The sequence below is a fragment of the Macaca thibetana genome, chromosome X, assembly GCF_024542745.1.
Source record: "Macaca thibetana thibetana isolate TM-01 chromosome X, ASM2454274v1, whole genome shotgun sequence".
Lineage (NCBI taxonomy): Eukaryota > Metazoa > Chordata > Mammalia > Primates > Cercopithecidae > Macaca > Macaca thibetana.
The window spans coordinates 79,360,859-79,505,037 of record NC_065598.1 but is presented as its reverse complement, the minus strand read 5'-3'; positions in this window follow the sequence as shown (position 1 = coordinate 79,505,037).

Here is a 144,179-nt window from a genome sequence, read left to right as displayed (position 1 = left end):
TTGCTAAGAATGATGGTTTCCAGCTGCATCCATGTCCCTACAAAGGACACAAACTCATCCTTTTTTATGGCTGCATAGTATTCCATGGTGTATATGTGCCACATTTTCTTAATCCAATCTGTCACTGATGGACATTTGGGTTGATTCCAAGTCTTTGCTATTGTGAATAGTGTTGCAATAAACATACATGTGCATGTGTCTTTATAGCAGCATAATTTATAATCCTTTGGGTATATCCCCAGTAATGGGATGGCTGGGTCATATGGTACTTCTAGTTCTAGATCCTTGAGGAATCGCCATACTGTTTTCCATAATGGTTGAACTAGTTTACAATCCCACCAACAGTGTAAAAGTGTTCCTATTTCTCCACATCCTCTCCAGCACCTGTTGTTTCCTGACTTTTTAATGATCGCCATTCTAACTGGTGTGAGATGGTATCTCATTGTGGTTTTGATTTGCATTTCTCTGATGGCCAGTGATGATGAGCATTTTTTCATGTGTCTGTTGGCTGTATGAATGTCTTCTTTTGAGAAATGTCTGTTCATATCCTTTGCCCACTTTTTGATGGGGATGTTTGTTTTTTTCTTGTAAATTTGTTTGAGTTCTTTGTAGGTTCTGGATATTAGCCCTTTGTCAGATGAGTAGATTGCAAAAATTTTCTCCCATTCTGTAGGTTGCCTGTTCACTCTAATGGTAGTTTCTTTTGCTGTGCAGAAGCTCTTTAGTTTAATGAGATCCCATTTGTCAATTTTGGCTTTTGCTGCCGTTGCTTTTGGTGTTTTAGACATGAAGTCTTTGCCCATGCCTATGTCCTGAATGGTACTACCTAGGTTTTCCTCCAGGGTTTTTTATGGTATTAGGTCTAACATTTAAGTCTCTAATCCATCTTGAATTAATTTTCGTATAAGGAGTAAGGAAAGGATCCAGTTTCAGCTTTCTACTTATGGCTAGCCAATTTTCCCAGCACCATCTATTAAATAGGGAATCTTTCCCCATTTCTTGTTTCTCTCAGGTTTGTGAAAGATCAGATGGCTGTAGATGTGTGGTATTATTTCTGAGGACTCTGTTCTGTTCCATTGGTCTATATCTCTGTTTTGGTACCAGTACCATGCTGTTTTGGTTACTGTAGCCTTGTAGTATAGTTTGAAGTCAGGTAGCGTGATGTCTCCAGCTTTGTTCTTTTGACTTAGGATTGTTTTGGAGATGCGGGCTCTTTTTTGGTTCCATATGAACTTTAAAGCAGTTTTTTCCAATTCTGTGAAGAAACTCATTGGTAGCTTGATGGGGATGGCATTGAATCTATAAATAACCTTGGGCAGTATGGCCATTTTCACGATATTGATTCTTCCTATCCATGAGCATGGTATGTTCTTCCATTTGTTTGTGTCCTCTTTTATTTCACTGAGCAGTGGTTTGTAGTTTTCCTTGAAGAGGTCCTTTACATCCCTTGTAAGTTGGATTCCTAGGTATTTTATTCTCTTTGAAGCAATTGTGAATGGAAGTTCATTCCTGATTTGGCTCTGTGTTTGTCTGTTACTGGTGTATAAGAATGCTTGTGATTTTTGCACATTAATTTTGTATCCTGAGACTTTGCTGAAGTTGCTTATCAGCTTAAGGAGATTTTGGGCTGAGATAATGGGGTTTTCTAAATATACAATCATGTCATCTGCAAACAGGGACAATTTGACTTCTTCTTTTCCTAACTGAATACCCTTGATTTCTTTCTCTTGCCTGATTGCCCTAGCCAGAACTTCCAACACTATGTTGAATAGGAGTGGTGAGAGAGGGCATCCCTGTCTTTTGCCAGTTTTCAAAGGGAATTTTTCCAGTTTTTGCCCATTCAGTATGATATTGGCTGTGGGTTTGTCATAAATAGCTCTTATTATTTTGAGGTACGTTCCATCAATACCGAATTTATTGAGTGTTTTTTGCATGAAGGGCTGTTGAATTTTGTCAAAAGCCTTTTCTGCATCTATTGAGATAATCATGTGGTTCTTGTCTTTGGTTCTGTTTATATGCTGGATTATGTTTATTGATTTGCGAATGTTGAACCAGCCTTGCATCCCAGGGATGAAGCCCACTTGATCATGGTGGATAAGCTTTTTGATGTGTTGCTGAATCCGGTTTGCCAGTATTTTATTGAGGATTTTTGCATCGATGTTCATCAGGGATATTGGTCTAAAATTCTCTTTTTTTTTTGTTGTGTCTCTGCCAGGCTTTGGTATCAGGATGATGTTGGCCTCATAAAATGAGTTAGGGAGGTTTCCCTCTTTTTCTATTGATTGGAATAGTTTCAGAAGGAATGGTACCAACTCCTCCTTGTACCTCTGGTAGAATTCAGCTGTGAATCCATCTGGTCCTGGACTTTTTTTGGTTGGTAGGCTGTTAATTATTGCCTCAATTTCAGAGCCTACTATTGGTCTATTCGGGGATTCAACTTCTTCCTGGTTTAGTCTTGGAAGAGTGTAAGTGTCCAGGAAATTATCCATTTCTTCTAGATTTTCCAGTTGATTTGCATAGAGGTGTTTATAGTATTCTCTGATGGTAGTTTGTATTTCTGTGGGGTCGGTGGTGATATCCCCTTTATCATTTTTTATTGCGTCTATTTGATTCTTCTCTCTTTCCTTCTTTATTAGTCTTGCTAGTGGTCTGTCAATTTTGTTGACCTTTTCAAAAAACCAACTCCTGGATTCATTGATTTTTTGTAGAGTTTTTTGTGTCTCTATCTCCTTCAGTTCTGCTCTGATCTTAGTTATTTCTTGCCTTCTGCTAGCTTTCGAAACTGTTTGCTCTTGCTTCTCTAGTTCTTTTAATTGCGATGTTAGAGTGTCAATTTTAGATCTTTCCTGCTTTCTCTTGTGGGCATTTAGTGCTATAAATTTCCCTCTACACACTGCTTTTAATGTGTCCCAGAGATTCTGGTATGTTGTATCTTTGTTCTCATTGGTTTCAAAGAACATCTTTATTTTTGCCTTCATTTCGTTATGTACCCAGTAGTCATTCAGGAGCAGGTTGTTCAGTTTCCATGTAGTTGAGCGGTTTTGATTGAGTTTCTTACTCCTGAGTTCTAGTTTGATTGCACTGTGGTCTGAGAGACAGTTTGTTATAATTTCTGTTCTTGTACATTTGCTGAGGAGTGCTTTACTTCCAATTACGTGGTCGATTTTGGAGTAAGTACGATGTGGTGCTGAGAAGAATGTATATTCTGTTGATTTGGGGTGGAGAGTTCTATAGATGTCTCTTAGGTCTGCTTGCTGCAGAGATGAGTTCAATTCCTGGATATCCTTGTTAACTTTCTGTCTCGTTGATCTGTCTAATGTTGACAGTGGAGTGTTGAAGTCTCCCATTATTATTGTATGGGAGTCTAAGTCTCTTTGTAAGTCTCTAAGGACTTGCTTTATGAATCTGGGTGCTCCTGTATTGGGTGCATATATATTTAGGATACTTAGCTCTTCCTGTTGAATTGATCCCTTTACCATTATGTAATGGCCTTCTTTGTCTCTTTTGATCTTTGATGGTTTAAAGTCTGTTTTATCAGAGACTAGTATTGCAACCCCCGCTTTTTTTTTGTTCTCCATTTGCTTGGTAAATCTTCCTCCATCCCTTTATTTTGAGCCTATGTATGTCTCTGCGTGTGAGATGGGTCTCCTGAATACAGCAGACTGATGGGTCTTGACTCTTTATCCAGTTTGCCAGTTTGTGTCTTTTAATTGGAGCATTTAGTCCATTTACATTTAAGGTTAATATTGTTATGTGTGAACTTGATCCTGCCATTATGATATTAACTGGTTATTTTGCTCGTTAGTTGATGCAGTTTCTTCCTAGCCTTGATGGTCTTTACATTTTGGCATGTTTTTGCAATGGCTGGTACCGGTTGTTCCTTTCCATGTTTAGTGCTTCCTTCAGGGTCTCTTGTAAGGCAGGCCTAGTGGTGACAAAATCTCTAAGCATTTGCTTATCTGTAAAGGATTTTATTTCTCCTTCACTTATGAAACTTACTTTGGCTGGATATTAAATTCTGGGTTTAAAATTCTTTTCTTTAAGAATGTTGAATATTGGCCTCCACTCTCTTCTGGCTTGGAGAGTTTCTGCCGAGAGATCTGCTGTTAGTCTGATGGGCTTCCCTTTGTGGGTAACCCGACCTTTCTCTCTGGCTGCCCTTAAGATTTTTTCCTTCATTTCAACTTTGGTGAATCTGGCAATTATGTGTCTTGATGTTGCTCTTCTCGAGGAGTATCTTTGTGGCGTTCTCTGTATTTCCTGGATTTGAATGTTGGCCTGCCCTACTAGGTTGGGGAAATTCTCCTGGATGATATCCTTAGGAGTGTTTTCCAACTTGGTTCCATTTTCCCCCTCACTTTCAGGCACCCCAATCAGATGTAGATTTGGTCTTTTTACATAATCCCATACTTCTTGCAGGCTTTGTTCATTTCTTTTTCTTCTTTTTTCTTTTGGTTTCTCTTCTCGCTTCATTTCATTCATTTGATCCTCAATCGCTGATACTCTTTCTTCCAGTTGATCGAGTCGGTTACTGAAGCTTGTGCATTTGTCACGTATTTCTCGTGTCATGGTTTTCATCTCTTTCATTTCGTTTATGACCTTCTCTGCATTAATTACTCTAGCCATCAATTCTTTCACTTTTTTTTCAAGATTTTTAGTTTCTTTGCGCTGGGTACTTAATTCCTCCTTTAGCTCTGAGAAATTTGATGGACTGAAGCCTTCTTCTCTCATCTCGTCAAAGTCATTCTCCGTCCAGCTTTGATCCGTTGCTGGCGATGAGCTGCGTTCCTTTGCCGGGGGAGATGCGCTCTTATTTTTTGAATTTCCAGCTTTTCTGCCCTGCTTTTTCCCCATCTTTGTGGTTTTATCTGCCTCTGGTCTTTGATTATGGTGATGTACTGATGGGGTTTTGGTTTAGGTGTCCTTCCTGTTTGATAGTTTTCCTTCTAACAGTCAGGACCCTCAGCTGTAGGTCTGTTGGAGATTGCTTGAGGTCCACTGCAGACCCTGTTTGCCTGGGTATCAGCAGCAGAGGCTGCAGAAGATAGAATATTGCTGAACAGCGAGTGTACCTGTCTGATTCTTGCTTTGGAAGCTTCCTCTCAGGGGTGTACTCCACCCTGTGAGGTGTGGGGTGTCAGACTGCCCCTAGTGGGGTATGTCTCCCAGTTAGGCTACTCAGGGGTCAGGGACCCACTTGAGCAGGGAGTCTGTCCCTTCTCAGATCTCAATCTCCGTGTTGGGAGATCCACTGCTCTCTTCAAAGCTGTCAGACAGAGTCATTTGCGTCTGCAGAGGTTTCTGCTGCGATTGTTATTGCCCTGTCTCCAGAAGTGGAGTCTACAGAGACAGGCAGGTTTCCTTGAGCTGCTGTGAGCTCCACCCAGTTCGAGCTTCCCAGCAGCTTTGTTTACCTACTTAAGCCTCAGCAATGGCGGGCGCCCCTCCCCCAGCCTCGCTGCTGCCTTGCCGGTAGATCACAGACTGCTGTGCTAGCAATGAGGGAGGCTCCGTGGGTGTGGGACCCTCCCTGCCAGGTGTGGGATATGATCTCCTGGTGTGTCTGTTGGCTTAAAGCACAGTATTGGGGTGGGAGTTACCCGATTTTCCAGGTGTTGTGTGTCTCAGTTCCCCTGGCTAGGAAAAGGGATTCCCTTCCCCCTTGCGCTTCCCAGGTGAGGCAATGCCTCACCCTGCTTCAGCTCTCGCTGGTCGGGCTGCAGCAGCTGACCAGCACTGATTGTCCGGCACTCCCCAGTGAGATGAACCAGTACCTCAGTTGAAAATGCAGAAATCACCGGTCTTCTGTGTCGCTCGCGCTGGGAGTTGGAGACTGGAGCTGTTCCTATTCGGCCATCTTGCCCCCAAGAAACTTTTAAGGACATAGGGCAGAAGTTGTTAGCTCAATTGGACCAATTAGAAAACTGAGACCCATGATGGTTAAATATGCATGCGTGTGTGTGTGTGTGTGTGTGTGTAGTTACATATATATGTTTAGTTGACCTTTGAACAGCACATGTTTGAACTGCTCATGCCCACTTACACATGGTGCAACTTCTATGTGGACTTTTTTCAACCAAGCAGGTATCAACAGTTACAGAATTATGCGTGAGGCATAACTGCTATATAGAGAAGGGCCACCTTACAGGTCCAACTGCAGTACTTGAGTATGCATGGATTTGGGTACACACAGGGTTCCTGGAACCAATCCTTGCCTATACCAAGGGATGAGTATATATGTCCTTGCTCTTTGAAGTGTGTTTCTTGGATGAGAAGTCATCCATCACTTGTTATAAATGCAGTATTCCAAGTGCATCAAAGGCCGACTGCTCAGAAACTTAATATTAACAAATTTTCCCCAGTGGTTCCTATGCATGTAAATCTAGTCCAAGAACTTCTGGGAAGAGTGTTGTTGCATATTGCCTCTGAATATACTATGCTTTTATAGTTCAAAATATGAGAAACTAAGAAAATATTGCAGTTTCCTGGATCCAAGAAATAAGATAAAAATGACCTTTATTTACTCCAACGCTTTTTTTCCCCTTTTAGCTATGTTACTTGATTTGATTCTCTCGAATTTTTTTCTGAGGCAGAAAGGGTGAGCATTGGCACGCCTTTATTAACGGTGAGTTAATAAAGGTACAAATAACTGATTACTGATTTAATCAAGCTTAAACAGTGTGTTTATGACAGACTGATCAGGTGAGCCTTCTATATCAATTTGCTTTTCTATCAAAGTCAGTGAACGGAGATGGGAATTCATAAATTCACTTCAGATAAATCTGATAAATTCAATTTGCTCATAACATCCATCTGGGTATTTCAGGATCCCAAACAACCTACCAGCCCTGATTCCACAAATTTATGAAAACATTAAAAAAATTTAAGGATTAACCTAGAAGTGTTCAGGTAATTTTGCATAAGTCTAGCCTCTACTTATTTAAGTATATCTGTAGGAGGGATTTTAATGCCTAAAATTTCTAATTGTAAACAATGCCCAATTGCCCACAATAAATAACTAAAATAAGGGCAGATGTTGTCTTAATTTGACTTAAAAATGAATTAATTAAATGAATTTTTCATGGCAAAGTAAAAAATCCAATTCTTTTAAAAATAACATACGTTTTAGTCCACTGAAGAAATGGCATCAGCGGATAATTAAACAAGTGTCTTATATTCATGTTCAGAGCAATGTAACTAAGTAGATAGAAGTATTTCCATCTATTGCTCCATACTAATTTACTGTATATAATATTTTATTAATTTGAATGTAATGTATGAAATCTAAAACATATTGGCTTTCTTATATGGTAATTTTTCTACTTCTTCCAGGTATCCCTTCCTGTTCCTCCAACCCCAAGAAGCTAAACAGAGATATTTGTATACACACTCCATTAATCCTGCATTTCCTAGATAGTATCTGAGCCATAGTGGGTTTCCACAGAAATTAATTTGTCTTGACAATAGGGCTAAAGATTGGAGTCCAGGGATCACTTGGTAAATTTCCTTTAAACCAAGCACAATAATAAACAGAAAACTGATAATGACATTTCTAAAAGACCATACAGGAAGAACCAAGAATAGATCTTCTGTCTGTGTATCTGTGAATACTTTTGTTAAACTAGCTTTCAGAAGCTTCATGCTTACTAGGATTCTTACATAATGATTTATAAATGTTTTCATATTACATAATTTAGCAGATACCACAAATTCACATTTTAAACCAATTATTTAAGTATAAATAATAAACTTCATCAATAATGAGAACCCATTATCACTATTGAAAAGAGTTATTAATTTATTTTTAATATTTGAACATTCAAGAACAATTTTTACTAATCTATTGATTTACAATTCATCACAATCTGTTTATTCTTATCAGAAAGTTGTAAGGTAAAATTTAATGTATGCAAATAATGGTTCACAAATCTTTTAGTTGTAGTTTAGTATTATGGTAGTATCAGTAATGTTTTACATGTTTATTACACAGTTTTCATTCAAATTTAAATTTTCTTTGAATAATTTTTAAATAACAATTTATTTAATACTGGCTAAGAATAGAGGGCTTAAGTGGTAGTAATATTATAGTTTTATTCTTACACTGCTTGTCTCATGCTAAGCTATTAAATGAGTGTTGTTTATTTTAAGATTCGTGTTGTGCTGTATTTATACTACATGTATTGTATGGCACTTGCATTAATTCCCGTTTCTATTCTTTTAATGGCTAACCCTCCCTGTTAAGGAAATGAAAAGAACATAGTCAAATTGGTAACTGAAAATGTTGGAAATGTGTAACTTGCCAATACATGTATAAAAACACCATTCTTTTCTTTTATTGGTGACTTCTATGGTCTTTTTTAGTCACATGACTCTCTTTATATGTATGATAAAATCTACCAAGAAATTTCTGCTTCTTTGCCCTGAAGACATATGTTAGAGTATGTAATGAAATGTGAGAAATATGGATGGTATTGTTTAAAACACAAGAAGATGATTTGAAAGTAAAGTCTAGTTTTTATTTCAATGACCAGGGATGTGTTCTGAATGAGCCTTTCAATGTACAGAAAGGGATATGTGAATGTATTATTAGAAGCAAAATAGAGTGTTTGACAAGCATAACAACGTACCTAATTGCTCAAATCATATATTATTATCTCTACAAATCTCAGGGGTTTTTTTAGACGAATTTTGGCTCTGTTCTTTAATATAATCGTTTTAACCCCCTCAAAAATGCATTATCTTTCCTCACACAAATTTTTCAGGTAAAACATGTATGTGCTTGCAACAAATGGAAATATTAAAGTTGTAAATCTGCAAACCCTAGGGAAAAGAGAGACTAAATTAACATACTCAATGTTCCAATGCACAGCAACAACTCAAGGGGAAGAGTCATGTTGTGGGAGTTGTTATATTATTATGCAGGGGTGGGTGGCAGTTTGTCAGCATCTCCCTAGTTAAAGACTTGGAAAGGCTGTCTCTGGCATTTGAGAAGAATATGCATGTTTAAATAAAAATTTCTGTCTACACATTTCCAGCATAAACATTTTTTATGTAGTGGGAAATAATCAGTTATCTACCAAATTTTCAATTTCAGCCTGATGTATCTTCTTGTAGAAAAACAATACTATATAATAATGTCCATTGATAAAGTATATGGAAAAATTAATATATCTCAACTGATTTACCTTCAGCAAACCTTTGAACTAGTGCCATTCATATTCATGATGTGATATTTCTTTTGTATAGGGAAAAATTCATACTAGTTTCTGTGCTATTTTTTCTATCTTTTTATACCAAATCAAATTGGACTGCCATTTCTTTTAATACACAGTTTTGTAACATAACAAGACCACATAACATAAATTTTGTTATATATAATCAACTTGTGCCTTTAACTACACAGTATATTAGCTGATGGTCTTACGAGAGCAATAATAAATTTTTGAATATATATATATATATATATATAATTTGAATAAAAGCCCATGTAGTTCTAACCTTGTGTCCTAAAGGCTGATTTCCCTGAAGAGTCATTATCATGCTGCTCACATTGTCATTCACCTACATTGTTGAACTTGCTATCAAATAATCTGAAAAAAAGTACAAGTTATTATATGTCATAAGGCAGATCTACGATAAACTAAGTTTGAAACAAAATAATGAATTCTGTACATTTATCTTGTCTTTAATAACATGGCTACTAATTTCATCAGATTTAATATTAAGTCAGGAAGTTACATTTCCTCTTTTTATATCATAGAGGAATTCCTCACACATTTCCTAGTTGAATATGGCTTATGACTATATGTATTTCCAGGTCAAAAGTAACAATTAAAAAACATTTTTAAGCAGCTAAACTGGTTACGAGAGATTATTGTGACTTTCTATGCAGATTAAACTACAGGAGACCTTTCCGTCTATACTAATTAAAATAACTAATGATCTTCTAACAGCTTCCAGAGACAGTAAATCTCTGAAAAAGGTGAGAGATATTTTACATTATTGCACGAAGTTAATGGTGCACATTATGCAAACATACACTACAATAATATAATACTCAACAAATCACTAGGTAAACAGAGACAGTGATTTTGTAACATTTTTGGTGGTTGAGATCCTTCTGGCCGGTATGGGAGTAGGGTGCAAAAATCAGGTGGGCCCTCATAGTACCTGATTTTAATCACATATCGCTGAAAGAGGCACAGAAGAGATATAATAATCAGTCTTGAATTGCTGGTGCCACCCCTCCCCCATCCCCTGGCAGTGGCTGCATGATGCCAAGAGCATCTCTGGGCACTGGGAGAGGGAGAGCATAGCAATCGTGAGGCAGCAAATTCAGTACTGTCCTGTTAGAGCAGAAAAGAAAATCCGACAAAACTCAATTGACACCTGTCCTCAGAGGGAGCATTTAAACCAACCCTAGCCATAAGGAAATTACTGTTCCTGGTGTTCTAAACTTGAGTTCCTGCAAACCTTGTCACTGAGGTATAAACTGCTCTGAATCTCTAAGTGAACTTGAAAGGCAGTCTGGGCTATAAGGACTTAAACTATTAGATGAGTCTTAGGACTGAACTGGGCCCAGAGACAGTGGATGGGGGGCAGCATCCTACCTACTAAGACACCAGCTGGGGCAGATAAGGGAGTGTTGGCATTACTCTTCCTCTAACCCTAGGTTGCACAGCTTGCACCTCCAAAAGAGACTCCTTCCTTCCACTTGAGGAGAGAAGAGGAAAGAATTGAGAGTACTTTGTCTTGAATCTTGGATACCACCTCACTCACAGCAGGATAGGGCACTGGTCAGAGTCATGAGGCCCTCATTCCAGGTCCTAGCTCCTGGATGACATTTCTAGACACACCCTTGGACAGAAGGAAACCTGCTGCCTTGAAGGGAAGGACCCAGTCCTGGAAGAATTTGTCGCCTGCTAAGTGAAGAGCCCTTGGGCCCTGAATAACCAGCAAGAATACCCAGGTACTATGTCAAGGGCTTTGAGTGAGTTTCTGAGACTTGCTGGCTTCAGGTACCAGCATGGATACAGGGAGATAGAGCACCAAGTGGGCTCTTGGGGTCCCTGACTCTAAGACTTGACTCTTGGATGGCATTTTGAGACCTGCTCTGGGCCAAAATGGAGCCCACTGCCCTGAAGCATGAATCCCAGGTGAGGTAACACTCACCACAAGGTGGCTTAAGAGCCCTTGGGCCTTAAGGAAACAATGATGATAGTCCGGTAGTACCCTGTGGCCTGTGGTGGCAGTGACTATGTGGTAAAGTACTTTTGGAGAGGGGAGGGGAGAGTGGGAAGGTCTGTATCTTGTCCCTTGAGTGCCAACTCAGCTGCAGTACAATAAAACACAAGGTAGAATTTTAAGGTTGTTGATTCTAGTGCCTGACCTCCGTATGGTAACTCTGGACACACCTGGGGCCTGAGAGAACTCATCGACCTGAAGGGAAGGACACAAGCCTGGTTGGATTTGCTACCTGCTGATTGTAGGGCCCTAGAACCTTAACAAAAAAGGCAGTAGACAGGGAGTGTTTACAGCAGGCCTTGAGTGAGACCCACAGTTGTGCTAGCTTCAGGTCTGACCCAGTGCAGTCGGTGTTGGTGGCCCCAGGGGTGCTTGTGTCACTTGACCTTCAAGTTGAGGTGGCTCAGAATAGAGAGAGCAAGACTTCCTTTGTGTGGAAGAAAGTAAAGGAAGAGAAAAAGAATCTCAGACTGGTAATGCAGAGAATTCTCCATGATCATGTCCATGACCATAAAGGCAGTGCCTCTACATGTCTAAAATAACTACAATGATACTGGGCTTTGGCTGCCCTCAAAGCTGATGCAGCTTAAATTATAACACCCATGTCCTTTTAAATGTCTGGAGAGCCTTTCCAAGAAGGACAGGTACAGATAAGCCCAGAGAGTGAAGATTACAATAAATACCTACCTCTTCAATGACCAGGCACTGAAAGACATTCACTAACATCAACACCATCCAGGAAAACATGACCTTACCAAATGAATTAAGTAAAGCAGCAGGGATCAATCCTGGAGATAAAGAGTTATATGACCTTTCAGAGGGAGAATTCAAAATAGTTGTGTTGAAGAAACTCGAAGAAATTCAAAATAATGCAGAAAAGACACATTCAGAATTCTATCAGGTAAGTTTAACAAAGAGATTTAAAAAGAATCAAGAAAAAATTCTGGAGCTGACAGATGCAATTGGCATACTAAAGAATGCATCATAGCCTTTCAATAGCAGAATTGATCAAGCAGAAAAAAAAATCAGCTTGAAGAGAAACTATTTGAAAATACACAGTCAGAGGAGACAAAAGTAAAAGAAATAAAAAACAATGAAACATTCCTACTGGAACTAGCAAATTGCCTCAAAAGGACAATTCTAATGGTTATTGGACTTAATGAGGAGGTAGAGAGAGAGATGGGGGTAGAAAGTGTATTCAATAAGATAACAACAGAGAACTTCCCAAACCTAAGAAATGATATCAATTTTAAAGTACAAGAAGGTTCCAGAATACCAAGCAGATTCAACCCAAAGAAGACTACCTCAAGGTATTCAATAATCGAACTCTCAAAAATTAAGAATAAAGAAAGGATCCTGAAAGCAGCAAAAGTAAAGAAACAAGTACCATACAATGGAACTCCAATGCATCTGGCAATAGATTTTTCAGTGGAAACCTTACAGACCAGGAGAAAGTGGCATGACATGTTTATATTGTTGGAAAAAAAATTATCCTTGAATGATGTATGTGGTGAAAATATCCTTCAAACATGAAGGATAAATAAAGACTTTCCAAGACAAACAAAAGCTGAGGGATTTCATCAACACAAGCCTTTTCCTGCAATAAATGCTAAAGGGAGTTCCTCTGTCAGAAAGAAAATGATGTTAATAAGAAATAAGTAATCACCTGAACATACAAAGCTCATTAGTAATAGTAAGAACACAAAAACAGATTACTGTAACACTATGACTGTGCTGTGTAAGCTACTCTTATCCTAAGTAGAAAGACTAAACAATTAGCAAATCAAAAATAATAACCACAAACAACTTTGCAAGATGTAGGCCATACCATAAGATATAAATAGGAACAACAAAATGTTAATAAGTAGGGGGATGCAGTTAAGGCTTAGAGTTTTTATTAGTTTTTTTTTTCTTTTTTTTTTTTTTTTGCTTGATGGTGGTTTGTTTATAAAAACAGTGTTAATTTGTTATCGGGATAAAATAATGGGTTATGAAATAGTATTTGAAAGCCTAACGGTGACCTCAAAGCAGAAAACATATAATGGATACACATAAAACAAAAAGCAAGAAACTAAATCATATCAACAGAGAAAATCACTATCACTAAATGAACACAGGAAGGAAAGAAAGAGGGAAGAGAAGACCACAAAACAACCAGAAAACAAATAACAAAATGGCAACAGTAATTCTTTACTTATCAATAATAACATTGGAAGTAAATGGACCAAACTCTCCAAACAAAACTCACACAATGGTTGAATGGATGAAAAACCAGGACCCATTTATCTGTTCTTTACAAGAAATACACTTTGGCTATAAAGACACACATAGACTAAAAATACAGGGGTATAAAAATATGTTCCATCTGAATAGAAACCAAAAAAGAGCAGGAATCACTATACTTATATCAGAAAAAATAGATTTCAAGATGAAAGCTATAAGAAGAGACTAAAAGGTCACTATATGAGATAAAGTGGTCAATTCAGCAAGAGGATATGACAATTAAAAATATTAATATATATGCACCCAACACTGGAGCACCCAGATATATAAAGCAAATATTACTAAAGCTAAAGAGAGAGAGGCCCCAAAACAATAATAGCTGAAGAATTCAACACCCCCCTTTTGACATTTGACATATATTCCAGAAAAGAAATAAAAATATCAGACTTAATCTGCACTGCAGACAAAATAGATCTAATAAATATTTACATAACATTTTATCCAATGGCTGTAGAATACACACGATTGACCACAGCACATAAATGATTCTCAAGGATATGCCGTATGTTAGGTTAGAAAAGAAGTCTTAAAACATTAAAAAAAAAAAAAACTTGAAAAAAAATCAGATTTCTTTCCTGACCACAATGAAATAAAACTAGAAATTAATAACAAGAGAATTTTGGAAACTATGCAAATACATAGAAATTAAACAGTATGCTCCTGAATGACAAGTAGATCATGAGAAAGAAATTGATTTTTTAAAACAAATGATAATGGAAACACAACATACTAAAACCTATGGGGTATATAAAAAGCAGTACTAACACGGAAGTTTATAGCTATAAGTGCCTATATCAAAAATAGAAAAAAAAAAAAAAACTTCAGTGCATCTTAAAGAACTAGAAAACCAAGAGCAAACCAAACTCAAAATTAGTAGAAGAAAAGAAATAAAGATCAAAGCAGAAGTAAATAAAATTAAAATGAAAAAAACAATACATAAGATCAAAGAAACAAAAAGTTGGATGTTTGAAAAGTTAAACAAAACCGACAAACCTCTAGCCTGACTAAAAAAATAAAAAAAAAAAGAGAGAAAATACAAATAAATAAAATGAGAAATGAAAAAGAAGACCTTACAACTGATACTGCAGAAATTCAAGGATCATTACTGGCTACTGTCAGCAGCTCTATGCCAATAAATTCACAAATCTAGAAGAAATTGAGAAATGCCTAGACACATAACAACATACCAAGACTGAACAAAGAAGAAATCCAAAACCTAAACAAATCAATAACAAGTAAAGAGATCAAAGTCCTAATAAAAAGTTTCTCAGTAAAATAAAAATCCCAAGACCCAATAACTTCACTGCTGAATTCAACCAAACACTTAAAAAATAACTAACACCAACCCTATTCTAACTATTCTAAAAAATAGAGGAGGAGAAAATACTTCCAAACTCATTCTATGAGACCTATATTGCCTTGAAACCAAAGCCACCCAAAGATACATCAGAAAAAGAAAAATACAGGCCAACAGTGTTGATGAATATAGATAAAAAGTTCTCAGAAAATACTGACAAAAGGAATCCAACAATAAAAATTAGAAAGATCATTCATCATTACCAAGAAGAATTTATTCCAGGTATGCAAGGATGGTTCATCATACACCAATCCATCCATGTGATAAACCGTATCAACAGAATGAATGATAAAAACCATATGATCATGTCAATTAATGCTGAAAAAGCAGTTGATAATATTCAGCATCCCTTCATTTGAAAATTTTTATAGCATTTGCATAAATATAGTAAAACTTTTTCTTCCTGTTTTTTTGCTTTTCTTTAAGTGTAATATGTACTCTCCAAACATAACTTTCTTAAAAGTAGTATGTGCAAAAAATCCCCAAAACAAAAAAGCACGTCTTTTGTGTCATTTCAAAAAGATAAAGAAATAGAAAACAAAACAAACAGAAAAAGAAACAAACAAACTCAAAGGTATAGGGTACTTTGTCTAAGAGTTTAAAGTTGTAGAAGACAGAAGATGACATAAGCAAAAGTGAAAAGACTCTTTTCTATTTCTTATTCACTGAAACATTTGTTGAAAAGTTAAAAAAAAAAAAAAAAACAGGAAAACCTAGGCAATGTAACAATAGTTTTTCCCACAGCAATGGGTTTATAGCGATTAAAAAAATCAGCAGCAAGCCCAGAGGTAAGTTAAACAAATACTATGTTGAATAAAAATTAAAGTCATGGAAACCTGTTTTGTCTTATTACCTGAGTTACTTTTTATGGTTCCTTCTCATTTGGTTAGACTATTTCTTTAAATTTTTCTCGAATTTATTTTTAATTGGACTGTGTTTTTAAAGTTTTTTTGTTCTCTCTAAAGAGTTGACTTAATATTTATTTGAGCCTAATTTGATTCCTGGTGCCTTTAGGGGTTAAAACTTTGTATGAATTCTTTAGTTATAGAGAGTCTGTGCACTGGCTTTCCCAGATGCTGGTTGTAGTAGTTACGTTCTTGGTGTGGGGTGAGTTCACTGTTTCTTATGGGGTTGAAATGACACGGTCTTCTTGAAGTGTACCTTGTTCTCTAGTGGTGTACACTTTATTTATTTAACCTTTACCTACCCAGTACTTTATTTACTGAGTTGACAATTCAGGCTTCAGACCAATAGCGGGGATATTCTTGGGTAGACATCAGTTGTAGCTAAGGCAGGTTGGTAGATGTAATACCCAATGGTGTGCTGAGGTCTTGGCCTTAATGAGGTTGGTTGGGGTGAGGTCTTTATTACATGCACTGAGGTTTAATCAGGGTAAAGAGTGAAAGGTACCTCAGCTTCCCTGTCAGGCCAGAAAGGAAAGTTATTCACCTTACAGCCTTGCTCCTGACCCAGCATTTCAGCTATTTAAATCTGACAGGCATCTTTTATTCATAATTTAAAAATAAAAAAAAAATAGATGTGGGTGTGGATGTGGTGAAAAGGGAACACTTTTACAATGCTGGTGGGAATGTAAACTAGTTCAACCACTATGGAAAACAGTATGGCTATTCCTTGAAGGACTAAAAATAGAACTACCATTTGATCCAGCAATCCTACTACTGGGCATCTACCCAAAGAAAAATGTTATATGATAAAGACACATGCACACACACGTTTATAGCAGCACAACCACAATTGCAAAAGTATGGAACCAAACTAAACGCACACCAACCAACAAGCAGATTAAGAATATGTGATACACACACACACACACACACACACACACACACACACACCCCAAGGAATACTACTCAGCCATAAAAAAGGAACAAAATAATGGCATTTGCAACAACATGGATGGAGCTGGAGCCCATAAATCTAAGAAAAGTAGCTCAGGAGTGGAAAACCAAATATCGTATGTTCTCACTTGTAACTGAGAGCTAAGCTTGGAGGATGTAAAGGCATAGGAATTATATAATGGACTTTGGAGACTTGGGGCAAAGGTTGAGAGGGGGGTGAGGGATAAAAAACTGCATACTGGGTACAGCATACACTTCTCAGATAACGAGCGCACCAAATATCTGAAATCACCATGAACACACTTGCCCATGTAACCAAAAACCACCTGTACCCCCAAAACTATTAAAATGAAAAAGTTAAAATCAAAAAGAATATGTTACTTTTTTATTGCTAACTTTATGAAGTGATTGAAGATGCGTTATTCTGCATGTTCAAAAAATAAAATCTTGGAGAATAATCCTATTGAGTCTTCATATGTTACAACTGGCAGAGTCTACTGATTCAAACAACTCTTTTAGTCAGTAAAAATTTACTCAATTATTTGGCAGAGTTGACTACTCTGTTGATATACTGGTTAAGGCAACACGTTTTAGCTGTTTCTTGTAGTCAAAGCATTGTTTGTAATGGAGATAATGAGAGCTTTATTTTGCTCCATGTACATCAATGTACATCTCGAGTTCTGTTCTTAAAATTAGTTGCCTCCATTATCAGCAATCCTGTAATATTGTATCATTCAGAAAAAGTAATATATTTAATCTGGTCTTCACATGGAGGTGCAAAGGAAAGGCATTATAATCTTTTTGATATGTAAGACCTCTAAAAGTCTTAATCCAGATATTAGTGCCACATTTGAAAAGAATTATTGAAAAACTGAAGTCTATTCAGGGGGGCATAATTGTATTCATTCAATAAGTCAAGTCAGCCATTATAAAAAATACTTGAAATAGTAGGAGAGTGACTAAGATGATAAAAATGAAGAAATCCCACATCACATGAGAAATAATTGGAGGATATTTAGTTTTAGAAAAGACAATTCTGTTTGTTTAATGCAGGCTGGGGGTTGGGAGATTAAAGCAGAATAGAGGTCTTCAAACATTCAAAGAACTATTATATAGAAGAAGGACTCATGTTGATTTTTATGACTCTGACAGGCAGAGTTACATCAATAAATGGAAGTTAAAGGGAGGCAAATGTTGTCTAATTTAAACCAGGAAATTTCTAACAGCAACTGCTGATCCTAAATTAAATGGCCTATGTCTCTTGCGATGTTCAAACATCTCAAGATAACTGTAGGTAGGGATGTTGGAGGGAAAAATCAGATATTGGCATAATTAGAAAAACAAGTAAAATGTATAAAATTTAATGGAGATAAATGTATTTACTTTTTTGATTATGTAATGTCTTAAAAATGGTGTTAGATGAAAAACTTTAAAAATGTTTTTATTTAGCTAAAAATATGGCAACTTAATGTTAGTCTTCTTATAAACATTTGAAGACTAAAGTATAAATTGCTGGTCAGTGGAATCAAAGTTTTTTGAAACACTGAATAAAATGATTCTCAAGATTCTTTTCCATGTTGTGTATCTAATTGAGATACTGGGGATGGTAAATGGTAAAGTGTTGAAGTCTCCTTGCAGTTATTAATTATTTGCTGTGAATGGCTTCATCAGATTGCCTTTCCCCTTAAAGGTAGGCCTGGTCATTATTCACAATAACAAAGACTTGGAACCAACGCAAATGTCCATCAATGATAGACTGGATTAAGAAATGTGGCACATATACAGCATGGAATACTATGCATCTATAAAAAGGATGAGTTCATGTCCTTTGTAGGGACCTGGATGAAGCTGGAAACTATCACTCTGAGCAAACTATTGCAAGGACAGAAAACCAAACACCGCATGTTCTCACTCATAGGTGGGAATTGAACAATGAGAACACTTGGACACAGGGTGAGGAACATCACACACTGGGGCCTGTCGTGGGATGGGGGGAGTGGGGAGGGATAGCATTAGGAGATATACCTAATGTAATGTAAATGTTAACGGGTGCAGCACACCAACATGGCACATGTATACATAAGTAACAAACCTGCACGTTGTGCACATGTACCTTAGAACTTAAAGTATAATAATAATTTTTTTAAAAAAGGTAGGCCTGGCCAACGTAAGAGCTCTATAACTCTGGCATGGAAAGAAGGTACTGGAAAGAAAGGCAAAAGATGCAGAGGATGTCTAATCCAAACACAAACTGCTTTAACATTTTGCTCTTGGTAACTTTATTTTGCGTTCTTCTCTATTGTCTTGTTATTTCCCTTTGAACTTCTCTGTAGAGCTCTGCCTTAAAATCTCTATTGATTTAAATAATTATTCAATTAGAATATATCATTAAAAAATAGGTCAATATTGCTGCTAAGTAAAATATTCCATGCACTTAAAGGAGTCATTTTGGAAAGTGTCATTTCCAATATTAGAGTCTCAGAGGTGTTGTTTTATTCACTTCTTAAAATCTTATGTTCTTGTTTGACAGTGCACTGTACTGAACATATTTCAGTACTGATCATTTAATAGGAATTTCTCAGATTAGCACCTTCCTGCATTTGTCTGCATGTAAAAGGGTTGAAAACTTCACAACTGGAAATATACTTTCATTAAATGGTTAGTTTTTTATATAGAACAGATTGAGGTTTTAAAAATCTCATAAATGTATGTACTCCTTATGTGCAAACATTTGATTAAAGATATGAAGACATTACAAGTTTTTACTGCCTGTGGTGCTTAAATTTTAAGTAAATACTACTTCTTAGCCAAACTTCTTAATCATAATGTGTACAATTTTGAATCTAATATTATATATTTATGATAGAAAAATCTATTTATAAGTTCAGTTCATTTTTCCTCACTAATAGATGAAGCAAAATTGCTTGACATTTATGTGTATTAAAATATTATTCTAAAGACAATTTATAAGGAATAATTATGTAATATATCTCAAGTGCTTCAAGTATGAAAATTCTCTTCACTCACAGTAAAACTGGGTTTCATGGCTACCTTTAGAAAATATTGTTTTGTTTTTCATATTTATTTTTATGTATTTTTAATTGCCAATAATTGTGTATATTTATGGAGTACAATGTGATGTTTTGATCTACACATACATTACAGAAAGATTCATTCAAACTAATTAAGATGCACATCATCTCACCATACTTATCATTGTTTTAAATAGTAGACATAAAGCAACTTCTGTTTAATGTAATACAATTTATTTAATGCCATTATTTTTACAGATATAAATGTGACCACATCACTAAAAGTCTTATGTGTTGAGCTTCCCAGAAATAAAAGAGAAGAAACTTGGTACGCAAAGCTGGAGAGTCTAGATATGTAAAAATTTCAGAATTAAAACTCTCTCTTTGTATGTTTTTCGAAAACAATACCATTCCAAATACTTCAAAGCTGCTCATTTCCTTTCTCTTTGCAAAAAGGCTAATGAATGTGTTTAAAAGTTAATGCAGAGTATTTGTTTCACTTACTAAAATACCCCAATTATCCTATGTGTCAAAATCTGATCCATTCAAGGTTTTTAATTGAAATGATGTTCCAGCGGCTGATGTTATTACAAAGTAGTAGAAAAGCTGAGCAACGTGGGATAACTGGCTAGTCATATGCAAAAGACTAAAACTAGACCCCTTCCTTACACCATACACAAAGATGAATTAAAAACTTAAATGTACAACTTAAACCTATAAAAATCCTGAAAGATAACCTAGGAAATACCATTCTCATCATAGGCCATGGCAAATATTTTATAGAGAAGAGGCCAAAAGCAAATTGCAGCATCTCTCTCTCTCTCTCTCTTTCTCCATATATATATATATATGTTCTCTCTCTCTCTCTCCATATATATATATGCTCTCTCTCTTTTTCTCCATATATATATATATGTTCTTTCTCTCTCTCTCCCCCTCTCTCTCTCTATATATATATATGCGCGCGCACACACACACACACACACACATATATATATATATATATACACACACACACACACACACACACACACACACATACACACACACATATCGCCAGACTGTGGCAGTGGCACCATCTTGGCTCACTGCAACCTCTGCTGCCCAGGTTCAAGCGATTCCCCTGGCTCAGCCTCCCGAGTAAGTAGCTGGGACTACAGGTGCACACCACCATGCCTGGCTAATTTTTTGTATTTTAGTACAGATGGGGTTTTACCGTGTTTGCCAAATGGTCTTGATCTCCTGGCCTTGTGATCTGCCCACCTCAACCTCCCAAAGTGCTGGGATTATAGGCATAAGGCACCACACCCGGCCAAAAATAAATATTGACAAATGGGATGTAATTAAACTGAAGAGCTTCTGTACAACAAAATAAACTATCATCAGAGTAAACAGACAACATAGAAAATGGGAGAATCCATTTGCAAACTATGCATCCAACAAATATCTAATATCCAGAATCTGCAAGGAATGCAAACAACTAACAAGCAAGAAACAAACAACTCCATTAAAAAGTGTGCAAACAACATGAACAGACACTTTCCCAAATAAGACATGCATGCTGCCAACAAGCATATAAAAAGCTGCTCAATTGCTCAATATCAGTAATCATTAGAGAAATACAAATCAAAATCAGAAGGAGATATCATCTCACACCAGTCACAGTGACTATTACTAGAAAGTTAGATATTCTGGCCAAGGTGGTTGACTAGAAACAGCTGTGGTCAGAGGCTCCCATCAAAAAAGGATTATAAATCATGCTGCTATAAAGACACATGCACACGTATGTTTATTGAAGCACTATTCACAATAGCAAAGACTTGGAATCAACCCAAATGTCCATCAGTGACAGACTGGATTAAGAAAATGTGGCACATATACACCATGGAATACTATGCAGCCATAAAAAAGGATGAGTTTGTGTCCTTTGTAGGGACATGGATGCAGCTGGAAACCATCATTCTCAGCAAACTATCGCAAGAACAGAAAACCAAACACCTCATGTTCTCACTCATAGGTGGGAATTGAACAATGAGATCACTTGGACTCGGGAAGGGGAACATCACACACCAGGGCCTATTATGGGGAGGGGGGAGAGGGGAGGGATGGCACCGGGAGTTATACCTGAAGTAAATGACGAGTTGATGGGTGCTGACGAGTTGATGGGTGCAGCACACCAACATGGCACAAGTATACATATGTAACAAACCTGCACATTGTGCACATGTACCCTTGAACTTAAAGTATTTAAAACAAACAAACAAACAAACAAACTTAGTTTACAAAAAAAAAAAAAAAAGCAAAACCAAAAGGGCGAATGAATCCTGCACTAGCAACTAAGGTATCCAGCATCTCTCACTGGAACTAACTAGGTAGTTGGTGTGACCCACAGAGAGCTAGGGAAAGCAGGGTAGTGTGACAGCCCACCTGAGAGCTACATGGGGCAAGGGAAGCTCCCACCTCCAGCCAAGGGAAGCAGTGAGTGATTGTGCTACCTTGCATGGGAAATGGTGCTTTTTTCATAGATCTGTGCAACCCACAGATAAGGAGATTCCACTCGTGGGCCCATGTCAACAGGGCCTTGGGTCTCAAGTACAGAGCTGGGCAGATTCTCTGTGGCCATTTGGCTGGAGACTGCCTAAGATTACCATGTTCCCAAGGGGAGGGACAGCCATTATCACTGTGTCTGCTTGCTGCCTAAGACAACTGAGCTCCCTGGAGAAGGGGCAGCAGCCATCACTGAAGCTCTAGTCTGCAATTTTTCCCCTGCTGGTGGTAGGGAGACAGGATGGTTTGAATCCAGCAGGAATTCCCCAGAGCTGCAGCACACCAGCAGTGGCAGATCATGTCCAGACTGCCTCTTTACACTGGGCCTTGACGAATTCTTTCTCACCGGGTGGGGCCTCCCTGCAGGAATTTCAGCAACCCCAGCCATGGGGTATAGGAATTCTGATCCCCCTGGACCTGAGCCCCCGTGTAGCTATGGTCTCTGTGTATCAGCAGATTTAGTCTTTCCCCCTGCTGGCTCTACAAAATCTGGACAGCCCAGATGAGTGGGACTCCCCAGAGTGTGGCATACCCTCTCCCCCAAGGGGCAACCAGAGTGCTAGTTAACTGGGTCGCAGATCCTGTGCCCCTTGACTAGGTGAGACTCCCCCAACAGAGTTTGCCAGACACCTTATACAGGAACATTCCTGCTGGCAACAGGTCCGTGTCCCTCAGGGACAGAGATCCCAGAGGAAGGAGAAGGCAGCCATCTTTGCTGTTCACAGCCTCCTCAGGTGACATGTCTAGGTGCAGGAGGGACCCAGGTGAATATTGTCTGAAGTGGACCCCCAGAAAACTGCAACAGCCTTACAGAAGAGGAAGTTGGTTGTTAAAAGAAAAACAAACAGAAAGCAACAACAACATTCACCAAAAGTCCCCACAAAAAAACACATCCAAAGTTAACAGCCTCAAAGATCAAAATTAGACAAACTCATGAAGATGAAAAAGAGTAAAAGTAAAATCACTGAAAATTCCAAAAGTCCAAGTGTCTCTTCTCCTCCAAATGATAGCAACACCTCTCCAACAAAGGCACAGAACTGGGCAGAAGGTGAAATGGATGAATTGACAGAAGTAAGCCTCAAAAGGTAGGTAATAATGAAATTAACTGAGCTAAAGGAGAATGTTTTTACCCAATGCAAAGAAGCTAAGAACCATGATAAAACATTACAGGAGCTGTTAACCAGAATTACAGGAGCTGTTAACCAGAATACCCAGTGTAGAGAAGAACATAAATGACTTGATGGAGCTGCAAAACACAACATGAGAACTTCACAATAAAACCACAAGTATCAATAGGAGAATAGACCAAGCAGAGAAAATAATTTCAGAGCTTGGAGACTATCTTGCTTAAATAAGACAGGCAGGCAAGATTGGAGGAAAAAAAGAAAGAAAAAAGAAAAGGAACGAACAAAACCTTCAAGAACTATGGGATTATGTAAAAAAACTGAACCTGTGACAGATTGGGGTACCTGAAAGAGATGGGGAGAATGGAACCAAGTTGGAAAATATACTTCAGGATATCATCCAAAAGAACCTCCTCAACCTAACAAGATAGGCCAACATTCACATTCAGAAAATCTGGAGAACCCAAGTAAGAAACTCTATGAGAAGATCGACCCCAAGACACAATCATTAGATTATCCAAGGTCGAAATGAAGGAAATAATATTAGGGGCAGCCAGAAAGAAAGACTACGTTACTCACAGAGAAAAGCCCTTTAGACTAACAGCAGACCTCTTAGCAGAAACCCTACAAGCCAGAAGAGATTGAAGTCCAATATTCAAAATTCTTAAAGAGAATAATTTACAACCTATAATTTCATACCCAGCCTTATTAAGCTTTATAACCAAAGTGGAGATAAAATATTTTTCAGACAAGCAAATGCTGGGGGAATTCATCACCACCAGGCCTGCCTTACAAAGAGTTCCTGAAAGAAGCACTAAATCTAGAAAGGAAACACCATTACCAGCCACTGCAAAAACACACTGAAATATGAGGACAAATGACACTATGAAGCAACTGCATCAACAAGTCTACAAAATAACCAGCTAGCATCATGATGACAGGACCAAATTCACACATAGCAATATTAAACTTGAATGTAAATGCGCAAAATGCCCCAATTAAAAGACACGGAATGGCAAGCTGGATAAAGAGTCAAGACCCATTGTTGTGCCATGTTCAAGAGACCCATCTCATATGCAAAGGCACACATAGGCTAAAAATAAAGGGAAGGAGGAAAATTTACCAAATAATTAGAAAGCAGAAAAAAAGCAGTGGTTGCAATCCTAGTTTATGACAAAACAGATTTTAAACCAAAAGAGATAAGAAAAAGCACAAAGAAGGGTATGACATAATGGTAAAGGTATCAATTCAACAAGAAGAGCTAACTATCCCAAATATATATGCAACCAATACAGGAGCATCCAAATTCACAAAACAAGTGCTCAGAGATCTCCAAAGAGACTTAGACTTTCACACAATTATAGTGGGAGACTGTAACACCTCACTGTCAATATGAGACATATCATTGAGACAGAAAGTAACAAAGATATTCAGGACTTGATCTCAGCTCTGGATCAAGTAGACCTGGTAAACATCTATAGAACTCTCCACCCAAAACCAATAGAACATACATTTTTCTTAGCACCATATGGCACTTACTTTAAAATCTATCACAGAATTGGAAGTAAAACACTCTTCAGCAAATGCAAAAGAACTGAAATAATAACAAACAGTCTCTCAGACCACAGTGCAATCAAATTAGTACTAAAGATTAAAAAAACTCACACAAAGCCACACAAATACCTGGAAATTGAACAACCTGCTCCTGAATGACTCCAGGGGTAAATAATAAAATTAAGTCAGAAATGAAGAAGTTATTTGAAATCAATGAGATCAAAGAGGCAATGTACCAGAATCTCTGAGACACAGCTAAAGTAGTGTTAAGAGGTAAATTTATAGGATTAATACCCACATTGAAAAGCCAAAAAGATATCAAATCAACACCCTAACATCACAAAAAAAGAACTAGAGGACCAATAGCAAAGAAATCCAAAAGCTAGCAGAAGACAAGAAATTATTAAGATCAGGGAAGAACTGAAGGAGATAGAGACACAAAAAAACTTTCAAAAAACCAATAAATCCAGGAGCTGGTTATTTTTTAAAAAATTGATAAAATAGACCACTGGATAGACTAATAAAAAAGAAAAAATATAATAATCAAACTGACACAGTAAAAAAAGATAAAAAGGATATCACCACTGATCCCACAAAAATACAAACAACCATCAGCAAATACTATAAAACCCCCTATGCAAATAAACTAGAAAATACAGAAGAAATGAATAAATTTCTGGACACATACACTCTCCCAAGACTCATCCAGGAAGAAATTGAATCCCTAAAGACACCAACAAAAAGTTTTGAAATTGAGAAAGTAATAAATAGTCTACCAACCAAAAAAAGCCCAGAACCAGATGGATTTGCAGCTAAATTCTACCACAGGTACAAAGAAGAGCTGGCACTATTTCTTCAGAAACTATTCCAAACAATTGAAAAAGAGGAACTCCTCCCTAACTCTTTCTATGAGGCCAACTTCATCCTGATAGCAAAACCTGGCAGAGATACAACACAAAAAGAAAACTTCAGGCCAATATCTTTGATGAACATCGATGCAAAAATTCTCAAAAAAATACTGGCAAATGGAATTCAGCAGTACCTCAAAAAGCTTTTCCACCATGATAAATTTGGCTTTAGTCCTGGCATGTAAACCTGATTCAACATACACAAATCAATAAACATAATTCATTACATAAATAGAACTAAAGGCACAAACTACATGATTATCTCAATAGAGGCAGAAAAGGTCTTCAATAAAATTCAACATATCTTCATGTTAAAAATTCTCGTCTGTAGCCAGACTGCCTCTCTAGATTCCTCCTCTCTGGGAAGGGCATCCTTGGAAAAAAGCCCCAGTCAGGGGCTTATAGATAAAACCCCCATCTCCCTGGGACAGAGCACGTGGGGGAAAGAGCGGCTGTGGGCACAGCTGCAGCAGATTTAAATGTACCTGCCTGATGGCTTTGAAGAGAGCAGTGGATCACCCAGCACAGCATTCAAGCTCTGCTAATGGTCAGACTGCCTCCTCAAGCAGGTCCCTGACCTCCGTGTCTCCTGACTGGGAGACCCTTCCTTTAGCAGGGGCCACAGGAGATCTCTGGCTGGCATCTGGCAGGTCCCCTTATGGGACAAAGCTTCCAGAGGAAGGAACAGGCAGCAATCTTTGCTGTTCTGCAGCCTCCACTGGTGATACCCAGGCAAACAGGGTCTGGAGTGGAACTCCAGCAAACTCCAGCAGACCTGCAGCAGAAGGGCCTGACTGTTAGAAAAACAACTAAAAACAGAAAAGAATGGCATCAACATCAACATCAACAAAAAAGACGTCCACTCAGAAACCCTATCTGAAGGCCACCAACATCAAAGACCAAAGGCAGATAAATCCACAAAGATGGGGAGAAACCAGCACAAAAAGGTTGAACATTCCAAAAAACAGAACACCTCTTCTCCTCCAAGGGATCGCAACTCCTCGCCACCAAGGAAACAAAACTGGACGGAGAATGAGTATGACAAATTGACTGAAGTAGGCTTCAGAAGGTGGGTAATAACAAACTCCTCTGAGCTAAAGGAGCATGTTCTAACCCAATGCAAAGAAGCTAAGAACTTTGAAAAAAGGTTAGAAGAATTGCTAACTAGAATAACCACTTTAGAGAAGAACATAAATGGCCTGATGGAGCCAAAAAACACAGCACAAGAACTTCGTGAAGCATGCACGAGTATCAATAGCCAAATCGATAAAGCAGAAGAAAGGATATCAGATATTGAAGATCAACTTAGTGAAATAAAGTTCAAAGATAAAATTACAGGAAAAAGAATGAAAAGAAATGAACAAACCTCCAAGAAATATGGGACTATGTGAAAAGGCCAAACCTAAGTTCGATTGGTGTACCTGAAAGTTACAGGGAGAACAGAACCAAGTTGGAAAACACTCTTCAGGATATTATTCAGGAGAACGTCCCCAACATAGCAAGGCAGGCCAATATTCAAATTCAGCAAATACAGAGAACACCACGAAGATACTCCTTGAAAAGAGCAATTCCCAAGACATGTAATCATCAGATTCACCAAGGTTGAAATGAAGGAAAAAATGTTAAGGGCAGCCAGACAGAAAGGTTGGGTTATCCACAAAGGAAAGCCCATCAGACTAACAGTGGATCTCTCTGCAGAAACCGTACAAGCCAGAAGAGAGTGGGGGCCAAAATTCAACATTCTTAAAGAAAAGAATTTTCAATCCAGAATTTAATATCCAGTCTAAGCTTCATAAGCGAAGGAGAAATAAAATCCTTTACAGACAGCCCCTGAAGGAAGAATTAAATATAGAAAGGAACAACTGGTACTAGCCAAGAAGTACAAATTGTAAAGACCATCGACACTATGAAGAAACCACGTCAACTAATGGGCAAAATGACCAGCCAGCATCATAATGACAAGATCAAATTCACACATAACAATATTAACCTTAAATGTAAATGGACTAAATGCCCCAATTAAAAGACACAGACTGGCAAATTGGATAGAGTCAAGACCCGTCGGTGTGCTATATTCAGGAGACCTATCTCACATGCAAAGGCACACATGGGCTCAAAATAAACTGATTGAGGAATATTTATATTTACTAAGCAAATGGAAACAAACAAACAAACAAAAAACGGAGTTGCAATCCTAGTCTCTGATAAAACAGGCTTTAAACCAACAAAAACCAAAGGAGTCCAAGAAGGACATTACATAATGTTAAAGGGATCAATGCAACAAGAAGAGGTAACTATCCTAAATATATATGCACCCAATATAGGAGCACCCAGATTCATAAAGCAAGTTCTTAGAGACCTACAAATAGACTTAGACTCCCACACAATAACAGTGGGGGACTTTAACACCTCACTGTCAATATTAGACATATCAATGAGACAGACAATTAACAAGGATATTCAGGACTTAAATTCAACTCTGGACCAAGTAGACCTAATAGACATCTACAGAACTCTCCACCCCAAATCAACAAAATATACATGCTTCTCAGCACCATATTGCACTTATTCTAAATGTGAACACATAATTGGAATTAAAATACTCCTCAGCAAATGCAAAAGAATGGAAATCATAACAAACCATCTCTCAGACCACAATGCAATGAAATTAGAACTGAGGATTAAGAAACTCACTCAAAACCGCACAACTACATGGAAACTAATCAACCTACCCCCGAATGACTACTGGGTAAATAATGAAATCAAGGCAGAAATAAATAAGTTATTTCAAACCAATAAGAACAAAGACACAATGTACCAGAGTCTTTGGGACACAGCTAAAGCAACGTTTATAGGGAAATTTACAGCACTAAATGCCCACAAGAGAAAGCAGGAAAGATCTAAAATTGACACCCTAACATCACAATTAAAAGCAAGAGCAAACAAATTCAAAATCACAAATTAAAAGCAAGAGCAAACAAATTCAAAATCACAAATTAAAAGCAAGAGCAAACAAATTCAAAACCTAGCAGAAGACAAGAAATAACTAAGATCGGAGCAGAACTGAAGGAGATAGAAACACGAAAAACCCTGAAAAAATCAATGAATCCAGTAGCTGGTTTTTTGAAAAGATCAACAAAATAGCTAGACCGCTAGTCAGACTAATAAAGAAGAAAAGAGAGAAGAATCAGACACTATAAAAAATGATAAAGGGGATATCACCACCAATCCCACAGAAATACAACCTACCGTCAGAGAACATTGTAAACAACTCTACACAAAGAAATTAGAAAATCTAGAAGGAATGGATAAATTCCTGGATACACACACCCTCCAAAGTCAAAACCAGGAAGTCGAATCCCCGAATAGACAACTAACAAGTTCTGAAATTAGGGCAGTAATTAATAGCCTATGAACAACAACAACAACAAATTGCCAGGACCAGACGGATTCACAGCCGAATTATACCTGAGTTACAAGGAAGAGCTGGTACCTTTCTTCTGAAACTATTTCAAACAACAGAAAAAGAAGGAATCTTCCCTAACTCATTTTATGAGGTCAGCATCATCCTGATACCAATATCTGACAGAGACACAACAAAAAAAGAAAATTTCAGGCCAATATCCCTGATGAACATAGATATTATTGTCAAAAAGCTTATCCTCCACGATCAAGTCAGCTTCATCCCTGGGATGCAAGACTGGTTCAACGTACACAAATCAACAAATGAAATGCATCACATAAACAGAACCAATGACAAAAACCACAAGATTATCTCAATAGATGCAGAAAAGGCCTTTGACAAAATTCAACAGTCTTTCATGCTAAAAACTCTCAATAAACTAGGCATTGGTGGAACATGTCTCAAAATAATAAGAGCTGTTTATGACAAACCCACAGCCAATATCATACTGAACGGGCAAAAACTGGAAGCATCCCCTTTGAAAACTGGCACAAGACAAGGATGCCCTCTCTCACCACTCCTATTCAACATAGTATTTGAAGTTCTGGGCAGAGCAATCAGGCGAGAGAAAGAAATAAAGGGTATTCAAATAGGAAGAGAAGAAGTCAAATTGTCTCTGAAGATGACATGATTGTATATTTAGAAAACCCTATCATCTCAGCCCAAAATCTCCTTAAGCTGATATGCACCTTCTGCAGTCTCAGGATACAAAATCAATGTGCAAAAATCACAATCATTCCTATACAACAATAATAGAAAACAGAGAGCCAAATCATGAGTGAACTCCCATTCACAATTACTACAAAGAGAGTAAAATACCCAGGAATCCAACTTACAAGGGATGTGAAGGACCTTTTCAAGGAGAACTACGAACCACTGCTCAAGGAAATAAGAGAGGACACAAACAAATGGAAAAACATTCCATGCTCATGGATAGGAAGAATGAATATCATGAAAATGGCCATATTGTCCAAAGTAATTTATAGATTCAATGTTATCCCCATCAAGCTACCATTGACTTCCTTCACTGAATTAGAAAAAACTACTTTAAATTTCATAAGGAACCAAAATGAGCCCTCATTGCCAAGACAATCCTAAGCAAAAAGAAAAAGCTGGAGGCATCACGCTACCCAACTTCAAACTATACTACAAGTCTACAGTAACAAAATCAGAATGGTACTGTTACCAAAACAGACATATAGACCAATTGAACTGAGTAGAGATCTCAGAAATAAGATCACACATCTACAACCATCTGATCTTTGACAAACCTGACCAAAACAAACAATAGGAAAAGAATTCCCTATTTAATAAAAGGTGCTGAGAAAACTGGCTAACCATATGCAGAAAATTGAAACTGGACTCCTTCATTACACCTTATACAATCATTAACTCAAGATGAATTAAAGATGTAAATGTAAACCCCAAAACTATAAAAACCATAGAAGAAAATCTAGGCAATACCATTCAGGACATAGGCAAGGGCAAAGATTTCATGACAAAAACATCAAAAACAATTGTAACAAAAGAAAAAATTGACATATATCATCTAATTAAACTAAAGAGCTTCTGCATAGCAAAAGAAACTATCATCAGAGTGAACTGACAACCTACAGAATGAGAGAAAATTTTTACAATCCATCCACCGGACAAAAGTCTAATAACCAGAATTTACAAGGAACTTAAACAAATTTATAAGAAAAGATAAACCTCATTAAAATGTGAGTGAAGGACATGAAGAGACATTTCTCAAAAGAAGACATTTATGTGGTCAACAAATACAAGAGAAAACACTCAACATCACTGATCGTTACAGAAATGCAAATAAAAACCACAATGAAGTATCTCATGCCTGTCACAATGGCGATTATTAAAATGTCAAGAAACGACAGATGCTGGCAAGGCCATGAAGAAATTGGAATGATTTTACACTGTTGGTGGGAAGGTGAATTAGTTCAACCATTGTGGAAGACAGTGTGGTGGTTGCTCAGACCTGGAACCAGAAATATTTTACCCAGTAGTCCCAATACAATCCCATTATACCCAAAGGAATATAAATTTTTCTATCATAAAGATACATGCATGTGTATGTTCTCTGTAGCATTATTCACAATAGAAAAGGCATGGAATCAACAGAAATGCACATCATTGACAAACTGGATAAAAAAAATGTGGTACATATACACCATGGATTACTATGCAGCCATAAAAAGGAAGGAGATCATGTCCTTTGCAGAGACATGGATGGAGTTAGAAGCCATTATCCTCAGCAAACTAAGACAGGAACAGGAAACCAAACACCACATGTTCTCACTTATAAGTGGGAGCTGAACAATGAGAAAACATGGACACAGGGAGGGGAACAACACCCACCCTGTGATGGGGGCGGGAGGAGGTAGAGCATCAGGATAGATAACTAACGCATGCTAGGCTTAATATGTAGGTGATGGGTTGACAGGTGCAGCAAACCACGATGACACATGTTTACCCATATAACAAACCTGCACGTCCTCCACTTGTGTCCTGGGATTTAAAATAATTTTATTTTATAGTCAAAAAATAACAGATGAAGCTGAGATTGCAGAGAAAAGACCATGCTTTTACATCGCTGGCTGGGATGTAAGTTAATTTAGGCACTATGGAAAGCAGTTTGGTGATTTCTCAATGTACTTAAAACAGAATTACAATTTGACCCAGCAATCCCATTTCTGGATATATACTCAAAAGAATATAAATAATTCTAACATAAAGACACAGGCAGCTGTACATTCTTTACATCACTACTCACAAGAGCGAAGACATGGAATCAACCTAAATGCTCATCAATGGTTGATGGCCTAAAGAAAATATGGTACATATACACCATAGAATACTAAACAGTTATAAATAAGAATGAAATCATGTCTTTTGCAGCAACATGGATTGAGCTTAGGTCATTATCTTAAGTAAACTAACACAGAAACGGAAAACCAAACACCACATATTTTCACTTATAAGTGGGAGTTAAACTTTGAGCATATATAGACCCGAAGAAGGAAACAACAGACACTGGGGCCTACTTAAGGGTTAAAGGTGGAAAGAGGGTGAGAATTGAAAAACCCCTATTAGGTACTATGTTCATTAACTGCGTGACAAAATAATATGTACACCAAACCGCTGTGGCACACAATTCACCTATATAACAAATTTGCATATGTACCCTTGAAAGACCTGTTGGGGGGTGTGGGACTGGGAGAGGGATAGCATTACAGGAAGTACCTAATGTAGATGACGGGCTGATGGGTGCAGCAAACCACCATGGCACATGTATACCTATGTAACAAACCTGCACGTTCTGCACATGTACCCCAGAACTTCAAGTATAATAAAAAAGCCAAACGTAGTCTAAAAAAAAGATAAAGAAGAAAAGCTGATCAACTGAGAATTAAGAATCAATCCAGTTACACTGCTGCTTTTCTAAGCACATAATTCATTTTTTAATTAATGCAGTTAAGTCTAATGAGATGTCTTTCTTACATAACTATGCATTCAGCTCTTGCTATGACCAGATGTAGTAGAAACTGCATCTATTTTATTGTGGAGAATTCAATATTCTTTCAATAATTATTTAACATACAGCTGTGTCAGGCACTGTTCTATGTACTAGGAAAAAAAGAGATGAGTAGAAAATGACCCCTTTCCTCAGGGAGCTTGTAGTTTGATGGTAGGATTGGAGACACATTGAGAAATAAATAGTTACTGTATGTGTAATCCCTTCTTTATTCAGCAACTCTTCGTTAGTGTTCTAAAAATTGTAATCAACCAGAATCAACCATTGGAAATATAGTTCAATTAAAGGGCAATCATTTTTTCTAGGTTTCCACAACTCCTGTTTTTCAGTAACCGATGGCCAATACTGGGGAAACAAGAGTAGACTGTTACAATAGCCCTGTCTACTATGGGCTCCTTTGGGCTAATGAAGAGAGAAGTTTTTGCCATGTGCTTGAGCTCCATGAGAGAAGGAGATATATTTGTTTTGCCTCTGATTATATCAATACTGCTCAGCCCTGTGCTTAGCTCATAAAAGGCATTTAGCAAATGATAGATGAATATATAATTGATCACTAAGATATAATAATTGATTTGATTAGGGTATGTTTTCATTTAAAAGAACTTTTTAACATTTCTGTGGATATACTGTAGGTGTATATATTTATGGATATATGAGATATTTTGATACAGGCATGCAATATATAGTAATCATATCAGGGTAAATGAGATATTCATCACTTCAAGTATTTATCTTTTGTGTTACAGACAATCCATTTACACAATTTTAATTATCTTTAAATTTACAATTAAATAATTATTGCCTATAATCACCCTGTTGTGCTATCAAATACTAATTTTTTAATTCTTTCTACTTTTTATACCCATTAACTATCCCCACTTCCCCCTCACCCTCCCAATAATATTTGAGGCTTCTAGTAACAATCATCCTACTCTCTATCTCAATGAGTACAATTGTATTAATTTTTAGCTTCAACATATAAGTGAGAACATGAGAAGTTTGTCTTTCTGTGCCTGGCTTATTTCACTTAACATGATGACCTCCAGTTGCAATCATGTTGTTGTAAAAGTCAGGATCTCATTCTTTTTCATGCTCAAATAGTATTCCATTGTGTATATGTACCGTAATTTCTTTATCTATTTTTCGGCTGATGGACACTTAGGTTGTTTCCAAATCTTGGCTGTTGTGAATAGTGTAACAATAAACAAGGGAGTGCAGATATAACTTTGATATACTGATTTCCTTTTGGAGGGTATATACTTAGCAGTAGCATTGCTATATCAAATGGTAGCTCTAATTTTAGTTTTTTGAGGAGTCCCCAAACTCTCCATAGTGCTTGTGCTAAGCTACATTCCCACCAACACTGTGCAAGTCTTTTCTTTGCTCCAAATCTTCGCCAGCATTTGTTATTACCTGTCTTTCAAATTTTTAAAAATTTTTTAAATTTTAATTTATTAAAATTTTTGTTGGTATTTAGTAGTTGTATATATTTATGGAGTACATGAGATGTCTTGATACATTCATGCAATGTAAAATAAACACATATGGAGAATGGGGTACATATCCCCTCAAGCATTTATCATTTGAGTTGCAAACAATCCAATTACACTTCTTAAGTTAATTTAAAATATACAATTCAGTTATTATTGACTATAGTCACCCTACTGTGCTATCAAATAGTAGGTCTTATTCATTCTTTCTACTTTTATTGCACCGGTTAATCATCCCCACCTCCCTCCAGGTCCCACTGCCATTCCCAGACTTTGGTAACTATCCTTCCACTCTTTATGTTCATGAGTTGAATTAATTGCACTTTTAGATCCCACAAACATGTGAGAACATGTGATGTTTGTATTTCTGTGCCTGGCTTATTTTATTAAACACAATAATATCCAATTCCATCCATGTTATTGCAAATGACTGCATCTCATTATTTTTATGGCCAAAGAGTACTCCATTGTGTATATATACCCAATTTTCTCTATCCATTCATCTTTTGATGAACACTTAGGCTGCTTCCAAATGTTACCTATTATAAACAATGTTGCAACAAATATAGGAGTGCAGAAATATGTCTGACGTACTGATTTTCCTTCTTTTAGGTACATACCTAACAGTGAAATTCCTGAATTATATGTTAGCTCTCAGGTTTTTTTTTTTTTTTTTTTGATATTTCTTTTTTTTTTAAATTATACTTTAAGTTCTAGGGTACATGTGCACAATGTGCAGGTTTGTTACGTATGTATACATGTGCCATGTTGGTGTGCTGCACCCATTAACTCGTCATTTACATTAGGTATATCTCCGAATGCTATCCCTCCCCCAGCAATAGGATCCAGTGTGTGATGTTCCCCTTCCTGGAGTGAGAACATGCGGTATTTGGTTTTCTGTTCTTGCAATAGTTTGCTGAGAATGATGGTTTCCAGCTGCATCCATTCAGTTTTTTAAGAAACCTCCAAACTGTTCTCCATAGTGGTTGTACTAATTTACCTTCCCACCAACAGTGCACAAAAGTTCCATTTTCTTCACATCCTCCCCTGCATTTGTTATTGCCTGTCATTTTGATATAAGCCATTTTAACTGGGGTAAGATAATAGCTTCTTGTAGTTTTGTTTTGCATTTTTCTGATGGCTAATGATGTTGAGCACCTTTTCATATGCCTGTTTGCCATCCGTATGTCTTCTTTTGAGAAACGTCTATGCAGATCATTTGTTGGCTCACTTTTTGATCAGATTATTAGATTTTTTCTATAGTTTAGTTTGTGATCTTTATATATTCTGGTTATTTCTCCCTTATAAGATGAGTGGTTTCCATTTTTTTTCACCATTCTGTGGGTTGTCTCTTCACTTTGTTGGCTCTTTTTTTTTTTTTCCTGAGCAAAAGCTTTTTGACTTGATCCCATTTGTCCATTTCTTTTTTGGTTGCTTGCGTTTGTGGGGTATTGCTCAAGAAATATTTGCCCAGTCCAGTGCCCTGGAGAGTTTCCCAAAAGTTTTATTTTAGTAGTTTCATAGCTTGAGAACCTATATTTAAAATTTTAATTCATTTTGATCTGATTTTTGTATATGATGAGAAATAAGCATCTAGTTTCATTCATCTGCATATGAATACCCAGTTGTTCCAGCACCATTTATTGAAGGAAATATCCTTTCCCAAATGTATGTTCTTGGCATATTTGTTGCAAATGAAATCACTGTAAATGTATGAATTTTGGGGGGTTCCTATTTTGTTCCACTGTTCTACATGCTTGTTTCCATGCCAGTACCCTGCTGTTTTGATTACTATAGCTCTGTAGTATAATATGAAAACAGGTAATGTGATCCCTCCAGTTTTGTTCTTTTTCCTGAGGATTGCGTTGGCTATTCTTGGTCTTTTGTGGTTCTATATAAATTTTAAGATTTTTTTGTCTATATCTGTAGAGAATGTCATTGATATTTTGAAAGGTATTGCATTGAATTTGTAAATTGCTTTGTGTAGTGTAAACATTTTAGCAATATTGATTCTTCCAATCCACAAACTTGGAATATCTTTCCAAATTTTGGTGTCCTCTTCAATTACTTTCATCAAAGTTTTATAGTTTGTGTTGTAGAGATCTTTCACTTCTTTGACAAAATTAATCCTTAGGTATTTAATTTTATTTGTAGCTATTACAAATGGAATTTGTTTATGTTTCAGAGTTTTTGCTTTTCACATATAAAAATGCTACTGATTTTTGTATGTTGATTTTGTATCCTGCAACTTTACTGAATTTGTTTATCATTTCTAATAGTTATTTTGTAAAGTGTTCTGTTTTTTCTGCAAACAAGGGTAATTTGATATTTGGAAAAATTATTTGATTTCTTTCTTTCCAATTTGAATGCACTTTTTTTCTTTACCTTATCTGATTGTTTGAGCTGGAACTTCCAGTACTATGTTGAATAACCATGGTCAAAGTGGGCATCCTGTTTGTGTTCCATACACAACCAGGGCATCCTCACTTTCTGTTTTTTCCCATTGAGTATTATACTAGCTGTGATTCTGATTTATATGGCTTTCAATATGTTGAAGTATGCTCCTTATATACCCTGTGTTTTGAAGACATTTATTGTAAAGCATTTTCTGTTTACTCTGTAGATAGTTTCTTGTTTTGTTCAGAAGTTCTTTCTTTTAATTAGATATCATTTGCCAATTTTTGTTTTTGTTGCAGTTGATTTTGGCATCTTCATCCTAAAATCTTTGCTCATTCCTATGTCTAGAATGGTATTGCCTAAGTTGTTTTCCTGGCTTTTTATAGTATTGGATTTTACATTTAAGTCTTTCATTTATATTTATTTGACTATTGTATATGGTGTAAGAAAGAGGTCCAGTTTTAATCTTCTGTATGTGGCTAGCCAGTTTTCCCAGCATCCTTTTCCCATTGCTTGTTTTTGTCACTTTTGTCAAAGACCAGTTAGTTGTAAGTGTGTGGCTTTACCTGTGGGCTCTCTATCCTGTTCCATTGGTCTACATGTCTGTTTTTGTAGCAGTACCATGCTGTTTTGATTACTGTAGACGTGTAGTATAGTTTGAAAAGTGGTAGTGTGATGCCTCAAACTTTGTTCTTTTTGATTAGGATTGCCCTGGCAATTCAGGCTGTTTTTAGGTTCCTTATGAATTTGTAAATTTTGTTTTCTAGTTTTGTGAAAAAATATCAATGGCAGCTTAATAGGAATACCATTGAATCTGTAAATTACTTTGGGCCATATGACCATTTCAGTGAAACAGATTTTTATTATCTATGAGTATGGATTTTTTTATTTGTTTATGTCATCTCTGTTATTTTTGAGTAATTTTTTATAGTTCTCCTTGTAGAGATCTTTTACCTTCCTAGTTAGCTGTATTTATAGATATTTTAGTTTTTTGATGCAATTATGAATGGCATTGCATTTTTGATTTGATTCTCAGTTTGACTGTTATTGGTGTATAGGAAGTCTACTGGTTATTGTATGTTCGTTAAATATTTTGAGATTTGCTGGAGTTGTTTATCAGCTTAAGAAGTTTTTGAGCCAAAACAATGAGTTTTTTTTTCTAGATATGGGACCATGACATCTGCCAAATGATATACTTTCACTTCCTCTCTTACTATTTGGATACCCTCCCTCCCTTCCTTCCTTCTTTCCTTCCTTCCTTCCTTCCTTCCTTCCTTCCTTCCTTCCTTCCTTCCTTCCTTCCTTCCTTCCTTCCTTCTTTCCTTCCTTTCTTCCTTCCCTCCCTCCCTCACTCCCTCCCTCCCTCCCTCCTTTCTCTTTCTTTCTTTCTTTCTTTCTTTCTTTCTTTCTTTCTTTCTTTCTTTCTTTCTTTCTTTCTTTTCTTTCTTTCTTTCTTTCTTTCTTTCTTTCTTTCTTTTTTCCTTATTGTTCTGGCCAGGACTTCCAATACTATGGTGAATAGGAGTGGTGACAGAGGACATCCTTGTCTTGTGCTGGCTTTCCAGACGAGTGCCTCCAGCTTTTGCCCATAATGTTAGCTGTGCATTTGTCATAGATGGTTTTTATTATTTTGAAGTGCATTCCATCAATACCTAGTTCATTGAGAGTTTTTAACATGAAGGGGTGTTGAATTTCATCAAGTCTTGTCTGCATCAATTTAGATAATCAAGTGGTTTTTGTCTTTAGTTCTGATTATGTGATGAATCCCATTTATTGATTTGTGTATGTTTAACCAACCTTGCATCTTGGGGAAAAAAAGCCCACTTGATTGTGATGGATTAGCTTTTTTATGTGTTGCTGAATTTGATTAGCCAATATATATATTTTTTTATTTTGAGAATTTTTGCATCATGTTAAACAAGGATATTAGACTAAATTTTGCTTTTATTTATTTTTTCCTTTGGGGCATGGGGGTGGAATCAGTCTCTGCCTGGTTTACTATGAGAATGATGCTGGACTCATAGAATAAGTTAGGGAAGAGTCCCTCCTTCTTAATATTTTTGAAACAGTTTTAGTAGGAATGTTACCATCTCTTCTTTGTACATGTGTGGAATGCAGCTAAAAATTCATCTGGTCCTGGCCTTTTTTTTGGTCGCTAGTCTATTTATTACTGATTCAGTTTTGAAGCTTGTTATTGATATGTTCAGGGAATTAATTTCTTCCTGGCTTAGTCTCAGAAAAGTATATGTGAATAGGAATTTATTCGTGTCTTTGAGATTTTCTAGTTTGTGTTCATAGAAGTGTTCATAATATTCTCTGATGATTATTTGTATTTCTGTGGGTTCAGTGGTAATATTCTCTTTGTCATTTCTAATTGTGGTTATTTGGATCTTCTATCTTTTATTCTTTATTAGTCTAGCTATCAGTATATTTTATTAACTATTTTATAAATACCAACTCTTAGATTCATTGATCTATTAAATATTTTTTTTTATGTTTCAATCTCTTTCAGTTCAGTACAGATTTGGGTTATTTCTTGTCTTCTGGCCTTGGCACTGAGTTTCCCTTGGTTCTCTAATTCTTTTAGTTATGAGGTTAGGTTGTTAAATTGAGATCTCTTTAACATTTTGCTGTGGGAATTTAGTGTTATATATTTCTCTCTTAACATTGCCTTACCTATTTCTCAGAGATTCTGGTATGTTTTATCTTTTATTACTTTCAAATAACTTCCTCATTTCTGCCTTAATTTTATTATTTAACCAGAAGTCATTCAGGAGCAGGTTATTCAATTTACATGTAATTGTATTGTTTTGAGCAAATTTCTTTTGCTTGATTTCTAATTTGATTGTGCTGTGGTCTGAGAGAGTTGCTGTTATGTCAGTTATTTTGCATTTACTGAGCAGTGTTTTATGGTCAATTATGTGATCGATTTTAAAGTTGTGGCATGTGGCAATGAGAAGAATGTATATGCTGCTGTTTTGAGGTGGAGAGCTCTGTAGGTGTCTATCAAATCCATCTGATCCAGTGCTGAGTTAAGGTTCTGAATATCTTTATCAATTTTCTGTCTTTATAATCTGTCTAATACTGCCAGTGTGACATTGAAGTCCTCCATTATTGCTGTTTGGGAGTCTAAGTCTCTTTGAAGGTCTCTAAGAACTTGCATTATGAATCTGAGGGCTCCTGTGTTGAGTGCATATATATTTAGAATAGTTTATCCTTCTTGTTGACTTGGACCCTTTACCATTGTATTAGTTCATTCTCTCATTGCTATAAAGAAATATTTGAGACTGGGTAATTTATTTAAAGAAAGGTTTAATTGGCTTGTGCTTCCACAGACTGTACAGAAAACATGGCAGCATCAGCTTCTGGGAAGGCCTCTGGAACATTTTACCCATGGCAGAAGGTAAAGCAGGAACAGATATTTTAACATGGCCAGAGCAGCAAAAAAGCCAAGAAGCTGGGATGTGCTATACACTTTAAAACAACCAGATATCATGAGAACTCACTCACTATATGGTACCAAGGGGTAATGGCGCTAAACCATTTAGGAGAACTCTACCCCCATGATCCAATCACCTCCTGCCAGGCCTCTCCTCTAACACTGGAGATTACAATTCCACATGAGTTTTGGGCAGGGACACAAACACAAACCATAGCAACTATTATGTAATGCCTTCCTTTGTTGTTTTTGATCCATGTTGGTTTAAAGTCTGTTTTGTCTGAAATTAGTATTGCAATCCCTGCTTTTTTTCTGATTTCCATTTGCTTGTTAGATTTTCTTCATTCTGCTCCTGGCCTCTCCCAAATCTCCTGTCTTTCTAATGTTTCAAAATACAATCATGCCGTCCCAAAAGTTACCAAAAGTCTTAACTCATTCCAACATTAACTCAAAAGCCCACAGTCCAAACTCTTATGCGAGACTAGCAGTGTTGCTTTGGATTATGAGTCTGCAAAATCAAAATGAGTTAGTTCTGTCCAAGATCCAATGAAGGTACAGACACTGGGTAAATTTCCCCACTTTAAAAGGGAGTAATCAGTCAAAACAAAGGGCCTACAGGCCCAATGTAAGTCTGAAATCCAGCAAGAGAGTCAAGATTTAAGCTTTAAATCTTAAAGCTCCAAAATAATCTCATTTCACTCTATATCTCACATCCAGGTCATACTGATGCAATGGGTGGATTCCCAATCTTTGGTCTGCTTTGCCCCTGTGACTTTTCAGGGTTTAGTCCCTTTGGCTGCTCTCATGAGCTGGCATTGAGTGTCTGCAGCTCTAAAATGAAATTGCAAGATGCTAGTCGATCTACCATTCTGGTGTCTGGAGGATGGTGGCCCTCTTCTCACAGATCCACTAGGCAATGCCCCAGTGGGGACTCTGTTTAGGGGCTCCAACCTCATTTTTTCTTCCTCACTTCCTTAGTAGAGGTTCTCCATGAGGGCTATGCTCCTGCAGCAGGCTTCTGCATGGAGATCCAGGCCTTTTCATACATCCTCTGAAATCTAGGCAGAGGCTCCCAAGACTTAATTCTTGCATTTTGTATACTTGCAGGCTTAACACCACACGGAAGCTGCCAAGACTTATAGTTTGCGCTTTCTGAAGCAGTGACCCAAATTGTATCTGGGACCCTTTCAGGAATAGCTGGAACTGGAGCAGCTGAGATGCAGGCACCAGTGTCCTGAGGTTGTGCAGGGCAGTGGGTCCCTTGGCTTGATTCATGAAACCATTCTTCCCTCCTAGGCCCCCAGGCCTGTGATCAAAGGGGATGCCACAAAGGTCTTTGAAATGCCTTTCAAGCCTTCCCCCCATTGTCTTGAATAGTAACAGTTGACTCCTTTTTACTTGTGCAAATTTCTGCAGCCTGCTTGAATTCTTCCCCCTAAAAATAGGCTCTTCATTTTTACCACATGGCCCAACTGCAAATTTTTCAAACTTTTATGCTCTGATTCCCTTTTAAATATAACTTTCAGTTTTACATCATTTCTTTGCTTATGCATATGAACATAGGTGATTAGAAGAAGCCAGGCCACATCTTGAATGGTTTGCTGCTTAGAAATGTTTTTACACCAGATACCCTAAATCATCATTCTCAAGTTCAAAGTTCCACAGCTCCCTAGGGCTGGGGCACAATGCAGCCAATCTCTTTGCTAACTCGTAACAAATGTGACTTTTGCTTTAGTTCCCAATAAGTTCCTCGTCTCCACCTAAGACTTCCTTAACCTAGACTTCATTGTCCATATCACCATCAGCATTTTGGTCACAACCATTCAGTCAGTCTCTAGGAAGTTCTGAATTTTCCCTCATCTTCCTCTCTTCTTCTGAACCCTCCACACTCTTCCAAACGTAGCCAGTATAATGATCCATCCTCACATTGCTATAAAAAAAAAAAATCCGTGACTGTGTAATTTACAAAGAAAAGAGGTTTACTTATCTCACACTTCCATGGGCTGTATAGGTATCATGTCTAGGAAGGCCTTAGGAAATTTTTAATCATGGCAGAAGGCAAAGGGGAAGCAGGTATGTCTTCACATGGTTGGAGAAGGAGAGAGAGAAGGGGCAGGTGCTACACACTTTTAAGCAACCAGATCTTGTGAGAACTCACTCACTATTATAAGAACAGCAGGAAAGAAATGCACTTCCATGATCCAATCACCTCCCACCAGGCCCCTCTTCCAACATTGTGAATTACAATTTGACATGAGATTTGGGCAGGGACACAAATCCAAACCGTATCAACTGATTGCCTAATTTCAAAGCTGCTTCCACATTTTGAGGCATCTTTATAGCAATGCTCCACTCCTCAGTACCAATTTTCTGTATTAGTTCATTCTCACATTGCTATAAAGAAATACCTGAGCCTGGGTAATTTACTAGAAAAAGAGGTCTAAGTGGCTCACAGCTCCACAGGCTGTACAGGAAATATTGCAGCAACTGCTTTTGGGGAGACCTCAGGTAGACATTACTCATGGCAGCATTAAAAACAGGAGAAGGCATCTTCACATGGCCAGAGCAGGAGGAGGAGAGAGAAAGGGGAGTTGCTATACACTTTTAAAGAAGCGTATCTTGTGACAATTCACTTACTATACAGTACCAAATGGGGATGGTGCTAAACCATTTATGAGAACTCCACCCCCATGATCCAATAACCTCCTGCCAGGCTCCTTTTCAACATTAGGGATTACAATTCCACATGAGATTTAGGTGGGGATACAGATCCAAACCATATCAACCATTACGGAATGCCCTTCTTTGTCATTTTTTATCTTTTTAGTTGAAAGTCTGTTTTTTCTGAAATAAGAGCTGTAACCCCTGCTTGTTCCTAATTTCCATTTGCTTGGTAGATTTTCCTCCATCCCTTTATTTTCAGACTATGAGTGTCATTGTATGTGAAATGAGTCTTTTGAAGAAAGAATTCCATTGGTTCTTGCTGTTTTATCCACCTTGGTACTCTGTGCCTTTTAACTGGGACGGTTAACCTATTTACATTTAAGGTTAGCATTGGTATGTGTGAATCTGATCCTGTCATCATGATGTTTGTTAATTATTATGCAGACTTGTTTGTGTGGTTATTTTTTAGTGTCATTGATCTGTATACTTAAATGTCTTTTTGTAATGGCTGGTAATGGTCTTTTTCCATATTTAATGTTTCCTTTATGAGATTTTGTAAGGTAGTTCTGTTGGTAACAAATTCCCACTGCATTTGCTTGTGCAAAAATCATATTTCTCCTCTGCTTATGAAGCTTAGTTTGGTTGAATATGAAATCCTGGGCTCGAATTTCTTTTTTTTTTTTTTTTTAAGAATGTTGAATATTGGCCGCCAATCTCTTCTGGCTTATAGAGTTTCTGCTGAGAGGTCCACTGTTAGTCTGATGAGCTTTCCTTTGTAGGTGACCTGAATTTTCTCTTTAACTGCTTCTAACAGTTTTCTTTCATTTTGACCTTAGAGGATCTGACGATTGTGTGTCTTGGGAATGATCTTTTGGTGAGGTATCTTACTGGAATTCTCCACATTTCCTGAATATGAATGTTGGCCTCTCTAGCTAGGTTGTATAAGTTCTCATGGATGATATCCTGAAATATGTATTCCAAGTTGCTTACACTCTCTCCATCTCTTTCAAGGAAACCAATGCATCATAGATTTGGTCTCTTTACATAATCTCATATTTTTCAGAGTTTTTGCTTGTTTCTTTGAATTATTTTTTCTCCATTATTGCCTCAGTGTCTTATCTCAGAGCCAGTCATCAGGCTGTGAGATTCTTTCTTCTGCTGTGTCTGTTCTGCTATTAATACTTATGTTTGCATTATGAAATTATTACAGTGTGTTTTTTAGCTTTTTCAGGTCAGTTATGTCATTTTTTACACTGGATATTTTGTCTGTCAGCTCCTGCATCATTTTATGATTTTTAGTTTCCTTGGATTAGCTTCGAACATACTCCTGCATCTCAACGATGCTATCCATATTCTGAATTTTATTTCTGTCATTTTAGCCCTCTCAGTCTGGTTTGGAAGACTTGGTGGAGAGGTAGTGCTGTTGCTTGAAGGAAAGAAAGCACTCTGGCTCTGGTTTTTTACATTTTCAGAGTTCTTGCATTAGCTGTTTTCTCATGTTTGTGGGCTTATGTTTCTTCAGTGCTTGATGTTTCTGACCTTTGGATGGATTTTATTTCTTTTATCTTATTTGATGACCTTGAGGATTTGATCTTGGTAAAAGGTGGATTCAGACAACTGGCTTTATTAATGGTAGATTTTAGGGGGCCAGCACTCAGCTCCCAACTCCTGGACTCAGTACTGTAACTATGGGGGACTTTTATGAGGCTCTGACTTTTTGATTTGGCTCCTCCAGGTTAGGAATCCACTGTGCTGGGGGTGGGAATGGGGCGGGGGCAGAGGTTGCTCCCAGACCACTATGCACTACCCTTTAACATGTGGTGTCAGCCGAAGCATTTCATAGTGCTGTGACAGCAGGATTTCTCCTCATTTGCGCATGCCAGCAGCCCCCAGCAGTGGCAGTGCAACTGGTTGCGTACTCATTGGCTGCGGGAGGGTGGTAGCGCCTGCTGGGCTGCCTGTCTTGTGGGAGTTCACCACAATGTTGGGGAAAATGTAGCTGGGGGGCGGTTACGCGGGGCCTCTGCTGGTGACTGTGTGTGCAGTCACAGTGGTAGTGGTGTTTGCACGGGGCGGGGCACTGGTGGGCCCCGGTTTGTGTGCGCTCTCTGTGTGTTGCAGTCAGGGGTGGTTACTGAGGGCAGGGGAGGGTCCGCTCTTCCTACCTAGTTTCACTTTTGCGGCACTGTTGATGCAAGGGTGAAGTACTGGTGGGTGTGGGGCTGGCTGGGACTGTGCCCATCAAGGCTCTGCCTGCGATGATGGTTGGCAAGGAGAGGAAGGGGTGAACTGCGCTCTCGCTGCAGCAGTGGCAGGGCAGGGTGCATGCACACACGTGCATTGGCAGGGCAAGAAAGGCACGCACATGCCAGCAAAGCAATATGGGCATTACTGGGGGCTGGCTGCAGTTGCAGTATGGGTGACGAGTAGGTAGGCTGGCGTGCGGCAGTGGGGGCCACCGCACTTGAGCTCTCTGCCGGTAAGTCATGGTCCGCCAGCACAGGAGGCATTACTTGAGTTCCCACGGCACTTGAGGCTGTCCTGCAAGTCTAGCAGCCAGGCTGGGGCCCCAGGAGAAGCCAACAGACCAAGGGGTGCTGAGATTGGACCAGCTCCGTCTGATGGGCAAGACCACCCTGCAGAATTCAGCCCCAACAATTCCCCTGGGGCTAAAGTCCTCTATGCGAGCAAGTGGAGCCTAGGAGGATAGCTGACCGTGTCCCTGTTCAGCTACACATGCTCCCGCATCAGATTCTCTAGGCTCCACATCAGCTGGTTTGCTGCCCCCTACCACTTCTCTAAGCACCTCTGCCCGCCACCTCTAGTGTCAGGTGGCCGAGGGATTTCCTTCTGCTGGGATTCCAGAGGCCCATGGCGAGAGCAGGTTGCTTTTTGCCAGTAAAACTCATCCATTCCCCCAAGTCATTGGGGGCCAGGAATGAGTCCTGGTGTGCGATCATGCCCTGGAGAGTTCCCAGCATTCTCCCCCTTCAGCCTAGCTTCTGTGTCTTCCCTCCATGTACTCTAGGTGCTTTCCTTCTGAAGATCTGTTAGGAATGCACCAGTCATCATCTCGGTCCCTCGGTGGCAGCTGTTCCACCTGGCTGCGTGTAGTAAGCCATCTTGCCCTCCCTCCCCAGCCGTGTCTGAAATGTATTTTTTCTTATTGTTGACCTTGTCCTTTAATTTTACAGGACTGGGAATAACTGGTTTCTCAAACCAACTGAACTCTCTCTTAATAAATTGTTAATTTAGTCCTTCTCATTTTGCTTTCAGTAACAACATAAGAACACTAAATTCAGTTATTTTTTGCCCAGAGCTAAGTTGTAGTTTCACTCCATCAGCCATAAGATAAAGGCACGCTGTTGACTTAATTACTCATTTTACTCCTGCAGACTCATAATTCTTCTTATTCCACCAAAAAGCTCAATTTTCAGAGAGCTTCATGGCTTCTTTGTTCTTTCTATTGCTTCTCTCAAGCTTTCACATGTAAAAATGATGTTTGTTTTTAAGTCTGGATTATGGCAAAGTCTTTGGGGGAAGCTGGCTTAGCAAATATTGTAAGAACCACATAAGTATACTTTGGGAGTCAAACATTCATATAAAAAAGAGTAAATTTCAGGTTCAGAGTAAATGAACAGCTAATGCATGTCATAATATTCTAACTACTAATGATTCCTCTGTGTAGACATCCATAAAATGAAGTTCTTGAATTTTATTTAGTCATAAATTGTTAATGAAGGCCATGGAATCTATTTCCACTTTCTACATGCAAGTTAGATATTGGCAAATTGTTTCTCACTTTTTCATTTCATTTGTACATTTTAATTTGTTTTAAAATAGAGATTGAAATTTTATATAACTTTAGATAAAATTCTAGATGGTTTCTTAGCAGTCTAGCTGTAGTCTTTTGGGGATTCAGGTTTTCTGTTTACTAATATATCACATTAATCCACATACCTGAATTAATTAAACAATCATTTTTGTTTACTAATAGGGCTTGGACACCCAGAGCAAACTGAACGCAAACTGTTTTAAGTTACAAGCACTAGAGCTCAAATAATTTTTAACAGGTATCATCTTTGTCCATCTTCAGTTATGTTTCTTTTATTAGTTGATTTATTTCATCAGAGAGATAGAATTCACAGGTGGAAGGTGCACTTTGTTTTTAATGCAGTAATTTTTATTTTATTTATGGGTAAGTTTTTAATTTATTCATTAGTATTCCTCATTTCCATAGTCATCATAATAAAGAAAAAATAATCATTAACAAAGCAGTCTTTTCAACTCACACAAGGGACAAAGAACAGCATCAAAGAACGGAAGCCTAGGAATAGCTCTTGGTTAAAGCAGAGTGTCATTCCTTGAGAGATCTGAGAATTTGTGAGCAGGCAAGGTGCACATCTTTTTGCCACAATCAGTTGCCCTATTATAGTAGCAATTTTTTTTTTTCTTTTTTTTTTGAGACGGAGTCTTGCTCTGTAGCCCGGGCTGGAGTGCAGTGGCCGGATCTCAGCTCACTGCAAGCTCCGCCTCCCGGGTTCACGCCATTCTCCTGCCTCAGCCTCCGGAGTAGCTGGGACTACAGGCGCCCGCCACCTTGCCCAGCTAGTTTTTTGTATTTTTAGTAGAGACGGGGTTTCACCTAGTACAGGTGTTAGCCAGGATGGTCTCGATCTCCTGACCTCGTGATCCACCTGTCTCGGCCTCCCAAAGTGCTGAGATTACAGGCTTGAGCTACCGCGCCCGGCCCTATAGTAGCATTTCTTAACAGTGGAAAATTGCTTCTGCCTATTATCGTACTCACCAAATCCCTTAGCTTGTCTACCATTTTGTTCACTGATTAATTTTCTTCAAAGAGAAGAGACATGACTCTAAGTAGGTTAGGTAAAATTCACTACTTCATATTTTTTCTAAGAAGCAAACATATGAAGCTTTTAGTCAGGTATGTAGTCGTCACAGGCTGGGTATTAGTAAGACGTTCAAGGCCATCATTTCTCATCCAAATAAGATTTTTTTTTCAGAAAAAAAGTGTTATTACTTCTATTAATACTATTACAAAAGCAATAATTATAAACTGTAACTGTCCAGGAAAACCAGGGCTATAGCTGCTTAGAAATAGAAGAGTGTGAAAACCAATGTCCAAGTGTGAAGTAAATTTCAAAACATGTTTGAATTACAGGTAAAAATGAAAGTAAGATATCAGCCTCAAAGAAAGATGATGGTAAATAGATCTGTAATGAGAATACCAAACTTACACGTTCAGTTTAAAAGGCACCCTGGATTACTAAACACACATGTCATGATCCTTGAGTTAACAGTAGACAGGCCAAGCCAAAAAATGACTTCGAAAAATTTGTGACATTTACTTATATTCATTCAGATTTTAAAATTTGGTATTTTAATATGCCACTAAACATAGAAAATGACCAAGAAGAGTGAAATTCTTTACCCATGTACAATGTTCTCTTGTTGTATGGTGAACAATCCAGCAGAGGGAGCACACAATAGTAAATGATGAAATACTAGAAGAGCTAGACCTCTACAGATGTCCGTAATAATATGGATATATAAATCATAGAGTTAACCTGTGACTTAAATGTTTTCTTTCACTTCATGAAAAAATTACTATGGAGGCATGTTCCTTTCTAAAACAAATTATGTCTCTTTTTGTTTTCAGTAAGATTTTTTTCTGTGTGTATGCCATTGAGTGGTGTCTCCAATTTCTCCACAAAGAAAATTCTCTGTGATGTCTCAGAAAGAAGAAAGGAAGGAATGTTTGTATGTGCACTTCTGCATCTAGAATGCCAGTATTTTTCTTGTTATTGTTTCCATTTAAAATTTTGAGGACTCATTATGTTTACGAAATATTTTGTCTTCTCAGTCTTTACAATGCATAACTAATATGCTAAGTACTAAAGACTCTATATATTAGTCTTGAAGAATAATGACAACACAATATTCCATTTATTTTGGAAAGATTACATTTGGTTTTATGGATTTTGGTATATAATTATACTGCAAAGATAATTCCAACTAGGACTACACCCAAAGATAATATTATACCCAAAGATATATTATGCCCAAAGATAGTACTAAAATAGTGTTTATACCCAAAGATAGTACCAACTGGTGAAGATCAGACCAAAGCAACAGAACAAACAGTTCATGATTGATTTCAGGTTTGACTGAACCAAATGAATATGGCACAATATGTTTTTGGTAAATATAAAATGTCTTTGCTCTTTAGTTCACTAAGGTAAACATATATTATTTAAAACAGAAAGTGAGTCGCCAATGTCCAGTATATGTTTACTTACTAGTTTTTGTTTTCCAAATTAAAAATAGTTGTATTGCTTTTTATAACTTGTATAAAATTTACAAATGCAAAAAAAAGAAGAAAATATAATTATACTTATTCAAAAATAAATGCTACTATTATTTTCTTAATGTTTTATTTTTAATTTTGGGGAGTACATAGTAGGTGTATGTATTTCTTGAGTACATGAGATATTTGAATACATACAATGCATAATAATCATATTGGTGTAGATAGAAAATCCACAGCCAAAAACATTTATTCTTTGTGTTACAAATAGTCCAATTATACTCTTTTAGTTATTTTAAAATGTACAAGGTATTATTGACTATAGTCACCCTGTTGTGCTATAAAATGCAGGAGCTCATTCTTTTTTTTCTAACTAACTAACTAACTAACTAACTAACTAACTAACTAACTATATGTATTTTGCTCCAGTAACTATCTACACTTTCACCACCCCTCCCAGCCTCTGGTAACCATCCTTCTACTCTCTATGTCCATGAGTTCAATTGTTTTAATTTTTAGCTCTAACAAATAAGTGAGAACATGAAAAGTTTATCCTTCTGTGCCTGTCGTATTTCACTAAACAAAATGACCTTCAGTTCCATTTATGCTATTGTAAATGTCAGAATTTAATTTTTTTTTATGGCTGATTATCACTCCGTTGTGTATATGTACCACATTTTCTTCATTCATTCATCTGTTGATAAACACTTAGGTTGCTTTCAAATGTTGGCTATTGTAAATAGTGTTGTAAAAAACATAGGAGTGCAGATATACCTTTGAAATATCGACTTCCCTTTTTGGGGGAATATATTTAGCAGTGGGATTGCTGCATCATATAGCATGTGTATTTTTAGGTTTTATGAGGAATCTCCAAGCTGTTCTTCATAGTGGTTGTATTAATGTACATTCTCATCAATAGCATACAGTTTTCTCTTTTATCCACATCCTCACAAGCATTTGTTATTTCCAGTATTTTGGAAAAAAGCCATTTTAGGCCAGGCGCGGTGGCTCACCCCTGCAATCCCAGCACTTTGGGAGGCCAAGGTGGGTGGATCACCCGAGGTCAGGAGTTCGAGACCACCTGACCAACATGGAGAAACCCTGTAGCTACTAAAAGTACAAAATTAGCCGGGCATGGTGGTACATGCCTTTAATCCCAGCTACTAGGGAGTCTGAGGCAGGAGATTCACTTGAACCCGGGAGGTGGAGGTTGCAGTGAACCGAGATCGTGCCCTTGCACTCCAGCCTGGGCAACAAGAGTGAAACTCTGTCTCAAAAAAGAAAAGAAAAGGAAAAAGCCATTTTAACTGGGAGAAATGATATCTCATTGTAGTTTTGATTTGCATTACTCCGATGATCAATGATTTTTAACACCTTTCCATTTACCTGTTTGTCATTTGTATATCTTCTTTTGAGAAATGCCTATGCAGATTTTTGGCCCATTTGTTAATTGGATTATTAGATGCTTTCCTAGCTTTCCTATTGAATTGTTTAAGCATTTTATATTTTCTGGCTATTAATCCCTTGTCAGATGGATAGTTTACAGATAATTTTGCCTATTCTGTGAGTTGTGTCTTCCTTTTTTTTTTTTTTTTTTTTTTTTTTTTTTTACCATTTCCTTTGTTGTGGAGAAGCTTCTTAACTTAATGCGATCCCCTTTGTCCATTTTTGCTTTGGATATCTGTGCTTGTGGGGGTACTAGCCAAGAAATCCTGGCCCAGTCTAATGTCCTGGAGAGTTTTCTAAAGTTTTATTACAGTTGTTTCATAGTTTTCATTAAGTCTTTAACGCAGTTTGATTTGATCTCCGTATAAGGAAAGAGATATTGGTCTAGTTTTATTCTTCTGCATATGGATATTTTGTTGTCCCAGCACTATTTATTGAATAAATTGTTGTTTTCCCGATGTATGTTCTTGGAATGTTTATTGAAAATGAGTTCACTGTGGATGTATGAGTTTGTTTTGAGGTTCTCTATTCAGTTACATTGCTCTGTGTGTCTGTTCTTATGCCAGTACCCTGCTGTTTTGGTTATTATAGCTGTGTCATATAATTTGAAGTCAGGCAATGTGATTCTTCAGTTCTGTTGTTATTGTCCAAAATAGCTTTGGCTATTCTGGGTCTTTTGTAGTCCTGTATAAATTTTAGGATTTTTTTTTCTGTTTCTGTGAAGAATAACAGTATTTTAATATTACATTGAATCTGTAGATTGCTTTTTGTAGTGTGAACATTTTAATAATATTGATTTTTCTAATACATGAATGTGAAATGCCTTTTCATTTTTAGGTGTCCTCTTTAATTTCTTTTAGCAAAGTTTTACAGATTTTGTTCTAAAGATCTTTCACTTAAGCAAATTCTTTTTTTAAAAAAATTTATTTTTTATTCTTATTATACTTTAATTTCTAGGGTACATGTGCATAACGTGCAGGTTTGTTACATATGTATACTTGTGCCATGTTGCTGTGCTGCACCCATCAACTCGTCAGCACCCATCAACTCGTCATTTACATCAGGTATAACTCCCAATGCAATCCCTCCCCTGTCCCCCCTCCCCATGATAGGCCCGGGTGTGTGATGTTCCCCTTCCCGACTCCAAGTGATCTCATTGTTCTGTTCCCACCTATGAGTGAGAACATGCGGTGTTTGGTTTTCTGTTCTTATGATAGTTTGCTAAGAATGATGGTTTCCAGCTGCATCCATGTCCCTACAAAGGACACAAACTCATCCTTTTTGATGGCTGCATAGTATTCCATTGTGTATATGTGCCACATTTTTGTAATCCAGTCTGTCACTGATGGACATTTGGGTTGATTCCAAGTCTTTGCTATTGTGAATAGTGCTGCAATAAACATACGTGTGCATGTGTCTTTATAGCAGCATGATTTATAATCCTTTGGGTATATACCCAGTAATGGGATGGCTGGGTCATATGGTACTTCTAGTTCTAGATCCTTGAGGAATCGCCATACTGTTTTCCATAATGGTTGAACTAGTTTACAATCCCACCAACAGTGTAAAAGTGTTCCTATTTCTCCACATCCTCTCCAGCACCTGTTGTTTCCTGACTTTTTAATGATCGCCATTCTAACTGGTGTGAGATGGTATCTCATTGTGGTTTTGATTTGCATTTCTCTGATGGCCAGTGATGATGAGCATTTTTTCATGTGTCTGTTGGCTGTATGAATGTCTTCTTTTGAGAAATGTCTGTTCATATCCTTTGCCCACTTTTTGATGGGGATGTTTGTTTTTTTCTTGTAAATTTGTTTGAGTTCTTTGTAGGTTCTGGATATTAGCCCTTTGTCAGATGAGTAGATTGCAAAAATTTTCTCCCATTCTGTAGGTTGCCTGTTCACTCTAATGGTAGTTTCTTTTGCTGTGCAGAAGCTCTTTAGTTTAATGAGATCCCATTTGTCAATTTTGGCTTTTGCTGCCATTGCTTTTGGTGTTTTAGACATGAAGTCTTTGCCCATGCCTATGTCCTGAATGGTACTACCTAGGTTTTCCTCCAGGGTTTTTTATGGTATTAGGTCTAACATTTAAGTCTCTAATCCATCTTGAATTAATTTTCGTATAAGGAGTAAGGAAAGGATCCAGTTTCAGCTTTCTACTTATGGCTAGCCAATTTTCCCAGCACCATTTATTAAATAGGGAATCCTTTCCCCATTTCTTGTTTCTCTCAGGTTTGTCAAAGATCAGATGGCTATAGATGTGTGATATTATTTCTGAGGACTCTGTTCTGTTCCATTGGTCTATATCTCTGTTTTGGTACCAGTACCATGCTGTTTTGGTTACTGTAGCCTTGTAGTATAGTTTGAAGTCAGGTAGCGTGATGCCTCCAGCTTTGTTCTTTTGACTTAGGATTGTCTTGGAGATGCGGGCTCTTTTTTGGTTCCATATGAACTTTAAAGCAGTTTTTTCCAATTCTGTGAAGAACCTCATTGGTAGCTTGATGGGGATGGCATTGAATCTATAAATAACCTTGGGCAGTATGGCCATTTTCACGATATTGATTCTTCCTATCCATGAGCATGGTATGTTCTTCCATTTGTTTGTGTCCTCTTTTATTTCACTGAGCAGTGGTTTGTAGTTCTCCTTGAAGAGGTCCTTTACATCTCTTGTCAGTTGGATTCCTAGGTATTTTATTCTCTTTGAAGCAATTGTGAATGGAAGTTCATTCATGATTTGGCTCTCTGTTTGTCTGTTACTGGTGTATAAGAATGCTTGTGATTTTTGCACATTAATTTTGTATCCTGACACTTTGCTGAAGTTTCTTATCAGCTTAAGGAGATTTTGGACTGAGACAATGGGATTTTCTAAATATACAATCATGTCATCTGCAAAGAGGGACAAGTTGACTTCTTTTCCTAACTGAATACCCTTGATTTCTTTCTCTTGCCTGATTGCCCTAGCCAGAACTTCCAACACTATGTTGAATAGGAGTGGTGAGAGAGGGCATCCCTGTCTTGTGCCAGTTTTCAAAGGGAATTTTTTCAGTTTTTGCCCATTCAGTATGATATTGGCTGTGGGTTTGCCATAAATAGCTCTTATTATTTTGACGTATGTTCCTTCAATACCGAATTTATTGAGCGTTTTTAGCATGAAGGGCTGTTGAATTTTGTCAAAAGCCTTTTCTGCATCTAGAGATAATCATGTGGTTCTTGTCTTTGGTTCTGTTTATATGCTGGATTATGTTTACTGATTTGTGAATGTTGAACCCGCCTTGCATCTCAGGGATGAAGCCCACTTGATCATGGTGGATGAGCTTTTTGATGTGCTGCTGAATCCGGTTTGCCAGTATTTTATTGAGGATTTTTGCATCAATGTTCATCAGGGATATTGGTCTTAAATTCTCTTTTTTTGTTGTGTCTCTGCCAGGCTTTGGTATCAGGATGATGTTGGCCTCATAAAATGAGTTAGGGGGGATTCCCTCCTTTTCTATTGATTGGAATAGTTTCAGAAGGAATGGTACCAGCTCCTCCTTGAACCTCTGGTAGAATTCAGCTGTGAATCCATCTGGTCCGGATGAGTTTGTGTCCTTTGTAGGGACATGGATGCAGCTGGAAACCATCATTCTTAGCAAACTATCACAAGAACAGAAAACCAAACACCGCATGTTCTCACTCATAGGTGGGAACTGAACAATGAGATCACTTGGATTCGGGAAGGGGAACATCACACACCGGGGCCTATCATGGGGAGGGGGGAGGGGGGAGGTGGGAGGGATTGCATTGGGAGTTATACCTGATGTAAATGACGAGTTGATGGGTGCTGACGAGTTGATGGGTGCAGCACAGCAACATGGCACAAGTATACATATGTAACAAGCCTGCACGTTATGCACATGTACCCTAGAACTTAAAGTATAGTAATAATTAAAAAAAAAAAAGAAAAAAAAAAGATCAAGTTTACAAAAGGCTGACATTCCAATTTGTCATAGCTTTTCTGATTCACAGATTCTATTTCGCATGGTCTAAGGAAACCAGGAGAAATTTCGTCTAAATTCTTAGACTTATATCTTCATTTTCATTTTCTTCTTTGTGCCTCCCCTGCACTTTAAAAATATACATTATGGTAGGCAACTAGTTTTAAATGAAAGATTGGGTAAAAATTTCAGATAATTTTCTTTTCTATGAGTAATCATAGAATTCTCATATTACTTTAGGAATAACAAAATGGAAAGAGGCATTGAAACTTCCTATTTCTTTTTCTCTTAGAAAGGATAAAGAGTTCTCTTTTGTTTGTTTTGCAGAACCACAAAGTGAGGCTTCAGTAAGAAAATTTTAAAAATATATAATATTGGGGGGGCGGTGCAATATGGCCGAATAGGAACAGCTCCAGTCTCCAACTCCCAGCGCGAGTGACACAGAAGACAAATGATTTCTGCATTTTCAACTGAGGTACTGGGTTTATCTCACTAGGGAGTGCCGGACAATCAGTGCTGGTCGGTTGCTGCAACCCGACCAGTGAGAGCTGAAGCAGGGCGAGGCATCGCCTCACCTGGGAAGTGCAAGGGGGAAGAGAATCCCTTTTCCTAGCCAGGGGAACTGAGACACACAACACCTGGAAAATCGGGTAACTCCCACCCCAATACTGCGCTTTAAGCAAACAGGCACACCAGGAGATTATATCCCACACCTGGCCGGGAGGGTCCCACGCCCAGGGAGCCTCCCTTATTGCTAGCACAGCAGTCTGCGATCTCGCGGCAAGGCAGCAGCTAGGCTGGGAGAGGGGCGCCCACCATTGCTGAGGCTTAAGTAGGTAAACAAAGCGGCTGGGAAGCTCAAACTGAGTGGAGCTCACAGCAGCTCAAGGAAACCTGCCTGTCTCTGTAGACTCCACCTCTGGGGACAGGGCACAGTAAACAACAACAAAAGCCAAAAGCAGCAGAAACCTCTTCAGACTCTGTCTGACAGCTTTGAAGAGAGCAGTGGATCTCCCAACACGGAGGTTGAGATCTGAGAAGGGACAGACTGCCTGCTCAAGTGGGTCCCTGACCCCTGAGTAGCCTAACTGGGAGATATCCCCCACTAGGGGCAGTCTGACACCCCACACCTCACAGGGTGGAGTACACCCCTGAGAGGAAGCCTCCAAAGCAAGAATCAGACAGGTACACTTGCTGTTCAGCAATATTCTATCTTCTGCAGCCTCTGCTGCTGACACCCAGGCAAACAGGGTCTGGAGTGGACCTCAAGCAATCTCCAACAGACCTACAGCTGAGGGTCCTGACTGTTAGAAGGAAAACTATCAAACAGGAAGGACACCTACACCAAAACCCCATCAGTACATCACCATCATCAAAGACCAGAGGCAGATAAAACCACAAAGATGGGGAAAAAGCAGGGCAGAAAAGCTGGAAATTCCAAAAATAAGAGCACATCTCCCCCGGCAAAGGAGCGCAGCTCATCGCCAGCAACGGATCAAAGCTGGACGGAGAATGACTTTGACGAGATGAGAGAAGAAGGCTTCAATCCATCAAACTTCTCAGAGCTAAAGGAGGAATTACGTACCCAGGGCAAAGAAACTAAAAATCTCGAAAAAAAAGTGGAAGAATTGATGGCTAGAGTAATTATTGCAGAGAATGTCATAAACAAAATGAAAGAGATGAAAACCATGACACGAGAAATACGTGACAAATGCACAAGCTTCAGTAACCGACTCGATCAACTGGAAGAAAGAGTATCGGCGATTGAGGATCAAATGAATGAAATGAAGCGAGAAGAGATACCAAAAGAAAAAAGAAGAAAAAGAAATGAACAAAGCCTGCAAGAAGTATGGGATTATGTAAAAAGACCAAATCTACGTCTGATTGGGGTGCCTGAAAGTGAGGGGGAAAATGGAACCAAGTTGGAAAACACTCTTCAGGATATCATCCAGGAGAACTTCCCCAACCTAGTAGGGCAGGCCAACATTCAAATCCAGGAAATACAGAGAACGCCACAAAGATACTCCTTGAGAAGAGCAACTCCAAGACACATAATTGCCAGATTCACCAAAGTTGAAATGAAGGAAAAAATCTTAAGGGCAGCCAGAGAGAAAGGTCGGGTTACCCACAAAGGGAAGCCCATCAGACTAACAGCAGATCTCTCAGCAGAAACTCTACAAGCCAGAAGAGAGTGAGGGCCAATATTCAACATTCTTAAAGAAAAGAATTTTAAACCCAGAATTTCATATCCAGCCAAACTAAGTTTCATAAGTGAAGGAGAAATAAAATCCTTTACAGATAAGCAAATGCTTAGAGATTTTGTCACCACTAGGCCTGCCTTACAAGAGACCCTGAAGGAAGCACTAAACATGGAAAGGAACAACAGGTACCAGCTGTTGCAAAAACATGCCAAAATGTAAAGACCATTTAGGCTAGGAAGAAACTGCATCAACTAACGAGCAAAATAACCAGTTAATATCATAATGGCAGGATCAAGTTCACACATCACAATCTTAACCTTAAATGTAAATGGACTAAATGCTCCAATTAAAAGGCAAATTCTTAAATATTTAATTTTATTAGTAGCTATTGTAAGTAGGATTTTTAAAATTTCATTTTCAGATTTCTTGCTGTTGGCAAATACAATGGTATTAATTTGTGTGTTGATTTTGTATCCTGCAACTAAATTGAATTTGTTTATCAGTTATAATAGTTTTTGGGTGGAGTCTTTAGGTTTTTCCAAATATAATATTATATCATCTGCAAACAAAGATAATTTGATTTCTTCCTCTCCAATTTGAATGCCATTTTCCTCTTCCTTCCTTCCTTCCTTCCTTCCTTCTTTTCTTTCTCTTATTTGATTGTTCTAGCTAGAACTTCCAAAATGTTTAATAACAGTGATGAAAGTGGGCTTTTTCATCATATGATTTATCCTCCATTCTGTTGATAAGATGTATAGCATTGATTGATCTGCATATGTTTTTTGTTTTGGTCATATTACATATCTTACAGAATAGGCTTTCAGTTTTTCCTCACTGAGTATGATACTAGTTGTGGGTTTGTTGTATGTGGCTTTTGTTGTGTTGAGGTTTGTTTCTTCCATCCATGTGTTTTGAGGGTTTTTGTCATAAAAGGATTTTGAATTTTATCAAATGCTTTTGCAGCATCAGTTGAAATGACCATATAATTTCTTCCTTCATTCTGTTGATATGATGCATCACATTGATTCATCTGCATATGTTAAACTATACTTGCATCCCTGGGACAAATCCCATGTAGTCATGATGAATGATATTTTTAATGTATTGTTGAAATTGGTTTGCTAGGGTTTTGTTGAGGATATTTGCATTAATATTTTTCAGTGATATTGACCTACAGTTTTCTTTTTAAAATGGGTCTTTGGTTTTTATATCAGGGTAATTCTAGATTCACAAAATTAGTTTGAAAATATTTCCTCCTCCTCCAGTTTTTGGGGTAGTTTAAGTAAGATTGGTATTACTTCCTTTTAAATATTTGGTAAAATTCTTTAGTGAAGCCATTGGGTCCTGGGGTTTTTCTTTACTGGGATACTTTCTATTATGACTTTGATCTAGGTACTTGTTTTTGGTCTGACCAGGTCTTGGATTTCTTCATGGATCAATCTTGGTAGGTTTTATGTGTCTAGCAGCTTATCCATTGCTCCTAGGTTTTTCAATTTATTGCTGTATATTCGTTCAGATTACCCTCTAATGATTTTTTTGAATTCCCGCAGTACTGGTTGCAATGTCTCCTTTTTCATCTCAGATTTTATTTATTTTAGTCCTTTTTTAAATTTATTTTCCTGGTTAGCCTGCATTAAGATTTGTCATTGTGCATTTTTTCAAACAATATTTACTTAACTATATGAGTGCTTAATATCCTATCAACATATTTAACTTAATAAATCATATGACTTTCTTTGTATTTTCAACTATCAAAATGACATATAATGATACTTTAGGCAATATACCTAAGAAGTGTTTCACATACTAAGTTATCTATTTTGTGGTATGTACTATACAAGTTAAGGCATTACTAGCTTTCATAACAAACTCTGAACAAAACACAATAGAAATTTATTTCTCACTTGCAGAAATACCAAATTGGGAGGTAAACTACAAACATGGTGATTTAGGGACATAGGCTCTTTCCATTTTGTGGCTTAGCCACTTTCAAAACATGTTTTTAAGTCTTCTCCATTCAGCAAGCAAGTGGGAAAAGGGAGGGAGACTGTGCAGGAGAGTCTATCTTTTTGTATAAACATAAATTTTCATTCCCCTGGAAAAAAGTGTGTAGAATTGCAATTGCTGGGTCAAATGGTAGTTATTTGTTTAGTTGTATAAGAAAATGTGAATGAAGTTTTTATGAGTCAGGTCTCAAAATGGTGTGCTTCAAATTCTGCCTACATTCTATGGATGAGAAATAGAGTTAATAGTCTCTCCTAACTGAAACGGGGTTTGGGAAATATATTCTACTTGCCTAGGAGAAAGAGAAACAGATTTTAATGAACACATAGCAATATTGCTATCCATAGTATGAGCTTCGTTCATTTAGCTTGCTAAAATCTGTGTTTATCTTCATTTGGCCAAAACTCATAATTGCAGTCAGAATAAAAACTTAGTTGGAAGAGTCAGAGGAAAAAGAAATTAATTTTTTTCTAGGTAATTTTGTCTACCCCTGATGTTATTTTTTCTCATGTATATATGGCACTGGCAGCTATTACTCTAGAAACAAAAAATCTTGAGGCAGGATAACAAAATATAATTGCATTCTTTATTTATTTGGGTAAAGAATGCAAAACTGATTTAGCAAAATTTTAAAAAATTCAGTGTATTATGTTAAAATTAAATAGCTCTATGAAACGTCTTATTCTGTTTTGGGTTGCTATAAAGAAATACTTGACACTGGGTAATTTATCAAGAAAAGAGGTTTAATTAGTTCATGGTTCTGCAGGCTGAGAAGTTGAAGGGGCTAGCTCTGGTTTCTGCTGAGGGCTTTTGTGCTGCATCACAATATGGCAGAGAAGGTAGAAAAAGATGCAGACACATGTGAAGAGTGGAAACACTGAGGGGCATCCTGACTTTATAGCAACCCACTCTCCTGGGAACTAATCCATTTCCGTAAGAATGAATCTAGTCTCTTGAGTGTAACAGCTCACTCACTGATACTAGAACAGCACCAAGTCATTCACAGGGAATCCACTTCCATTACCCAAATACCTCCCAACAGGCTTCACCTCTCAACACTGCTACACTGGGGGGCAAATTTCCACATAAATTTTGGTGGGCACAAATAAACCTGTATCCAAAACATAGCAGAGGATATGATATAAAATAAATTGCTTTACCCTGCCCATGCCCTTCCACATTGAAGTAATTATTTTGTACTATGTAATGCAACCCAAAATTGACTTTGCTCAAGTGTTATTCTTTGAAAGAAGACAATCAATTTTTAACTTTTACAAGTAACTCAAATAATAGGAATATAAAAGTAACCCTTGAGGGGACTTGCTGAACTGCCTGCCCATGCCCACATTCTTTAAGACAATTTTACCTTATCTCTGGGAGAGTAATTTCTGGATTAATGATTTTTAGTAGTTTTAATCACTTGATCAAAATTTGATGATTTTGGTTTTCATAAATGGGTAACATCACTTTCTCTCCCACTTTCCTGTTTCCTTAGCTTATGCTATGAGGTCACGTCTGATATTGAAAAAAGGACTGTGTTTCAAATAAAAACCATTACAAATATTACAGTATGTATTTTTTGAACAAATACTTTGTTCCAGCTACTGCCCTAAATATTTTATGTGCATTATCTCATAAAATTCCCACTATAATCTATAAAGTAGATAATATTATTTTTTACGTATTAAAGAATAAATACCTGGGACTTAGATAAATTGCACTAGGCAAGATAGCACATACATCAAAGTTTGCAACTTGGACATAGGTCTTTGTAACTCCCTATCTCAGGTTATTAACTATAATGAAATTTTGTATCTCTCCTACTGTGGGTTTACCCCTTGGGCAAATGATGTGAACCTCTGTACAATCTTAATTATTGTTCAATAAATGAAAAGGGGTGTGCAAGCATCTACTTGAGATTCTGCATTCAATTCTATTGTATATATATGCTCTGAAGTCGATTGCAGAGTAATAAGGAAATTGTATATTAAATTTTTTGAGGAACATCCACACTGGTTCCCATACTGACTGCACAATTTTGTATTCCAACAAACAGTGGAAAACAAATAAACAAACAAACAAAAAACCCCACAAATTTTCCACATCTTCACCATGAGTTGTTATTATATTATTTGCTCTTACAATTGCCATCATGACTGTAAGTTGATATCTTATTGTGCTCTTGATTTGCATTTCCCTCAAGGATTAGTGATTTTGAGCATCTCCTCATGTGATCATTGAACACACATATATATTCTTTGGAGAAATATCTACTCATTCATTTGATCATTTTTAAATTTGGTTGTTTGCATTTTTCTTGTTGAATTGGAGGAGTTCTTTATATATTCTGTAAAATCCATTAAAAATGTATTATTTACAAATATTTTCTGACATTCTATAGGTTGCCTTTTTACTCTGTTGGTTGTGTCTTTTGATGCACAGAAGTTTTTAAATTTTGAAGTGTCCCTATTAACCTCTTTTTACTTTTAAACTTTTTAAAATTTTATGTGTACATAGAAGGTGTAAATATTCGTGAGGTACATGAGATACTTTGATACTGGCATAAAATGCACAATAAACACATCAATGTAAATGAGGTGTCCATTACCTCAAGCATTTATCATTTTGCAATGTTGCAAACATTCTAACATACACTTTTGGTTATTTTTAAATGTATAATAAATTATTATTCACTGTAATTACTCTGTTGTGCTATAAAATACTAGTTCTCATTTGTTCTATCTAACTATATTTTTTGTACCTAATAACCATCCCCACTCCCCACCGTACCCTTACCAACCTAGGGTAACCCAGTTTGTTTACTTTTGTTGTTTGTGCTTTAGGTGTCATGTCCAAGAAATCATTGAAAATTCAATGTGATAAAGTTTTTCCTCTACATTTCTTTCTAAAAGGTGTATAATTTTAGCTTTTACATTAAGTCTTTCACCATTTGAGTTCATTTTTTGTAAGTCGTGTAAGTTAAGGGTCCAACTTCATTCTTTTCCATGTGGATATTCAGTACTCTTAACACAATTTACTGAAAAGATTTTCCTTCCCTCATTTGAATGGCCTTGGCACCTTTGTCAAAAATGATTTGACCATATATGTGCGTATATATTTCTGGGTTCTCAATTCAATTCTATTACAGTGGACTGTAGGTCTGTCATTATGTCATTAACATGCTAGTTTGATTACCATAGTTATACAGTAAGTTTTGAAATCAGGAAATGTGAGAACTCCAATTTTGCTCTCTTTTCTCAAGACCATTTTGGTAATTTTGAGTCCTTTGAAATACCATACAAATTTTTGGATAGATTTTACTATTTTTGCAAAAAAAAAAAAAAATTAATAGGATCTTACAGGAATCACACTGAATTTGTAAATTGTTTTGGGAAATATTGACATATTTTTATTTTTATTTTATTTTAGATTCAGAGAGGTATAAGTGCTTGCTTTTGCATACTAGTGAAGACTGGGCTTCTAGTGTACCCAATACCTAAATAGCAAACATTGTGCCTGATTTTTCAACTGTCTCTTCATTCCCATCTTCTACTCTTTTGGAGTTAGCAGTGTCTATTATTTCCATCTTTATAATCATATGAACCTGTTGCTTAGCTATGACTTTTAAGTGAGAACATTGTGATATTTGATTGTCTTTTTCTGAGTCAGTTCACTTAAGATAATCGTCCCCAGCTCCATCCACGTTGCTGTCAAGGGAATAAATTCATTATTTTTATGGCTGTATGGTAGACCATGGTGTATTTTCTTTATCCAGTCAACCACTGATGGACAGTTAATTTGGTTTCATGACTTTGCTATTATGAATAGTGCTGCAATGAACATATGAATACAGGTGCCTGTTTTATATAACCATTTGTTTTTCTTTGGGTATATATCCAGTAAAGGGATTGCTGCGTTAAAAAATAGTTCTATTTTTAGTTCTTTGAGAAATCTCCATACCGTTTTACATGGAGGTTGAATAAACTTACATTCCCAACAAAAATGTGTAAGCATTCCACTTTCTCCACAAATATGCCAACATCTGATGTTTTCTTTTCCTTGTTTTACTTTTTAATAATAGCAATTCTGACCAGTGTGAGATGATATCACATTGTGTTTTTTTTAATTACTATTATATTATTATTAGGGTTTTAATTTGCGTTTCTCTGATGATTAATAATGTTGAGCATTTTCTCAACATGATTAATGTGTTAAAATACAAGTGTTTATTGACCACTTGTATTTTTTTCCTTTAAGAAATGTCTGTTCATGTTCTTTGCCGAGCTTTTAATGGAGATGTTTGTTTGTTTTTTTCTCTTTGAGTTGTTGATTTTCTTGTAGATTCTGGATATTAGTCCTTTGTCACATAAATAATTTGCAAATATTTTCTCCCATTCTGTAGGTTGTCTGTTTACTCTGTTGATTGTTTATTTTGCTGTGCAAAGGCATTTTGGTTTAATTAAGTCCCATTTGTCTAACTTTGTTTTGGTTGCACTTGCCTTTGAGCTCTTCATCATAAATGGTTTGCCTCGGCCAATGACCAGGAAAGTTTTCTCTAGATTTTCTTCCAGGATTTTTGTAGTTCCATGTTTTTCATTTAAGTCTTTAATCCATCTTGAGATCTTGAGTTGATTTCTGTATATGGTGAGAGATTGGGGTCCAGTTTCATTCTTTCGCACATAGCTAGCCAATTTTCCCGGCAGCATTTATTGAATAAGGTGTCCTTTCTCCATTTTTTATTTCTGGCAACTTTGTTGAAGATCAATTGGTTGTAGTATGTGGCTTTATTTCTGGGTTCCCTATTTTGTTCTCTTTACCTATGTGTCTATTTATGCTCCAGTACCATGCTGTTTTAATTACTATAGCCTTGTAGTTTAACTTGAAGTCATACAGTGTGATACCTTCGGATTTGTTCTTTTCACCCAGAATTGCCTTGACTAATTTTTTTTTTTTTTTTGGTTGCTGCTCCATATGAATTTCAGGATTGCATTTTTCTAATTCTGTTAAAAATGATGTTGGTAATTTGATAGGGATTACTTTGAATCTGTAGATTGCTTTGGGCAGTATGCTCATTTTAACAATATTGATTCTTTCAATCCATGAGCATGGGATATTTTCTATGTTTGAATCATCTACAATTTATTTCATCAGTGTTTTAAAGTTCTCTTTGCAGATATCTTTTACCTCATGGCTAAATGTATTCCTAGGCATTTTATTTATTTTTGGTTATTATAAATGGAATTGAGTTATTTATTTGGTTTTCAGTATGTACTTTATTGGTGTACAGAAATGCTACTGTTTTGCACATTGACTTTGTATTTTAAAACTTTAGTGAATTTGCTTATCAAGTCTAGGAGTCTTTTGGGGGAATATTTAGTGTTTTCTAGGAATATAATCATCACCAGCAAAGAGATAATTTGATTTACTCTTTCTCAATTTGAGTACTTTTAATTTATTTCTCTTGCCCAATTACTGTGATTAGGACTTCCAGTATTAGGTCGAGTAGGAGTGGTGAGATTGGACATCCTTGTCTTCTTGCAGTTCTTAGTTAGAATGATTTTAACTTTTCCCCATTCAGTATAATGTTGGCTGTGGTTTAGCAAGAGATGGCTCTTATTATTTTGAGGTACGTTCTTTTGATGTCTAGTGTGTTCAGGGTTTTTATGATGAAGGGGTATATTTTCTCGATTGCTTGTTCTGCATCTGTTGAGATGGTGAATCACACTTATTGATTTGCAGATGTTGAATCATCCTTACATCCCTGTAATAAAACTCACTTGATTGTGATGAATTAACTTTTTTGATGTGCTGTTGGAATCTGTTTGCTAGTACTTTGTTGAGGACTTTCGCATCTATGTCATCAGAGATAATGGCTTGTAGTTTTCTTTTTTGTTTTGTCCTAGCCTGATTTTGGCATCAGAATGACACTGGTAATACAGTTTCATAGAATGAGTTAGAAAGAAATCTCTTCTCCTCAATTTCTGGAAATAGTTTCAATAAGATTGTTACCAGCTCTTCTTTTTGTGTCTGGTAAAATATGGCTGTGAATCTGTCTAATACCAGGCTTTTTTTGTTTTGTTGAAAAAATTTTATTACTGATTCAGCTTCTTTACTCGTTATTGGCGTGTGTACGATTTTTATTTCCTCCTGGTTCTATCTTGGGAATTGGTATGTTTCCAGGAAATTATCAACTTTTTACAGGTTTTCTAGTTTTAGCACATAGTAGCATTCATAGTAATCCCTGATAATCTTTTGTATTTGTGTCTATCAGTTGTAATGTCCTCTTTCTTATTTCTGATTGTATTTGTTTGCATCTTGCCTCATTATATCTTGGTTAATCTAGTTAGCTGTCTGTCAATTTTGCTTATCCTTAAAAAGAAACGACAACTTTTTCTTTTGTTAGTTTCTTGTTTCATTTTTTTTGTCTCCCTCTCATTTAGTTCTGCTCTGACCTTTGTGATTTCTTTTCTTCTGTTAGCTTTGGGTTTGCATTGTTCTTGTTCTTCCGTTTCCTTGAAGTTTCATGTTTGGTTGTTAATTTGGGATAGTTGTAATGTGGACATTTAACGGTATAAATTTTTCTCTTAACTCTATTTTTGCTGTATCACATAGTTTTTGATATGTTTTATCTCTATTTTCATCGTTTTGATTTCTCTTTATTTATGCCTTAATTTTGTCGTTTACTCAAAGGTCATTCAGAAACAAGTTGTTTAGCTTCCATGTACCTGTGTAGCTTTTAGAGTTCCTTTTGGTGTTGCTTTTAAATTTTGTTTCACTGTGTTTGAAGAAGATATTTATTATGATTTTGACTTCAAAATATTTAATAAATCTTCTTTTATGGCCACTATATGGTCGATTTTGGAGAATATTCTATGTGAAGGTGAGAAGAGAATATATTCTATTGTCATTGTATAGAATGCTCTGTAAATGTCTATTATGTTCCTTTGGTCTACAGTTCAGTGTAAGTTTGAGTTTCTTTGTTGCTTTACCACTTTAGTGATCTGTCTACTGGTTTCAGTGGTTCCCTCATTATTACTCTATTGCCATCCATATTTTTTTTAGGTCAAGTAGTATTTGTTTTATGAATCTGGGTGCTCCAGTGTTGGATGTATATATATTTAAGATGGTTAAATCTTCTTGATGTACTGAAGCTTTTATCATTATATAAGGCCCTTCTTTTTTTTCTTTAAACTGCTGTTGGTTTAAGGTCTGTTTTATCAGATATGGGGATGGCTGCTCCTGCTCACTTTTGTTTTCCATTTGCATGACGAATCTTTATTCACCCATTTAATTTAAGTCTGTAGATGTATTTAGCCAGTAGATGTATCTCTTTTAGGCAACAGATTGTTTTGTGTGTGTGTGTTTGTGTGTGTGTGTGTGTTTTAATCAAGTTTGTCTATCAGTATCTTTTAAGTGGAGTATTTAGGCCATTTATATTCAAGGTGAATAATATTAATATGTCAGGTTTTGATCTTGTCATATTGTCATTACCTAGTTGCCTTAGGGTTTCAATTGTGCAATTGTTTCATAGGATATACAAACTTTGTACTTATATGCCCTTTTATAATGGTGATTGTTGTTGGTTCATCTCCATGTTTAGAACTCCTTTGAGCTTTTCTTGGAGGAACAGTCTAGTGGTAATAAATTCCATTAGTGATTGTTTTTCTGGGAAATACTATTTCCCCTTCATTTTTGAAGCTTAGTTTGACAGGATATGTTATTTTCATCTGGTATTCCTTTTCTTTAAGGAGGCAAAAAATAGCCCAAATCTTTTCTAGACTGTAGGATTTCTGCTGAAAAGTTTGCTATTAGTCTGATGAGATTTCCTTTATAGATGATTACACACTTCTCCCTTGCCACTCTTAGGATTGTATTTTTTCAAGCTGACTTTGCATAACTTGATGACTATACACACACACACACACACACACATATATACATATATATACACACACACACACACACACACACATATATATATATGTACACACACACACACACACACACACATATTTGAAACAGTTTCACTCTTGTTGCCCAGGCTGGAGTGCAATGATGTGATCTCGGCTCATTGCAACCTCTGCCTTCCAATTTCAAGCGATTGGATGACTATATTTTTTGGTGAAGTTCTTCTTGCAATGTATCTTCCAGGATTTCTCTGACTTCTTGTCTGAATGTCTAAATCTCAAAGTTTTCTTGAATTATTTTCTGAAATAAGTTTTCCATACTTTTTGTTTTTCCTTTCTCTCTCTCTGGAATACTTACAACTTGTAGATTTGTAGATTGTAGATTTGGAAGTTTTACATAATTCCATATTTCTCAAAGGCTTTGTTCATCTTTTTAAATTCATTGTTCTTTATTTCTGTCTAACTGAGCTAATTCAGATGACCTTTCAGTTCTGTAATACTTTTTTCTATTTGGTTTAGCCTATTGTTAAAATTTTTAACTGTCTTTTGTAACTCCTACATTTTTTTTTTTATTTCCAGATATTCTGTTTTGTTTTTGTTTTTTTTTCCATAATACTTTTCTCTTCTTTCATGTCCTGAATTGTTTTCCTGATTTCTTTTGTTGGTTTTAGCTTTTTCTTGCATCACGTTGAGCTTCTTTAAAATCAATACATAGAATACCTAGTATTTTAAAGATTTCATTTTGGTTAGAATTTGTTGATAAAGAGTTAATCTTCTCCCTTGATGGTGTAGTAACACTCCTATTTTATACTTTCAGAATTGTTTCCCTGGTTATTTCTCATTTTGATAGGCTATTTCTCCTACTTATATTTTGATTTTTCTTTTCTTTAGGTGGAAATACTTTTACTCTTAAGGAGGTGTCTGAAGTATATGATGTTGTGTAGAGTCCTTTGACTTTGGCTCTGAATGTTTTAAGTGGCAAAGAGTCTGTGTAAGTTCCTTGGTTATAGGTAGCCTATATATAGTGGCTTTCTCAAATATTTGCTGTAGTAGTGTTGTGCTGGGCATGTCAGCAAGCCCACTGACTCCTGTGAAGCTTGGATGTCAGAACTCTTAGGGTATCTGACATTATTCCCCAGTGCTGTGCAGTTCAGTCAGCAGATTTCTTATTTTATTTTACCATTTAGCCTCCAGGCAACTAGTTTGTGCTTATGGGTAAGAGCTGATTTCAGCCAATGTGGATGGCTGTGTATTTGATACTGGTTTACTGTGGGAAGTTCTCTGTTGCCTCAGGCCTTGTGCTGGTTTATATCAGTAAGTCACCATCAAAGGAGGTGCTTCCCGGTCTTCTCTCCAGGTTCTGGGATGTTCTTTGCTATTCTGGTGAATTCCCATTTTTCTTCTTGAATTAAAGCTCACAGAGTTTATCTTTACACACTGTTTCTCTATTTCTAAGTGACTGAAGCACACTTAGAGCCCGTAACCCACTATGTCAGGATAAAATAAGTATTAACATCTTAAAAATATTAAATCTTCCACTGAATGAACATGGGACATTATTTAATTTACTCATGTCTTTATTAAATTTTTGTAACAAATTTTTGTAGTTTTAAATATACACGTCTTTTACCTCCTTGATTAAGTTTATTCCTAAATATTTTATTCTTTTGGTGCTATTGTTTATGAAATTGCTTTATAATTTTTTAAATGTTTATTGTTAGTGTATAGAAATGAAACTTATATTTGTGTGTTGATTTTGTATTGTGCAAATTTGATTAATTTATTAGTTACAACAGCTTTTTTGTGGAAAATTAATGGTTTTCTATATAAAATATCATATCTCCTTAAAACAAATTTCACTTAGTAATTTTCAACTTGGATGACTTTTATTTCTTTATCTTATTATATAATTGTGGCTAGGACTTTTAGTACTATATTAAATATAAATGGCAAAAGCAGGTATCCTGTTCTTATTTCTGATTTTAGAGAAAATGTTTCCAGTCTTTCACCATGTTCCAAGAAGCCAAACAGAAAACTGGGACCAATAACCCCAGTTAATATTGATGAACAAACAATCCTAAACAAAATACGAGCAAACAATATTCAACAACACATAAAAAGGATCATACACCATGTGCAAGTGAGATTTATCCCTGGGATGCAAGAATGATTTGATTTATGCAATTCAATAAATGTCATATGTCACACTAACAGAAAGAAAAATAAAAAAAAATTATATATCATATCAATAGACACAGCAAAAGAATTAGATAAAATGCAACATCATTTTGTGATAAAATCTCTCAGTAAATTGGGTATTAAAGTAATGTATCACAAGATAATAAAGGCCATATATGGCAAACACACAGGTAACATCATACTCAGTGATGAAAAGCTGAAAGCTTTTTCTTTAAGATTAGGAACAAGACAAAGATGCCCCTTCCCACAACTTATAGTTAGTATAGTACTGGTAGTCCTAGCTAGTGCAATTAGGAGAGTGATTGTTGGTTAACACAGTTAGTATGTGCCTAACTTTACAAGACACTGCTCAACAGATTTTCTGATATGGTTTTGGAAGTTTCAGTTATTATAAGAACATACTTTCTATACTCCAATTTTATGCCACTGTAAAACAGTAATAAATGCCGGACTTTAAGACCTTTTTAAATACAATTTTTAAATAAACTACAATCCCAGTTTTAGCTGATTTTCTATTTTTTAAAAATTTTTTTAAACAATATTTTAAGTTCTAGAGTACATGTGCAAAATGTGCAGGTTTGTTACATATGTATACATATGCCATGTTGGTGTGCTGCATCCATCAAATCGTCAGCACCCATTAACTCGTCATTTACATCAGTTATAACTCCCAATGCCATCCCTCCCCCCTCCCGCCTCCCCATAATAGACCCCGGTGTGTGATGTTCCCCTTCCTGTATCCAAGTGATCTCATTGTTCAATTCCCACCTATGAGTGAGAACATGCGTGTTTGGTTTTCTGTTCTTGCGAAAGTTTGCTGAGAATGATGGTTTCCAGCTGCATCCATGTCCCTACAAAGGACACGAACTCATCATTTTTTATGGCTGCATAGTATTCCATGGTGTATATGTGTCACATTTTCTTAATCCAGTCTGTCACTGATGGACATTTGGGTTGATTCCAAGTCTTTGCTATTGTGAATAGTGCCACAATGAACATAAGTGTGCATGTGTCTTTATAGCAGCATGATTTATAATCCTTTGGGTATATACCCAGTAATGCAATGGCTGGGTCATATGTTATTTCTAGTTCTAGATCCTTAAGTAATCGCCATACTGTTTTCCACAATGGTTGAACTAGTTTACAGTCCCACCAACAGTGTAAAAGTATTCCTATTTCTCTACATCCTCTCCAGCACCTGTTGTTTCCTGACTTTTTAATGATTGCCATTCTAACTGGTGTGAGATGGTATCTTATTGTGGTTTTGATTTGCATTTCTCTGGTGGTCAGTGATGACAAGCATTTTTTCATGTGTCTGTTGGCTGTATGAATGTCTTCTTTTGAGAAATGTCTGTTCATATCCTTTGCCCACTTTTTGATGGGGTTGTTTGTTTTTTTCCTGTAAATTTGTTTGGGTTCTTTGTAGGTTCTCAAACCTTTGTAGGTTCTGGATATTAGCCCTTTGTCAGATGAGTAGATTGCAAAAATTTTCTCCCATTTTGTAGGTTGCCTTTTCACTCTGATGGTAGTTTCTTTTGCTGTGCAGAAGCTCTTTAGTTTAATTAGATCCCATTTGTCAGTTTTGGCTTTTGTTGCCATTGCTTTTGGTGTTTTAGACAGGAAGTACCTGCCCATGCCTATGTCCTGAATGGTATTACCTAGGCTTTCTTCTAGGGTTTTTATGGTATTAGGTCTAACATTTAAGTCTCTAATCAGTCTTGAATTAATTTTCGTATAAGGAGTAAGGAAATGATCCAGTTTCAGCTTTCTACTTATGGCTAGCCCATTTTCCCAGCATCATTTATTAAATAGGGAATCCTTTCCCCATTTCTTGTTTTTCTCAGGTTTGTCAAAATCAGATGGTTGCAGATGTGTGGTATTATTTCTGAGGGCTCTATTCTGTTCCATTGGTCTATATCTCTGTTTTGGTACCAGTACCATGCTCTTTTGGTTACTGTAGCCTTGTAATATAGTTTGAACTCAGGTAGCGTGATGCCTCCAGCTTTGTTCCTTTGACTTAGGATTGTCTTGGCAATGCGGGCTCTTTTTTGGTTCCATATGAACTTTAAAGCAGTTTTTTCCAATTCTGTGAAGAAACTCATTGGTAGCTTGATGGGAATGGCATTGAGAAGTCTATTTGATTCTTCTCTCTTTTCTTCTTCATTAGTCTTGCTAGCAGTCTATCAATTTTGTTGATCTTTTCAAAAAACCAACTCCTGGATTCATTGATTTTTTTGGAGGGCTCTTCGTGTCTCTATCTCCTTCAGTTCTGCTCTGATCTTAGTTATTTCTTGCCTTCTGCTAGCTTTTGAATGTGTTTGCTCTTGCTTTTCTAGTTCTTTTAATTGTGATGTTAGGGTGTCAAATTTAGATCTTTCCAGCTTTCTCTTGTGGGCATTTAGTGCTATAAATTTCCCTCTACACACTGATTTAAATGTGTCCCAGAGATTCTGGTATGTTGTATCTTTGTTCTCATTGGTTTCCAAGAACATCTTTATTTCTGCCTTCATTTCATTATGTACCTAGTAGTCATTCAGGAGCAGGTTGTTCAGTTTCCGTGTAGTTGAGTGGTTTTGATTGAGTTTCTTAGTCCTGAGTTCTAGTTTGATTGCACTGTGGTCTGAGAGACAGTTTGCTATAATTTCTGTTCTTGTACATTTGCTGAGGAGTGCTTTACTTCCAATTATGTGGTCAATTTTGGAGTAAGTGTGATGTGGTGCTGAGAAGAATGTGTATTCTGTTGATTTGGGGTGGAGAGTACTGTAGATGTCTATTAGGTCTGCTTGGTGCAGAGTTGAGTTCAATTCCTGGATATCCTTGTTAACTTTCTGTCTCATTGATCTGTCTAATGTTGACAGTGGGGTGTTGAAGTCTCCCACTATTATTGTATGGGAGTCTAAGTCTCTTTATAAGTCTCTAAGGACTTGCTTTATGAATCTGGGTGCTCCTGTATTGGGTGCATATATATTTAGGATAGTTAGCTCTTCCTGTTGAATTGATCCCTTTACCATTATGTAATGGCCTTCTTTGTCTGTTTTGATCTTTGATGGTTTAAAGTCTGGTTTATCAGAGACTAGGATTGCAACCCCTGCTTTTTACTGCTCTCCATTTGTTTGTTAGATCTTCCTCTATCCCTTTATTTTGAGCGTATGTGTGTCTCTGCATGTGAGATGGATTTCGTGAATACAGCAAAGTGATGGGTCTTGACTCTTTATCCAATTTGCCAGTCTGTGTCTTTTAATTGGAGCATTTAGTCCATTTACATTTAAGGTTAATATTGTTATGTGTGAACTTGATCCTGTCATTATGATATTAACTGGTTATTTTGCTCATTAGTTGATGCATTTTTTTCCTAGTATCGATGGTCTTTACATTTTGGCATGTTTTTGCAATGACTGGTACTGGTTGTTCCTTTCCATGTTTAGTGCTTCCTTAGGGGTCTCTTGTAGGCAGGCCTGTTGGTGATAAAATCTTTAAGCATTTTCTTGTCTGTAAAGATTTTATTTTTCCTTCACTTATGAAACTTAATTTGGCTGGATATGAAATTCTGCGTTGAAAATTCCTTTCTTTAAGAATGTTGAATATTGGCCCCCACTCTATTCTGGCTTGTAGAGTTTCTGCTGAGAGATCAGCTGTTAGTCTGATGGACTTCCCTTTGTGGGTAACCCGACCTTTCTCTCTGGCTGCCCTAAACATTTTTTCCTTTATTTCAACTTTAGTGAATCTGACAATTATGTATCTTGGAGTTGCTCTTCTCGAGGAGTATCTTTGTGGCATTCTCTGTATTTTCTGAATTTGAATGTTGGCCTGCCCTACTAGGTTGGGGAAGTTCTCCTGGATGATATCCTGAAGAGTGTTTTCCAACTTGTCTCTGTTTTCCCACTCACTTTCAGGCACCCCAATCAGATGTAGATTTGGTCTTTTCACATAATCCCGTATTTCTTGGAGGCTTTGTTCATTTCTTTTTCGTTTTTTTTCTCTAGACTTTTCTTCTCGCTTCTTTTCATTCATTTGATCTTCAATCATTGATACTCTTTCTTCCAGTTGATAGAGTCGGTTACTGAAGCTTGTGCATTTGTCACGTATTTCTTGTGTCATGGTTTTTATCTCTGTTTAGCTATGCCCTGTCCCCAGAGGTGGAGTCTACAGAGAAGGCAGGCCCCTTTGAGCTGTGGTGGGCTCCACCCAGTTTCAGCTTCCCAGCGGCTTTGTTTACCTACTTAAGCCTCAGCAATGGCAGATGCCCCTCCTCCAGGCTTGCTGCTGCCTTGCAGTTAGATCTCAGACTACTGTGCTCGCAATGAGGGAGGCTCCGTTGGCGTGTGACCCTCCAGGCCAGGTGTGGGATATAATCTCCTGGTGTGCCATTTGCTAAGACCCTTGGTAAAGCACAGTATTAGGGTGGGAGTTACCCGATTTTCCAGGTGCTGTGTGTCTCAGTTTCCCTTGGCTAGTAAAAGGGATTCCCTTCCCCCTTGCACTTCCCAGGTGAGGTGATGGCTCACCCTGCTTCAGCTCTCATTGGTGGGGCTGCACCTGCTGACCAGCCCACCAATTGTCTGGCACTCCCCAGTGAGATGAAATTGGTGCCTCAGTTGAAAATGCAGAAATCACACATCCTCTGTGTCACTCACACTGGGACCTGGAGGCTGGAGCTGCTTCTATTCGGCCATCTTCTCCCAGGATCTGATTTTCTATTTTCTACTAAGCCTCTGCAAAAGCTTCTGGGCCACAGTGTGTCCACTAAACACAAAGGTATTTTTGAATGATTCTGTTGCCTTGACCTTTGATGCATACCATGTCTACTTTAAAAACACTGGTATGACAAAATTTCTTTTGTATTGCTAAATTTAAAACACATTCTTTGGAAAATTTGCACCCTTTATATGATTGCCTACTAGGTAATCAATATGAACACATGTAAAATCTTTTAAATCATTTTCTAAAAAGTATAGCCTACATGTATTATGCTACAAGGTAACTTGCTTCTTTACTCAAAAAAAAATATTGCTTATATCAAAACATCTCATGTACCCCATAAGTGTATGCCGCTATGATGTACCAACAGAAATTAAAAATGAAAAATTGAAAAATCTTACCTACCTTTTAAAATATTTGAGATGCTTAGAAAGTTAACTGTAGTATAATATAAAAATATTTATAATGCTGATGGTTGTTGTGAAAACTTGATTCTTGTATTTTGAGTTTAAAAGAATTTAAACATGAGACACACTGCAAAGGAAACACAGTATAGAGCAATGCATTTCAAAGGAGAAAGAATACTCTGAAAGTTAGATGCAGAATAGACAGTACACCCTGAGGGGCAATTCACAGCGAGCTACCCATGAGGATGAGAAAGCAAAGACTGGCATTAGGGGGACTCCTTTTATGGAAGTCTTACATGATTATTCATAAGGGTGTGGGAAATAATGTTGCTAGTAAGCATATTATGGGTGATCCTTTGGCTGCACATGCACAGTAGCTGTACATGCTTGTCCATACATCACGTGTCCCATTAGCATCTTAAATCTCCACCCAGTGGTCTGTTTTTTACTATTGTTAGAGCAAATCATCAGTCTGAGGACAGGTAAAATCAAAATATGCCTGCTTTCTACAGGGCAACTTCCCTTATGGAGATAGCTTTTCTTCAATGAGCTTAACTGCAATACAAATGCAGGGATTCATTTTGTTGATGGTGTGGTCACCATGGTTGCCACATCCTGAGGACATGGTTACCACCTTGACTATCTATCTTCTGTCAATTTTCCCTTAAGTGATTTCAGGCTCACAGTCATACGGAAGGTGGAGGGGCTAGGTTACTTAATCCAGAGTTGCTTCCTGCTGAGTGGGTCATGATCCCTGCTTAGCCTGGGCCCTAAAGTGTCTTCCTGTCTGGTCTAAGGAGTTTTAAGTCATGTTGTTTGTGGGAATGGTGGGTGAGATGTGAGATAGCTTATTAGCAGCCAAATGTTGGAGGCCTTGCGAAACCATCACGTGGGCCTGGAATTGCTGTAGGAGAGAGAGCAAGAAACTGGTTAGCACTTTAAACAAAGTTGGACTGAAAGTTACAGCTAAAAGTATGGTAATAATTGGCACTATTAAAGGAAGCAAGGCTGATAATATCCATTGTTTCCTAGTTCCTGTTATAGTTCCCAAAGACTCAGTTTTCTTTGCCTGGGTATTAATATTCTTAATGTTTTCTTGGAACAAAGTAGACTAATTAATGTAAAAACAGCATTCCTCTTTTAGGTACAAACATGTTCCTCCTTGTCCAGTTCTGACATCTACGGCTCTTCAGTCTTGTAGGACTACAGCAGCCAGGGAGTCCAGCTGTCCTTGAAGTCTAGTGAGGCCCTCTGCTCTTTTTGGAGGGTCACTGTGGTCTCCTGAGAGTTTATGCTTGATTCCCAAGGCTCCACCTTCTGTGGCTGACCCTGCTAATCCCAACAGAGAGGATAGCATCAAACCTAAGGGAATAAGGGGTCTTACATGTAGGTGGATCTTGTGATGTTGGTACATGGGAAAAGGAAGAGATGCATGAGCCCATTTGAAAGTTAAATAAGGAGAAATGAAAGCAATGGAGGATCATCTCCTCCATAGTGGAGGGAGTTGTAGATATGATAAAGATTCAAAACGCCCCACCTCTGCCAAATTTCTTGTGATGGTGAAATTTGTGCTGCAGAAATATTTTGCATGAAGGTGGTAAAAGTAATGAAAGTTCAGTGGTCACTGTGATTATCAGAGAATGGTAGAGTTAGGTGGTATTAATAAGCTTTAAAAATAAGTTTCCTTTTTTAGAGTCCCATCAAAAAATGTGTAGATGACCCAGTAATAAAAGCTTGGTTATATTGACTCTCTTGGAGTTCTTCTATGAAAATAGTATAGTTGGTACAATTGTTTTAAAGGCAGAAGGGAAATTGTTTTGGGTAAAAGATAAGATAAGAAAGCATTTTTCCCTTTGTCAAAGAGGAACTATTATTGATATAATTAGAAAGGAAGTTTGAACTGACCATAGCCAGGTTCAAGGAAGTTTCTTTGTATTGCTTGTTTAGCCAGATATTCCCATTTTATGGGCCAATGGGTTTGTTCCAGGAGGTGTTCCAGTCTTCTTAAGGCAAAATATGACATATTTTCTACTTTTGGAAGTCATGCAAAGCCAACAAGGCTAAGTTAATTTTAATAAGCTGGGAGTATGATTTATTATTTCTTTAGCAGATAAAGTCATTTTACTAAGAGTGAGTAAATAAGAGAAAAATTAAAAAAAATACTTATCTTTTAAGGTGATCTCATTTTGAGCTGTTTTCTTGAATAGAAACTTATGCTGAGAAAATATTCATTGTTTGATGTTTTGGGTTTTCATTATTTATTGGACAGGAGCTTTAGACCCTCCAGTGCTTCACAAGAATAACTTGGAGTCTGCATTGTGTGTTTTTGTGATGACTTAAAAGAAATAATTTTTATTTGTGATAAATGCACCCAAGTCCCCATACCCCTAAGTTTTACTGCAATTGAAGTTGGTCAGCTGTAGGATAGAGTGAAAATCCTAGTTTGGTGTTTGCTATTAACACCAATGACAGTATGGTATTTAGCAGACAGAGGTCCAGGGCAGAAAGTGAGGGTTGACAGGTTGGCCCCTACGTTTAAAAGGAAATTGGTATTTCTACCTTTCACACCCAGAGTCACCCAAGACTCCATTGCTGTGATTGGGACTGATTGCTACACGGGAGAGTCATTGTTAGCTTTGGGTCTTTTTAGTCTTTGGCCTGGGTCAATAAGGAATTAGGAGTCCCCTCCGCCCTTCAGAGTTGGGACACTTCTTCTTCCAATGCCATTCTTTACCACGTTGATGATAGGATCCAGGGGGTCTATAAGCCTGAAGGCCCTTAGCCCTTGTTACTGATTTGGCTCCAGTGCCAAGACTTCTTTGAAATGCTGCAATAGCCCTTTGGGTTCCATCCAGAATGATCAGGAGGTGGAAGTTTTCCCATAGCGAGGGCCAACAATTGGTCCTGTCTTTTGTCTCTCCTTTCTTTGATTTCTATGTGCCTTTTTCACTCTGCCTTGGGTTTTGCAGAACAAAAAAGCTATATGTAGTCACTTATTTATTGGGGATTTGGAGACCCATAGCTAGTTTTTGTTAGGTTTTCTAATATCTGGGGTAGACTGGTTAAGGGGGTAGGTCTCTAAGAGGATTTGGTACGTTTCTCTATTTGTTACCTTCCTGAGAGAAAGAGAGTGAGTAGTCTGTTTTTCATTTTATGCTGGCAATAGGATACCCTGTTACAAGTTGTTCCAATGGGACTGGGCTCTTCAGGGAGTGTCTGGTAAATACGTTGATATGGAAGGGATGCAGAAGACTGTGTTTCTGGTAAGGAAGGACTAGTAGAAGGAGTAGAAGCTCAAGAGGTTTGAGGAGTAAATCTGAACTAGATTATAAGGAAAGGAAGCTGTTAATGGGAAGCACATTTCCTAATATAGAGTCATTAATTACATTGGGTTTCTTCGAACTCTTTTGAAAAACATGGAAATATATTTGGTATTGGTGTTTAAGAAGCTTTTCTTAGTATAGACAAGTTTAGTTAGGTGGAAGAATAATGCCAGGGTCCCCTTAGCCCCTGGAAAATTTCTTATCAACCTCCTTTATTTTTATAAAAAGGTGTAATTATACAACAGTATTGTTTGGGGCCATGCTGTGTTGAATAAACCTAATCATTGAGCATTTATTCATACATTTTTCACTTTATTAATGGCAAACCTTATATATGTGCCCTTAATGCTTTAATTTTGCTCTTAAAATCATGGTTTAGCAGGTGTAAGTGGTCATACCTCTTAGGATTCTTAGGTTCCATAAAGGGAATTTGGGAGAAAATGTGTCTTACCCAGCAATTTAAGTATTCTTCTGTGTAAAGACAAAACTCCATTCACCCTGGCCAAAGGTGGAGGAGCCTTGACACACACAGAAGAAATGGGCTTTAGGACACATCATATTAGCCTTACAGGTGAGAGATAAAAATAAAGGAGATGAAAGTCTTTAAGTACAGATGGATCGAAAAGCAAAATAAGTTTTCATGAAAACAGAGAACCCAAAAATGATGAAATGCAACAAAGTGCAAACATAACAGGATATTTGTTACTAGTAAGATAAAATGAAGCTCTTTAGACATTTTGAGGCCTGTGCTTAAGCCCCGCAACCTTCACAATCCTCCTGTCCAGGAGGACCAGAATGACCTAGATCTACCCAGTGTGGACTTTGAAATCCTCCCACTTCCACCATCACCCATCAGCATGAACTGAGAAATCAGACAGAGGGAACAAAGTCACAGTGGTTGAGGGGAAATGTTCTGGAGATTTACAAGTGGAAGAATGAGAGGAAAGGGAGAGACTAAGCGATGAAAAAGAAAACCCTAAGCCTTAAAGTGGTGAGGATGTGACCAAGAGTTTTAGCTTTGGTCACTTTAAAATCTCTTAATTCATACAGCTTAAAAATATTCCAATTTTATTTAGTATAAAACCTAGAGATGTTTCAGTGAGAGTAGAGAAGTAGCTCTCCAGGTGCCAAGATAACCAAATGATAGATACATAGATCAAAGTTGAGGAGGTCATGGGCATCCACATAAGCAAAGTTAGACCATGATGGGGTCCAAGGTGTCCCCTTGCATTTCCATAAAACTGAAGCCCTAGGAGATCATGGACGTTTGCCATGCACCACCCTAGGTCTCACCAGCCCTGGTAATCACCAGGCCATACTGAATTCGCCCCCAATGCCAGCTGGGGGGCCCAGATGTCTTGCTGACAAATCTTCTCCTACTTGATTTGCCATTAAAAAAATGTCAATAGGTTTTTGGGGAACAGGCAGTTTTGGGATACATGGATAAGTTATTTAGTGATGATTTCTGAGATTTTGGTGCACCCATTACTTGAGCAATGTACACTGTACCCAATGTGTTGTCTTTTATCCCTCACCACCCTCCCACAGTTCCCAAGTTCCCAAAGCCCATTATATTATTCTTATGCCTTTGTATCATCATAACTTAGATCCCACTTATGGGTGAGAACATACAATGTTTGGTTTTCAATTCTTGATTTATGTTACTTAGAATAATTTTCTCCAATTCCATCCAGGTTGCTGTGAATGACATTATTTCATTTACATTTATGACTGAGTAGTATTCCACGATGTATATATACCACATTTTCTTTATCCACTCATTGATTGTTGGGCATTTGGGCTGGTTCCATATTTTTGCAATTACAAGTTGTACTGGCTATAAACATCCATGTGAGAGGATCTTTTTCATATAATGACTTCCTTTCCTCTGGGTATATACTCACTAGTGGGATTGGTGAATCAAATGGTAGTTCTATTTTTAGCTCTTTACGGAATCTCCACACTGTTTTTCATAGTGGTTGTAGTAGTTTACATTACCACCAATAGTATAGAAGTGTTCCTATTTCACAACATCCATGCCAATATCTATTTTTTTTAATATGGTCATTTTTGCAGGAGTCAGGTGGTATCGTATTGTCGTTTTGATTTGCATTTCCCTGATCTTTAGTGATGTTGAGCATTTTTAATATGTTTGTTGGGCATTTTGATATCTTCTGTTGAGAATTGTCTATTCATTTTCTTAGCCCACTTTTTGATGGGATCTTTTTTTCTTGCTAATTTCTTTGAGTTCCTTGTAGATTCTGGATATTAGTCCTTTGTCAGATGTATAGATTTTGAAAATTTTCTCCCACTCTGTAGGTTGTCTGTTTTCCCTGCTCACTGTTCCTTTTACTGTGCAGAAGGTCTTCAGTTTAATTAAGCCCCACCTTTTTATCTTTGTTTTTATTGCATTTGCTTTTGGTTTCTTGGTCATGAAATCTTTCCCTAAGCCAATATCTAGAAGGTTTTTTTGATATTATCTCCTAGAACTTATATATTTTCAGATTGTAGATTTAAGTCCTTAGTCCACCTTGAGTTGATTTTTGTATAAGGTGAGAGATGAGGATCCAGATTTATTCTGCTACAGGTGGCTTGCTGATTATCTCTGCACCATGTGTTAAATAGGGTGTACTCTTCCTACTTTATGTTTTTATTTGCTTTGTCAAAGATCCATTGGCTGTAAGTTTTAGGGTTTATTTCTAGATTCTCTATTCTGTTGTATTGGTCTATATGCCTATTTGTTTGCCAGTACCATGCTGTTTTGGTGACTATGGCCTTATAGTATAGTTTTAAGTCAAGTAATGTGATGTCTCCAGATTCGTTCTTTCTGCTTAGTCTTGCTTTGGCTATGCAGGCTCTTCTTTGGTTCCATATGAATCTTAGGATTGTCTTTCCTAGTTCTGTGAAGAATGATGATGGTATTTTGATGGAAATTTCTGTAAATATCTGTTAAGTCCACTTGTTTTAGGGTATAGTTTAAGTCCATTGTTTCTTTGTTGACTTTATGTCTTGATGACCTGTCTAGTGCTGTCAGTGGAGTATTGAAGTTCCCAGCTATTATTGTGTTGCTCTCTATCTAATTTCTTAGTTTTAGTAGTAATTGTTTTCTAAATTTTGGAGCTCCAGGATTATGTGTTTTATTTTGCTGTTGGACAAGGCCTTTTATCATTGTATAATGTTCCTCTTTGCCTTTTTAAACTGCTGTTGCTTTAAAGTTTGTCTTGTCTGATATAAGAATAGCTATCCCTGCTTACTTTTGGTGCCCATTTGCATGGAATTTCTTTTCCCACCCCTTTTACCTTAAGTTTCAGTGAGTTCTTATGTGTTAGGTGAGTCTCTTCAAGGCAGCAGATACTTGGGTGGTGAATTCTTATGAATTCTTTATCTTTAGAATGGAGCATTTAGGATATTTACATTCAATATTCACATTGAGATATGAGTTACTATTCCATTCATTGTGTTATCTGCTGCCTGAATACCTTTATTTATTTATTGTATTTTTGTTTTATAGGTCCTGTGAGATTCATGATTTAAAGAGGTTCTGTTTTCATGTTTCTTTTCAGGATTTGTTTCAAGATTTAAAGCTCCTTTTAGCAGTTCTTACAGTGCCAGCTTGGTATTGGTGAATTCTCCCAGCATATGTTTGTCTGAAAACAAAAATGTGTCTTTCCTTCATTTATGAAGCTTAGTTTCACTGAATACAAAATTCTTGGGTGATAATTGTTTTGTTTAAGAAGTCTGAAAATAGGGCTGTGAGGCAAAAGCACAAGGTAACTCATCAAGGAAAAACTATCAGATTAACAGCAGATTTCTCAGCAGCAGAAACCCTCCAAGCTAGAAGGGATTGGGGCCCCATCTTCAGCCTCCCTAAACAAAACAATTCAGAGATTTTGTCTTGGTTTGCATCCATTGCTGGTGAGCTAGTGTAATCATTTGAGGGTGTTAAAGAACCTTGTTTTGTCATATAACCAGAGCTGTTTTTCTGATTCTTTCTCATCTGGGTAGACTATGTCAGAGAGAAGATCTGGGACTCAAGGGCTGCTGTTCAGATCTTTTTTTTCCCACAAGGTGATTGCTTGATGTGATGTTCTCTTCTTTTCCCTATGGATGGAGTTTCCTGAGAGCCAAACTGAAGTGATTATTATTTCTCTTCTGTATCTAGCCACCCAGCAGAGCTACCAGACTCTGAGCTGGTACTGTGGGGTGTCTGCACATTGTCCTGTGCTGTGAACTGTTGAGGTCTTTCAGCTGTGTATACCAACACAGTATTTGGGCTGTCTCTCAGGTCCTGCAGGAGAAATCTGCTTCCTTAAAAGGGTCTGTGAATTATCTCGGCCTTTGTGGTATTTTCTTGCAGTAGTTCTTTGAGTGGAAGTTTACAGTGCAAGTCTCCACATGCTGCTCTGTCCATCTGAATGGGAGCTACAATTTATTCCTGCCTCCCGTTCACAATTTTTTTCATGATCCAGTTGTCTATTCTGTTCCATTGGTTCATATGCCTGTTTTTATACCAGTACCAGTTCTTGTAGTGCTGACTTTGTAGTGGTGAATTCTTTCAACACTTATTTGTCTGAAAAAGACTGTATCTTTCATTTTTATGAAGGTTAGTTTCAATGGATACAAAATTCATTGCTGATAATTGTTTTGCTTAAGGAAGCTAAAAAAGGACTTGAATTTCTTCTAGCTTGTAGGGGTTCTGCAGAGAAATTTGCTATTAATCTGATAGATTTTCCTTTATAGGTTACCTGAGGTTTTTGCCTCACAGTTCTTAAGATTCTTTCCTTTATTTTGACTTTAGATAACATAATGGCTAGGTGCCTAGGCGATTATCTTTTTTGTGATGAATTTCCCAGGTTTTCTTAAAGCTTCTTGTTTTTGGATGTCTGAATTTCTAGCAAGGCCAGGAAAGTTTTCCTAGACTATTTCCTCAAATATGTTTCCAAACTTTTAGATTTCTCTTCTTCCTTGGGAACACCAATTATTCTTAGGTTTTGTCATTTAACATAACCCCAATATTCTTGGAGAAGTTGAGAAGTTGGTTTACTTTTTATTCTTTTTTTTTTTTTCTTTTTTGTCTTTGTCAGATTGGATTCATTTGAAAGGGTTGTCTTCAAGCCCTGAAGTTCTTTGTTCTGCCCGTGTGATTCTACTGTGGAGACTTTTCAGTGTATTTTGCATTTTTCAAAGTGTGTCCTTCATTTCTAGAAGTTGTGATTGTTTTTTATTTATGTCATTTATTTCATGGAAGAATACTGTTTTCATATCCTGTATCATGTTTTTGATTTCTTTACATTGGTATTCACCTTTCTCTGGTGCCTCATTGAGTAGCTTAATAATCAAATTTCTGAATTCTTTTCTGGAAATTCAGAGATTTCTTGGTGCATATCTATTGCTGGTGAGCTAGTGTGATCTTCTGGGGATATGAAAGAAAGTTGTTTTGTCATATTACCAAAATTGTTTTTCTGATTCCTTCTCATTTGGGTAGACTATGTCAGCGGAAAGATCTGCTGCTCAAGCACTGCCATTTAGAATCATTTTGTCCCATGGGGTGCTCCCTTGATGTGTTGCTTTTCCCCTTCCCCTAGAGATGTAGCTTCCTAAGAGCTGAACTGCAGTGATTCTTATTTCTTTTCTCAGTCTAGCTGCCCAGCAGAGCTACTGGGCACCAGACTGGTATGGGTGAGTGTCTGCAGAGTCCTGTGATGTCATCTATCTTCAGGTCTCTAAACTATAGATTCCAGCACCTGGTCCAGTGGAGGTAGCAAGGGAGTGAGGTGGACTCTGTTTGGGACCTAGGTTGTAGTGTTGTTTAGTGCACTGGTTTTCTCAAATGTTGGTTGTGTGCTGGCAGTGAAATTGTCATTTGGATGGACTTAGGACCTCTGGTTGCAGGATGTTACAGGTAGTGAAGTTTGCTGTTATTTTCTCATTTCTTAGGGCAGGGTTATTCTTTTATGGGTTTCCGTAATGTTTTATGTTGGTTGGCCTCCATCCAGGGTGTGTCACTTTCAAGAGAGCATCAGCTGTGGTAGCATAGGGAAGATACAAGCTTGCCGTAGGGTCACCTGGATAAGTACTCAGGTTTCTCAGGTAGTAGGTGGGGCCATAGAGCTTTCCAGAGATTATGCCAGCTACTAGCGTAGGTAGAGAAAGACAGTCAGGTTGGGGGCAGGCTTAGGTGTTTCTGAGCTCAGACTCTTCTTGGGTGGGGCTTGCAGCATCCACTGTGGGAGATGGGGGTTTCTCAGACCAATGGAGTTATGTTCCCAGGGGGATTATGGCAGCCTCTGCTGCAACATACAGGTTACCAGGAAAGTAGGAAAAAGCCAGCAGTGACAGGCCTCACATAGCTCTCATTCAGCCAGAAAAGCCAGTCTCATTTCCATCATACTCCTCCAACGACACCAAGCCTGTGTCTGGGCAGCTGGTGAACAGGGGTGGGAACTTGCCCCAGGTTACAAGCCTCCCCTCTGAGAAAGCAAGTAGGGCTTTCAGGCTTTGCCCCTCCCCACCAGTTTCTGTGCTCATACCTGCACTTCCTGTTCTCCTCCCACCCATGGACTCTACCCTAGAAAATTCATGCTCAGTCAAAATTACTACAAAGTTTAGCTGGAAATTTTCTACTCCTTGTAGTCTTTCCCCAATTCCACTGGCAGCCCTCCCCAAGGAACCCTGTGAGATAAAGTAAAAAATGGGTTCCCTGGGCTTTTTTGGGGGACGGGAGTGCCTACAGGGCTCTTCCCATTTCTACGTTTATATTTCATTTGGATCTTTAAATTTGTTTCAGCTCTAGGTAAGGTTAAATCCTTCTTCCACGATCTGAATTTTCAGGCTCCCTAGTGAGAATGTGTGTTTGGAGGTGGACTTATCCTCTCTCACACTTTGGGCACTCACAGATTTTTGGCTGTCTCTCAATGTTTGCAGCAGCAAGTTGCTTCTTTCAAAGGGTCTGGGAAATATTTTTGTTATTTAGGTATGTTCCTGTGGTAGTTCTTAGAGCAAAAGTTAATAATGTGAGTATCCGCACACTGTTCTGTCCATATGAGTGAAAGCTGCAAGTTAGCCCTGCCTTCTATCCACCATTTTCCACCTGATGTGCCATTTTTGATGCCCAGTTATAATGATTGGGTGTAGTCTCCATGATGGGTATCAATGTGGCCATGCATCTTGTACTCAACATGAATGGCCACTTGAAAAGTCTCCTGAAAAAGTCTAAAAGCACATAGATTCTGCAAGGATGAGACATTTTTGGCAAATTAGGTTTAATGTGTCCCTCAAGGTAAACAAAAATCTTTGAGGAGATTGCTTAAATAACAAACAACTTATAATACCTAATAAGTACTAGTCAGTTGAGAACCTTGGAAGGACCGCAAAACAAAAAGTGAGACAAAAACAGCTTAAGAGTCCAAAGGCTGAGTAATCAGGGCATTCCATCCAAAAAAAGGGTAATTATTAACGTAGCAAAAGTATCAGCCAAATGGGAGACAATCACAATTCTTTGCTCACAGAATATGAGTGATTTAAAAATGTCTCACCCCTCCCAGAGCCATAATAAAACAGCACTTGGCAAAGCAATTATAGTTAACTAGGTAGGCTGGGACTGCCATATTTCTCAACGTGGCTGAAAGGAAACTGAGCTAAATGAAGCAGACAAACCTCTCTCCAATTTGCAGCACTAGAAAATTTTTAAAAATTATTATTATACTTTAAGTTCTAGGGTACATGTGCACAATATGCAGGTTTGATACATAGGTATACGTGTGCCATGTTGGTTTGCTGCAACTATCAACTTGTCATTTACATTACGTATTTCTCCTAATGCTATCCCTCCCCCAGGCCCCCTCCCCACGGGAGGCCCCAGTGTGTGATGTTCCCCGCCTTGTGTCTAAGTGTCCTCATTGTTCAATTCGCACCTAGGAGTGAGAACATGCAGTGTTTGGTTTTCTGTCCTTGTGATAGTTTGCTGAGAATTATGGTTTTCAGCTTCATCTATGACCATGCAAAGGACATGAACTCATCCTTTTTTTTTTTTTATGACTGCATAGTATCCCATAGTGTATATGTGCCACATTGTCTTAATCCTGTCTATCATTGATGGACATCTGGGTTGGTTCCAAGTCTTTCCTATTGTGTATAGTGCTGCAATAAACATATGTGTGTATGTGTCTTTACAGTAGCATGATTCATAATCCTTTAGGTTATATATCCACTAATGGAGTTGCTGGGTTAAGTGCTATTTCTAGTTCTAGATCCTTGAGGAATCGCCACACTGTCTTCCACAATGGTTGAACTAATTTACACTCCCACCAACAATGTAAAAGCGTTCCTATTTCTCCACATCCTCCCCAGCGGCTGTTGTTTTCTGGCTTTTTAATGATCGCCATTCTAACTGGTGTGAGATGGTATCTCATTGTGGTTTTGATTTGCATTTCTCTGATGGCCAGTGATGGTGAGCATTTTTTTTATGTGTCTGGTGGCTACAGAAATGTCTTCTTTTGAGAAGTGTCTGTTCATATCTTCTGCCCACTTTGTGATGGGATCGTTTGTTTTTTTCTTGTAAATTTGTTTGAGTTCTTTGTAGATTCTGGATATTAGCCCTTTGTCAGATGGGTAGATTGTAAAAATTTTCTCCCATTCTGTAGGTTGCCTGTTCACTCTGATGGTCGTTTCTTTTGCCATGCCAAGGCTCTTTCATTTAATTAGATCCCATTTGTCAATTTTGGCTTTTGTTGCTATTGTTTTTGGTGTTTTAGTCATGAAGTCCTTGTCCATGCCTATGTCCTGAATGGTATTGCCTAGGTTTTCTTCTGGGGTTTTTATGATTTTAGGTCTAGCATTTAAGTCTTTAATCCATCTTGAATTAACTTTTGTATAAGGTGTAAGGAAGGGGTCCACTTTCAGCTTTCTACATATGGCTGGCCAGTTTTCCCAGCACCATTTATTAAATAGGGAATCCTTTCCCCATTTCTTGTTTTTATCAGATTTGTCAAAGATCAGATGGTTGTAGATGTGTGGTATTATTTCTGAGGGCTCTATTCTGTTCCATTGGTCTATATATCTGTTTTGGTACTAGTACCATGCTGTTTTGGTTACTGTAGTCTTGTAGTATAGTTTGAAGTCAGGTAGCGTGATGTCTCCAGCTTTGTTCTTTTGGCTTAGGATTGTCTTGGCAATGCGGGCTCTTTTTTGGTTCCATATGAACTTTACTTTAAAGTTTTTTTCCAATTCTGTGAAGAAAGTCATTGGTAGCTTGATGGAGATAGCATTGAATCTATACATTATCTTGGGCAATATGACCATTTTCACTATACTGATTCTTCCAATGTTTTTCCATTTGTTTGTGTCCTCTTTTATTGTGTTGAGCAGTGGTTTATAGTTCTCCTTCAAGAGGTCCTTCACATCCCTTGTAAGTTGGATTCCTAGGTGTTTTATTATCTTTGTAGCTATTGTGAATGGGAGTTCACTCATGATTTGGCTCTCTATTTGTCTGTTATTGGTGTATAAGAATGCTAATGATTTTTGCACACTGATTTTGTATCCTGAGACTTTGCTGACGTTACTTATCAGCTTAAGGAGATTTTGGGCTGAGATTATGGGGTTTTCTAAATATGTAATCACGTTATCTGCAAACAGGGACCATTTGACTTCCTCTTTTCCTAATAGAATACCCTTTATTTCTTTCTCTTGCCTGATTGCCCTGGCCAGAACTTCCAACACTACATTGACTAGGAGTGGTGAGAAAGGGCATCCTTGTCTTGTGCCGGTTGTTAAAGGGAATGCTTCCAGTTTTTGCCCATTCAGTATGATATTGACTGTGGGTTTGTCATAAATAGATCTTATTATTTTGGGATACATTCCATCAATACCTAGTTTATTGAGAGTTTTTAATCATGAAGCGCTGTTGAATTTTGTCAAAGGCCTTTTCTTCATCTATTGAGATAATCATGTGGTTTTTGTCATTGGTTCTTTTTATGTGATGGATTATGTTTATTGATTTGCGTATGTTGAACCAGTCTTACATCCCAGGGATGAAGCTGACTAGATCATGGTGGATAAGCTTTTTCATGGCAGCACCAGAAATGTTGATGGTTATTGTGAAACCTTTGTTCTGGTCGTCTTAGTTTAAAAGAACTTAAGCAAGATACATACAGCAAAGGAGATGCAGTATAGAAAAATGTATTGCAAAAGAAAAATAATATTCTGAAATTTAGTCACAGAATAGTCAGAAAAACTGAGAGATGATTCAGAGTGGGCTGCTCTGAGGATGAGGTAACAAAGACTGGCACTGTGGACATTCCCTTTATGGAAGTCTAACATGATTGTTCAAAAGGGGTAGAAAAGGGCATTTCTAGTAAGCATGTTATGGACGACCTTTGGTTTCACGTACACAGTAGCTGTCATGCTTGTTTATACATCACATGTCTCATTAGCATCTTAGATCTCCATCCAGGGCTGTAACTTTTACTATTGTAAGAGACAAAGCATCAGTCTGAGGGCAAGTAAAATCAAAATGTGCCTGCTCTCCATAGGAGAACTTCCCTACTAGAGAGCGCTTTTCTTGAATGAGCTTGACTAAAATGCCAAAGCTGAGGCTTGTTGTGTTGACAGTGGATCACGCAGGTTGCTGCATCCTGAGGACATGGTTACTTCCTTGCTTACTAATCTTGCCTTAATACAAGAAAAACAACATGTTTTGTGAGGACTTAAAAAATAAAAATCTTAGAGATGTTTAAAAATATGTCTTATCAGCTCCTTTATTGCAAGAATAGCCATGAGCTTAAATAGCTTTTGTTGGTTAATTCACTAGAGTGGCTTTGACAAAGTTTCACAGATGGGGTGGCCTAAAAAACATAAATTTATTTTAATTAGTTGGCTCACAGGGTTGTGGAGTTTGGCAATCTAATATCTGGGTATCAGCAGAGTTGGTTTGAGGCCTATCTCCTTTGTTTGTAGAAGGCTGTCTTCTTTCTGTGTGATTACATGGTCTTTCTTCTGTAACTGTCAGTGCCCTAATTTCCTCTTCTACGGGGACATCAGTTACTTTGGATTAGGGTCCACCCTAATAACCTATGTAACTTAATCACATTTTTAAAGACTGTATCTTCTTCAGAACTGCAGAATGAATAAGAACTGACCAACCCACTATCTGCTACTTTGAGGAGACTCACATAAAACATAAAGACTCACATAAACTTAAAGTAAAGGGGTGGAAAAGGCATTTCATGCAAATGGACACCAAAACTGAGTACGGGTAGCTATTCTTATATCAAACTTTAAAACAACAGCAGTTAAAAGACATGAAGAGAAACATTATATAATGGTAAAAGGCCTTGTCCAACAGGAAACTATCATAATCCTAAACATATATGCACCTAACACTGGAGCTCCCAGATTTATAAAACTTCTACTACCAGAACTAAGAAATGAGATAGACAGCAACACAATAATAGTGCAGGACTACAATACTCCACTGACAGCAATGGACGGGTCTTCAAGACAGAAAGTCATCAAACAACTAATAGTTTTAAATTATACTTTGGAACAAATGGACTTAACGGATATATAAGGAACATTCCATCCAACAACTGCAGAATACACATTCTATTCGACAGTGCATGGAACTTTCTCCAAGATAGACCATATGATATGCCATAAAATGAGCCTCAATAAATTTAAGAAAACTGAAATAATATTAATCACTGTCTCAGACCACAGTGGAATAAAACTGGAAATCAACTCCAAAAGGAGCCTTTAAAACCATGCAAATGCATGGAAATTAAATAAACTGCTACCGAATGAGCATGGGTCAAAAATGATATCAAGATGAAAATTTAAAAATTCTTCGAACTGAATGGCAATAATGACACAACCTATCAAAATCTCTGGGCTACAACAAAGGCGATGTTAAGAGGAAAGTTCATAGCCCTAGACCTTCACATCAAAAAAACTGAAAGAGCATAAACTCATAATCTAAGATCACTCCTAAAGGAACTAGGGAAACAAGAACAAATTAAACCCAAGACCAGCAGAAGAAATGAAATAACCAAGATCAGAACAGAACTAAATAAAATTTAAACAACAACCAAAAAAGCAAAAGATAAATGAAACAAAAAGCTGGTTCTTGAAAAAGATAAATAAAATTGATAGATCATTAGCAAGATTAACCAAGAAAAGAAGAGAGAAAATCCAAATAACCTCATTAAGAAACAAAATGGGAGATATCACAAATGACACCACTGAAATACAAAAGATAATTCAAAGCTACTATAAACACCTTTCTATGCATAAACTGAAAAACCTAGAAGAGATGAATAAATTCCTGGGAAAATACCACCCTCCTAGCTTAAATCAGGAAAAAAAGAGATACCCTGAACAGACCAATAACAAGCAGTGAGATTGAAATGGAAATTTAAGAATTACCACCAAAGAAAGTCCAAGACCAGAAGGATTCACAATAGAATTCTAACAGACATTCAAGGAAGAATTGGTACCAATCCTTGTGACACTATTCCACATGATAGAGAAAGAGAGAACACTCCCTAATTCATACTATGAAACTAGCATCACCCTAATATCAAAACCAGGAAAAGACATAGACAAAAAAGAAAACTATAGACCAATATCCTTGATGAATATAGATGCTAAAATCCTTAACAAAATACTAGCTCACTAAAATCAACAACATATCAAAAAGCTAATCCACCATGATCAAATGGGTTTCATACCAGGGATGCAGGGATGGTTTAACATACACAAGTCAATAAATGTGACACACCACAGAAACAGAATTAAAAACAAAAATCACATGACCATCTCAATAAATGCAGAAAAAGTATTCAACAAAATCCATCATTCACTTATGATTAAAACTCTCAGCAAAATCAACATATAAGGGACATACCTCAATGTAATAAAAGCCATCTATGACAAACACACAGCCAACATAATAATAATAGGGAAAAGTTGAAAGCATTGCCTTTGAGAACTGGAACAAGACAAGGATGCCCACTCTCACTGTTCCTCTTCAATGTAGTATGGGAAGTCCTGGCCAGAACAATCAGAAAAGAGAAAGAAATAAAAGTCATCCAAACCGATAAAGAGAAAGTCAAACTGTCACTGCTGACGGTGTGACTATTTACCTCAAAAACCCTAAAGACTCCTCCAGAAAGCTCCTAGAACTGATAAAAGAATTCAGCAAAGTTTCCAGATACAAGATTAATGTACACGAATCAACAGCTCTTCTATACAACAGTAGTGACCAACCAGAGAATCAAATCAAGAATTCAACTCCTTTTTTTCAGTAGCCGCAAAAAGTAAAATAAAATAAAATACTTAGAAATATGCTTAACCAAGGAGGTGAAAGACCTTTACAAGGAAAACTACAAAACACTGCTGAAAGAAATCGTAGATGATACAAACAAATGGACATACATCCCATACTCATTGATGGGTAAAATCAATATTGTGAAAATGACCATACTGCCAAAAGCAATCTACAAATTCAATGCAATCTCCATCAAAATATTACCACCATTCTTCACAGAATTAGAAAAATCAATTCTAAAATTCATATAAAACTAAAAAAAAGCCCTCATAGCCAAGGCAAGACTAAGCAAAAATAACCAATCTGGAGGCATCACACTACCTGATTTCAAAGTATACTATAAGCCATAGTCACAAAAACAGCATGGTACTCGTATATAACAATGGAAAAACCCTTGTAGACATTGGCTTAGGCAAGGATTTTATGACCAAGAAGCCAAAAGCAAATGCATTAGGAACAAATATAAATAATTGGGATGTAATTAAACGAAAGAGCTTTTTCATGGCAAAAGAAGCAGTCAACAGAGTAAACAGTATACACACACACACACACACACACACACATATATATACACATATATATGTATCTCACAATGATTTATATATAATTCATTCCTTCTTATGGCTGATTAGTATTCTATTATATATGCTACACAGCCATAAGAAGGAATGAATTAACGGCCTTTGCATTGACCTGGATGAGATTGAAGACTATTATTCTAAGTGAAAGACTATTATTCTAAGTGAAGTAAGTCAGGAATGGAAAACCAAACATTGTATGTTCTCACTAATATGTGGGAGCTAAGCTATGAGGATGCAAAGGCATAAGAATGATACAATGGAGTTTGGGGACTTCGGGGGAAGGGTGGGACAGGAATGAGGGATAAAAGACTACAAATAGGGTGCAGCGTATACTGCTCGGGTGACGGGCGCACCTAATCTCACAAATAACCACTAAAGAACTTACTCATGTAACCAAGCACCACCTGTACCCCAATAACTTACAAAAAAAATTTAAAAAGCAACTGAAATACTAACCAAGCAACCAAGCAATCAACCAATCAAACAAAGAATAAGAACTGGCCCCAGACCAATAAACTAGGATCTTAATGAATGGGTTCTTCCTAGGGCATTCTACTGTGCAGCCAACATTGAGAAACACTGTCCCTCAGAATATTCTCCTAACTTCTCTGCTGATGTGAATCACCTGGGATGCTTGCTAAACATGCAGCTTTCCAAGGCTCTCTGGATATTCTGATAACCGTGCATCTGGTTTTAAGCCCAGAAATTTGTGTTTTTAACCGGTGCAAGGCTTTATCTTGCCTGCAATCGTGAGATAAAAATAATCATCTTCTACCAATGTAAAAAAAGAAAAGACTGTATATTCAAATACAATCACATTCTGAGGTACTGGGGGTTAGAGCTATACAAATAAATTTTAGGGGGCATAATCCAGTGCATAAAATACAAATTTAGAACTTGTGGACCATCAAGCAGTTAATGATTTTGGACAATTTATAATGGATTTTTTACATTTCTGAGAGGATGCTGTTATTCACCCCCTTATCTATTTCTTTCAATCATACATTTTTCATCTGTAGGAATTAGAGAGGTAGCTCAGAAAACAAGTAAAAACATCGATTTTGAAATTGTGAAAAATATGTTTTCATGGTAATATTTATCTCGTAGGATTTTCTTAGGGTTAAATGAGATAATACATGTAAATCACTCCACACATTGTCTGGCACATGGAAGTTGCCTAACAAATTCTTCGTTTCTTCTCATTGTGGATAGAGCTCCTTTCCCTTAATTAGGTGTCACAGGTTGGTCTTGGCTCTAGGGACATAGTTAACTCAATTCCTGAGTAAAATTTAAGATCTGATCTTCACTATCCAGGTTGTCTTTTGGTCTCCTCTTCTATCCTGACCATAGGCTATTTCTTGAACGTCGTTTTGGTTTTTTTTTTATTTGTTTTTTTTTTAGTAGACTTTTAGTTCCTTGCCCTTCACCTCATTTGATTCTCTCCCCATTTACTGCACCCACTATTGGTCCTATTTAAAGCCCAGCCTGCATTCTTGCCTTAATGTGTTCCATGCCCAACTTGTCCATCGCTATTTTTTTCGAGAGTGACCTCAGCATATTTCATGACCAGACACTCCCAAATAAATTAAATGCGCAATCATACTTTTAGCTGCTTCTCTATAGTTTTACATCCCCAATCCATAAGCATATTTCCTGTTCTATCCATAAGCCTTCAGTTTGTATTTTCATCATTCTCTCATGGTGTTGTGTATCTCCAGCATTTCTCACACCTCCAGAATTCAAGAGATATGTGTTAGTATGCAAACAAACTGACAAAAACCATCAAATAACAACAAAACTTAGATTCAAAGTCAGAAGCTTACATATAAATGCCAGACTTTTATTGAATTTTCTGGAACTCACTTAAGCTAGGTGGTATGAATTTGGGATACACTCTTATTGGGGGATTTGGACAGATTGTAAGAGGCATTATTAATAATACTTAATACAAATTAATATGACCACTGCTTGTTTTTCTTGCACAAAAATTTTTGCTTTAAACAAATGGGTGTTGATATGTTTGTACATCTCCATTTTTTTAAATTAGATTCCTCACATCCCCACACTAGAGTAGGATGGTCAAAGTATGCAATTTCTCATGTTCTGGAGAAACACATAGACTATATAATTCCTTTTTTATGAGCTACCTAAAGTAGTCAGATTCTCAGAGACAGGAGGTAGAGTGGTGATGCCAGGGGCTGGAGAGGGAGGTTTGAAGCATTGTTGTTTAAAAGGTAAAAAGTTTCAGTTTTGCAACATTAAAAGAGTTCTGGAGATTGGTTGTACAATACTGTTAATATACTTAATATTACTGAAATATACACTTAAAATGATTAAGATGAGAAATTTTATGTTGCATGCATTTTACCATAATGTTTTCTCTTTCAGACTGTGATTTAAATTATTTTTAATATATATCAAGAAATTGAATTGCTGAATCATACGGTCATTCTACATTTCTGCTTTAATTATTTTAGGTACCACCATACTGTTTTTTTTTTTTTTAATTATTATACTTTAAGTTCTGGGATACATGTGCAGAACATGCAAATTTATTACATAGGTATACATGTGCCATGGTGGTTTACTGCACCCATCAAGTGACTGCACCATTCTACATTTCCACTAACAAAAGTAAAAATGTACCAATTTCTCTACATCCTCATCAGCAATTGTTATTTTATTTAATTACTGTATACATTTAAGATGTACACCATAATGTTTTGATATATGTAGATATAGGTATATACACACAGTGAACTGCTTACTACAGTCCAGAAAATTAACATATCCATCATCTCACATAATTTTCTTTCTTTCTTTGTGGTAAGAGTACCTACAATCTACTCTTTATAATAGTATATAATACAATAATTATATTATATTATTAGTATATAATACAGTAATTATATCATATAATTAGTATATAATACAATATAATATAATAATATATAACACAATGATATTAACTATAATTCTAATGCTATATATTAGATCTCTAGACTTATTCATTCTATAAGAAAACTTTTTACCCTTTGTCCTACATTTCCCTATTACCTACCCCGCCTTGCCCCTGTTAACCACATTCTACTCTGTTTCTATATATTAAATATATATAGATATAGATATAAATACAGATATATAGATTTAGATTCTACATAGAGGTGAGATCATGCAATATTTTTATTTATCTGGTTTATTTCACTTAACACAATCTTCTCTAGGTTCATCCATGTTGTCACAAAAGCAGAATATTGTTCCTCCTTAGGGCTGAATAATATTCCATTTTATATATATACCATGACTTTTAAAATCTATTCACCCATCAGTGGACATATATTGTCTCCATAATTTGGCTGTTGTGAATAATAATGCAATGAACATGAGAGTGCAGATATATTTCTAAGGTGGTGATTTCATTTCCTTTGGGCATATAAGCAAAAGAGGGAATGAAATATATCTCATTAATGTAATAAAAAGTATAGATCATAATATCTCAATAGGTACAGAAAAAGGAATTAACAAAAAATCAACAACCTTTTATGATAAAAATACTCAACAAAAAGGAAGTTTCTCAACATAATAAAAGTCATTTGTGAGAAACCCAGAGCTAACATCGTAATCAATGGGAATAAACTAATATCTGGAACAAGGCAAGGATGCCCATTCTTGCCACTTCTATTCAAAATAGTACTAGAAGTTCTAGCAAGAACAATCAAGAAAGGAAAAAAAAATAAGGCCTTGAAATCAAAAAGGAAGAGTAAAAAGTATTTATATTTGCAGATGATATGATTCTATATGTAGAAAACCCTAAGCTTCCAAAAGTGAGTACAATTAGAATAAATGAATTCAGTAAAGTGTCAGGATAGAAAATCAGCATACAAAAATCAGTTGCATTTATTTACATCAATAATGACCTATCCAAAAAAGAAATCAAGAAAATAATATCATTTACAATAGCATTGAAAAGAATAAAATACTGAGGAATAAATTTAGCCAAGGAAGTAGAAAATCTGTACATTGAAAATTATAAAACATTGATGAATGACATTGAAACAATCATGAATAAATATAAATGTGTCCTATATTCATGTACTCTAAGATTCAATATTGTTAAAATGTCCATACTGCCTGCTATGGTCTGAACATGTCTCCCTAAAATCATGAGTTGAAACTTAATGGCCCTTATGATAGTATTAAGAGATATAATCTTTAAAATTTAATTAAGTTAGGAAAGCAAAGCCCTCATGGATGGAATTTGGGCCCTTACAAAAAGATTTGAATAAGTAAGTTCACTGTTTTGTTTTTCTGCCATGTAAGGACACACATTTCATTCCTTTATGCTCTTCCATCCTTTCTGTCATGTGAGGACACTTAGATGGTGTCATATATAAAAAGTAGGTCTTGAACAGAGTCAAAAACTTCCGGCAACTTGATTTTAGACCTTTCATCCTCCAGAATTGTGAGAAATAAATTTCTGATACTCATAAATTACTCAGTCTCACATATTTTGTTACAACAGCACAATTGAACAAAGGCAAAGATAAAGAAAATAAGCAAAGATCCAGACTATACATTTCTCCAAAGAATACATAAAAACGGCTGACAGGTAAATAAAAATATACTTAACATCATTAATAATAAGGGGAATGCAAACCAAAACCACAATGATATAATACCTCACTGCTGTTAAGATGGCTATTATCAAAAAGATAAGATAACAAGTGTTGACAGGGGTCTGGTGAAAAAAGAACCCTCGTACAGTGGGAATGTTGGTGGAAATGTAGATTCGTGTAGCCATTGTGGAAAGCAGTATAAAGATTCCTGAAGAAAGTAAAAATAGACCTACCACAGGACTCCGTAATCCCTCCGTTATTATTATTATTACTATTAATTTTTATTATTTTTGCCATCTTAAATGAGTAATGTTGAGCATTTTTTCATTGTGGTTATTTGTATATTGTCTTCAGATATATATTGATTAAAATATATTGCCCAGTTTTAAAATAGATTGTTATGGTGTTATGCTTGAGTTGTAGGAGCATTCTATATGTTTTGAGTATTATCCCTTAACAGATATACGACTTGCAAACAATGACTCTCATTTTGTGGGTGGCCTTTTCACTGTATTGATTGTGTCCTTTGATGTAAACACATTTTCAATTTCGTTGTATTTCAGTTAGGCTATTTTTTTCTCTTGTTGCTTGTGCTTTTGGTGTCATATCTGAGAAATCATTGCCAAATTCAGTTATGTAAATTTCCCCCCCCTTGTTTAAATCTGAGTTTTATAGTTTTAGCTCTTACATTTAAGGTTTTTTTTTTTTTTTTTTTTTTTTTTTTTTTTTTTTTTTTTTTTTTTACTTAATTTTTGTGTATTGTAAGATAAGGATGGAACTTTATTCTTTTGCATTTATACATCCAGTTTTCTCAACAGTCTCCTTTCCCCATTGAATGATCTCAGCACCCTTGTCAGAAATCATTTGAGCATGTATGCAAAGATGCATTTCTGGGATATCTGTTACTTTCCATTGGTCTATATGTCTGTCTTTACGCTAGTACCACAATATATTGCATACTGTAGTTTTGTAACAAGTTTTGATATCAGGAAGTGTGAGACCTTCAGTTTTGTTCTCCAATATTTCTTTGTTTATTTAGAGCCCATTGAGATTCCATGTGAATTTTAGGATGGGGATTTTTCTATTTCTGAAAAAACAATGTTGGTATTTTGATAGCAATTACCTTAAATCTGTAGATTGTTTTGGGTAGTATTGACATCTTTATGGTATTAAGTCTCTTATTCCATGAACATAGAATAATCTTCATTTCAACCTCATGTTGAAATGTAATCCTTAGTGTTGAAGGTGGAGTTCAGACAGAGTTGCTTGGGTCACTGGGCTGGATCCCTCATGAATGTTTTGGTGTTCTCCCCATGGTAATCAGTTTTGGTATCAGGATGATACCAGCTCCTATATGTATTTATGGTAGAATTCAGCTGTGAATCTGTCTGGTCTTGGTCTTTTTTTGCTTGGTAGGTATTAATTACTGCCACAATTTCAGAGCTTGTTATTGGTCTATTCAGGGATTGAACTTCTTCCTGTTTAAGTCTTGGTAGGTTGTATGGGTCCAGGAATTCATTCATTTCTTCTAGATTTTCTAGTTTATATGCATAGAGGTGTTTGTAGTATTCTCTGATAGTAGTTTGTATTTCTGCTGGGTCGGTGGTGATATTCTCTTTATCATTTTTTATTGTGTATACTTGATACTTCTTTCTCTTCTTCTTTATTAGTCTAACTAGCAGTCTATCTATTTTGTTAATTTTTTAAAAAACCAGCTCCTGGATTTGCTGACTTTTTCGAGGGTTTTTCATGTCTCTATCTGCTTCAATTTTTCTTTAATCTTAGTTATTTCTTGCCTTCTGCTAACTTTTGGATCAGTTAGCCCTTGCCTCTCTAGCTCTTGTAATTGTGATGTTTGGCTGTCAATTTTAGATCTTTCTAACTTCCTGATGTGGGCATTTAGTACTGTAAATTTCCCTCTTAACAGTGCTTTAGCTGTATCCCAGAGATTCTGGTACATTGTGTCTTTCTTCTCATTGGTTTCAAAGAACTTCTTGATTTCTGCCTTAATTTCATTATTTAGCCAGGAGTCATTCAGGAGCAGTTTGTTCAATTTCCATGAAATCGTATGCTTTTGAGTGAGGTTCTTAATCCTGAGTTCTAATTTGATTGCACTGTGGTCTGAGAGACTGTTTGTTATGATATAAGTTCTTCTGCCTTTGCTGAGGAGTGTTTTACTTCCAATTATGTGGTCAATTTTAGAATAAGTGCCATGTGGCACTGAGAAAGATGAATATTAGTTGACTTGAGGTAGAGAGCTCTGTAGAGGTCTACTAGGTCCACTTGATCCAGAGCTGAGTTCAAGTCCTGAATATCCTTGTTAATTTTATGTCTCATTGATCCATCTAACACTGACAGTGGGGTGTTAACATCTTCCACTATTATTGCCTGGAAGTTTAAGTCTCTTTGTAGGTCTCTAAGAACATGTTTTATGAATCTGAGTTCTCCTGTATTTGGTGCATATATATTTAGAATAGTTAGCTCTTCTTCTTGAGTTGTTCCCTTTACCATTATGTAATGAAAGTTGTCTCTGTTTGCACATAACATGATTTTACATTTAGAAAACTTCATCATCTCAGCCCAAATCTTCTGGAACTGATATGCAACTTCAGCATATTCTCAGGATACAAAATCAATGTTCAAAAACCACAGGTATTCCTATACACCAAAAAAAGGCAAGCAGAAAGCCAAATCACAAATGAAATCCCATTCACAGTTGCTAAAAGAAGAATAAAATACCTAGGAATACAGCAAACAAGGAACGTGAAAGACCTCTTCAAGGAGAACTACAAACCACTGATCAAGGAAATAAGAGAGGACACAAACAAATAGAAAAACATGTCTTCCTCATGGATATGAAGAATTAATATTGTGAAAATGGTCATAACGCCCAAAGTAATTTAAAGATTCAGTGCTATTCCCATTCAACTACCATTGACATTCTTCATAGAATGAGAAAAACTACTTTAAATTTCATCTGGAACCAAAATAAGAGCCCATAAAGCCAAGACAATCCTAAGCAAAAAGAACAAAGCTGGAAACATCACACTACCTGACTTCAAACTATACTACAAGGCTACAGTAACCAAAACAGCATAATATTGGTACTAAAACAGACATATAGAGCAATAGAGAAGAACAGAGACCTGAGAAAAAACATCACTTATCTACAACCATCTGATCTTCTACAAACCTGATAAAAACAAGCAATGGGGACAGGATTTCCTACTCAGTAAATGGTCCTGAGAAAACTGGCTAGAGATATGCAGAAAAATGAACTGGCCCCTTCCTTACACCTTATACAAAAATTAACTCAAGATGGATTAAATACTTAAATATAAAACGCAAAACCATAAAAGCCCTAGAAGAAAACCTCATCTCCTGACAGGTCCCAGTGTGTGATGTTCCCTTCCCTGTGCCCATATATTCTCATTATTCAACTCCCACTTATGAGTGAAAATATGTGATGTTTGGTTTTCTGTTCCTGTGTTAGTTTTCTGAGAATTATGGTTTCCAGTTTCATCCATGTCCCTACAAAGGACATGAACTCATCCCTTTTTAAGGCAGCATAGTATTCTATGGTGTATCTATGTCACCTTTTCTTTACCCAGTCTATCATTGATGGGCATTTGAGTTGGTTCCAAGTCTTTGCTATTGTGAATAATGCCACAATAAACATACATACATGTGACTTTATAGTAGAATAATTTATAATCCTTTGGGTATATACCCAGTAATGGGATGGCTGGGTCAAATGGTATTTCTAGTTCTAGATCCTTGAGGAATCACCACACTGTCTTCCACAATGGTTGAACTAATTTACACTGTCACTAACAGTGTAAAAGCATTCCTATTTCTCCACATCCTCTCCAGAACCTGTTGTTTCCTGACTTTTTAATGATCACTATTCTTACTGGCATGAGATAGTATCTCATTGTGGTTTTGATTTGCATTTTTCTAATGACCAGTGATGATGACCTTGTTTTCATATGTTTGTTGACCTCATAAACGTCTTCTTTGAAAAGTGTCTTTTCATATCCTTCACCCACTTTTTGATGGGGTTGTTTGTTTTTCTCTTGTAAATTTGTTTAAGTTCCTTATAGATTCTAGATATTAGCCATTTGTCAGATGGACAGATTGCAAAAATTTTATCCCCTTCTGTAGGTTACCTGTTCACTCTGATGATAGTTTCTCTTGCTGTGCAGAATCTCTTTAGTTTAATTAGATCCCATTTGTCAATTTTGGCTTTTGTTGCAATTGTTTTTGGTGTTTTAGCCATGAAGTCTTTCCCCATGCCTATGTCCTGAATAGTATTGCCTAGGTTTTCTTCTAAAGTTTTTATGGTTTTAGTCCTTACGTTTAAATTTTCAGTTCATCTTGAATTAATTTTTGTATAAGGTGTAAGGAAGGGGTCCAGTTTCAGTTTTCTGCATATGGCTAGCCAGTTTTTCCAACACCATTTATTAAAATTACATTTTTAGTCTGGAAATGGTGGCTCAGACCTCTAAGCTCTGCATTTTGGGATGCCAAGGCAGGCAGATCACTTGAGCCCAGGAATTTAAGACAAGCCTGGGCAACATGGTGAAACCCTATCTCTACTACTTTTTTAAAAAAATAGCTAGGCGTGGTGACTGGCATCCATGGTCCCAGCTACTCAGAAGACTGAGGTGGGGGAATTATTTGAGCCCAAGAGGCAGATGCTGCAGTGACCTGAGTTTGCACCATTGCTCTCCAGTCTCCTCTGTCACTCAGGCTAGAGTGCAGTGGCGTGATCATGATTCACTGTGCCTCAACCTCTAGAACTCAAGAGATCTTCACCCTTCAGCCACCCGAGTAGCTGGGACTACAGGCATGTACCACCACAACAAGCTAATATGTATGTATGTATGTATGTATTTACTTATTCATTTATGTATTTATTGTCCCATGTTTCCCAGGCTGGTCTCAAACTCTCGGGATCAAGCGATCCTCCCACTTTGGTCTCTCAAAGTACTGGTATTATAGGTGCAAGTCACGGGTATAGGCACAAAAACTCTATATGGAGGTTTGTGGAATGGATGATTCCATCATCCAGATAGTGAACATAGTATAGATAGTTTTCAACCCATATCCTTCTCCTTTTACTACCTCTTAAATTTAATTTTTAAAAAAAGACTCTTTATATGTTTTGGATATTTGCCCTTTATCACACATAGTACAGATTTTTAAAAGCAGTTTTTCACTGGTCTTTTAACTTTGATTACAGGTTAATTCTTCTCATGTAAGTTTTTAATATGTAAAGAAAGAATTATATTGTACAAATTCTTCTAGAATGTTATTTACCCACTTAATATAATGTATAAAATGTCTATATATCTGTCTTATTGGTTAAGTTCTACATAGCTTCCCACCATATAGATCTGCCATATTTTATTTAACCAATCCTTTTTTAACTATACGTTTAGGATATTTTTTCTGGCTTTTGTGACTGAAATTGTTGTGTCAATGAACTTTCCTGTACCTTCATCTTTCTTTGTAAATGGTTAGATATATTCACAGGACAAAGTGAAATAGCAGTGGAATTGTTGCGTTCTAAGTGTAGGTAAACTAAATATTATAAGAGACTACCAAATTGTAGGAAGGAATGGGTTCTCACTGTTGGAGACTGATTGAGATTTGAGCAGTTAGGAGTAAAGATATTACAAGAAGAAGGGAAGGAATATATTAAGACATGGAGTTCCCCACTCATCTCCAAATGTCCACAAGAGAAAGCAGGAAAGATCTAAAATTGACACTCTAACATCACAATTAAAAGAACTAGAGAAGCAAGAGCAAACACATTCAAAAGCTAGCAGAAGGCAAGAAATAACTAAGATCAGAGCAGAACTGAAGGAGACAGAGACAAAAAAAAAACCCCTTCGATAAATCAATGAATCCAGGAGCTGATTTTTTTTGAAAAGATCAACAAAATTGATAGACTGCTGGCAAGACTAATAAAGAAGAAAAGAGAGAAGAATCAAATAGATGCAATAAAAAATGATAAAGGGGATATCACCACCGACCCCACAGAAATACAAACTACCATCAGAGAATACTATAAGCACCTCTACACAAATAAAGCAGAAAACCTAGAAGAAATGGATAAATTCCTGGACACATACACTTTCCCAAGACTAAACCAGGAAGAAGTTGAATCCCTGAATAGACCAAAAACAGGCTCTGAAATTGAAGCAATAATTAATAGCCTAGCAACTAAAAAACGTCCAGGACCAGATGGATTGACAGCTGACTTCTACCTGAGTTTCAAAGAGGAGCTGGAACCATTCCTTCTGAAACCATTTCAATCAACAGAAAAAGAGGGAATCCTCCCTAACTCATTTTATGAGGCCAACATCATCCTACAACCAAAGCCTGGCAGAGATACAACAATAAAAGAGAATTTTAGATCAATACCCCTGAAGAACATCGATGCAAAAATCCTCAATAAAATACTGGCAAACCAAATTCAGCAACACATCAAAAAGCTTATGCAACACCATCAAGTTGACTTCATCCCTGGGATGCAAGGCTGATTTGACATATGCAAATCAATAAATGTAATCCATCATATAAACAGAACCAAAGACAAAAACCACATGATTATCTCAATAGATGCAGAAAAGGCCTTTGACAAAATTCAACAGCACTTCATGCTAAAAACTCTCAATAAGCTAGGTATTGATGGGATGTATCTCAAAATAATAAGAGCTATTTATGACAAACCCACAGTCAATGTCATACTGAATGGGCAAAAACTGGAAAAATTCCCTTTGAAAACTGGCACAAGACAGGGATGCCCTCTCTCACCACTCCTATTCAACATAATGTTGGAAGTTCTGGCCAGAGCAATCAGGCAGGAGAAAGAAATAAAGGGTATTCAATTAGGAAAAGAGGAAGTCAAATTGTCCCTGTTTGCAGATAACATGATTGTATATTTAGAAAACCCCACTGTCTCAGACCAAAATCTCCTCCAGCTGATAAGCAACTTCAGCAAAGTCTCAGGATACAAAATCAATGTGCAAAAATCACAAACATTTTTATACACCAATATCAGACAAACAGAGAGCCAAATCATGAGTGAACTCCCATTCACAATTGCTTCAAAGAGAATAAAATACCTAGGAATCCAACTTACAAGGGATGTGAAGGACCACTTCAAGGAGAACTACAAACCACTGCTTAATGAAATAAAAGAGGACACAAACAAATGGAAGAACATTCCATGCTCATGGATAGGAAGAATCAATATCATGAAAATGGCCATACAGCCCAAGGTAATTTATATATTGAATTTATTGTAATATTATTAATATTATATTGAATTTATTATCCAATGCCATCCCCATCAAGCTACCGATGGCTTTCCTCACAGAATTGGAAAAAACTACTTTAAAGTTCATTTGAAACAAAAAATGAGCCTGCATTGCCAAGACAATCCTAAGCCAAAAGAACAAAGCTGGAGACATCACGCTACCTGACTTCAAACTATACTACAAGGCTATAGTAACCAAAACAGCATGGTACTAGTACCAAAACGGAGATACAGACCAATGGAACAGAACAAAACTCTCAGAAATAATACCACACATCTACAACCATCTGATCTTTGACAAACCTGACAAAAACAAGAAATGAGGAAAGGATTCCGTATTTAATAAATGGTGCTGAGAAAACAGGCTAGCCATATGTAGAAAGCTGAAACTGGATCCCTTCCTTACACTTATAGAAAAATTAATTCAAGATGGATTAAAGACTTAAATGTTAGACCTAAAACCATAAAAACCCTAGAAGAAAACCTAGGCAATACCATTCAGGACATAAGCATGGGCAAGGATTTCATGACTAAAACACCAAAAGCAATGGCAATAAAAGCCAAAATTGACATATGGGATCTAATTAAACTAAAGAGCTTCTGCACAGCAAAAGAAATTACCATCAGAGTGAACAGGCAACCTACAGAATGGGAGAAAACTTTTACCTTCTACCCATCTGACAAAGAGCTAATATTCAGAATCCACAAAGCACTTAAACAAATTTACAAGAAAAAAAAATCAAACAACCCCATCAAAAACTGGGCAAAGGATATGATACTTCTCAAAAGAACAGATACTTCTCAAAAGAAGACATTTATGCAGCCAACAGACACATGAAAAAATGCTCATCATCACTGGTCATCAGAGAAATGCAAATCAAAACCACAATGAGATACCATCCCACACCAGTTAGAATGGTGATCATTAAAAAATCAGGAAACAACAGGTGCTGGAGAGGATGTGGAGAAATAGAAACACTTTACACTCTTGATGGGAGTATAAACTAGTTCAACCATTGTGGAAGACAGTGTGGCGATTCTTCAAGGATCTAGAACTAGAAATACCATTTGACCCAGCTATTCTATTACTGGGTATATACCCAGAGGATTTTAAATAGTGCTGCTATAAAGACACAGGCACACGCATGTTTATTGCAGCACTATTCACACTAGCAAAAACTTGGAATCAACCCAAATGTCCATCAATCAGAGGCTGGATTGAGAAAATGTGGCACATATACACCATGGAATACTATGCAGCCATAAAGAAGGATGAGTTCATGTCCTTTGTGGGTACCTGGGTGAAGCTGGAAACCATCATTCTCAGTAAACTATCACAAGGACAGAAAACCAAACACCGCATACTCTCACTCAGAGGTAGGAATTGAACAATGAGAGCAGTTGGACACAGGGTGGGGAGCAATGCATACCGGAGCCTGTTGTGGGATGGGGTTCTGAGGGAGGGATAGCATTAGGAGATATACCTAATGTAAATGATGAGTTAACCGGTGCAGCACACCAACATGGCACATGTATATATATGTAACAAACCTACCCGTTGTGCACATGTACCCTAGAACTTAAAGTATAATAAAAAAATGAATAAAATAGAAAAAAGAGTGAATGATGATGAATTTAACTTAATCCAAATATATGGATGTTTTCAGTCGAAAATAAAGTCAAATGATAAGATAGTTTGTCAAAAAGCAATCAAGCTCATATAACACTCTTATTTTCTGAAACCCTAAAACAGTTGTTTTTAAATAGTGTTTCATAAAACCATAAGATTACCAAAAGCGGAGAGGGAGGACAGTCCCCAGCTCAGCTTCCATCAAAACATTTCATATTAGATTTATTTTATATATTGGGGCTCAACATGAGATTTCATTTCACAGATAGGTATATATCGCTGATAAGCAAAGAAAAAGATACATAATTCTATAGGAAGTGTATTACACTAAATATATCTAGGATTATATTCAAATGCTTTGATCTCAAGAATTTTTTTAATCTAAAAAATGAGTTTATAAAAATCTTTCATTTTGTAAGTCCTATTTATTAATATTTCCCATATTAAAATTAAAATTCTGAGTTGAAAAATGTTTTTTCTGTTTTAACAAATATGTTTCATTTGACAGATAAAATTGTATATATTAATCATGTACAAAATAATGTTTTGATATGTATGTATATACACACCCATTGTGTATCAAGCTAGTTAACATATACATTACTTCACATAGTTGTCATTATTATGGGGAGAACACTTAAAATTTACTCTCAGCATTTTTCATGAATTCAATATTTTGTTTTTAACTTTAATCACTATGTTGTACAACAGATTTCTTAAACGAATTCCTCTTATATGACTGAAATTTTGTAAACTTTGGCCAACCACCTGATCTCCCCAACCACCTTTCCCATCACTGCCCAACCTCTTGGTAACCACCATTTTACTCTCTATTTCTGTAAGATCAACATTTTTAGATTCCCCACGTTAATGAGATCACACAGTGTTTGTCTTTCTGTGTCTGACTTATATCACTTAATATTTCCCAGGTCCATCCATGTAACAAATGACAGGATTTTCTTCTTTATGGCTGAATAATATTTTATTTTCTATGTATTATAAATATAAAACTTGTATTTTTATATATTTTATCTATCCATTCATCCATTGATGAATACTTAAGTTGATTTCATATCCTGGCTATTGCTAAAACACTTTAAAAAGTATAGGACTATTGACATACTGATTTCATTTCCTTTGGATATAAACTCAGTAGTGGGATTGCTGTATCATATAGTAGTTCTGCTTTTAAATTTTTTGAGGAAACTTCATACTGTTTTCCATAATGTCCATACTAATTTACGTTTCCACCAACAGAGTGTAAGTTTCCTTTTTTTCTGCATCTTCATCAACCTTTGTTATTTTTTGTCTTTTTGATAATATTCATTCTAACAGGTGTGAGGTGATATTTCATTGTGGTTTTAATTTGCATTTCCCTGGTGATTAGTGATGTTTAGCACCTTTTCATATATCTATTGACCATTTGTTTGTCTTCTTTGGATAAATGTTTCCTCAGGACTTTTGACCATTTTTTAAAAATGGGTTATTTGTTTTCTTGCTATTGGGTTGTTTGAGTTCTTTACATCTTTTGGATATTAACCTCTTATAAATGTATGATTTACAAATATTTTTCTCATTCTCTAGATTTTATCTTCATTTCTTTGATGTCTTCCCTTGCAGTGCAGAAGCTTTTTAGTTTTATGTAATCTCATTTATCTAATTTTACTTTTGTTTCTTGTGCTTTTAGGGTCATATAAAAAAATTTTTGCCCAGACCAATGTAATGGAGCATACCCGCTATGATTTTGTCTAATAATTTCATTATTTTTGGTTTTTGTATAAGGTGCGAGATAAGGGTTTATTTTCATTCTTCTGCCTGTGAATATACAGTTTTCCTAACACCACTTATTGAAGAAACTGTCCTTTCCCCCATTGTGTGTTTTTGACACCTTCGTCAAAATTCGCTTGGCCACAAATGTGTGGATTTATACCTTGTCTCTCTATTCTGTTCCATTGGTATTTATTTCTGTTTTTATGCTAGTACCGTGTTATTTTTGTTACTATAGTTTTGCAAGACATTTTAAAGTCACGTAGTGTGATTTTTCCAGTTTTATTCATTTTGGTCAAGTTTCCTTGGCTATTCGGGGTATTTTGTGGTTCTATATTACTATTAAATTTTTTTCTATTTCTGTAAAAGGCGCCATTGGTGTTTTGATAGGAATTGTGTTTAATCTGTAGATCACTTTAGCTATAATGAACATGTTATCAATGTTTATTCTTCCAATCCATGAACATGGACATCTTTCCATTTACTTGTGTCTTCTGAAATTTCTTTCATCATGTTGTATAGTTTTCAGTTTAGAAATCTTTCATCTCCTTGGTTAAATTTATTCCTAAGTATTTTATTTTTGTAGTTATTGTCAACAGGATTTTCTTGATTCCTTTATCACATAATTCATTGTTTGTATATAAAAAGTTACTTATATTTGTATGCTGATTTTATATCTCGCAACGTTACTGAATTTAATTATTTCTACCAGTGTTTTGGTGAAATCTTTAGGTTTTCTAGGTATAAGATTATGTTGTCTGGGCTGGGTGCAGTGGTTCATGCCTGCAATCCCAGCACTTTGGGAGGCCGAGGCAGGCAGATCACCTGAGGTCATGAGTTCAAGACCAGCCTGTCCAACATGGCGAAACCCCGTATCTACTAAAAATAGAAAAATTAGCTGGGCATTGTGGTTTGTGCCTGTGGTACCAGCTACATGGCAGGCTGAGGCAGGAGAACTGTTTGAACCTGGTAGACAGAGATTGCAGTGAGCTGAGACCACGCTACTGCGTTCCAGTCTGAGAGATAAAGTGAGACTCAGTTTCAAAAAAAAAAAAAAAAAGATGTTGTCTGTAAACTGTAAACCAGTCCAGTTTGACTTCTTCCTTGCAAATTTGGATGCCTTTTATTTCTTTCTGTTGCCTAATTGCTCTAGCCAGGACTTCATTTTTATGTTGAATAAAAGTGCTGAAAGTGAACATCTTTGTCTTGTTTATGATCTTAGAAAGAAAGCTTTTAGTACTCCTTATTGAGTATGATAATGGCTGTTTGTTTGTAACATACAGCCTTTAATGTGTTTAGGTGCATTCCTTCTATACCTAATTTGGTGAGAGTTTTTATCATGAAAATATGTTGCATTTTGTCAGATGATTTTTCTGCATCTATTGAAATGATCATATAGTTGTTATTCTTTATTCTACTACTGTGGTTTATCTCATTTTTAGTTTTCTGTATTTTGAACTATCCTTGTATCACAGGGGTAAATCCTACTTGATCATGGGGAATGATACTTTTAATGAAATGTTAAAATTGGTTTGCTAATTTTTGCTGAGGATTTTTGTATCTGCGTTTATCAGGGATATTGGGCTGTAGTTTTCTGCTTTGTGGTGTCTTTGTCTAGTTTTTATATCAGGATAATATTTATTTTAATAATTTAATTTTATATCAATTTAATTAAAATTTATTTTTAAAATTGTTGTTTAAAAATGATTATAATAAATCCATTACATGTTAACATAAATAACTGACATTTTATAAAATCTATATTTTTCTAACCAAAAAAAATTGTGATAAGAGTGGCATTGTTTTACTATTTTTGCAAATCTTTGGAATATCTGGTACAATGGAAAACAGCTTTAAAGGAACAATCTCATTCTATTTTTAATGTTTGACTATTCACAGCTTTCAAGCTTCATCTTTCTCTTTCCTTCTCTTGTCTCACATCTGGGAAAGCTGATAAGAAAGCATGTGCACTCACCCTTTGGCACCAGTGGGAAGTTCAAAGCACATAATCGCTGGTACAGCCCCAATTTCCTAAATAAAATAATAGCCATGGCCATTCACTCCTCCTTTGTTTCTCAGTTCATTTTTGGACCTGCTTGGGAGCCACTCTTGCTCTCTCCAGAGAGCCTCATTATACATGTCATAAATTTTTGCAAACCTTTTTGGTGCATGTGTGGCATGGTTAGTCTCAACATTCAAACCACATTTGGGTGGAGTGTCCATCCCAACTCTTTGGTGTGACCACAACACAGCTGGATTCTTTTATATGCTTCTTCATTCAATCTTTTCCATATGTTGTTTTACTTTAAATATATAAAGAAACTTCAGCGTCACACAGATATATAGATGGAAAAAGCATTATTCTACTAACTTTTGTAGAGAATTGTGGATATTCCCCTTTAATACTTTACCAAAACTTGGTAAGTGTTAGTTGCAATAGATAAGGTAGTTTCAGTGTGAAATTTTATACCATGTTAATGAATTTGACATTTAGAAAATGTTTGCTGCTAGGCGTGGTGTCTCATGGCTGTAATCCTAGCACTTTGGGAGACCCGAGAGGGTGGATCTCTTGAGTCCAGGAGTCTGAGACTAGCCTAGGCAACATGAAGAAATGTTGTCTCTCAAAATAAAATAAAATAAAATAAAGTAAAAAATAAAATAAAATAAAATAAAATAAAATAAAATAAAATAAGCCAGACATGGTAGCACTTGCCTGTGGTCCCAGCTACTTGGGAGGCTGAGTAGAAGGATTACTTGAGCCTAGCAAGTTGAGGTTGAAGTGAGGAGTGATCATGCCACTGCACTCCAGCCTGGGCTACAGAGTGACACCAAATAACAAATATTTTTGACAAATATTGTCATCTTTTTTCACTGATGTTTTGCTTCCTTTATTTTTGAGAAAAAAATCTACCAAATACCAGTCTAAATAACCATGATTTTTCTCTCATTGTTTCAAATAAAACAACGTGTTGTTTAAGTTTTAAAATGGCTAACATCTTTTACCTCAAACAATCATACAATTGCTTTTTCTGGAGACAACCATCATACTTTAGTATACAACAAATTGCTTTATGTCCACGTCCCATTTTATCATAAAAATTATTAAAAAGTTGTATATTCAAGGATTTAGATTTAATAGCCTTGATAGTCTTTACCGCTTCATCAAGAATGTTTTTAGGTATAACTGGCTTGTTTCTACTTGCATATGTGTGACAGTAAATAACGTAATGACTATTAGCAGTTTGGTACCACTACCCTGATTTTTTCTAGGGTGCCAGCATTTTTAATCCCTATCGATTTTCTGCCATATGCCAATATCTACACAATAAAAAAGGCAGATCATATTTTGGCATTTATATGGAAATAATTTTGATGTCACAGACTTTAGGGAAGAGTATCAGTAATCACAAGGGCACTTGCACCACTATTTGAGAACCATATTTAGGGGCTTAGAAAAAAAGGAAATATGTGAGAAATATGTGTAATTAAATAACGATTTTACAGAGAAAGTGTAACTTGAGTTGGAATCATAAAGATTGACATTTGGACAGGCAACCATGGGAAGGAAAAGCATTCCCAGTGGTTCCCTCTGCATGAATGTAACTGTTGTGATATATAGGAGAAACAACCATGGGTCTGGTGAAAGATTACAGAATAAAAGAAAGATGGAAATAAACTACCTGGTTAGGATGAGATATGAGTATAAAATCAGGCACTCTGATAATGAGTGGCATGAAGATAAACAGGTGAGAACTTTTGAATGTGAAGTGAAATATTAGCAATAAGAGGAAATAAAATGCTCAGCAAAATGTGGGCCCTTCATTGTTTATCAGAATTATTAATTAGCAATTTTCAAGTATCTTATTATATAAATTAGTTGAAAACACAAACATGATTTTGCTAACCCCACTCCCACTCCCATAGTTTCAGAGAGGTGACAAACCAGTAAACACCTTCACAAGCAAACATTGCTTTAGTAGTTTTAATTAGTGGATTTGCTCTTATTTAATTTAATTCATTCATTCCTCAATCTTCTGAGAGTCATGTTTGTAAAGAAAATTTTCTGAGACAATTGCTGACATATTTTTTCTTCTTCCTGTGGGAGGGTTTCTTTTGTGTTGATGGTTTACACACTCTGTATAGTCCAATGAAAGGATCAGTGCTTTCTCTCAGCATGGCTTGCAGATGGAATGCTATGAAGACAACCATACACATCAGCATTGCTCAAAATTAATACTGATTTGGGAAAAAACAGAATGCTAGAAGGCACTAGAAAGCACTGGAATATACTAATCATGTTTGGATGCAAACAAGAATTTTGGTGATTTATCTGGCCTGAGTGAAGAATGCTGCATGCATTTTTCTTAATAGACTTTGTTTTACTTATAGTTTTAAAAGCAACCAACATTTGCAAACAAACTGCATGTGAAGTATAGTTGCTTTATTTTATTAAGTCAGTCAAACAACAAATTAGACTAACCCCACTCCCACTCCCAACTAAATTAACAGGTTGATGGAATTTAATAAATTGGTTGTTTTGGTTCATTGGTGATTATTATTGCTCTTCTTCCTTTTTTCCTTTTCATTATACAAGAAACCCACCTAAACATTTTACAGCAGAAAAATAACCCCAAAAAACTTAAGGTCTTGTTTAATATTTAGAGTTTTCCTTATTGATTTAGTTTAAATTACCAATAGGTTCAGTGTTTGGCGAAATCTCTACTATTATTTAATAGAAGATAAAGGGACCGGGGTGGTGATTGATTCATGCTTGTAATCCCAGCACTGTGGGAGGCCATGGAGGGGGGATCACTTGAGGGTGGGTGAATCACTTGAGCCCAGGAGTTAGAGATCAGCCTGAGCAACATAGTAAGACCTTGTTTCTACAAAACATTTTTTTTAAAAGCCAGGTGTGGTGGTGTACGAAGCTGCAGTTAGCTGTGATTGTACCACTGCACTCCATCTTGGGCAACAGGGTGAGACACTGTCAAAAAAAAAAAAAAAAAAAAAAAAAAAAAGAAGAAGAGGAAGAAGAAGAAGAAGAAGAAGAAGAAGAAGAAGAAGAAGAAGAAGAAGAAGAAGAAGAAGAAGAAGAAGAAGAAGAAGAAGAAGGAGAAGGAGAAGAAAAAAAATTCTTTGTAAGTATCTCTGTGACCCCTCAACACTGAGGAAAATAAATGTCACTCCCAAAACAAATAAAACAATAAGACAAATCTGCATTTATTCAGAGGTATTCAGCCAACTCTTTTAAAGTGGAAATCTATTTATTTTAAAATTTAAAAATGACTTTTTTAAATCACAAAAGCAGTACCTATTCATTACGTAAATCTTAAATAATAACATACTCAGTATTTTCAACCTAATATTGGAAGAAAGTCATGCTTTTCTGCAATACTGCAGATTTGCAAGTGTCTCTCCATTGCAATGAAGACAACGTTTACATATACATGTTTGTGCCTACTGAAACCTCAATTCACTATAAGTCAACTAAGCAAAACGTTTTACTAATGTAGGGTTGCCAGATTTATAAAATAAAAATACAGGATGCCCAGCTAAATTCTTTAATTTTCAGTATATGTATGCCTCAAATATCATCTTGTATTTTAATTTGCAACTTCATAGCCTGAACTTTAATATTATTATTTGCCTTAGAATAAAAGGTGAAAAATTAAAAATAACAAAAAAGAGCAAAACAAATTCTTATTATAGAATAAGTAAAACACAAAACAAGCAATTATATTCCAGACCTTAACACACATCTAGCCTACTCTACCATACTTACAGTCCTCCAGTCCTAAACGTTGAGAAGCAGATCCTTATTTAAGTGGAGACATTCAGAGCAGTTGATCGTATTGTCTGACTGATCTGTCTGCCGCTAATTCTCAACTTTCAATTTCTTGTCTTTAAAATTAAGATAATACCTACCTAAGTTGATTGATATAAAAATTAAATGAGATAATATGTGGAAAGTGTTTTACATGTAGTTATCTGTCATTTTCTTCAATCAAGTAAAAGAAGATTAGATTATATTTACTAAATTCTATAGGGGCAAAATCTTGAAGCTATTACATTTTAGACTGCTTTTAATTTTTATTATAAAAATTTCAAATATACACAAAGGTAGAGAAAATAACAACAATAAAATGCCATGTGTTTAGTACCTAGACTCAAAAATTATCAACATTTTACCATTCTCATTCTCCTCTTTTTTTTTTTTTTTCCTGGAGTATTTTAAGTATATTCTTGAAAAAAATATATACTTTTACCCATTCATATTTCAATATGTATTAGAAAGATATTTAACAGTAAGGATTAATCCCCTTTCCAAAAATTAGTTGGAAATTGGAATCTCCTTTCGAATTATTTGCACCTTCCAGTTAATTGGTGTACACTCTAAATTAGATGTCAAAAGGAAGTCAGTAAGGAGATGCTTAGATTTTAGCACTGCAGACTGGAAATGCAAATACCGTTACAAGATTATATCTTGCATAATAAAAGCACAAAGAAACAAACTTTCACCATCAAAAATTAAAAGCAATTTTATAAAAACAGAAAACAAAATTCTCAGGAAATGAGAAATTTTTACTTGCCATTGCAGTCGTATTTGTGCACCAGTAGGATGAAATTATGTACTTGGAGCTAACGGAAAACTGCTAGTGGATATATTTTACATTTGAAAGTCTTCAGTTTTTGACCGGGCACGGTGGCTCATGCCTGTAATCCCAGCACTGTGGGAAGCCAAGCCGGGCGCATCACCTGAGGTCAGGAGTTTGAGACCAGCCTGACTAACGTGGTGAAACCCAGTTTCTACTAAAAATACAAAAAATTAGCTAGGCATGGTGGCACGCCTGTAATTCCAGCTACTCGGGAGGCTGAGACAGGAGAATCGCTTGAACTGGGAGGCAGAGCTTTCAGTGAGCTGAGATTGCGCCGTTGCACTCCAGCTTGGTCAACAAGGGCGAAACTCAGTCTCAAAAAAGAAAAAAAAAAAAAAAAAGGCTTCACTTTTTAAGGTTACCTGAAACCTATACATAGTAATAAATGCACTAAACTGGATTATTCTTCTAACAACCTGTTTTTTTCTTTCTCCCTCCTGTGTAAACTTTAATGCTGAATGCACCGTTGTTCACTCATATGTAATATTTAAAGGAAGCAGCTCCATAATGGTAAAGTAAAAGTAAAAAGCCCAAGTGAAAAATAGAATGCACGTGTATAAGCCTTCTACTCGAACGTGTACTGAGAATCAGAAAAATTTTAACCAATATTAATTCACTGAAAATCTTTTAAACTCAGTGGAACAGAGTGGAAAAAAGAGAAGAAATTCAGATTTGGAACACCTAATAAACGTTCTCAAGTTCCACTACTAGCTAGCTGGATGGATGGAACAAGGACGATGTGAAGATGAATGCCCTCCACTTTAAAAACATTACGTACAAGACATTGTTTTTATTGTTATATACAACTATTTTTTTTAAGTGTTAGAAAGAATCTTATAGCTTTATTGAAACAGCTAAGCTGCTAGGTGATTTAGAGGTTGCTGTGGTAACTGTTTCCCACCTAATAGCAGAATATGCGAATATAAATAAGCATGGAAGTTGAATGTATCAATGCCTGAGGGCAGCACATAAACCCACCATCTATTTCAGCATCTATTTTCAGAAATTGTGCAGTTTTACCCAAATATGCTTGCATTCAGATGCCTTCTTTTTCCTCCCTTTTGTTACCTCTAACCCGGTTTGTGTTTGTACACCCTTCTGACCCCGGAGATGAGGTGATAATGGAGAGATCCTTGTGGGGAGCAGGGAGAATGATTGATGAATTTTCGAATAGGCTTAATTGAAAAACCAAGCTAGTTACATTTTATCATTTGTTGTAAACATTCTTTGAACAGAGTGGAATTACAGATTTTTCCTTGTAAAATCAATGAGCACTTTGTACTTTAACTGGGAATTTATTAGCCTCTACATTCAATAAGTTTGCATCACTAATGTGAATCAAACCACTACAGTCTGCTCAAATACTTTTGATTTTGGCATCTGAGAAGAACTTTGTTGGGATGTGTGTTCCCTACGTGCAGGTAATATTGAACTGGAAACGGGAAGCAAGTCCAAATGGGAACAGATGTCTTCTCCACTACCAGTTTCCAGTTTCAAGTTCAATATCTGCACATACCAAGTACAATCAGTGTTTTATTTAAATATGTAAATGTATTAAATTTACACCAGTGAATTTTAGGAATGGAGCCTTTATGGGACCTCTTTTCCGACTTGCTTCTCCACTCCATTTTAAAATTCTCTACTGGAGTTTTCCTTCCTCCACCACAGTGCCTGCATTTTGCAAAGTAATTCATGAATGCAGCTAAAAAGAGAAGCGTTTAACAGCTAATCTGCATTTTTTTGCTTCAGCATAATATCGATCTGACAGTAACAGTTTTGATAAGGTGCACTTTTTGCAGGGTGGAACAAAGAGCAATAAATTAGTTTTGAACTTCTATGATCTTGTATTATAGAGTCTACAACAGACGTTGTATTCAAATCAATTGTCAAAGTGAAGAAGGATTAATAACTGTTGTACTATATAACCTTTTACATAACTGCAGGCTGAGGAAGGGAAAACTTTAAGATCTACTGCCGTATTTCATTATTGTAACTCCTAATAGAAGACCCTTTTCATTATAGAAAAAGGGGGAAAAATAACATCTTAGTTTGTAGATTTGTTTGTAGAACTTGTTTTAATTTCCCTTGACATTATTGGGAGATAAAGTTGAAAGTAGACCCAGGGAAGAAAATTCCCAAGAGAAATTTTGGATTATGAGGTCAAAGAAAAGAATAAATAGCAGAGATGTTGCTTTTCAGAGACATCGCATTAGATTACATGGCCTTTCTATTGTTTTATCACTGATAAAGTGCCTTTGTCTGAAAATCTTGAAAATTTCTATAGATCGAGTAATTGTAGTGGGTCTTAGGGTCATAAGTAGATGATTCTGGAATCAATATTGCTTTTTCCAGAGAAAGAAACTGAGTCACAAAGTGTTTCAATAACTGCTTCAAGATAATTACCCAGCTCAGTGATTCTGTCCTATAATTTAGTGTCTGAATGAAGAAGAAACCTAGACCTTCAGACTCCTATGTCAAATCATCATACTCTACTTACCTCCCTTCGGTGATTATGGCCCTTTCACAGAAATTCTAAAATAAAGTTAACCTCACTGTTGCTAAGAGTTTTTGTACAATGTAGAAAAGGACAACATCTTTGTTGTCAAAGACCAGTAGAATATGATTCACTACGGCAAAGGCAAGGAGGCTTTTCATTTTAGACTGCAGCTTGGCTGGAAGACATTGAAAGTATTCGAAACCATGTGGAGTCAGACAGCTCCTCAAGATGCCAAGGCCTAAAATAATACAGTGACAGGACAATACTCTAAAATGGGCTTTAGAATCAACTTCAGAAATTGAACAGAGAATTAGGAGTCAGGAGACTTAAACTCTAGTCCCTGACCAGCTGTGAGGCTTTGGACAATTCCTCTCTCATTGCTCCCATTTTTCTGTCTTTAAAAGGATTAAAAGGAGGAAGTTAGGTTAGAATTAGTGACTCTCCTTGCTTATTCAAATCAGGATTCAATCAAATATCATGAATTTTTTTTTCTAATGTAATAGACCCACACCATTTTGTTCTTTATAAATGAGTTTTTGAAGAGATGGGAACCATGATTCTACAGAATATTTGATCTTCTAGATTTAATGACTTCCTTTCTTGTAGTATGTAATTCATTGCTCACATCCCTGAATTTCCTGTGACGTGAAAGTCAGGTTTAAAAGCTGTATGAGATTTTTGCCAAGTACGTTGCATAGGTGCTGCTTCACACATTATACTGCATTTTATCAAGAGGCTCATACTGACTGCTTATCCACTATTAGTGATCATAAGTAATTGTTGTTTAGGGTGGTAAGAACTTTGTACCTACAACGTAAACTTTTAATTTCCCCTTAAAACTAGCAAGTGCTTGTGGCCATGACATTTTTGAAGTCTGAAATAGTAAGGATAAAAACTTTATTAAAAATATCCCAAAATGTGGTTTATTACGTTTTCTAATTCTTTCCACAAATCCTTTTAAATTAACTTTTGGTGTTTGAGATTGTCCTTTCTCTTCTATTATACTTTTACTTTCTCTATGAAACATTGGCAAGTAACTGGTGATATATTATTTTAAGAAATGTCCTTGTAAAAAAAATCCAAATATTTGATTTTAATGATGATAATAAATAACAAGAAATTACCTAGAAATTAATTTTTAAAGGAACAATTTTAATAGTAAACAATGGTTTTCAAGACCATATATAGGAACAGAATTTATTTTGCAAAATTCTCTTAAAACAAGTTTTTTTTTTTTTAAAGTTAACCTTTTTTTTCTTTCGCAGTGTAGTATTGAGATTTATGTATGCTTACATATATTTTTTTCAGCTCATTTGCCGCAGAGTACCTCACCTGATTACATAAATGTCCCTTTTCTCTGTGTATTTATATATTGTATATGTTAATTTTACTGGCCTAGGAAGGACTGCTAAAACTGCAGAACGGCCTAGTTCAGGTTTGTCTTCAATGAATTGAGTTGCCCTATCAATTGGAGGGTCATAAGCAGGTATGCTTAATGGGAAATAATTATTGTAACAAGCCTCTGTGAAAAAAATTACACAAAAATTGCTTCTGAGGAATTTTTTTAATTACTGATTTTTAATAAACTCATCTACTTGACTGAAGATTTGAATGTAGAAACAAAAGAATCTAAAATTGCCTTAGGGAGTGAGGTCAAGTGAAGGTTAGTCAAAGGAAGGGGGAATTAAATGGCATTCATGGCTTTGGAAAATGTTTAATCATTGCACACACATACACACTTAGCATCAGAGCATTGATAGGTAGGCTCTGTAAATATGATTTTATAAAATTAGATGAATGTTTCATTTTATTCTTATGATTTGGCTTTCTGAGTGTATTTCACTTCATAATAGAATTTTGAAATTTGAAAGATAGGGAATGTTAAAACAACTATGGGGTATTAAGATATTCAAGTTATTATTTTGGCTTAGAATGAGGATTAATTTTAGTAGAACATTGAAAGAAGGCTTTATGTATTTAGAATTTGTAGGGGACATTAATGAGGAGGAATATGCAGAATTTCTATAATCAAATGTTCTAGTCCATAAAAAAAGTAGAAATAGTGACTAGTTTCTATGCACACTTAGCTGGAAATTGAGGATGTAAGCAGAAATTCCTTTTATTATGAAGCAGTTGATTATAAACAAGAATGTTTTATTCTCAACATAGGACAGTTTCTTATGAAGAAATACTTCAAATGGGTTGTATGTTCTCAGACAATATTTTAGTAGTAAAAACGCCTGATTAAATATTAATTCATCCCATTTTTTGCTGATTTTTACTCTACTTTTTCTAGATTAAAAGCAAAATTAAATTAATAAACAAATCTTAAAAAGATGTTGCTTTAAGATTGATGAGCTTTCTTTAAAAAATTTTCTGTTACGTATACTTAATTTTTGCAACAATCTCTTGGATACTTTAATAAGATGGGGTCAACCTTTAGTAACTTTATTACTCCCTGAGACAATTGCCTCATGGTAAGACAATCTTTATTTCTTTTCATTTGACTATATACAATTAATGTTGTTTAGAGATTTTGTGGATGTAAGACAGGGATTTCTTCCTTTTTCTACTTCCACCAACTATGTTGCTGAAGAAGAAGGCAGTGAGGATGAAGAGACTAAAGTTTCACTTCATTATTATTAACATGAAAATCTGGAAAAAGTATTTTAAACTCTCTAAAATTATTAGATCACCAGCAGTTATTATATTAATTTTCTAATAAAATCTTCTGAAGAATTCCTTCTTACACCAACAGTGATAACTGCAATGCAATTTATCTGAGGATACACTGGCAAACCTTTGCAGACTTAATAAAAATGGATTTAAAGAAATTGTACTGAGCAAAAAGCCTTTTATGTGAAACAAAACTGATGAATTTTGCACCGTGTTGGTTTGCAAAATTATGGAAAGGAAAAAAATAGTGGTGTGCTGTTATAACTTTGCCGAGTTTCTTCCTCCTCAAAAAATCTGTTTTTCTCTTTTTCAAATTTCCCCTTTGTGGCACAAAATAAAGCTAGTGAGATAGATTTGCAGAATAGAGACAACTAATATGTCCAGAATCTAGAATACTTTAATATTTCTAGGATCTGCATTTTTACCATATAAAAGCCTTTAGTGTCTTATCTGGAAGATGCTGTCAAAAGTAGTATTATGAGAAAATGATGTGCTTTTTTTGTTTTAAATTTTGGAACACCAAAATAACTCAGTATTTGTTAACTTGGTTAAAAAACCTATCTATTTTGTAAAAAAAAAAAAAAGAAAGAAAGAAAAAAAAAAGAAAAGAAAACAAAAGAAAAAAGAAATCAAACCAACAACCTAGGAAAATCTGTCCAGCCCTTAGTATTGCTCCCAGAATAACTGTTACTCATTTCTCTTTTATTTGGAGATGAAGAAGAAAATGTTCTCCTACTTTTAGACAATGGGAAAATATATTAGTATAGCTGTGTACTTAGAACTAAGTTTTACAGAAGGGAAGGCTAATCAAAAGAGAGTTAAGAAAAAAATCTGAGCATGGTTTTTACTTATTTTATGGTATTTATCATTTAGGCCAGGTTTATGAAATTATGAGTGACTCAAATTGGAGCTAACAATCAGACAGAAAGGACTTATTTAATGGCCGATAAGTTAATGTGGTTTGAGGGGGAGTTTTTATTATTCTTGAATTTTTAATTAACTCATAAATGCAGATGAATATTGTGCCTAAAGAAAATGAACAAGTCACACAATCTCACTATTTGTTCCTTTACCTATACAGATAGAGAAAATAATATCTACAATATGGTTATTGTGAATGTTCGAATGGGAAGAAAGAATTTTAAGTTGTATCTGATTGGAAGCGTTTGTATAGATCTAAAACAAAGGGGTAAAATGAAGTAATTGTCCAGAGAATCTGGGTAGAAAACTCTCTTTAGTCTTCTTTATTTGATATTTTTAAAGGAAATATTTGTGATTTGAGCCAACTTTATATTTGAGCCTTTGTTTTTATGCAAATTCTATAAAAATACATTTTTTACTCTCATAAAAAATTTCAAAAGCTGCAAAATGCTTCTTTATTCCTTTTAGCATTTAAACCTCTTATTCCTTGTAGAACTTAATAGGGCGCATCACAACCTGAAAAAAAGTATAGCAACTGTTTCTGTCTGTATAAAATGAAGGTAACAGGATTGTAGTAAGGATCAGCTCCTATAATATGCGTAAATATGCTTTACAGAAAAAAAAGATTTTATACAAATTTTAATTATGTTTTTCTCTTATTTATGCTGGCTCTTGTACATTGAGAGATATTTTCAGGAGAACTTCTTCCAAGGAAGTTTTCTTGTCATGAGCCTGGGTTTGCAATGAGCCAGTCACACTTACCTGGTTTCCCTTGTGATAAAATTAGGCGTTTGCCATTTGGCTCACTAGGGTGATGGCTGCAATTTGTGTTATTGAAAATAAGTGATGCTAATTGGCCCATGTGGAGATAAGTCTTGTCGCCTTGGTCTCATTAATGCCATGATTTAGCCAACAGAGCTAAGCAGCAACGAACTCAATGATGGAGCTACTAACTTCCCATTGCATTATTTTCCCACACTCTCAGCTTTCTCACATTTACATTTTTTACTATATTCACAAAAAAAGTATATTTATGCCCCTAAAGATTTTTCGGATTCTAAAAAGTCTGACAGTGAAACTTTATCATACAGAAAGTTGTTTGCAAATGTGCTTGAAACTTAATAAAAATGTATAGCTTGAGAGACTTGGCAGTGTTTTAATATATGCACCTCCCAAGTTTTACCCAGCTGGAAGGAGGAAACCCTGATGAATTTTTATGCCTCTTGGAGAGCTAATAACAATATTTGTTGAAGGGAGGATTCTTTCGGGAGCCCTTGAGGAAAAATACTATTCTCCTCTTTGAGTCGGTGAAATTTGAAGAACAACTTCAAGCAGCAACACTGTTGTCAAAAGAAACAGATGGGGCAGTTTCTGAGGTCATTTCTTACAGTATCTAAAATTAATTTACAGTAAAATATCTACCTAACTAGAGGCTAATTCCTTTTAAGAATTTCTGAACTGGAAAATGAGCTCACCAGCTTCCTGCTTCAAATTTCTCTTTGTAGAACCGATCAAGCGGAAGGATGGGTATTATCTGAAATGTAGATCTGAAAAAAGAACATTAACAATAATGACATTTCTTCATGGTGCTCATTTAGAAATATGAGTGTAACAAGAGTGTGTACATAGAAGATGCCTTCACTTAAAACCCATCTGTCCTCAATGGGGTCATCAAAAGGTCAGATATTGTGTCACCTTGGGCCATTTAGCAGAAACTAAAGCTTTCTTTCCAACCTTTAGGCCTTCTTTTATTTCCTGGAGACTGGTTTTCCCTTGGCAACAATTCAAAGTGCTAATTCCATAGGTTGAAGGCCTTTAAAATGGAAAATGAAAATCCCTCTTGACTCCCTGTAGTTGATTAATTTGCACTAAATGTGGGTGAGAGACAAGAAAAGCTGTCATTTTTTTTTTCCAAAAGAAGAAAAGAACAGTGGGGCAGAACTGATTGCAATTAAATATATGTTTTAACAAACATGAGAGAGAATTAAGGAAAACAAATATGTATAGAATATCCAATCGAATGTGTCTTCAAGTTTATGGGGTTTTTTTAAGTACAAAATAATAAGATTTCTTATGTTTATCATCATGTTGTTTGTTGATTCATATTACAAATACTGGAAGCATTTATGTTTTTCATATTTGCTTTTTGAACTCCCTCAGAGATGTGTTGTGACTGAGAAGAAGTTACTCCCGACTCATTCCCTCCCCCTCCCCACCCCCCCACACATACATAATGGTACGTGATATATCATTAACGCAAACCAAAGTTTTGGCAAATATGTGTGACTGTGAATATTTGGAATCATCACTCATGATGAAAAACTCTTTGTCTCTTTGTCACAATGTTGGTTTGAAACAAATGGTTTCAGCACTAATGAAGAGTATAGCCCAGACAAATATTTAATCAGCAGGTAATATTGTATGACTGTGTTGGTATGAAAGGAGAGTGACCAATTTTTGTCATTTTTTATAGTTTTGGTTTCTGTTAATGATATATAGGTAAATGACACTCAAAGAAGTAAATAGCAGTACGCTATAAAACACAAAAGAGCTTTTAGAGACCATCTAGTCCAACCGCTTGTTCAACGGAAATAAAATAGAAACTCAATAAAAGTAGTAATCTCATTAAACACAGAAAGATTATTAGTATGTAGTTTCCCAGACCTATGATTCCTTCCACTACATTATGCAAATTCTATAGGTTTACCCTGTCTTATCTTCAGCCACTCCTCTTCTTGATCTCTTATTTGTTAGTTTGCTTGTTTGCTTTGTTTATAGACAATATGCAACTTGAAAAATTTGTAGGTCGAAATAATAGTTTATTCGTATCATATGAAGACAATCTCTGTTCTATAAGAATCAGAGAATGTTAGAGTTGGAAAAGACTGTGCTGAGTATAGAAATCCGTTTCTCAGTATCCTTGTTGAGAAGTTATTTTGTTTTTGCTTGGACGCTTCAGAATGGGAGCTCATTTTTTCTTTTTTTTACAAGGAAGGCTATTTTATTATCTGATAACATTGTTAGAAAGTTTTAAAGTATTATACTAACCTTTGTCTCTTTGTGATTTGCATCTATAGTTCTTTACTTTTCTTCTACATAGGACCATATAGAGCCACTTTTATTTTTGTTTCATGTGACAGCATTTCTACAGTTGAGCAAATTTAATCATGCCCTTCTTGCCTTCTAACATCTCCCAATTCCTTATGTGAGAGCATTTCCAGATCTTTCAAGATCCCATGGACTTTTTTCTGCATGGTGTCCAGTGGGTCAATATTCCTCTTCGAAATGGATGACAATTTACAGATTTATTTTGAGGAGTGCAGAATGCAGAAGGACAACTTTGATCCAGAGATATATATATATATTTTCTATCATGGGCAATTAGTATTTTGAGTGTTTACTATGAGTCAGAAACTGCTATGTACTTTACATGAATTATTGAATTTAATCTTCAACATTACCCCATGAGCTAGGTACTTTAATTATTTCTATATCATACATGACAACACCGAGGACCAGAGACATTGAGTTAGTTATTCAACGGCTCATAGTTAATAAATGGTAGGCATGAACCCAAGATTTCTTAACTTTCAAAATTGGAGTGTGGACTGCTACCTTATGCTGCCTCCTATACCAACTGAGTGACTTATTTGCCTACCCTCCTACTGTTGGTTCATTTTAATATTGTACATAATCTGGCCAGGCAGGGTGGGTCACACCTGTAATCCCAGCACTTTGGGAGGCCGAGGCGGGTGGATCATCTGAGGTCAGGAGTTCAAGACCAGGCTGGCTAACATGGTGAAATGCCATCTCTACTCAAAATGCAAAAGTTAGCTGGGCGTGGTTGTGCACCTGTAATCCCAGCTACTCCGGAGACTGAGGCAGGAGAATCGCTTGAACCAGGGAAGCAGAGTTGCAGTGAGCCAAGATTGTGCTACTGCACTCTAGCCTGGGTGACAGAGCGAGACTCTGTCTCTCTCTCTCTCTCCCTCTCTCTAAATATATATATATAGTACATAATCTTAAATTATTCTATTTCACACAAATAACAATTAAATTTAGTTTGTACTTGTACACCGGGCTTATAATCAATTGCTAGTAGACAATTATATTTTTTCTTTTCCGTTTTTCATCCTGCAAGTATTGCTCTAACCATCTAAATTTTTGAATACTACTTCATCTCTTAGATTTGTCATTTATCGTGTCGACTAACAAACCATTAACATCTTTAATTAAATTATCTATAAATATTGGACAGAACAGGGAAAGCCTTTCAGGTTGATATAAATTTATTACCTCATATTGTGTATGAATATCCAATCAGGTGCAACATCACCTTATAGTACTGTCATATAGCTTATGTTTTCCATGTCATTCACAAGGATATTACAGGAAACTGTCAAGTACCTTGCTAAAATAAAGCTACCTTGTGGTTATAGCATCCTCCAATTAATTCAATAATTATTTATTTAACATCTACTACACAAGAATGGGATGAAAAGATAACTACTGACCTTAAAGCACTCATTGTCTTGTAAAGAAAAGAAGACTGTAAAATAGGCTGGATGCTGTGGTTTATGACTGTAATCCCAGCACTTTGAGAAGTTAAGACAGGCAGATCACTTGAGTCCAGGAGTTCGAGGCCAGCCTTAGCAACTTGGTGAAACCCTTTGTCTACATAAAAATACAAAAATTAGCTGGGTGTATTGGTGCTTGCCTATATTCCCAGCTATTCAGGAGGCTGAGGTGGGAGGATTATTTGAACCCAAGAGGTTGAAGCTGCAGTAAACTGAAATAGTGCCATTGCACTCCAGCCTGTGTGACAGAGTGAGACCTTGTCTTAAAAAAAATGAAGACTGTAATACAATTAACTCTAATGGACCTTAATCTGTTTAAAAACAGAGATACAAATAATATGCTTTGATGGTCAAAGGGAAGAGGAATTGTTTCCAATTTATGAAGAGAAAAAGAATGTTTATCAATCTAAGGAAACTCCAAAAAGGGAGGTTTACTTAATTTGGGGATTGCCTATTGGTAAATCAATTCTAAATCTTGGTGATTGTTTCCACTTCAGTCACAAAGTATAAATCCTTAGCTGTACTTTTCTGTCAAAAGAATCACTTGTTGGATATTTGATAATTTATGCTAGGGTAAGTCAGTTTGGCAAGCTTAATGTCTTGGAACTTAAGACACAGTTATTCTGTGTTCTTTCCAAAAACATATGAAGTCGTCTCTTCAAACTACCTACTTGAGGACTTTTCTAGTAACCTCAAGGAGTGTTTTCTTATCTTTACGGGTCATTTGCATCATAAAGGATCACTTCAACAAAACTTTTTAACAAAAACTTTTTTAACAAAACTTTTCCAATGTGGCTTCCTCTCAGAATTCTACTTCTCACAGGGGGCTCTGCCCTTTTGTTGTTTGTAATATTTTAAACTCCTTTGAGCAGACAGAACAGAACCATTTAAAAACATAACTACACACTGTTTTCCTCAAACATGCATACAATATTTACAAATTAAGCCTATGTCTACATGGTGCTAAAATATCTGCTCAGTTCCGTCTTACTTATTGTTTTATTGTCGCTGTTGTTGTTGTTGTTGTTATATAGATATAGTGGCCATGTGCCTTGAGTTTAAAAAGATGATTTTAATTTCAAATAGTTTGTCTCATTGCCCCCATAATTACGCTTATATCTGTAGGAACATGTGTCCTATTTTGAGGAGGGGGGAAAAAGTTTATCTGCTTACTTTATCGATAAAATATTTTAAAGATTGAATTATTTACATGGGCCAGATATTTTGGTGTTCTGTAGATGAACCCTCGATGTCATTACAATATGATATGTTGGATACGTTGCTCTTTCTATTCATGTCTCTCTCCTTCACCTAACACATGGTTTGAGAACTCATAAGCAAACCAAAAACTAAAACAATTAATCTTGGCAGCACTAAAGCTTATTGGGTTCATTATTATAAAAAACACGATGTAGATAAGAATATTTTAAAATGTAATTCAAAAGACAATGGCAGAGACACAATCACTCTTCTAATGTTTCTTAACGCTCCACAAGGCAGATCACCATACTGAGGCACATAAAATTATTAATTATTGAACATGTTCTCTACACGCAAGGAGCAGTCACTCATCACCTCTGAGCCTCTGTTTCCTTTTCTATGAAATGAGAATGACAATAAATAACAGCACCTATCCCACTGAGGTGTTATAAAAATTAAGTAAAATAATTTTAAATTGTTTAGTGATCCTGCTACAAAGGAAGTACACCATGAATATTAGTTACTATTATCATTATAACCAAGAAACATATTTTTTTTTAGTAATTCAATGTAAGGATTGTATAATACATTCAGGCAAAAGGAGGGTTTGGAGTTGATCTTATAGTTAAGAGAACAGGCAAAACTGATAACAAGAAAAAAACCCTAGAGGAAATAGATCTTGAACAATGAATTAAAGAAAGGAAAATATAGATTACATGGATAGATAGGAAAACAAGGGGCAACACATGCAAAAAGACACACTTGACTGTTACGTGAACACTAAAACCTGATTTATTGTAATAAACAAAATATTCCATGTACTAATCTAGTGCATTGCCAATCAAATGTCATAAATTTAGTTTGTCATTATTTCAGGTAGTTTTTGTTTTGTTTTGTTTTGTTTTGTTTTTTTGAGACAGAGTCTCACTCTGTCGCCCAGGCTGGAGTGCAGTGGCACGATCTTGGCTCACTGCAACCTCTGCCTCCCAGGCTTTAGCGATTCTCCTGCCTCAGCTTCCCCAGTAGCTGGGACTACAGATGCGTGCCACCACGCCTGGCTAATTTTTTTGTATTTTTAATAAAGACGGGGTTTCACCGTGTTAGCAGGATGGTCTCCATCTCCTGACCTCATGATCCGCCCATCTTGGCCTCCCAAAGTGCTGGGATTACAGGCAGGAGCCACGGAACCTGGCCTCAGGTAGTCTTTTTAAAGCCACATCTAGTTACAATAGTTGAATTCAAAAAGTTGAACTAATCAGCCACCTGAACCTACTGTTACTAGGGTCACTCTTTTATGGGGTACCTCATATCAGTCTCTGTAATTTTTTTACAATTTCTGTCCTTTATCAAACTTTTGCTTAGAATTGTGATCTTTGACATCTGTGGTCTGTATTTTGAGTTTTTACATGGTTGATTGGTGATATCTGGGTGAAGAATACTTATGATAACAATTTCTTAATAGCATTTATTATGCAATAATTCCTGGACTTAGTACCTTAGATCAATTACCTCATTACATACCTCATAAGGTAATCTTATTATCATCCTTATTTTACAGATGAAGAAATGAAGGCTCAGAATGGACAAGTAACTTATTGAAGGACACATAGCTAAGTGGTAATAGTTGGATTTTGAACTTAGACAGTTTGGCACTTGATTCTATTTTACTACATCACACTGCTGCCTATTAGAAAGTTCAATGACTGATAATATTGCCTAACAAATAATAAATTCATTATAAACATTTATTGAATGAATGAGAGAGAATGAATGAATTAATGTTGATATTAGTTAAACTTGTAGTACAATCTCACTATGCTAGTATTGTTATAAGGAAGAAAACTAGGTAATTATTCACTATACTTAATCCATGTTAATGACCAGGCCAGGTCAAACACTCATTTATGACTCAATATTATCTTCTTTTTTTGACCAGCTATTATAATTACCTAAACCATACACTGAGAATTTCCTAAAACAAAGCAAAAGGAAGAAGGTATAATATCAGATACATTTGATGTCTAACTCAAGACCAATATTTCACATTTCAAATTATTCCACAGACCAGTATAATCTAAATTTATTACTAAAGATGCCAACAGACATGGAAAAGAGAAAAAAATTAAGAAAGTCATAATATAACCACTGTCAAAGCAGATGGGGTGGAAAGGAATCTAGGAACTAAACATTTGACTTTCCTGGACTAATCCATGAGATTATTGTTTAGAAGGATTGCTCTATTCTGCATAATTCAAGTTTTACCTCATACTATTTGTGTGTGTTTCTCTATGTCTATCGCTACTGAGTTTTCTAGTTTGACAATGGACATTATTCTGGTGAGCTAGCTAATTTCCAAGACTCCCTTTTATTTCATAACAGATAGAATTAGCCACAATTTCTATTTCACACTGCCTATGTGTAGACACAGGGATCATTCAATTTGCAAGAAGAAAAAGAAGTTACCGTGTTGGAGAGGAATTTCCAAAAGCTCTCTCTTCATTTCTGACATAATGAGGAAGCTCAAGGAATGTAATTAGAGTTTCTTTTATGACGCAGCGAAGTATAGTCATGAACTTTACGAAGTTACTGCCACCTAGATACTTTGAGTTCAATATGGGAATGCCTCATACAAGAGATTCATTGACATCTATCCATTTATCTGTGTATCTGTGTATCTATCTATCTATCTATCTAATCACGTATCTATATTTGGTAATATGTTTTTATCTTTAAAACAAGAAAACGGGAGTCTGAAATTTGTGTACTGAATTCCTCTGGCTTTATTTTTAAAATGCTAGGCTTTATTTCATCAAATCAGTAAGTTTCATATTTGTGTTTTGCTTCCTTTTTTCTGTCTCTATTTCAAAGGTAGATCAGACACTACTCTATTGAATAAAAGTTTAATTGAATGAAATAATCATTTTTCAGTTTCACTGCAGTGGAAAATGGAATAATCTCTTAGTTTGCTGATTATGCTATTAAAATTAGCAGCAAAATGTTTCTTTTTACTGAATTTGTTTTTACGTCAATATATATTCTTTAAATGTTTCACAATTAGCCCATCTATGTACACTTTGAAGTAATGACCTTTTGAAATATTCTTATATTCTAATATTAATATTTATATTCTTTTCTGAATTTGAAACTTTGTGCATAGTGTATGTAAGTTCAGCGGCTTCAGGTCTGAAACTTGATTTTTCTCAGTATAACAGCATTAGCATTCAGCTGTGAGTATGTAAGATAATAGTATTAAAAGCAACTTCCATTCTGTTGTCATGGATGCAGCACAGCCCAATACTGGTGACACTATACCACTAGCCTTTGTACAATCTCATTTTATCTACTAATTTTAATTTCATTACATGTAAAATTAAATCACTATACAAAAAAAGTTGTGATTTATTTCATATTTGAGGCATTAAAATGTTAGAATCTATTGGTTATTTTTGAATATAAGATTCTTTAAAAATGTTTTTTAAAGCCATGTATGTCACTGTCAGTTATGAAAAATCAGAAACAAGAATCAAGAAAAACAACATCATATAAGGAAGAGAGTATTTTTTAAGTGAGTCAGTGATTCAGTATATACTCTTTTTGTGTGTATGTTATTTGAGGAGAAGTAGTAGTATTCTATAAATAAATTATAGAAATAACATGTACTTTTTTAATTCGTGGAGAATTGTACCATTTTCAAAACGTATTTTTTTTTTTTTTTTACAAAAGCTATACCATTGTTTCTAAAGAACATATTTTGTCAAAAGAAGTACACATTTGCTTGATAACTAATCATGGTAGTGGAAAAAACATTGGTCTCAAGAATGTTTGTCCCAGAGCTGATGGCCATAACTGGACCTAGAAAAACAATATGCAACTCTATAGAAGGCAGGAATTTTAGGGTTTGTAAGAAATTTACTTTTCATTATCGAATAACCTGAAGTATATGTAAGGACAAAGGAAATGCATAAGAAAATAGCCAAATTTATAGCTGATTGCCTAGAAAGTATAATATCCAATACGTCCTCTCTTTATTTGTGGGTATGTATTTATTTGTTCTTTTTGTCAATAAAATACCACTTTGTGATGTTCGTTCATAAAAAAGTCTTCGTCCTTTTACATACTTTTCTTTTTTTACAAAAAGAGATGATTGGCATTTTAATTTTAAAATTGCAATTAAAGAGATCCTTTATCTGTTAAAAACAATTTTTTTCCTTATCTGTGTTTTAATTCTGATAGTTTGTATTTATATGGTGTGAGAGCAAATTTTGAAAAGGTACTTTACGAAGCCTTCATAATATTTTTCAATAATTTTTTATTTGATGGTTGCTTTTCTGCATTCTTTGAAATAAAAAATGAAAAATAAAAATTTCAAAAGTAGCTTTGGATATTAACTTTTGATATATTAGTAATAAAATATTTTGATCTTATATAATTAAATTTGTCTCCTGTTTTTTTAATAATTTGAACCAGATAGGTTGTTTTTTTGTTATGATTACACCAAACATCTTTCACCTTATTTACATAAAGACACCTCAGATTGTATATTGCTTTGGCTGAGGATGATTGTAAAATGGGGAGGCTATAGAGTGGGGGAAATTTGGGCACACTTATAATTAAACAACAATGAAACTACATGCATCAGTCAGTAAAAGCAGGCACCTACATTATGGAGTGAAAATTAAAGAGTCAAACATCCGAATATCTACTGTATCTGCCTGCTGCTAGACACTGAAGCATGGAGAACAGGATACACCTTTATGGATGGATAGATTTCCTTATTAAAAAAACACAGTGGGAAGCACAGTAGGGGAACTTACTAAAACAAGGCTTTGTGTAATTTCCTTGAAAGAAATTTCCCAAGATAGCAACTTGAAAAGCTTTTAATTGTATGACTAGCTATAGAGTGCACTTTGCAATTGGTTGTATTTAAAAATTCCATTAGTTTGCAACAGATCTGGTAGAGCTTCCCAAACTCTTCTCACTTTTATTTTTTTCCTTATAAAACATTTGATATCTGGACTCATTAAAATACATACATATTTGTGTCTGAATCCCTCTAAAATATTTTCTCAATTATATATTAGCTATTTTTATTTTGGATGAAAAATTTGACATAGAAACTGACATAATGGCATCACCAAATAAAATAATAAACTTTTATCGCTGTATTTACTGCTTCATCCATTTAATGTCTCACATGTTTTACCAGGTGAATACTGAAGGCAGTGTGGCATCTTTTTACTACTTATAAAAAGTCAACTTAACTGCTATAAACCTATCTTACTTCACACTATTCACTCCTAATAGTTGAAAAGAAATATGTCAAATGTCAGTTTGGAACTACTTGAAATAGGTTCTATTCTACTGCAAACTTTTTTTTTCTTATCTTAGGTGTGACTTGTATTTTTGGAAAATTAATTTTTTTGAAATTGAGTATGCCTGTTATTTACATTGTCCATTAAATATATTTAAACAGTTAAGACTTTGAGAAATTATCATTTAAAATTATTAAAAGAAGTCTTTTTGAATGGTAACCTATTGGTGGAGCATGATTGAGCACCTTGTGAATTTTTTGATATTCCTTAAATAGATTTCTAGTAATGTGACCAATGTTTTTCTAATATAATTAATCTATTTACATGTATTGTACTCTTAGACATATGTTAAGGTTCTGGTTATAGTAGACATAGAATAGAAACTGATATTATTTGGAGCAAGTTAACAGGAAGGCTCAGGGATTTTCGGTTCAAAAAAACACTCAAGTTTATGTTAAAATAAGCATTAGGTTCATATTTATTAATGGTAGATTTAGATAATTCAACCTCAACATCAGAAATCAACTTTGAATTTTACATAATTTGTTCCAAAACTTATAAAAATATAACTTAATAAAATCTAACTTGATTATATAGACAACAGTATATGTCGAAGTAATAGATAGCTGCATACTATCTTCATCAATCTTGATTTATAGACATGTTATTTTTATGTAGTCATTAGCAGCAACGCTTTAAAGTTGAATTTCCTCCTTCGAGTAGCCCTATTTTAAAAATACACCCAAAAAAGCTATTTTGCTAAAAATGGTGGGATTTTTTTACCTTCTTGTTTAGTAATGTAATTATGATCTCTAGGTATTTGTATTTTTCTCATAAAAAGGAGCCACACAAATATTTCATAAATATAAATCTTGAGAGAACAGCCAATTTTTTTTTTACTTTCATGTTGTCTTTATTTTAACACAAAGACATTTTTAATATATTGGTATTAATTCTGTAGGTGGTAGGTACATAGCAGAAGATTTTAAATTAATCTTCTTTCTTTTAGAGTAACACTTGTAAAATTCAGTGGTATAGTTTCTGTTTATTTCATTATATTTGATCATCTTCCTACTAAATTTAATTTGTAAATTTATTAAACTACTCCAAGAAGGAGCATCTAAAGTGAAAGGATTATGTGTCTAAACTATGTCTACGTTTTGCCTGATGTTTTTTTAGCTGTCTGAAATTGTATTAGAAAAACTTTCTTTTTTTCTTTTTCTTTTTTTTTTTTTTTTTACTGTTGATATGTTCCTCAGTGTCAGGAATGAAAACTATTTCCAGTTTAAAGTCGAAAGGCTTGGATTTCAAAAGAAAAAAGAAAGTAGTGCTTAGTGGCACTTAAAATTGAATTGTCAGTTTTATTGAGAACATTATAATATACCACATTTGAAGATATATATACATATTTAAATAATTACAAATCATATTTGTAGAGTTTTGAACAATTCTAGATTTGAAAAGAAGAATAAGGGTAGAAGGCCAATGAGATGATTGTTATTTGATAATGGGGTAATTTCTCATTATAAAACTCATGCAATCTTCATTTTTAGGCATTTTATTTACTATAACCTTAAAATCCACATGCACTGTAATAATTACAAACTTTGGACTGAAAAATACTCATGGTTTTAGAAAGAGGAACATATTTTTCAGTTTGCATTTTAAGTTAAAAATCTGATGTTCATACATTTAAAACAGCTTTCACATCACTAATGTACAGTTGCTACTTATAACAAATTTATTTTATGGTTCTTATAACCTCATCCAAAAATAAAGTATGGGAAGGATGGAAGATTTTCATGGGAAGGATTACTTATACATTTCTACATTTTCAAGACATCAATGTGACTGTGGAGGGAAACTAAATTTCAACATCATATGCTTATGCTACAAAAATGACCAGATATAATTTTGTTTTATATATTTCAGGGGGATTAAAGAGTTCCTGCAGGGAAACAGTTAATCTGTGTTTAACTAAAGCTCTACTTTTATAATCTATCCAGTGCTTCGAGTTCTGTCATTGATCTATGATTTATGTGATTTAAACCACCTCTTGGCTGTAACACTGGTTTCTGTCCAAGATGCTGAGTTGAATACTAATTACAAGATCAAATTTATGCTGTTGGGTTAGGCAGCTGAATGAGTTCTCCATGAGGGACTCCCTTATCCATTCCCTGCCACAGTTGAACCTTAGGGAAGTTTTGTCAGAGAAAATAATAAGAAGAGAAATAAATGAATCAAAGAAAACTATTCTATATGCTTTAGTTTATTAAGCAATTATTTTTGAATCACACATATGCAGACATGAATGGAGATGTGGTTGTACAGATAGAATACATAAACTGCATATTTACTGACTCATCTGTGTATCTGTGTGTGTTTGTGTGTGTGTGTGTGTGTGTGTGTTCATGTATGGGAACACAGAATAAATACTCAAATAAACATCTATGGCTTTCTTCATAACTCAAGTTAAATTAATGGCTAAGATCAGCTCCACAGAATGGCAAAGCTTCCATTCTTTGACTACATTCAAAAATTTCCAAACTCTATGTAACCAATTATTTTATTAGAGGTAACAGAATTTATTTGTTCAGAGAATAATTTAAGACATGTAGGTAACTAATTTCTGTCTAGAGAAGTAGTACCCAAGTGAGGATGACTTTGTCCTCTAGGTGACATTTGGCAAAGTCTGGAGACATTTTAGTTTTAACTGGGAAGACAAGGTGCTACTTGGCACCTTGGCATCTAGTGAGTAGAAGCCAGGGGTGCTGTGCATTCTACAATGAACAAAACAACTTCTTAAAACAAAAAATTACCCAGCCCCATATGTCAATACTGACACTGTCGAAAATCTTGGTCTAGAAGTACCATACACTTGTCAGGCATTGCTGGAAAAATGACAGTAATTGGTGTTTTTCACGTTAAAAACAAAAGTCATGCAAAATAACTAGGCCAAATAAATGGCAGGATTGGAGTACTAGGATGTAGCTGTGAACAAAGCACAATTTAGAAGAATGTAAGACTTGAAGGCCCACTCTAAAATGTGACTTTTTCAATTTCAGTGGGCCTTTGAATTCAGTTTATTTTTTAGAAACAGAGCCCTCCTTCCCATATGTGCATGCATACCAACTTAAATCCTCTTTTCTTGGACTCACCCAAATACACATTTATGTATTATTGGTATATGCGTGTATTTTAAATTTGGAGACCTATATACTTGTTTGTATATAGGTTCGATCCGTTTGGGCATCTTTTTAATTTGTGGCAATTATACAGTTGAATTTCCTGTAGAGTAATGAACATTTATTCTTGAGACACATTTGCTATTTATCCAGGTCATTTATTGTTTCTCCAGAAATGGAGACTTAGATTGAACTCGTCATGTAAAATCCGCAGCTAAAAAGCAGTGAGGTCTCAGTTTCCATGATGGAACAAAAGCTGAATGCTCTGATTAGTCCTTTAAGCTGAAGAACTCAGAGGAGTGTGTGCATGTGCATGTGTTTGTGCCTATATGTGTGTAATTCAGGTTAGGAATGCCTGTTGATATTAAAATGTACGCTTTAGATTTAACAACTAACTGTCCATCACATCTTTGACAATGATTGTGATGCTTTAGTTACCACAATGGAATGGGGTTGACTAGAAGAAAATGGAAGCTAAAATCAGACTATTTCCTAGTTCTGTCACCTTATAATAACTAAACGCTATGTCTTACTTTCTCTTCTATAATTTTTGAATAAGAGTACCTACATCATAGGATTCTTTATGAGTTGAATAGGGAAATTAATCAGAACTTTAATAATAATGATTGTTATTAGAGTCTCAAACTTGCAATTCCAATTTAGAAAAAAAAATCTTTTTTTTGCTTACTGATTTTAAATCAGCATAATGTTTATTCAGTTAGTACAGGCTTCCCTGATTTAATTTCCATTATTTTATAATTTATGAGAAATAATTATTCAGAGAAGGTCCAGTTTCCTGGCACAACTCATTTAAGGAGGAAGAGTCTACTATAACAATTGGTAACAAGAAGACCCAACATGGAAGAACAACTTATTTTGACAGGTTATCTGACCATAGCAGTGGTAAAGTCAGGAACAGGTGACATTTGGAGAACCAAATAAGCAGGCAGAAATATGGCATCAAGGATGGCAATCAGTAGGTACCAAAGCTGTCATCAAAGACTAGGATTTGGAAGAGAGATTCCCAGTCTTGGAGGGGAAGTGGCAAAGTTTATCACTGCCACAGTGAGTTCGCAGGAAGGCCATTTTTTTTCAGAGAAATGGGACTGGAGAGAAATAAATAATATTCTTTAAAGGATTTGGGTACTAACACTTGAAATCTAGTACTACAGTGGTTTTACCATAAGCAGCAGTTATTTTCTACTTTACTGCCCCTCTTTCTACAAAGTATGTAAAATATAAGAGACTAGGATTAATAGAAGGGATTTACATATCTGTAATAATCCATGAGTTTTTCTCTAAGAAAGTCTATATTTCTTAAAATAATGTTTGTATTTTTTACTTTATATAACTAAAAATTAATGTGAGTAATTTTTTAAACTTTTATTTTAGGCTCGAGGTACATTTAGAGGTTTGTTACAGGAAAACTTGTGACACAAGGGTTTGTTGTACAGATTATTTTATCAATCAGGTATTATAACTTAAGGAGATTTTAGCAAGTCCAGCAAGGTAGTAATCTATTTCTAAAAACTGTTTTTAAAATGAATAGAAACATAGTGTCATCTGTAAGATATTTTAAGGGTAGATTTTAACCACAGTCTATTTAAAATGTCTCTGGTGATCTGTATAACTCAAGACTGGTAGTAGTAATGGAGATTGTGGACATTTTAATTATGTCCTGCTCTCATTTTACTGGTCATCTGTGGACCCAGTCTTATAATTAATATACTAGACTGTAGAAGGGTGAGATTTAAGATCTTCTACTTTAAGTATTTTGAACTGGATCTGTTATTGTACTTTAAGTGCAATTGTTATTATATCTAAATGATGCGTGGATTAAGGAGGATTTAATTAAAAATATTTTCCCAAATCTGCTTTATAGAGATAGTAATACATATATTCAGATAACACAATATCTTATATACATAGAAACTTGAATAATGGTCAAATTGCATTATAAAATTTTGCTAATTTTGTGCCTGAAATAGTCATACCCTTATTATCTCCTACTTAGATTATTGAAATAGCATATTAACTAGACTCTGTGATTCCAGTTTCACTTCATTCTAATTTATTATTCATGTTAAAGCCAAAATCTGGGTGGAAACCTTCTAATTCCTTTCTTCCCATTGTCAAGAAGAGGTACTTACGTTTTATTATACATCAGTGTCACCTAAATAGATTTATAATATGTAGATGCCTAGGCCCCGCCCCCCTCAAAATTGATTCATAACATGGAGTAGAGCTCACTAATCTGAATTTTAACAAGCTTCTAGGTGTCTCTAATGTATGACTTCCTTTTACTACACTTTAAAAAATAGTGGCATTATGAATAAGGCCCAAAATCTTTCTCACAGCTTTTAACATGCTCTAAAGAACAAAATGATAATTCCCGTTTGGGAATTCAAAGATCTTAATTCTGATATTATCAAACCCAATATATCAGAAGCTATTGTAACCACTACAGAAAAATGAATATAGATTATTCATGAACCTACAGGGTCACAAAAACCTAATAGTTTACTTCAGCAGCCTCTTTCTCTTTCTCTCTCTCTCTCTCTCTCTGTGTGTGTGTGTGTGTGAGAGAGAGAGAGAGAGAGAGAGACAGAGAGACAGAGACAGAGAGAGAGGAGGTTATTAGCCAAATGATTCAGTGCATTTTATGTGGAAATCTTGGAAGCGTTACTTCCCTAGAAATAAAGATAGCTACCCTTGTTACCATTCATTGTCAATACTACTCTCACTCTCTGGCTGTAATCTAACTCCTTTATGCCTCTCTCCACTCTGATAGCCCAATATCAATCCCGTACCTAATCACTGTTCTTTTTGGGGCCACCATTTGGTCAGATGAGAGAATGCATTGGGAGATATTGGCACAATGGTGAAATATTTTTGGGGTTCTGGGATTTGTGACCACAACACATGATATGGGCTTAGCTCAAAATATGGACTTTCTGGGTCAGTCACGGTGGCTTATGCCTGTAATCCCAGCACTTTGGGAGGCTGAGGCAGGTGAATCATTTGAGGTCAGGAGTTCAAGACCACCTTGGCCAACATGGTGAGACTCCCGTCTCTACTAAAAATACAAAAATTAACCAGGCACGGTGATGTGTGCCTGTAGTCCCAGCTGAGGTAGGAGAATCACTTGAACTAGGAAGTGGAGGTTGCAGTGAGCTGCACTCCAGCCTGAGCAACAGAATGAGACTCCATCTCAAAAAATAAAAATAAAAAATGTGGACTTGCTAAGATTTGGTGGCACATGGTCAGGAAGAGTCAAAAAGAAAAATCAGGTAAATAGATCACTGTGACTATTTGATGAACTCATTAACTCTTTAAGGACCAATTGTGTAATGGAACAAAATGAACTTCTCAACTCATTTGAATCTGAACATTTCATCAAGTAGTCATAGTTGAGTTGCTAAAACACTGGCCCCATTTGTTGAAAACTGTTTGTATAATAGGGTTTTCATACATGTTTGCTGAAACACATTTTCTTTCTCAAAATACCTTTCTTTTGTCAATGCTTTGAAAATTGGGAGATCTGGTATGATAAAAACATAGGCTCGCTGCTAACCAAAATTATACTAAACCAGACTATTCTACATTTGAATTCCTTTGAGTAAAATAACATTTACTGCATTTGATATAATGTTTCTATTTTTCTATGTGGAGACTCTGGTCAATTTTTTTTGTTGTTGTTAAACCTGATGTCCAATATCAACCCATGAAGCAAAAAGAATTTATAATGTCTTTAATGTGTTTTCAGCATTGTGCTAGGCAATGCTGAAAACTAAGAAAATAAAGATAAAACCATTTATTTGTTCTTTCGTTTGACACATATTTATTGAGCACTTATTATATGCAAGGCAATGTGTTAGCAAAACCAGTTCTTGATTTTCTCTCACAGAGCTTAAACATTGTTGGTAGCAGCAAGGAAACATACATTAATCAAATAATCACACAAATAACTATTATATTTCAACTGGTAGAGAGGTCAACAGTACCATGAAAACATTTAAGAGGATAATTTTATCTGGTCTGGGAAGTAAAGTCTGTCTTCTTTCATATGAGAACTGAGGGATGAGTAGATGATAGAGTTGAAGAGGAAAGGTTAAGAATGTGGTAAGCAGAGAAAGGGGCTGTATCAAGATGAGAAATGGCAGTTTTGAGAAAGTGAAAATCTACTGTGAAGGGAGTGCAGAAGCTGTGAGGAAGACATGGGAAATGAGGTAAGAGGTAGATACGGTACAAAGGTAACCCTTTAAGAGGTTTTAAATAGGAATTGGTGAGGTGATGTAATCAAATCTGTGTTTTAAAAATATAACTTTGGTTTATGTGTAGAGAGTTGACAGGTGGGTGCCAAAATGAAAGCAGGAAAATAAAACATACTACTGCAGTAGTCCATGTGAGAGATGATGGTAGTTTTAATGTGCTGGCAGTAGAGGAAAGAAGTACACACATTAGAGAGATATTTAGGAGGCAAAGTTTAAGCTTTTAAAACTACAAAGGTGGTTTTTGAAATGGATTATACTGGAAAAGATGGAATGTTTCTCTCGTGGAGGAGGTGGGTAAGAATAACTTGTATTTCATAATATATTTGCCTTTTAATTACTTACAGTGCCCTTGGGAAAGGTAAGACATACAGTAAAACCATTAGAGTACAAATAACAACAGTCCATAATGATACTTGCTTGTAGGTGGTTTAGCCTTTAATTGCCCTGGAAGCGTTGGGAGAAGAGAGAAATGTCTATTGTCCCTTCCATGAGTACATGGATTCAGGCTTGACAATACTGGTGGTGTGATAAGTTTATTTTACAAGTTGATAGAACCCACAAATGGAATCCAAAAAAAGATAAGAATCCACCTATCACTGAAGTGAACTCAGTTCTCCCATGCTAGCTATTGAAGGCTGTAATATTAAAATAGTGGGATTGACAGAAGTGGATGGTTTAAGGCCAATTATATTGACTGAACTCTTGAAACTTATCACTCGTAAATTTGAAGTTATTTTCTGCTAGCAAGTTTCAAGAGTCCTGGAAGTAGTAGTCAGACTAAGTTAAAAAGCAAATAATAGAATAGGAGCAAGATGGCCAAAGAGGAACAGCTCCACTCTCCAGCTCCCAGCACGAGCGACACAGAAGACAGGTGATTTCTGCATTTTCAACTGAGGTACTGGGTTCATCTCACTAGGGAGTGCCGGACAATCGGTGCTGGTCAGCTGCTGCAGCCTGACCAGCGAGAGCTGAAGCAGGGTGCATCCCCTCACCTGGGAAGCACAAGGGGGAAGGGAATCCCTTTTCCTAGCCAGGGAAACTGAGACACACAACACTTGGAAAATTGGGTAACTCCCACCCCAATACTGCACTTTACCAAGGGTCTTAGCAAACGGGCACACCAGAAGATTATATCCCACACCTGGCCTGGAGGGTCTCATGCCCATGGAGCCTCCCTCATTGCTAGCACATCAGTCTGTGATCTAATGGCAAGGCAGCAGCGAGGCTGGGGGAGGGGCGCCCACCATTGCTGATGCTTAAGAAGGTAAACAAAGCCGCTGGGAAGCTCGAACTGAGTGGAGCTCACAGCAGCTCAAGGAGGCCTGCCTGTCTCTGTAGACTCCACCTCTGGGGACAGGGCACAGCTAAACAACAACAATAACAACAACAACAACAAAAAAGCAGCAGAAACCTCTGCAGACGCAAACGACTCTGTCTGACAGCTTTGAAGAGAGCAGTGGATCTCCCAACATGGAGGTTGAGATCTGAGAATGGACAGACTGCCTGCTCAAGTTGGTCCCTGACCCCTGAGAAGCCTAACTGGGAGACATCCTCCACTAGGGCAGACCGACACCCCACATCTCACACGGTGGAGTACACCCCTGAGAGGAAGCTTCCAAAGCAAGAATCAGACAGGTACACTCGCTGTTCAGCAATATTCTATCTTCGGCAGCCTCTGCTGCTGATACCCAGGCAAACAGGGTCTGGAGTGGACCTCAAGCAATCTCCAACAGACTTACAGCTGAGGGTCCTGACTGTTGAAGGAAAACTAAAAAACAGGAAGGACACCCACACCAAAACCCCATCAGTACGTCACCATCACCAAAGACCAGAGGTAGATAAAACCACAAAGATGGGGAAAAAGTGGGGCAGAAAACCTGGAAATTCAAAAAATAAGAGCACATCTCCCCCTCCAAAGGAATGCAGTTCAATGCCAGCAACGGATCAAAGCTGGATGGAAAATGACTTTGAAGAGATGAGAGAAGTCTTCAGTCCATCAAACTTTTCAGAGCTAAAGGAAGAATTACGTACCCAGTACAAAGAAACTAAAAATCTTGAAAAAAGAGTGGAAGAATTGATAACTAGAATAATTAATGCAGAGAAGGTCATAAATGAACTGACAGAGATGAAAACCATGACATGAGAAATACGTGACAAATGCACAAGCTTAAGTAACCAACTCAATCACAGGAAGAAAGAGTATCAGCGATTGAAGATCAAATGAATGAAATGAAGCGAGAAGAGAAATCTAAAGAAAAAAGAAGAAAAAGAAATGAACAAAGCCTGCAAGAAGTATGGGATTATGTAAAAAGACCAAATCTAGCTCTGATTGGGGTGCCTGAAAGTGAGGGGGAAAATGGAACCAAATTGGAAAACACTCTTCAGGATATCATCCAGGAGAACTTCCCCAACCTAGTAGGGCAGGCCAACATTCAAATTCCGGAAATACAGAGAACGCCACAAAGATACTCCTCGAGAAGAGCAACTCCAAGACACATAATTGCCATATTCACCAAAGTTGAAATGAAGGAAAAAATCTTAAGGCCAGTGAAAGAGAAAGGTCGGACTACCCACAAAGGGAAGCCCATCAGACTCACAGCAGATCTTTCGGCAGAAACTTTCCAAGCCAGAAGAGAGTGGGGCCAATATTCAACATTCTTAAAGAAAAGAATTTTCAATCCAGAATTCCATATCCAGCCAAACAAAGTTTCATAAGTGAAGGAGAAATAAAATCCTTTACAGATAAGCAAATGCTTAGAGATTTTGTCACCACTAGGCCTGCCTTACAAGAGACCCTGAAGGAAGCACTCAACATGGAAAGGAACAACTGGTACCAGCCATTGTAAAAATATGCCAAAATGTAAAGACTATCGAAGCTAGGAAGAAACTGCATCAACTAATGAGTAAAATAACCAGTTAATATCATAATGGCAGGATCAAGTTCACACATAACAATATTAACCTTAAATGTAAATGGACTAAATGCTCCAATTAAAAGACACAGACTGGCAAACTGGATAAAGAGTCCAGACCCATCAGTTTGCTGTATTCAGGTGACCCATCTCACATGCAGAGACATACATAGGCTCAAAATAAAGGGATGGAGGAAGATCTACCAAGCAAATGGAGAACAAAAAAAAAGCAGGGTTTTCAATACTAGTCTCTGATAAAACAGAGTTTAAACCATCAAAGATCAAAAGAGACAAAGAAGGCCATTACATAATGGTAAAGGGATCAATTCAACAGGAAGAGCTAACTATCCTAAATATATATGCACCCAATACAGGAGCACCCAGATTCATAAAGCAAGTCCTTAGAGACTTACAAAGAGACTTAGACTCCCATACAATATTAATGGGAGACTTCAACACTCCACTGTAAACATTAGACAGATCAACGATATAGAAAGTTAACAAGGATATCCAGGAATTGAACTCATCTCTGCACCAAGCAGACCTAATAGACATCTACAGAACTCTCCACCCCAAATCAACAGAATATACATTCTTCTCAGCACCACATCACACTTACTCCAAAATTGACCACATAATTGGAAGTAAAGCACTCCTCAGCAAATGTACAAGAACAGAAATTATAACAAACTGTCTCTCATACCACAGTGCAATCAAACTAGAACTCAGGACTATGAAACTCAATCAAAACCGCTCAACTATATGGAAACTGAACAACCTGCTCCTTAATGACTACTGGGTACATAACGCAATGAAGGCAGAAATAAAGGTGTTCTTTGAAACCACTGAGAACAAAGATACAGCATACCAGAATCTCTGGGACACATTAAAAGCAGTGTGTAGAGGGAAATTTATAGCACTAAATGCCCACAAGAGAAAGCTGGAAAGATCTAAAATTGACACTCTAACATCACAATTAAAAGAACTAGAGAAGCAAGAGCAAACACATTCAAAAGCTAGCAGAAGGCAAGAAATAACTAAGATCAGAGCAAAACTGAAGGAGATAGAGACATAAAAAACCCTCCAAAAAATCGATGAATCCAGGAGTTGGTTTTTGGAAAAGATCAACAAAATTGATAGACTGCTAGGAAGAATAATACAGAAGAAAAGAGAGAAGAGGCAAATAGATGCAATAAAAAATGATAAAGGAGGTATTACCACTGACCCCACAAAAATACCAACTACCATCAGAGAATACTATAAACACCTCTATGCAAATAAACTAGAAAATCTAGAAGAAATGGATAATTTCCTGGACACTTACACTCTTCTAAGACTAAACCGGGAAGAAGTTGAATCCCTGAATAGACCAATAGCAGGCTCTGAAATTGAGGCAATAATTAATAGCCTACCAACCAAAAAAAGACCAGGACCAGATGGATTCACAGCTGAATTCTACCAGAGGTACAAGGAGGAGCTGGTACCATTCCTTCTGAAACTATTCCAATCAATACAAAAAGAGGGAATCCTCCCTAACTCATTTTATGAGGCCAACATCATCCTGATACCAAAGCCTGGCAGAGACGCAACAAAAAAAGAGAATTTTAGACCAATATCCCAGATGAACATCGATGCAAAAATCCTCAATAAAATACTGGCAAACCGCATCCAGCAACATATCAAAAAGCTTATCAACCATGATCAAGTGGGCTTCATCCCTGGGATGCAAGGCTGGTTCAATATATGCAAATCAATAAACGTAATCCAGCATATAAACAGAACCAAAGACAAAAACCACATGATTATCTCAATTGATGCAGAAAAGGCCTTTGACAAAATTTAACAGCACTTCATGTTAAAAACGCTCAATAAATTTGGTATTGATGGAACGTATCTCAAAATAATGAGAGCTATTTATGACAAACCCACAGCCAATATCATACTGAATGGGCAAAAACTGGTGACATTCCCTTTGAAAATTGGCACAAGCAGGGATGCCCTCTGTCACCACTCCTATTCAACATAGCGAAGGAAGTTCTGGCTAGGGCAGTCAGGCAAGAGAAAGAAATCAAGGGTATTCAGTTAGGAAAAGAAGAAGTCAAATTGTCCCTGTTTGCAGATGACATGATTGTATATTTAGAAAACCCCACTGTCTCAGCCCAAAATCTCCTTAAGCTGATAAAGAAACTTCAGCAAAGTCTCAGGATACAAAATTAATATGCAAAAATCACAAGCATTCTTATACACCAGTAACAAACTAGAGCCAAATCATGAATGAACTTCCAGTCACAATTGCTTCAAAGAGAATAAAATACCTAGGAATCCAACTTACAAGGGATGTAAAGGACCTCTTCAAGGAGAACTACATACAAACCACTGCTTAGTGAAATAAAAGAGGACACAAACAAATGGAAGAACATACCATGCTCATGGATAGGAAGAATCAATATCGTGAAAATGGCCATACTGCCCAAGGTTATTTATAGATTCAATGCCATCCCCATCAAGCTACCAATGAGTTTCTTCACAGAATTGGAAAAAACTGCTTTAAAGTTCATATGGAACCAAAAAAGAGCCCGCATTGCCAATGCAATCCTAAGTCAAAAGAACAAAGCTGGAGGCATCACGCTACCTAACTTCAAACTATACTACAAGTCTACAGTAACCAAAACAGCATGGTCCTGGTACCAAAACAGAGATATAGACCAATAGAACAGAACAGAGTCCTCAGAAATAATACCACACATCTACAGCCATCTGATCTTTGACAAACCTGAGAACAACAAGAAATGGGGAAAGGATTCCCTATTTAATAAAGGTGCTGGGAAAATTGGCTAGCCATAAGTAGAAAGCTGAAACTGGATCCTTTCCTTAGTCCTTATAAGAAAATTAATTCAAGATGGATTAGAGACTTAAATGTTAGACCTAATACCATAAAAACCCTAGAAGAAAACCTAGGGAATACCATTCAGGACATAGGCATGGGCAAGGACTTCACGTCTAAAACACCAAAAGCAATGGCAACAAAAGCCAAAATTGACAAATGGGATCTAATTAAACTAAAGAGCTTCTGCACAGCAAAAGAAACTACCATCAGAGTGAACAGGCAACCTACAGAATGGGAGAAAATTTTTGCAATCTACTCATCTGACAAAGGGCTAATATCCAGAACCTACAAAGAACTCAAACAAATTTACAAGAAAAAAATAAACAACCCCATCAAAAAGTGGGCAAAGGATATGAGCAGACATTTCTCAAAAGAAGACATTCATACAGCCAACAGACACATGAAAAAATGCTCATCATCACTGGCCATCAGAGAAA